Here is a 138,774-nt window from a genome sequence, read left to right as displayed (position 1 = left end):
ATAACTTTCTTCTTGAAGTTTCTCGAAAATGATGTTTCTTTTCGAAAAAATTAAAACAGTAAGGAAACAAATTTCTTAAAACATCTTTCTTAATGCTACATTATATAGAAATTTAGGAAATGTTAAAAAATGTTAATGAACTGCATATGTGTTAAAATACAATATATCACATATTGCACATATATCAAATTTACTGAAATGGGAAAATATATACATACCTGAAAGCAATCTCTAGCATTTGGTTTGAAGCTCGCGCTATCCATTGGAGCATCTGCATTTACACTACTTCCTTTACCCATTTTGTGCACTCTTCAATCGAATTTAAACTTGATCGTATCGTTCAACTTTCCAGTTGTTGGAGCAGTACAGGAAAAAAAATCTAATTTTACACAGTAATTACTTTACATTGCACATATACTCTACGAAGACTTAAACGCCGGATTTGTTTACAATCAGATGGCGGTACATCTACCACATACCGTATTTATCCTCTTTTCAAATCGCGCCAACATAATAATTACGCCAAATTTGTTTCTGGGCATGCGCAGTATGCGACATTCGTTTAACACTGTTCAACTCAATGTGCGGTTTGCCATTACGCATCCGGGAATCGAATCTAAGCTTAAATAATTTAATTTCTTCATAAGATGCTTATTGGGTTGTAAAATACATTTTACAATTTTTTAATACAAGTTCACCTATTCGTCATACTTCTCAGTAAGATTTTAATACTACATCATCACTAGAACATTTTAATGACTTATTTATGCTTTTGCTTTTCCGACCATCATTATCTTCTCTAAAAGTAACATGGCCACAATAGAAAGTGACAAAAAGATAATGATTTACACTTTGTTTGTTACATTAATTATTAGCACATGGCGAACAGTTTAAAAATTGATTAAAACTGCTATAAGTAATGTAAATTTAGGAATTAAATTATTGATTCTTAAAAACGCGTGCCATATTATGATTTCTGTTCGAAGTTATAATTTTATCAGCTGTGTAACCCAACTTCCTCTCTATTGGATATCGTATTGATTATGAAGATAAATTGGCAATCAAGTATAATGCGTGATCACAGATATAACGATTCTAATTGGTACTATGCTATTTAGGATACTAATTAGTATCATCAGTGCTTAAATTGTTAACTAGATAAACTCTCGCCTGAAAGGCAACCTAAAAAAATATAAGGTGAAACTTTTCACAGTTTTCTTGAATGTTCTTGGAAAATGCACTTATTATAATACAATAAAAGGGATTAAGACAGTATCCATCAAGCTTATTTAAAAACACTTTGTAGGTTTATATTTATTTTAACTAACATTTATTTTAAGTTTAAACTATCTTTCCTGTCAAGCATTACTTTCCCCTGGAATTGCCAATGCCAGAGTATGTAAATTTTAGTAGAACGCGCAAAGTATTCAAAATTGTCAGCGGAAGTAATCTGAGTTAAATAGAAGGGAAACGAGTTCGAAAGTGTGCTTTCTTGCTTCACGAGCGTGGAGGTGGCTAGTTAGAAATTGAAGAACCACGCGTTTCGGCCTGTGTGCTTGCCTCGGCAGATAGTTAAATCTTTCAACGTAATATTCAGAAGTTTGCTGAATTATCAGCGGTATCTTAGAACGCGGTTAGGTTAGTTAACGTTTAGAGAGCCTCGTAGGTAGTCACTTGTTATTATTAATTTTTAGTTTCTTATTTTTATTTTACCGCCGGGTCGGCGTAGTTTGTGAGCGTCAAGAGCACGCATCTGTAATTTCTAAAGTTGAATAAAAAGGGATTTAAACCCTTCTCAAGACTTGGTGTACTTTCCAGTTCATAGCAGTCACCACTATTGTTGCGTGCAGGTTGGGAGCGCGCAACATTACAACTTAAAGTATTCTAAAAACATCTAGAATATTCTAGAAATTTCCTAAGAATTCTAGATAAAAACATTATCTACTTTAGCAATTTTTACAATATTTTGTTCTATATTTAGCAGTACTTATATAATATCAAATAATAGATGTAGAAAACGTATCTTCCTATAGTCTTTTGTATTCTCTTCCGAATAATAATTAGTAAATAGTTCTCTTTAATCGCTTATTTAAAAAAGTTTTTCTATTAACTTTGCGAGTGAGAATGCAGTTATTCTCATAACACCTATATAACTTTTGTGCACATAAAGTAAATTTTTAGAAATATTTTTCTTGGGGGCTATGAATGTTTATGAGTATTTGGAAACTCGAGTTTGTTTGGAAACACGCTTGCGAAAATAAAGTTCCAAAAATAAAATCAACTCCGCTTAGAATTCTTTTCAATATCTACGTTTTCATTCATTGGTGACTCAGATCTTAAATTCTTTCTGGTGTGTTTTGACAAATTTCCTTGAAATTCTTCAAAATCTGTTTTTTGTTTGTTTGTTTGTTTGTTTTTTGTTTTGTTTTGAATGCGGGAAATCTCATGAGGGTTATCTGAGTAAGAGAAAGAATGAGATATTATAGCAGAGGACTTCCATGGAAGAACTAGTTCATAATTACTTTACATATTTTGAAAGCCAAAAAATTTCAAAAACATATTTTGAAAGCCATTCTACCAGCCTTCTCGTTGAGACTTGAGCCCAAGTTCATCTACTAGTGTTCTGTAATCTTGACTTTCACAGTAAAAATTGCGATGAAGTAAAGAATTATTGTGAAAATATGGAAGTCACATTTTATTACCTAAATGATATTGCTAAATAAATCTTTCTGTTGCTCATGATTTGAATTAGTCTTTTTCCAAATTAAATCTAAAGAGATAGCAGTATCTGTCAATTATTACTTAAAATTAACAGACATTTCCATATTGTCACTTTCACAGGTATATTGACATACCTCGGCTCTAGAGTAGATAGGGAAAACGAGATCTTCACAGTACTTTTTCCTGCGACTGAAGAATATTCATCACATGTTTGTGTGGATACTCTGAAGTCAGCCTCTGTCTAACACAAGCACAAGTCTTGACTTAATACGTATATATATTTTCAAAATAAAATTACTGCTTTTTAATATATCCGCAGGTAAAAGACCAAAGAGCCGGAATTTGGTCATCCTTGGCCTATGATATCCGGCTACGTTTAGTAATCCTTCGCAGCACTTCAGCGACATCACGAGAATTCTAGCGTGTTCAATATCAAAATCACGTTCTGCTGTAAAGATTTAAAAAAGGTGAATCAGAAGCCGATGATAATTAAGTAGAGGCTTTATTAAATGATGGAATTTCGCGCACATGGAATACAAACCATACCTACATATCAAACCATGACCAAAGACTACTACAACTGTTGCCAGATCAACCTAAGCAAAAGTATAAAACAGTTACGGTTAAAATACATGACATTAAAACAAGAACGGGGAGTACGTGTGATTATTCTCAACAAGTCTTAAAGTTGCAAATGTCTTAAAGATACGCTTTTTAATTAAATTATATTTATATTAATTAAAATTTTATTTATTAAAATTGTTATTAGGAAGGGTTTATTATTTAGTAAACATTTTAATAAGTAAATATATTTTATTTATTTATTTTATGAACTCTGATTTTAACTCCTCGTGTTCCACAAACTATACCACAAGGCTTATACAAGTAAGTTATACCACTAATAAATTAAACAAATGTACAGTAGCGCTGCAAATGGGTAAAAATAATTGAAAAACAATAAATAAATTAGTAAAATAATAAATAAAGAAAGAAAATAATCAAAAGAAAAATAAAATAAAATAATGATAACTCAATAACCTAAACTTAGAATGAAATGGAAAACAGACATTGTCTCTTTAGTCCCAAAAGTTCAGAAAACATTGGTGGCCAAGATAAAGAAAGATGCTTTAAAGTCGCCTGAAGTATCTCTTCTGCTGGACATGATGAATGCATTCAAGAAGACTATGCTTAACATTCTCATCGCTGATACCGCAGCTGCACAAAGCACTTGAGGCCAATCCAGATTGCTTTAAATAATAAAATATTGAATTTTAAAATTGCCGTGTCCTGTCAAAAATTAAACTAATTTAAAACCTGTTGAAAATTGATCAGCTTTTATCCTGTGGAAAATTGTAGGAAAAATCGTTTGGTCCATTATGCATTTTGTGAGGCCAGATATTCTCTGTTCCAAATACAGATAGCATCATTCTATAAAAGCGCTTCCAATGTGAAACAGGAATACGGAGACTGAAACAATGTGACGTTTCGTGGGTTGCTATGCTACAGCATCAGCTTTCCCATTTCCAAAATTTCCACAGGGTCCACGAATGTAGGCAAAATGAATGTCGATGATTGAATTTAGTTTATTTTATATTAAAAAATTGATTCCAATGACAATAAATTTGTGATTTATCAGGGAAGAATGATTAAATGATGCAAAATCATACGAATTTTTATGAGCAGGATTTTTGAAAAACGTTCTCGCCGGGAACTCGTAGTCTTTCATTGACTGCTAGCTAGATATGCTAACCACTGTACCATAAAATGTAGGGTGAAAAATTTGTATTACTTTACATTCTCGTCTCACATAAAAGGCAGCTGTTGTTGTCTTGTCCATGTATTTCATGGAAGAATGGTTGCCAGAGCCTCAAGGAAGTTAGACTTCTTTCACCCCAGTTTTGAGGAAGAGCATCCAGGGAGCTAGTCTGAGGGTCTCCTACCTTACTCCCCTACTACCAAACCACATCACAGAACTCTTAGTTCGTCATATATTTAGAGTACTCCCCATGCCGCAAACACACTATGTATTTACAACATCCATGTCTTCTCCGTGATTTGAATCCGGGCGCTTCAGTACCGCAGTAGGCTTCCCTAATCACTATACCATCTGGGCGGCTAAAGGACAGTTCAAGGTAAGAAGTGAAATTAATTGGCCAAATGCAAATAGTTTCTATTTATCATCCATCAAATTTTTAATTTGGCAGCTACTGTAAAACCATTGAGTTTCTTATGAGAAGTATTATTGAAATATCCAATATACTCGAGTCGAGAAGCGCAGAAGACCTTCCGTTTTCCAGCTGGATGTGCTGACAGCTACACCACAAGACTGCTTTTAATTCCCTACAATGCTGTAACTGACATTTCCCTTGTCTATCGTGCATTTAGTTTCGGTAATCTTGATTTTTAATGATCATTTCGACCTCTTAAATATTTTGGAATATATATTTGAGAGCAAGATCCAACGAAGAATTAAAATTATAAGCAGAGCTAATCAAATTAAATATAACTTCACACAGCTAAAGTTAGACCATTTAACAATTTAAATTTCAACTTTTCTCAACAACTTTCAACTCCCACATGTTTTCAGTCGAAATGTGAGATTACTTTAAATTACTTTGCGGATGCTTACATTTTCCTTCTATTTCCCAGTTAAGAAATTTGAGTTATGAATTTCACATGTAAGAGATTTGAGATTTTGCACAATATTCCAAAGGAAATCCATCTCGTGGTCCTTAGAGGTAAAATACCATTTTCTTTTTGTGGGGCTATTTGAAATCTCTAGCATCCAAAGATCCTAGCTCAACTGGAGAACAATATTCAAGCTGCTATCGACAACATACCCGTTGATATGCTGGTAAAAAATGGAAAGAAACTTCAAAACTCGACTATCTCAATGCATAGACCAGAACGGAAGCCACCTTAATGATATTATTTTTAAACCGCAATAATAATAATAAAAAAAACTTTAAGTGTCTCTCTATAACTTGGAAAAAATTAAACTGATATCACTTATACTATTTGTGTTATTCATTTTTAAAATAAGGTAGTTCCCTGCCGCACCCTGTATAATTATGGAAGGATCTTGAATTTGGGAGAACAGATGAGTTTAGGAGAGAGCACCAAATCTAGAATCGTTAATTTTGAGTTCGCCAATTATTTTCAAAGCAGCTATCGTATTTTCACATATCTTACATATCTCCCCCTTCAAAAGAAAGATCGGGATAGCAGGGTGGCAGAAAAGCATTAGTGAATTAGCGAAGCAAGAGAAAGTTTATTATATGAGGAACGACATGAGGAAGCATCAGATACATAGCAGACAGGTTTTCCTATGCTCCTTCATGATTCATGACCTCTCTCATGTACAGATTACGAAACACTCAACATATAATATACAAGTAATGTATTTTCTAAGGAAACTTGTAAGGTTTATCTTAATTTTCTAACAGTTAATTTTTAGTCAAAAGTTACTTTCCTGTCTTTCCTGAATTTCAGATTACTACTTCTGGCCAGAACGTATTTTCAGAATCGCGTTTGAATGCAAATGAGGAGAAGTATTTAACTGTGAAGTTCTACTGACTTTGTTAGATAGCCTGAGATTCTGATCAGCGCGCGTTAGCCTTTTGGCGATACTTTCTCACAAGCTATTTCTACGATCGGCTGTACTTTAGGCCCTTGATAGTTTCTCCGTTAGTTAGAGTTAAGGGGCCAACTCTGTTAGAATCTTGATAACTTCGGCTATATCTCTTTAGTTCAGATTAGTTAAGTTTTATTTCTTAGTTTCCTGAGTTCAAGCCCGAGTGGAGGCTTTATTGTAAACTCCAAGAAAGGAGTCATCTGTTAAACATTATTTGGAATAATAAAGGGTATTCAACCCTTCGTAAGTTTACGCTTCTATCATTTCGAACTAAAGCGATTATTCGCTTATCAGTTCTCAACGTTCCAAACACATTACAGTACATTCAAGGTTTGGAACCTTACAAACTAAACAATAAATTAATACAAATAGAATTTTTAAAGTCCTTAAGTTATTAAAATGTGCAATGTTCTATGAATGTCCAACGAAATTTTTTTGCAATGTCGCTCGGTAAAAACAGTTCCACCAGGTAAATGTTCAAATTTTTTCACAAAGTAAATGTTTTTCAAAAAATAAATGTTCACTAAAAAGTCTTTCAAATTTTTGTTGATGAAAATATTTCCATTATAATGCAGTTTCAGTCGTCAGCTTTTATATAGAAATATGATACTCAATTTTATGATTAATTAAATAAATGCTTCTCATTGCGGGTACACATACTTAATACAACAGAAAATTCCGTATAAAAATATGATAATATAATGCAATATACAATAACACCTTGACGATTAATTTGGCATGCCCTCTCCAACAAAATCAGCGTACCAGCTTGCTGACGGTTGGGGGGATGGGTTCGGCTTTTAAAGAAATTATGTTTTAGTTCTGGTTTCATCAACAGATGGCGTCAATTGATTATTCGTGCCCAGGCTTTCTTATCTTATCTAATCATTATTTCCTATCTTGTTGATTTGCGGTTTTGCAGCTGAGGATAGTGGTTCGGTAAAACCATCGAAACTAGTCCTGTGAAAATTTCGAAAATATAACGCTGATTGTTGTTGTTTGACTTCTGAATTAGTACAATCAAGTTAAAGTTTTTTTTTTTTTTTTTTAAATTTTGCAAAAATATAAGTAAATGTTACCCTGCAATAAAAAGAAAGAAAAAGGAAAATTTTGTTTTAAAATTTGTGTATGTGTGTGTGTGTGGTAGCACTTCTGTGCTAAACTATGGTCAGAGGATCGTGACTGGTAATGAAAATAGAAATGACCCAAGTCAGTCTCATGGCCATAGTTGAATCTCCTAACAAATAGAACAAGAAACATTTTAGGGCTCGGGGGTGTGTTAAGAGTGTTCCTAGGGGGACAGCGGTCGTGTGCTATCACTTCTTGTATCCTCCGTAAAGAGATGATGCAAGGAGTAATACACATAGTGTAAAACATAATGTCGGAAGAAAGAATAAAAACATTCGCCTTTGAATGAAAATCTGGTAGAGTTTTTCCTCTCCTCATCTCTGGGCTATGGGGGACGTACATAACAAATTTTGAACGGAAAATCTCTGAGAAGAAGGAAAGACAGGATAGGAAAAGAGCCAGACTGGGAAAGGTCAAAATCGGGAAAAATAATTTGTCATAGTTTAGGGTTTAAAGTCTAGATCAGGTTTCTTAAATGTCATGATCGCGAAAAATTTTAATGCAGAATTTTGGAAAATTAAAAATAAATTAATTTTGCACAGAAAGAGAAATTCTACTATTTCTAACAGTTAATTTAAATTCACTAGCTGAACTGAAAGGTCTGAGTCTGGTAGAATGAACAATTTCTGATTTCTTTTCAGTTAGAGGATTAGGCTTATCAATTTCAAAAGTAACTTCACGATATTGTTTCAAAATTTTGTAAGGGCCTGAAAAAGGAGGAGAAAGTTTATGTGTATTAGGATATTGAAATTCTTCATACATTATTAAATCACCTATTTTAAAATAACTAGGTTTATAATGAGTATGATACCTTTTTTTATTTACATTATGATAATCATCAGACCTTTTATGAGCAATTTTTCTAGCTTCTTCAACTTGTAGATATAATTCTTGATTTTGAAGTAAGGAATCATAAGGTAATTTTCCACTCATTAAATATGATAGTGGGAAGTTTGTTACGGAATGAGGTGTATTATTATAGTCTTCAGTAACCTAAGGTAATAATTTTGTCCATGCTATGTTACTTTGATAAGAATTTAATTTATATTTTAGATTAGTTAAAATTGTTTGATTGACTTGTTCAATTTTACATTAGTTTGAGGTCTATTGGCAGTAGTTAACAATTGCTCTACATTACGATTCCTTAAAATGTGCTTAAATTTTGAAGACGTAAAAGCAGCATTTCTATCACTTAAAATTTTGTTTGGTACTTTAATTTGAAAACTTTGTCTTTAACAACTTATATAAGTATCAGTCGTTACACTTTTAGAAACAAAATTCCAAATATACCTAATAGCATTGTAAGTATCTTTATTTATTTTAAAATTTGCAAATTTGGTTTATTTTATTTTTAAAACTTTACTATTCTGTCTTATTTTCCAGCTCCGGTCAGAATAAACGCGTGAATATGTTTATGCAAATTGTACTTGCTAACGCTAAAGTATTTAAGTTGTGGCTTTTTGCCAAGAGCAGAGTTAGATGGAGAGCCGCCTTGCCACTGCATTCCACGCAAGCTTTCAAGCAGTTGCTGTCCGCCTTTAAGGCGCCAGAGGTTTAGTCCTTTCGATATTTAAAACGTATTGTAGTTTTCCGCAGTTTGCGCTCTACATACGTTACCAACAAAAAGGCCAACCTTAGCGTTAGTCATTTGTATCAAGTATAGCTCTTATTTAAATTTCGTTATTTAGTAATTTTTATATTTTTACATTCAGACCACAAGTATCCCGAAGTGCGGGAGTGCCTGTAATATCGTGGAGAATAAAGGGTAATTAAACCCTTCTCATCATATCGTCTCTTATACACTCCCATAAGACATAGTTTGTAGTCAGAATCACTGTCTAGTCAGGACACGTCATGTTCGCCAAGCAGATTAGAAATACAAGTCCTGATAGTGGCGCCCGAAGAAGAAGAATTTGAAGTGCCTTTAGCATCGGCTTAGAGTCTAGAAATGCCAGCTGCCACCCTAGAAGGTTTCGGGTACATCGTCCAGACCATGCCGACATCGATGAAACCAGCAGCGAGCTTCGATGGGAATTCACCGGGAATAACTTTTTGGAAAAAATTAGATGAGCACTTTATGTTGTATCCAGTCCATGAGTTCCAAAAAGTGACTTTGGCTACTAGCGCTTTGAGGGGTCAAGCGCTTAGTTGGTTCAAGTGCATCGGAAAAACTCTCTTGCGCCAACTGGGAAGTCCTGGCACTTACGAAAATTTCAAGACCGCTTTAGTAAAGGCCATCCCAGTATTAAGAAATCGTGCGAAATTAGAAGAGGAACTCTTCAGCACATACCAGCAAAGAATCGAGGACCTCTCAAGCTTTATTTTAAGAAAAATACAAATATTTAAGCTTTTGTATGGAAGCCGGCCGGATCCTGAAATAATACAAGTGATTTTGCCTAGGTTACTTTCCCAGGTACAAGACTTTATCGAATTAAGGAATCCGAGGATTTTGGAAAAGTTACTTGAGCTCGCAATCCAGTTTGAAAGCAGATGAACTGCGGACATTGAAAGAAGACGCCAGTATGAGCAATGAAGCCAATTTGGTGGGCCAAGGCCATAGCAGAAGCAAGATCACGGCTACGGAAGTCGAATCAGTGGTCGAAGAAACCTGAATATCCAAAAACAACCAGCGAGCGTCGACACTTCATTTGTAAGCCAGATAAAAAGTATGAAGCCCAACGGAAAAAGAAGGAAGGCCTGGAGGAGAAGAAAGAAGATTTAAACTGAAACGGATTTCTGCTAACGAGAGGGTGCGGAAATCCGAAGGCCAAAAAAATCCCTCTATCATCAAGCTCAATACAGTGATTACAGGGTTCGTAGCGGTCCTTATAAGTGCTTATAAGTCCTTATATTTGAAAATAAAATATAAAGGCCCTTATAGGTGCTTACTTTTTCTTTAAAGTCCTTATTTTTTGTTTTTAGTGCTTATTTTTTTGCTTTTAGTGCTTTTTTTTTTTTTTTTTTTTTTTTTTTAATGAACGCGCTATTTTTCTCCGTACCAAAGCCGAAACTAAATAAACAACTTTCTTCCTAATATGGAATGTCAGATGGTGAGTCATACTCCCGGAAATAGCTTTTCCCCCTTTCTCTGCATTAACATAACCTTTGGTGTGCACAAAGAGTACAGACAGGTGCCCGTCGTTCTATTGGTCAAAGAATTGCGAAAGCAGTAGAAAATTCCGCTACATTTGGCATTCTTTTCCTCCCACCCAAATACTACACACGTTTGAATTTCTATCAAGATCTTAAAAATTTGCATTCTCGTTCTGCTTGGTCAGTTCATATTCGTGTTTATTATGTCCGTTATGCTTATATTATGAGCATATGTATGAATGTTTATAATAGTATAGTTGCAGTAACTGCTGAAGTATAGTAAACTTCCAAAAATGGTTGTGTTTTAACACAGATTAGCTTTCTAAGGAATAATATTCGGAATGGCTTAAATAAAGGGAAAGTAATCGAATAGTCAAAATAATTTCATTTTTTTGGCCAATACATTATACAGTACGAAGGTTGGGAGGTCTCTCCTTCCTCCGCAAAATCTTGAATCTTGAATATTGAAACTGTTGCAGTTCACTGCAAAACAAGCAACGGACTTTTTTTTTTTTTTTTTTTCTTTTGTTACTTTCCAATCTGGATTGAATAGGACTAAAAGTTCTGCGGTCTACCAACCCAAGCAAAGAATGATTCTATTCCGGAAATTTAACGCCGTCTGTTGAAAATTAGAATGAAAAACACCCCACTTATTTAGTTCTTTATTCTCCCAATACTGGCAGTTGTTGATTCCGATTGCGTAATATCACGTAGGGAAGAATTACGGCGCACGTATTGCGCAATAACGTTTGCGATATTTTGCAGAGATAATGAATTTTGATGTTCAGTCCGAGATTTGTTTATGAACACTTACTTACTAACTGAAAGCGTTTTACTGTGCTTGCTAAGCAGAATATTTTTTAGTTCCGTTGGTTTATTTTTATATGATGCACATATTGAAATGTCAAAAGCATTTATTAGCGGAAAAATCTAAAGAGCGGCTACAGTCTACCCCCCCTTCGCTCCTTCAAGTTACACTCGACTGTCAGAATATTCTCCAATTCCAAGTATGCAGGTTAGTTAAGCTTTTACTGTTAAAGATGGCTGCAGGAAGCAAATTTCTGTCTTCTGATTTCAGAAATGTTTCTCTTTTTTACTTAAATTACTTTGCTTGCAATTTCTGTTAAGAGAAAACTGATATACAATGAAAATTTAGAAAATGTTCAGAATTTAGATTTAAATTATTTAAATATCAATATGAGTGGAAAAATAAATTGTATTTATTATTAGGTTCCAAACGAATACAATAAATATGCCTTATTATTATTTATTTTCTCTATTTTGAACTGAAATTTCATCATTAAATCTTGTAATATAGTTTAATTCTTCATAGTTTTTTTTTCTGTCATTGTAAACTAGTTCTGTAAATTGAACTATTATTTAAAATTAAAAAAAAGTAATTATTTTCCATGGTTGAGGTAATGCTTATTCTCTCTTAATAAGTACTTCATTTCTGATATTTTAAATTACAATTCTAATTTTGAAGGTTATGCAGTTGTGTATGATGTAATTAGACAGGTGCTTATTTTTTTTCTTAAAATATGCTTGAAAAGTGCTTATAGGTGCTTATTTTTTTATCTAAAATGTGGCTATGAACCCTGGATTATGAAAAATTTAGTTCTTCCGAAGATTGAAGTATTAGTGAACAATATTCCAGCCACCGCCCTCCTGGATACAGGAGCTCAGTGTAGCTTTCTGGCAGAAGATTTTTTTAAAAATATTTTCGTAAATATAAAATCTATAGTTCGGAGAATACGTCAGTGATAGCAGCTGAGGGGAAAAGATCCAAATGTGTAGGTAAAGTAACATTGTATGTTCGCATTAAGGACGAGCAGGTAAAAATCATGTTCTTTATTGTAAGAAATCTTCAAGCCAGCATTATATTGGGAGCAGATTTTCTTTCAGCGTCTGCGAAGTAACATTCGATTTTAGTCTACCTTCCCTTAAGCTGACCATGAAACCAGTGCCGGAAGTGAAAGCGGAGCTCCTCATATTAAATCTCCAACACCTGCCATCACAAGAGCAAGAAAAATTACGCCCAGTGGTAAGTGAATTTTCTAATTTGAACAAATGACCAACCATGAGATAGACACGGGAGATTCACAGCCAGTTCGCCACAAGCCATACCGCTGTAAAAATATCTAAAGAAAAAATTATAGAATGGCATATTCGAGATATGCTAAGTAAAAAGATCATCACGCCCATCTCCAGTAGTTATGCCAGCCCGGTTGTTATATGTAAAAAAAAAAATAATGATTATCCGGTTATACACCCAAAAATGCGGCGTTTCGCAATAGACTATCCCAAATTAAATAGCGTCACTAAGTATTCAGTTTATCCATTACCATTATTGAGAAAATCTTGTGAAACATGACGTCCACTAAATATATGACTACATTAGATTTAACATCTGGGTATTTTCAAATAGGCGTAAAACCTGAAGATGCACCAAAGATCGCTTTTATAATTAAATCTGGCACTTATGCATTTTTGCATATGCCGTTTGGCCTTTCAGGGGCACCAGCAACATTTCAACGATGTATGGACATTGTGCTAAGACCCTTCCTAGGAAAGAGCACATTTATACTCGTATATTTAAACGATATTATTATTACCAGTGATAATTTGGATCAACATATAAAAGATTTAAGAGAGGTGTTTTCGTTATTAAATGAGGCCGGTCTAAAAGTTAATGTTGAAAAGTGCAAATTCGCAGCAACAGAATTACGTTATTTGGTGTATAAAATTTCTCAGAAAGGAATAGAAACGGATAAATAAAAAATAATTGCAATTCAAAACTATCCACATCCAAATACTACGAAAAGAATATCTTCTTTTTTAGGGCTCTGCTCATACTATAGGTACTTTAAAAAGGATTTTGCCACTATTGCCGAACCGCTATTAAAATTAAAAAGAAAAGAAAATAAGCTAGATTCACCTAGACGGCCGAAGCTAATACTGCTTTTGAAAAATTAAAACAAGCGTTAACACTAGTCCCTAATTTGAAATTTCCTGAAAATTTACAAATTGCGGCAGACGCATCGGATTATGATATAGGAGTGGTACTTTCCCAAAATAAACAGCCCGTGGCATTTTTAGCCGAACTTTAAATGATACTCAAAGGAATTATTCCGCCACTGAGAGAGAGGCACTTGCAGTTCTATTAGCAGTACAGAAATTCAGAGTTTATTTTATCAGTTCGCCAGTAACAGTGTATTCCGATCATGCGGTGGTCACTAGATTATATTCGGGGAAGGACTTATCCCAAAGGTTAATAAGATGGGCACTTAAGTTACAAAAATATAATTTGATAATTAAATAAACATACGCTGGGAAAGGAAAACGTCGTAGCAGAAGCCCTGTCAAAGTGGTGTTGGTGTATTTAATTATGGCAAAGCACACTAGGACTATCTGCCTGAGGTGAGGGATGCCTTCGTGGAGGACTTTCCAAGATAAAACATCTCCTAAGCATACAACGACCGTTCTTACTGAATATTACCAAGCATTTCGTACTTCCCCAACTAAAGCACTATGTATATTGACCGGTCTGCCACCGTTGCATCTTAGTGTGGAAAAAGAAGCGACTTATCAAACAGTCGCCCAATTAGGCCAACCAGCAACCCTCCATGAGGATAATTATTTCCCAGCGGAATATGAGAAGAAGTTGAGCCGGCTATGTGATCATCCAGCGAAACAGGGAAAAGGGATCATCCAGCGAAACAGGGAAAACATTAATCTCAAGCAAAATACTAACATAACGGATGTTGATTTAGTCTATTATACAGATGGCTCCCAAATAGATGATAACACAGGCTGTGCTTACATAGCCCTGCGAAACCTGGATACGCTACCACTTTGGAAAGGTCACCTGGACACCAATAACAGCGTGTTCCAGAGTGAGGTGTTAGAAATTGACCTGGGACTAACCCACATCATACAGGAGCAACATAATGGAAGCTTCATATTGACAGATAGGCCCACCAGCGGCCGAGCGGTAAAGTCGCTGAACACTGGTAGTTCGGTCCGAGGTTCGAATCCCGCGAACGGGCTGGCTGCATGGGTGTTTTCGTGGTTTTCCCCATGTGTAACGTTTATACGAGCCAGTTTCCCTTAGAAAGTCCTCCACGAAGGCACCCATTCCCCTTAGGCAGATAGCCCTAGTGTGCTTTGCCTTAATTAAATACACCACACCACCATATTGACAAATAGTTTATCGTCTCTGCATGCACTTTTAAATCCAGTGCACTATTCCCCGCTCATAGCAGACATCCAGTCGAAATTACATGACAACAGTCATTTAAACGTAAAGCTGCAATGGATAAAGGCCTTGCTGGCCAAACAGGAAACGAGCTGGCGGATCAGCTAGCCAAAGAAGCGGCGCAGAACATAAATGCTAAACAAATTAAGATACCTTGGCCAATTTCTTGTCTAAAGAAAAATCTTACTCAAAAAATCAAATCCCTGTGGCAGGAAGAGTGGAACTCTGACGACACGGGACGTCGTGTTTATTATCATATTCCCACAGTAACTTATGATCACCTCATAATACATGCTCAACTTGTACGGTATATAACGCAACACGGTCCTTTTCCTGTATATTTTGAAAGGTTTGGCATTACAAATACGGCACAATGCATTTTGCGGTGAGTTGGGCACGCCCGAACATTATGTAGCTAACTGCCCACTAACAACAGATTTGCACCTGCCGATCCCGCCAACGAATGAGCAAGCATTTAGCAGGTTCATGATTAATAACAAGCATACAGTACGAAAGATTAACAAAATTGTTAATTTATCCCGTTATGTGGACTCCCTCGGCTACATTTATACTGAATAATTATTTTAGTACAGTAATCGTTTTGTATCAGAGAAATTGTGTATAGTATTAATTCATTGTATCATAGTCTTGAAACATTGTTGTTGTATCTCTCAATAGAATTCTAAAAAGGTAAAAAGAAATCTCTTACCTTTTCTTTCACCCGGGAGCCGAGCTTGTTCCATTCCAAATTCTTATTCGATGAAATATCTAAATAATTCCAAGCTTTTTCATAAAGAACGACACTTCTGTTTAAATAAAGATATTATATTTAGACACATTTATACATTTTATATACAATTATTAGGTTACATGAAAATTACGCGCTCTCCAGCTAACAGTCATTCAAGTTTGGGTTCAGAGTTCTAACTACGTTCTCACGTAGGATTATTCTCGAGTTTAGATGTAATGGTGCTGATAGTTCGGAGTTTAGATGTGGAGGCGCTGATAGTTCGGAGTTTAGATGTAACATCACCTCCCACCATTGAGATCCGACGATGCGGAGGAACTCAATACACACAGATCCAGTCGATGAGGAGGCCGAACAACTCGTCCAGTTTTGGTCATCATTCGAGGACTTGAGGCAGGTTCTGGAATACTAGCAGCCTGATCAGCCTGACCAGTTGCATGGTCGTTTCTATCTCGAGGTGCTCTGTCGGGGAACAGAGGGCCAACGGATTCGGAAGTAGAAATCTCCAACGGGAAAAGCCGGGGCACTGGACGAAGCAGAATACCATTTCTTGTCTTGACCCTCGCTAGTCTAACTATTCCGTCTTTACTGGGGAAAAGCTCGACTATCTTGGCTAAAGGCCAATGTATGCGTCGTCTCTGGCTGTCTTTCAATAGAACGACATCGCCTACTTGCAACTGTTGAAATTTTCCCTTCTTTATTGCCTGTTGCCTCAACTGACCAAGATATTCATTACGAAATCTGTTTCGTAGATCATGTCTTATTCTCTGTCGGTATTTGGCTCGGCGGTTCAGTTCTTTGGAATCTACGTAGTCCATATCAGGAACTCCTGATGACGGCAATTCTTGCAGGAACATCGTAGGGGTCAGTGGTGATGGATCTTGATTATCCTCTGATACGTATGTGATAGGTCGCGAATTAATCACTTGTTCACAGTCACATAATATAGTATATAATTCTTCATAATTTAAGCACGTTCGACCTAATACTCGTCTTAAATTTTCTTTCACCATTCGCATAAGCCTCTCCCACCAACCTCCCCACCAGGCGGCGGTCGGAGGGTTGAACTTCCATCGTATCCTTTGGAAGCAGCTTTTAGAAGCAGCTGAACATATGGCGTTCCAATTAACTTTCTTAAGAACACTGTTAGTCCCTAAAAATTAGTTCCGTTGTCGGAATATATCACATAAGGTCTACCTCTTCTGGCAATGAATCTACGTAAAGATTGGATGAAAGTTTCTGTAGATAGAGAAGTAACTAGTTCGAGGTGAATGGCTCTATAAATGGCACACGTATACAAGACTATCCACGCTTTAGACCCCTCACGGAGATAGAGAGGACCCGCTAGATCTACACCGACGACTTCAAAAGTCGCCCCTTCTCTGACTCGATCTTCGGGTGGAAATCCTGGCTCGACTTCCACTCTTTGTGAAACAAATCTTTTACATCTTACACATTTTCTGATAATATTCCGAACACTTTTTCTGGATTTTAATATCCAAACGTTTTCTCTAAGATTTGTCATTAAAGTGCTGACACCAGCATGCTGGAGTTCTAGGTGTTTCTCGTAAATTAGTCTCTCAACAAGAAGGTGTTTTGAAGGTAAAATGATAGGATATCGGAAATTTTCATTATCTTGACGCTGTAGGACGTTCGTTTTGGCTCTTAAAATTCCATTTTGGTCTACGATTGGTTTCAGCGCACGAATAGCGGGATATTTTATGCCTGTAAATGATTCTTTCTGTACCAATCTACAAAGTGCCTTTTCAGCATTCTCCAATTCATCAACTGAGACATCAGGAGTGAGGTTTTTATCTTTGTTCTTTAAATTGTGATAAAACCTGAAAATCCAAGCGATCATTCTCACGGTTTTTCTATATGAAGAGAAGTATTTTTAGTACCGGTCCAAATTGTCTCCATGATCTAGAAGAGTTAGAATCGTTTTCCTTTTTTCTTTGTTTATAAGTTCCTCATCAGGCTTTTCTTCTACATGGGGCCACTCGTCTTCTGGTAAGTAAAGCCACGATGGGCCCTCCCACCATGCCGATTTCTGTAATTGTTCAATAGTACATACTCTCGATGGGAGATCCGCTGGGTTTAAACTTCCAGGTACATGCCTCCAGTCAGATATTCTGGTAAGCGATCTTATTTCTTGTACTCGATTATGAACAAACGTACCCCATGCTTGTTCCCTTCTTATCCACCCCAAAGCTGTAGAAAAATCACTCCAGAACACTGTTCTACAAGTCTTAAGTTTCAAATCTGATAGAATTGTTTTGGCAAGCCTGGCACCTATCAGACAGGAAAGAAGTTCAAGCCGTGGAATCGTAAGTTCCTTAATAGGGGCTATTCGACTTCTCGCGCTTACTAACTGAACCTTTACACCTTCGATGGTTTGAGGTCTTAAAAATGCACATGTGGCATAGGCTCTTTTACTAGCATCCGAAAAAACGTGGAGCACTACGGTATCTTCGTTTTCGTAATCAATATTTAACCAACGAGGAATTTCAATCTGAGATAGCAGAGGCAATTGGTTCAACCAAGTCCCAAACTGCTGACTTAGGGGAAGAGGAAGATCTTCATCCCACTTAATCTTCTGGTTCCATGTTTCTTGCAAAATTAGCTTAGGAATTACAGTTATCGGTGCAGTAAAGCCAATGGGATCAAAACTTTTCTTTTGGTAATAGGTTCCCTCGAGTTAAATGTTTCTTCGATCTTGCAACTCAAACTATCTTTTTCTAAATCCCATACTAATCCTAATACTGGGACAACTTTCGTCTTGCTCTCTATCTCATCGATCATGTCAATGCGAAAATTTGATCGCCAACATCTCAAATTGAAATGCCCTGAAGCCAAAATCAATCTTGCTTCTTGAACGAAATTTTCGGCTTCATCTACGTGATTTAAGCTAATTAACGAATTATCGAGGTAAAATGAATCCTTCAAAATATTAGAAGTTTCTACAAACTTTTCTGGGACTGTAGTCAAAAGGTGACTAAGTGTAGCGGCTAGCAGAAACGGACTTGATGTGAGTCCAAAAACAACTCGGTTATGTCTGTAAATTTTAAACTTATGTTGATTATCGAACCATAGAAACCTTAAAAAATCTCTATCCTTTTCTGCTATTTTGATTTGACAAAAGGCCTTTTCGATATCCGATGACACTCCTATGCGATATTTTCGAAAATGATTCAATATACGTGGAATAATTTCTATTAAATTTTGTCCTTTACTCAAACAATCATTGAGAGAGGGTGAATTCTTAGAACGTGCAGATGCATTGAAAACAGGCCGTATCTTTGTAGTTTCACTAGACTCTTTTATTACAGGTCTGTGTGACAAGTAGTGCACTCCTTCCTCCTTTTCCTCAGTTACTACCTCAATAATGTTCTTCGCTTCCCACTCATCAAATATTTCTTCGTAATCTTTTCTTCTGCGTGTGTTAATTAGTTTACTTTCGGTTTTGACGAGGTATCTTTCTGCCACAGTACGGTTACTGGATAAGACGGATTTATCTAAAATAAAGGGTAAGGTTACTACATATCTCCCTGAGATATCTCGTTTTACACTTTTTAAGAAATGTTTTCGGGTTTCTTCTTCCAAGGCGCTTTTCGCTTTGTTTTCCTCACTTGAAATCCCCAAGGTGTCTAAACGCCAAAGATTGGACAAATTTGTATCGGAAACATGTAAGGATAAAGAAAGAACGGACAGGGAACTCGACGTATTCGCATTCTCTTTAATCCAATGTCCAGCCTAACTTAGTCTCAAAGGCTACATAATCCCCTGCAAAATGTTCAATTTTTTCAGTGAACAATTGTGCTGCGGTGTCCGCTCCTAACAGCATATGAATCTCTTCCGGATTTTCTTGAAACAGACAGAGATTTCCATTCGCATGATTGTCGTTGATAAGAATTCCCCTTTTTTCCATTACTTTAATTAACTTTTCGTCTTTGATCTTAGGTAGTGACGAACAAATTTTCCTCTGGTCTAGTGCTTCGATTTTACATCTGTACTTTCCATCTAAACTAGTTAAATCTATTTGATAACGATTATGATCTTCCGAAACTTCTACACCCCCAAATAACCCATGTTTAACTCTTTCAGTTCCTATCTTTTCTAATTTCAACGTTTTAGCAGCATATTGACTTATGTACGTGTTCTGACTTCCGGTGTCTATTAGCAATCTTAAATAACCCTTTAAGGTTTTCCCAGCTACCCCTACGACCAAAGTTTGTAAATAAACTTCAGAACGGTTGCTTTGATTCGAAAGTACTTTATTTTCAACTTCCTGGACAGTTTTGATCGTTCCCTTCCTACTCTCGGAATTAATTCTGTTGCACATAATCGTAGAATGCTTAGAGTGACAATGGGAGCAAAAAATGTTAGAATCACAGAATTTGCTGATGTGACCCTTATTTTGTAAACACCTAAAACAAGTGCCATTTTTGCGTAGTATTTCAACCTTTTCGTCATTCGTTAGTTTCTGGGCAATAGGACATTTATGGCTTGAATGGGAAAAATCTCCGCAAAAAACGCATGCCTTAATCAATTTTTCTTTAATACCCGTGGACACTAAATCAGAAGCAGAAGAAGCTTTCGTTTCTAATTTATTGCTTTTTCCATCGCTGAAATGATGAGTGTTTATTTTCTGGACTGCATACGCAGACTGACGGCGCCCACTATTCGCTGTCGAATGCTCTGAATTCTTATTTATGACTTCCGCCCTTTCGCGTGAATCTAAACATTGAGCTATAATCTAGCACAGGCTTCTAATATTACAATACGCACTTCCATTACTCATTCTGTTAATCTCAAGCAAAATATCTTGGGGAAGTGATTTCAGAATTATTGGACATAACACGCTTGATAAATTCTCGAGAGACTGACCCAAATTTTCTAAACATCTTAATTCGATAGAAATATTATCATAAAATTTTCTAAAGGCGCGAACATCATTCGAGATTTTCAACGGTTTAGTGTTCAAAATGTTATTCATGTGAGTGTAAATGAGCACATCTGTTTTCGCAAATCTTTCTTTTAGAAGATCAATTGCGGAATCGTAATTAGCAGCAGTAATCGGTAATCCTTCGACTGTATTTAAAGCAGAACCACCTAAATGAGCTTTCAAATAATTAAATTTGTCTATTTTATCTAATGAATCATTTTTATGAATGGCAGACTCGAAACTGTTCCAAAATGTTAGCCAGTTGTTTATATCTCCGTAGAATTTCGTTAAAGTTAACTTAGGTAATTTAATTCGAACAGACTCGTTATGTTTTGGTTCGCTTTGACTGTCAGTACTGAACTGGTTATTTACTACCGTTTCAGTAGATTCGCGTTTTAATTCGTCGATTCTTTTGGAGGTATGGAAACTGCATTTAACGACCTTTTGACGATATTCTTCAGATTTTTGGAATTCAGCATCAAATTCTTCGACTGTAAAAAGAGGTTCTAGTTCTGTATCGACACTTTTAACCGATTCCAAATTATTCTTTAATATGTCTAAATTTTCTTCCAAATCATGAATTTTCGGATCAATTTCCGAAAGCTGCGATTCCAAATCTTCAAGCGATTTCGTTACTGATGTTCGGAGAGCTGCGCGCTTCTTTTTTAATTTATTTAAAATCTCTTCAGACATGTTCTTAACAGTTCAAAAATTCAAAAAGTAATCAATAATTGTATTCTCAATCTTTATTGTCTAATTTAAATTCTTATTCTTAGCTCGGGCGTCCCGGCAGGGATGCCAAAATTTGTTGTATCTCTCAATAGAATTCTGAAAAGGTAAAAAGAAATCTCTTACCTTTTCTTTCACCCGGGAGCCGAGCTTGTTCCATTCCAAATTCTTATTCGATGAAATATCTAAATAATTCCAAGCTTTTTCATAAAGACCGACACTTCTGTTTAAATAAAGATATTATATTTAGACACATTTATACATTTTATATACAATTATTAGGTTACATGAAAATTACGCGCTCTCCAGCTAACAGTCATTCAAGTTCGGGTTCAGAGTTCTAACTACGTTCTCACGTAGGATTATTCTCGAGTTTAGATGTAATGGTGCTGATAGTTCGGAGTTTAGATGTGGAGGCGCTGATAGTTCGGAGTTTAGATGTAACAATTGTAATAGAATAATCGTATTGATGATCATATAGATGATAAGGTTATTACTTTTAATGTTTACCTAACTAGTATAATTGATAGCGGAATAGTTCTGTTACTAAATAGAGTAATCGTATTGAATAAGAGTAATTGTATTGTTTTATAGTATCATTGTGTTAACTGGTTTTGTTGTATCATAAATTATAATACGACGTTTAGCTTAAGAGAGCTTCTCCTGACGCATGCGCCGTTCGCCTTTATCCGCGCGGTGAATGATGACGTAACTGTTTACTACGTATGTATGTATATGCATACCATTCTTACTTCTTCGCCCTTTTTTTTCTTGCTGTACGCAACTATGTTTAAGTTAATCTCTGTCATTAAAAATGTTCATTGATATTACAATCTATTTAGGCTCATTTATTTCTTCAGGTTTGGTATGATTAATCATTGTACTTAGCAAATGCATAGAATCACTGTACTAAATTATTATATTTTAGTAATCATAAAGAATCCTTCTATTGAATCACTGAATTGTAATGAACAAATAAAGTGCAAGTTATACTGTACATATTTAACAATTGATTTCTTTACAAGTAAATTTAACATCAGTACTATAATAGGTACTTAAATGACTATACCATATATTTAAATGTTATTAATAACATATATAGTATTATTACAAATCTGAGTATATATATTAAATCACTGAATACTTGAATCGTAATCTTTATACTTCAGTAACTGCATATAATTATTGCTTTGGTACATGGTATAAAGAAGCAGTATAATATCACTGTATTGCATCATTACATTATTTATAATATGCAGTGTGCAAGGTAAAACTGTACAGTACATAATTTATAATTAACTGCTTTCAAGTAACATGTAGTATCATTGCTGTAATGATTAATTAATGGTGTAATTTAAATGTTTGTGTCACTTGGCTAGTGAGGTTTATAATATAAATGGTATTTTTATAAACTTGAGCAATAATATTGAAATTTTGAATAATTATATAAATTTTGTTCTAATAAGCGCATAGAATTGTTGTATTGAATCATTGCATTTGAATAATCGTATAGAATCATAGTATTCAATTATTCATGAGTAATCGTACGGTATCATTGTATTGAATTATTTATTTGTATAGTATTTCCAATGTGCAAGTAAAATTGTACTGTACATATCTTATTATTGAATTGCATGCTAACAATATGTAACATCATTTCAGTAATAAGCACCTATATGAAAAATTATTATTTTGATGTCAACATGGCATATATGATTAATAATATGAATAGTATTATCATTAATTTAAGTAATAGTATTGAATCATTGCATATTTATAGTGAATCATTGTTTTGATATTCGCATATAATCATTGTTTTGAATCATTGCATTTTAGAAATTGTATAAAATTAATGTTTTTATAGTGTATTTATAGTCTAAGTGCAATTATTCATTTAACTGTATTAATATCCAATTTTAATATAATAACTGTGTCTTTAGTAGTAAGCTGTAATATAAAAGTTAACAATGACATTCAGAATAATTAGAGGACTTATGTGAGATCTAAGCATTTTTATACTTCTCCACTATAAATTTGAGTTGGCAATGTATGAAATATAAGCATTTGTATGTTCTTCGGTTTTTGTATACTGAGTTTAAATGTTGAATTTTGCATTAGTAAATTCATGTTGACAATATCGTCACTTATCAATCCCAACAGTATAATATAATCATTATGTATGATATATCTTCTTTGTGTATTGAATTGTAAACTTTATATGTAACTTGCTAAAATTATTTGCTAGGGTATTGAATTGTAATCTTATGTGTCACTTGCTAAAGTTTTGTTCATAACTCATAAGTACTGTGTTCACACAGATGTAACCATTTTTAATATCTATGTTTTGTAACACTAATCAATGTGCCCCATGAGTGGATCTCGTGTGGCCCTAACAAGAGTCAGCTTTAGATAAGGGTGGACGTGGCGCTAAACCAATTAACCATAATGGTAAAGGGGTGATGCCCACGTCCTCCGTCACTAAACTAAACTAAGGGAAACTGGCTCGTATACACAATGCCCTGTCAAGAATAAAAATAGATGAAGAAGTGAATAGTGTTAAAGTGGCAATGCTCACATCACATATGATACATTCCCGTGAGACCGTAATTACTGAACAGGGCAAGGATCGGGAATTAAAAAATATATATGATTATTTAAGAGATCCTGAAACAAAGATATTGTGGCGATAAAAAATAGGGCTGCCCATTACGAACTAATAGATGGTCTATTATTTTATACGAAAACTACGAATGATAAGGAATTTCGACCTGTTATCCCAGCTAGTCTTAGATCAAATATATTACAGAAATTGCATGATTCGCCCCTGGCAGCTCATGGTGGCATTTGGAAAACCCTCCAACGCGTACGCGAAGCAGTTTATTTTTGTAAACAGCAAAAGTTAACTAGGGCGTGTGTCCAGTCTTTCCCAACATGCCAGGTAGTTAATTATGTTAATTTCCGCCCGGCCGGGTTTCTAACTAGCATTAAATCAGAATTTCCAAATGAAATAATTGGCGTCGATTTATTGGGCCCTCTCCCGATAAACGAAATATGTGTAAATCTCTAATAAACAGACTGGATCGCAGTTAAAGTAATAAACAGAGGAGCGTTCTACCACACAACATTTATTCACAAACACCAAAGACGAACTGATACATATACATAATTGACATCACAGTTTCTTTTTACAAACAAACACTACCGCCATCTATTGGCGATCTATGGATACACAATCCTAAACTTAACACTCCCCCCCCATGCATCCGTAAACGGATGCATCAATTTTATTGAACTTCCAAGATTATAAAGTCTTTCAATGGGTCTTCTAACAACACCCTTATCTAACTGAATCTCACAAGATCTAATTCTATCATCTCTTCCATGAAATAATTCCTTAATCCTACCTATCTTCCAGTTACAGCGTTTCACATTATTTTCTCGCACAAGTACAACATCATTAATTTTAAACACGGGAGAATTCTTTGGAGTTTTTGAAAACATGACTGATCTTAATTCTAACAAATATTCTTTATAAAACCTTTTCCAAAAATGCTCTAATATTAATTGCCTATGCTTCCATCTTTTAATCAACTGAGATCTTGTAGATTCTAGATTAGATTCAGGTGAAGGTAAAACAGTCAATCTAGATCCAGTTATAAAATGAGATAGTGAAAGAGGATCAGGTTCATTTGTTTCATTGTATACATACGTTATAGGTCTAGAATTAATAACAGCTTCAACTTCAACTAAAACAGTATACAGTTCTTCATAATATAAAGAAGCTTTACCTAAGATACGTTTTAAACAAGTTTTTACAGATCTTACCAAACGTTCCCAGAATCCGCCCCACCAAGGAGCACCTTCTACAATAAATTTCCATTCAAACCTCTTTTTACCAAGGAAATTTAGAACCTTTTCATCTTTACATAATTTATACAAATATTTTAATTCACGATCAGCAGTCTTAAAGGTTTTAGCATTATCAGAATATATAACTCTACAAATACCCCTACGTGCAAAAAATCTACTTAAGGCTTGAATGAAACACTCTGCACTTAAATTTGATAACAATTCTAAATGGACTCCTCGAGTCACTGCACAGGTAAACAATGAAATATACACTTTTGTACCATCCTTTAAATACAAAGGGCCAGCGAAATCTATACCACTTACCTCAAATGGTTGAGCTTTCTCCACTCGGTCAGCTGGAAGAGGAGCCGATATCTCGTGTCCAGCTTTAGCATTATATTTTTTACAAAATCTACAATCATGTAACACAGATTTTACAAAACGTCTAGCTTTTAAAATCCAAAATTTCCCTCTTACTTGCACTAAAGTTTCATTTACACCACTATGAAGTACCTTTTCATGACAATTCAAAACAATTAAACGAGAAAAATAATTATTTGGTAATATTATAGGCTGAATTTCATCGACATCTAATGATGATTTCACTAATCTACTTCCAACTCTTAAACAACCCTTTTCATCCATTACTGGATTTAACCCAAACAAATTGGAGACAATGATTTTTTACATTTAACATCATTCAACTCTTCAAAAAAATACTCACCTTGTGATAAGATAACCCAATAACACATAGCATTACATATTTCATTTTTGGTCACAGGACCAATCACTCTATTCTGTGACTTTAAATTATTAATGAATCTAAATACATATGACGTGACTCTTAAAAGTTTACCTAAGTCACTAAAGTTTTCTATTTTTAACACAGGTTGTAAAGGTTGAACACTGCTAGTAACTTGAGTCACAACTCTTTCTTCAGCACTATCTACTATGTTACAATGCTCGTTCACCTTAGGCCAATTTATTTCATCTTGATGAAGCCATGGAGGTCCATGCCACCACACTTGATCTACTACAAGATCACTCACTTTAACACCGCGTGTAATTTTATCGGCTGGATTATCTGAGCCAGGACAATGATGCCACATGCTCGGGGATGTTTTGTCTTGAATTTCAGACACTCGATTTTGAACGAATGTTTTCCATCGCCGTGGTGAGTTTCTTATCCAATGAAGCACAATAAGAGAATCTGTCCTTAAATGAATCTTAGCTTGAGGAAAATGCACACGGACTGTAGTCACAAGTCTTGCACCTAACACTGCTGTCATGAGCTCGAGTCTTGGTAAAGATAATTTTTTCAGGGGAGCCACTCTGCTCTTGGCTATCACTAAACTTGTTCCACAATATTTTAAGCTACGGAATTTCACGTACACTGCTGCTCCGTAAGCACTTTGAGATGAATCACAAAAACAATGTAGTTCTAGTGTTTCAGGTGTTTCATCAACATCACGAAAATACCACCGAGGTATCTGGATATTAGGTAGATCACATAGTTGCCTATACCATTTGTTCCACTTGTCTTGCAATTCTGGTGGGATAATTTCATCCCAATCAACACCTTTCAGCCATAAATCCTGAAACAGAACTTTTGCTTGAATAACATATGGAGCAAGAAACCCAACAGGATCGAAGATTTCTGAAGCAGCTTTTAAAACACAACGTTTTGTTTGGTCATTTGACTGGATGAAATCAATAACGTCTTTAGCATTAAAACAGAAGATATCCTTAATTGTATCCCATTGAAGTCCAAGAATCTTTGAGGGGGAATCACAGTCAGGCAATTTAAAGCTAACGAAGTTGTCACTTGATTTATACTGGTTTTTTACAGTATCCGAATTAGAATTCCATTTGGTCAAATTCTAATTCGGATGCCTTTTTCATTATATCATTGGCTTCATGATATATCTGTATAGCTTCCTCCTCCGTATCTGATCCACAAATAAAATCGTCAACATACATGAAGTTTTCTAACATTTCTACAGTTCTGGGATGGATGTCTTCAAATTTCTTTATATGATGCTTAATGCAAGCGCTCAGCAAAAATGGACTTGATTTTGCTCCAAAAATTACACGACACATCCGATAAACTTGAATTCTCGGATTGCTCAAACTTGAATTCTCATCAATCCACAAAAATCGCATTGAATCTCGATCTTCAGGTGCAACAGAAATTTGTGAAAACGCTTTCTCAATATCTGACGTAAATGCAATTCGATGAAGTCGAAAATTTATTAAAACTTTCAAAAGTTCAGGAAGAAGATTTGGTCCTTGTAGTAAATTATCATTTAGAGATTCATGATTTTTTTCCTTTGAAGATGCATCATAAACAATGCGAAGTTTCGTAGAATTATGATCTTCATGGATGACAGCACGGTGAGGTATGTAGTAAGTTCGTCTCCCAGATGGAGTACCAAGATCGACCTTTTCTATGATTTCTTCCTTAAGCTGATAGTCAATCACTTCTTTATATTGCGCATAAAAGTTAAAGTTTGATTTAAATTGTTTGATCAGATTTAAGAACCGTCTTTCAGCATTCTTAAAATTGTCTCTTAAAGTCAAATTCTGATCTTTCCATGGAAGTCTAACTTCGTATCTATTACCCTTTTGTGTAATCGAGTTGTTAAATATTTGCATGGCCATTTCATTTTGTTCTTCGTCAGAAATATTTTTAATTCCTATAGATTCAATATCCCAAAACGATTCGACGCTTTTTAGAAGTTTCTCTTCTACACTTACGTTTAAACACGCATCATGGATTTGAAAGTCTGATGAAGGAAATTTGCCTTGTATACACCACCCAAACAAGGTTTTCATAGCTACGGCATTTCTGTTTATCCTTTTTATTTCTTCGCTTGCTATTTTCCACATAATGTCCGCGCCGATTAAAACGGAAATATGACTCATTCCATCGGCGCCACCACAGTCTGTCAAAGTGATGCCGAATGCTTGGAGGTTGGATTTGATTTCTACATCTGGTACTCGTATATCGGCATTTGTTATGACTGGTACTTCAATGACTTCGAGATTTATGGATTTTTCAGGGTCATTAATATTCCGGAGCGTAAGTTCAACTTTCTTTCGCCGCCAATATTTCCCGTTCTTTTCACCGAAGGTATGTAGATTTAAAACAGTTTCTCCTTTCACTGGTAACTGTAATTTTCTTGATAAATCTTCGCGAATTGCAGAGATTTGGCTACCGCCGTCAAGAAGACATCTCACAATACAGTTCTTATTTCTGCCCTCAGCCACAGCATACACCGTTTGAAGCATAATATTAGATCCAGTTTTGGCAGAAGAATTTTGAACAATTTCCGCGGATGTTTCGGTTTCCTTATTTTTTGCACTGGAGACAGCTGATGCGGGATTCACACACACACTTTCATGATGTTTACCGCAGCACTTTTTGCAGGAAAACTGTTTGTTCTTACAGTTGATAGCTAAATGTTTACATCCAAAACACATAAAACATTTTCCTGTACGTTTCAAAATGTTTCGTTTCTCTTCAGAGTTCACCTCAGTACATTTATATTTCGTATGATCTTTTTTGTCACAAAATATACATTTGTATCCAATTGTTGATAAAGCTGAAGCAGTCGGAACTTTCGGTTTATAATTCGGATAAACTTTCGTGCGTTGTTCATTTTGACGAAAGTATGGTTTCTGATTCGTTTTCTCAGAGTTCATTAAACTTGCAGCTTCTCGACAGTTAACTTCCTTTTTTAAGAATTCTATAAGTTCCTTTATATCAAATCCTGCTTCCATATTTTGACTTCGATTAAATTCCAAATTTAATTCCTCTGGAAATTTCTGCAAAATGATAGGACAGAGAATATTTCCATAACTTCCAGAAGTAACGTTTAACGATTCTAAACTTCGAATGTTGACTTCGCATTCATCGTACAGCTTACGCAGTGCTTTAACATTTGAAATGTTTCCCACTGGTTCAAGGGATAATAATTTATTCATATGCGAGGTGATAACAACATCTTGTCTTCCAAAACGTTCTTTCAATATTTCTATTGCGGAATCATAATTCTGGTTACTTAAAGCGAAACCGGAAATGGCAGCTAAAGCATTACCTCCAAGTAAGGATTTTAGGTACGCGAATTTTTCAGTTTTTCTCAATCCACCATGATTATGAATTGTATTTTCGAAATGGTTCCAAAAGTCTAACCATTTACATGAATCTCCGTAATAAGTTCCGATTTGCAGACGTGGCAACTTCACTGTTTTCGCTTCAACTGGAAGTGCAACATTAGCCGTTTCGTTCTGATGGACTGTTTTAGAAGATTCCGAATTCTTCTTCAAAAATCGTTGCATTCTTCCTCTCCATACAACAGTTTTATCCTGGTATTCTTGACTTAAGGTAACTTCATTTTCAATCTCCTCCGAAGTTACTTTCGTTTCTATTTCTGAATCTAAACTTTTCAGTTCGTTGATTTTCTCAATTAACTGTTCATATAAATCCTCGATTATCTCAATTTTCTCATTTAGCGGAATATTATTTGCTAAATTCGATTCGACTTTGCTTATCAGTTTCGTAGTTAATTGTCTTACAACCGATCGTTTCTTTTTCAAAATTCAAGAACGCCCTCCATTTTCGAAATATTCAGTCTGTCGATTTTCTGGTTCGTAATAATCCCGGTTTGCAGGCACCATAAACAAAATATGTGTAAATCTCTAATAAACAGACTGGATCGCAGTTAAAGTAATAAACAGAGGAGCGTTCTACCACACAACATTTATTCACAAACACCAAAGACGAACTGATACATATACATAATTGACATCACAGTTTCTTTTTACAAACAAACACTACCGCCATCTATTGGCGATCTATGGATACACAATCCTAAACTTAACACCCGAAAAGTCAGTTAAATAAAAGTCGGTATCTCCTTGTTATGGTTGACAATTTTAGTAAATGAACCGAAATTGTTCCCCTAAAGCGAGCCTCTGCGAAATTAGTTACTGATTCTATTTTAAATAAATATATTTTAAAATATATATCGGATAATAGTCCTCAGTTTATAAGCAATATTTTTGAAGACATGTGTCAAAAACTGGGCATACGTCATTTAAAAATGGTCCTGTAGCGGCCGCAATCAAATATAGCGGAACGGGTCAACAGAAACATAGTTAAAATTATTCATAGTTATGTTAAAAATTTTCATAAAAGCTGGGATAACTATGTCAATGAATTAGCTTTCGCCCTTAGGACCGCCAAAAACGGTACGACGGGCGAAATTCCTGCTGAGTTATTTTCGGCAGGAAGATTATAACCCCACTGAACAAATTGTTTTATGTTCAAAAAAGGGCCCCTGAATTTCAAATGCCGGATATACAAAAGTTAATTAATGAAGAAAAGGAAAACACTGAAGTAGCACAGAGAAAACAAAAACTTTATTATGACATGAAGAGACGGGAAGTAACTTATAATGTGGGAGATGAAGTTTTAAAGATGAAACATTAACTTTCTTCAGCGCCTGAAGATAAAGTAGCCGAATTTTGTCGACGGTCTGAAGGGCCATATTTGATTGAAAAAGTGACCCATGCTGTAGTAATCTTAAGAGCCAAGAATGGTGAAACATTTACGGCAAATATCGACCAAATCAAGGCGTATTATAATCGAAATAAAATGGAAAATTTTCAAGATTTTTGCAGCATCCGGCACGGCAGGCACCATCTCAAGACATGGCACAACGACAACGACCGCCAGAGTCAGCCACAAGTAAAGATATAGGCAAGAAAAGAAAAGCTTCCGATGGAAGACCGGAGATAACAAGAAAAGGAAGATATTCTCCCGACCAGAAAAGAGAGGGCACGACCGGCTCCAACAGGTAGAAGGGGAAAATTCAAACAGTACGAAGAGGGCAAGAAGAAATGGACGCAGTCATAGCACCTGTGAGAAAAGAGTGAACCGTCGGAAAGGACTCTGTAAAATAATAAAATAGAACTGAAAATATTTCATATTATCCTGGTTCAAGAAATATTATTTAATTCAAATCGCACACAAATAACCAAGGTAAATGAACATTCGAATCAGGTTTTATACTTCCAAATTTATTCAAGTCTAACACGCATTCAACTGGCACTGCCAGATCCAAGTACAAAGATTCTGTTAAGAAAAGACATTTTAGTCTGACAGACTTGTATAAAAGTGAAATGTAGTATTTAAATGTTAAAAAAAAAAAAAAAAAAAAAAAAAAAAAAAACCCACTTGCTTTGAAGAAAAGAAAGTTAACAAAACATTTTATTACCACTTTATGTTTTGAAATATGTAAAATAATGGCATGTTAATGTGTGTTAATGTGTTCTTATATACATGTGAACTGTTCTTTAAAATTTTTGTGATATGTTAAAAGTGAAAATGTGGTATAAATTCCAAAGTTTAAAACTTAATAGTATGACTGATAAAAGCGCTACGCATTGTGAATATGTGCTAAAATTGGAATGAATGAATGTAGTTAGGCTCTCTGACGCTACACTGCAGAGTTAGCCACTTGTTTAGAATAGTACCTCAGGGTTCAAAGATGAATGTAAGGTGTCTTCTGATGTCTTGTTATATTGAATTTTAACACGTTAGTGTTTAAATTGTAGGCGGTAGTGTTGAAAACTTGTACATAGACACGCCCGTGTTTGGTGTTTCTCTCTTTACAACACATGTCAGAGAGCATGGGGAGATAATTAAATAATAGTATGAATGAAATAAGAATAGAGTTTTAAAAGAATATATATATATATATACGTTTCCATGTTACTTGCCATTTAATTGCTTGACAAATTGGTTAAACTTATCTGGAAGGAACCAGATAAGAGACAAGAAATTCCTGTTTTTAGGTGCAATACAGATGAAGAATATTCGTCCTTGCAGAATATGTTGTAAAACTGCTTTTTATATAATTTCTAGGTTAGATAGTTTTAGTGAGGAGTTTTTATAAAAGATTGGCTTCGTATTAGACTTAGAATTTAGAAATAGAAGTTTTCAACAAGGGCGTTTAGACCTTATTTTTAAACTTCTTAATTCTGGCAGGAACTATGCAAGGATCTTAAGTTTTACTAACGTTTATTTTATTTTAAAACTTTACTATCCTCTCTTATTTTCGGCCCACCAGCGGTCGAGCGGTAAAGTCGCTGAACACTGGTAGTTCGGTCCGAGGTTCGAATCCCGCGAGCGGGCATGGCTGCATGGGTGTTTTCGTGGTTTTCCACATGTGTAACGTGTATACGAGCCAGTTTCCTTTAGAAAGTCCTCCACAAAGGCTATCCCTCCTCTTAGGCAGATAGCCCTAGTGTGCTTTTCCATAATTAAATACACCACCACGCCACCTCTCTTATTTTCCGGTTCCTCTCTTATTTTCCACTTTATAAACGTGTGAATATGTTTATGCAAATTGTTTTGAAAGTACAAATAATTTACATTTGTAAAATCGAGAAAGAAAAAATTAAAAGAATAAAATTAAAATTTATTTTTGAAGAAAAATTTAAAAAAAAATTTCCTTTTGCGTAAACAAAAAATTAAATAAGAAAGAATTTAAACTTATGGAGATAAATATTACTTTCATAAAATAAATAAAATGAAAATGTAAAATCAAATTTTTTAAAACGAAAAGGGAAAAGAAAAAGACTTAATCTTCTAAAAATAAATAGTACTTTTGTAAATTAAATGAACGTGAAAAAACGTTTTTAAAGTAAAAAAGTGAAAAGGAAAATTTATCTCCATCAACGCTCAAAAAACACAACTTCTGTTAATTAACAAAAAGCGCATAATGACTCCTGCTAGAAGAAAGCTTAAAATTTTCAATATTGCTGTACCTGAAGTTAAGAAAGCTACTTACCTTGGTGTAGTCCTGAACAAGCAGTTCAAATGGAAAGTCCATATTATTAAGGTCAGAAACAAAGCTCACACGGTAATGAACAATCTTGCACCCCTGCTGGGTAATTAATCTAAACTGGACCTTTCTCGAAAAAGACATCTTTATACGGCCATTATCAGGCCAATTTTTTCCTACGCATCCCCTGCTTGGGCTACAGTTACTACTAAAGATCTTTATAAGTTGCAGGTACTACAAAACAAGTTTATGAGGCTTATCACAAACGCACATTTTTATGTCTCAAACGACTCTCTTAACAGAGACCTTAAACTGGATACCGTTGAAAAATACCTCCATAAAATGAACAAAAACTTTTTCGACAAAGCCATACAATGCGACTTTTTACGTCATTTTAAAGTTTTTGACTATACCTTAAAAAGAAGATAGTTGCATCAGACCTTACGCGGCCCACCTCACCCGTGACGATAATTTCACTACTTAGATCGCTTTCACGGATTTTCCTGTATATAGTGTAAATTTGTATATATTGTATATATGTTATTATTCTATCATTTGTATCTTTTATTTATGTGCTTTGTATTTGTAATGTATGTTATATCTTATGATATCTGATTTAGATAATAAAACTTTTCTCAGACTTATTCTCATGTCTTAACCACCCACTTATCATGATACAACATTACCAGACACCCACTCGTCTTCAGCCTCTCCATGCGCGCGACTTTCTTGGTTTTCTTTCTTCTTGTGACGCTGGTCACTTCTCTTTTCCCATTTCCGACGCTTCCTCACGGCCAGTCCGGACTGCTCAACGTCTTGTGCCCTGTTGGGATACTTACTCATAGAGCCGGCAACGTCGCGTGCTTTACAGCGACAGCCCGGCATAAGAGTATCAAAAAAAAAAAAAAAAAAAAAAAAAAAAGGAACGGAAAATTTCTATTTAAGAACAGTTATTTTTCTAATCTAAATAATGTAGAACAATTAAAGAGGTATTGAAAATGTAGAACACGTAAGAAAAGTATATTTAACTTTTAATTTTTCTTCCCGTTGGATACAAAAGTTAAAGCCGTGCTATGAAGCATCACTTGGTTAACTTCAGACATTATCTGCTGGACTGTTCTGGAAAAAAAAAAAAATTTCAAAACGCCTTTGGGAGTATTACCACATGTGTAAGGAAATCAGTCAGTGACAAAAAGAAGTGATTAAAAGATATCGTTCTCAATGGTCGTTCTAAAAGTAGGTGAACTATAAATAGATCACTGGGCGCTAACGTGTTAAGTACAGTTAAAGCAAATTAGAAGGGCAAATATAGACAGATTATTGGGCTGGTAGAGGCTAGTTGGCCACTTCGATCTATTGCGAACACATGGATCTAAGATGCTTGGCTAAAGAAAGTGCTATAAGAAATAGACTGTGGAGGGGCACAAGCTAGCGATACGTGCGTTAATGGACGCTCAGGCGAACGACAGGTGACAGCAGGGCCGGACACCCGGACGGCTTACAATGACTACTCGGGTGTTATCCAGACACTGCAACTATCTAAAGCTGAACCCTCCCTGTGCCTCACAAGGACCGCATCGGGAGTTTATTGAAACTAGCAGAAATATTTTACATGGCCTGACAACGGCGTGAGGAGGCACATTAGTTTAGTTTTCTGACATATACATTTGGTATCTGACATTCCTGTTACATTAATGTAATAAGCTCACTATAGAAAAGTGACATACACATGGATACTCTGATACGCGAAGACATTAACACATAAACACTGATACAGTAAAGACACACATAGACTTACTAACCAACTAAGATAAACTGATTAAATCTAGCACATAAATGAAGACACTGGCACACATACAAAGTGTCTTCATTTACAGTAGAGTGCAATACGCTTATGCACATATGCTTGTACACGTAAACACCACGTATGTCCGTTATTACTCGTGGTAATATGAGTGCTATTATGCTGCAATCTTTTACCGCAGTTCTGAGGCTTCTAGGAGCACTCAAGCAAGTGTGAAACGTGTCACATGAGTTCACAAACACATGTCGTTTTACACCAATTCAAACAGACACTGGTGCGCTTATACACTTATACCCTTAGGTGCAATACACAAAGACACATATGCAGTACACAAATGTGCTAATACGTAAGTACAGTATGCATGGATATAACACATGAATTCAAAGACACCACAATATTAAAACATGATATTGAAGCTTCTTATACACGTTGAGAAACATAATACACATGAATGATACAGCTCAAATAATACTATTTGTACATGCCACTACACGTAGAGGCAACGTGCACTTATATACAGTTCACAGTTCGAGTAGACACTGCCGTGCTTAGTATACGTAAGTCCACATAAATGGGTACGCATGGGTATAAAATTCTTTTACAAATAGACATAAATATACAAGAAGATACTAATATACTTATACAGTTGGACACAATGCACCTGATAGAGAAGTGCGTATTCATTGTGTGCTTAGACACTTATGCGATTTTATACACAGACACTAATACGAGGAACACACTTATACGCTTATAGAGGGACGCTAATTTACATAGACACTTATACACTTAATGACGTGTACACTAGTACGTAAGTATAATATACTCATAATTACGCATATAACAAAGTTCGCATATTTACAGTTCGCTTATATACATAGACACTAATAATGCGACACACTAATATACTACAAAATGCGACACACTAATACTACAATATACTACAAAGATGGGACAAACTAATATACTATAGACTAATAAATATTGACACTAATACGTGGATACGATATGCACATAAAAACACGTTAATAAAATTGTTTAATTATTATACTATTCTACAATAACTTACACATGGAGACGATGCACTGAAATACGCAGACACTTACACTAAGCTACGTAATGCAGTGAGATACGTAGACATTTACACTATATTACGATATATATAAAATTAAGTATTGGTATACATAGATACTGTGTAAATTCGATATATTTTAAAATGCACTTTTATGTTAATATTAATAATACACTATACTACTATAGATGTTACTCTCTATGGTGCTTAGATCTTGAAACATGACAACATGATGCTAGAATACGTTTATAGACACAATACACCAATGCCACGATGCGTCAATATACATAAATGCTTCGCACTAATATACTACACACTAAAAGATAGACACAATATACCAATGCGCATAAATGGCGACACACTAATATACTATACACTTATATACTATACACTAATACACTAATATACGATATGCTAAAATATAGACACAATACACCAATGCACGTTAACGCGACACACTAATATACTTTACACTAATATACATTGACACAAATGCATAAGTACCATATACACAAAAATAAAAAATACACGCGGATAATATTATACAATTATTCAATTATACTACTGTAACATACACGTGAATATAATACACTGATTATGCGTGAATACAATACACGTAAATAAGATTAAACAATTATTCAATTATACTTCTGTTACATACACATGAATACATACAATACACTGAAATATGCAGGCACTTATGCATATTAAAACTCTAAATACTACGTGGACTCGACATATTATGAAGTGCACATTAATGTGAATATTTAACACATGACTACTACAGGGCTTAAGCCTGTACGTGCTTAAGTCTTGGAACTTGACAACATGATATTAGAAATTTACATTTTCCCTGGTAGAGATGTACATAAGGAACAGGCGGACATAAACTGTAAGAGAATTCTACACTGCACTATGCACTTGTCTATGCATTATTCTCTTGGTGCGTGTACTATAAGTACAGTGTATGCTGAGGTACATTTTAAATGCGTTTGTGGCGCGCTGAGCATATATGCTAGCAAGGTACTCAGACACGTATGTTACGAAAACTGGCATGTGGGGCACTTATGCAGGGCTGCAGAGCTCCTTTCTGCCCCAGCACTTCTAAGTGATCCATGATCTTTTTGATTTTGTCCACAAGTCGTGGTTGTTTCAGCATGAATCTTTTAAAGGCCGCCACATTATTCGACGGTAGTTTGTGTGGCCATTGTGTGGTGAGTTGACATTCCGTCAGGTGGTCCGGGGACCTGACTTTTCCGCAGACACATTCAGGAGACATAGGAACATAGGCACATAGAACATTCAGAACACACAGGACATTTTAGGAGAACGACAGAACGCCATGACTGAGCGCCTGTGGAAACTACAGGGCCCGCACCTATCACATTGTTTCCCCTCAAACATGGCCCGAGCCGCACCAGCGGCCGAGCGGTAAAGTCGTTGAACAGTGGTATTTCGGTCCGAGGTTCGAATCCCGTCAAACGGGATGGCTGCATGGGCGTTTTCGGGGTTTTCTCCGAGTGTAATGTGTGTGTGTTTAGCTTTAACCATCAAACTTGGCCCAGTTACGTTATCGACAGGCGTAAATTTCTCCAACCGCTACGGAGCGACTCAAAGCTCATGGCATACCAAGAGGAAAATCTGCCGCCCTTATCAACGAGCATTTTCGAGTAGGTGATGAGAAGTCATAACTGACGCAGATGGTCCACACGTACATATCTAGAAATCCGACAGCCAATGCTTGGAATCTGTCGTCATTAAGGAACGTTACACGACTCTCATACAGCGAGTGACTGCCTTGGGAACAATTTGTTACAATAACCTGTATATACTAGTTTAGTTTTTCTGTTTTCTTTTAAAAGGTATAATGCTTGAAATTTGTCGTCATTAAGGAACGTTACACGACTTTCATACAGCGAGTGACTGCCTTGAGAACTATTTGTTACGATAACCTGTATATACTAGCTTAGTTTTTATGTTTTCTTTCAAAAGGTATAACCATATTGATTTACTCTAAGATCTTTTGAATGCTTTAATTAATTATATTAAGACACATTATGATATCTATCTGATTTTTAACTTCTAAACAAATGTTTAACAAACATGTTTAATAACAACAATAATCTTTATCGACAAAAAGATGTAAAAAATATATATTAACTTTTCCTACATTCGTAATATCTGAATGTTATGCTTCAAAATTTTATAAGTTGATAGTTCATATTTAAGCTTGAAACTTCCATCGCATCTTTTAATTAGTTTGTTAATTAAATATAGGGAAAATGTATGTCATCCGTGACATTGCATCATACATGGTCATATTTGGTGTTGTATAATACACCCATTTTCCCGAGACAGGGTACATGATGTGGCTATAAGATCCCTAAAGAAATTTAGACAACATATCTGTGTCGGACAAAGTAATAAATATACGTTAATTTATCACTTTCACAAGACAGTATGCTTATTGCTTCATCCTTTCCAAACAATTGTTTTCATAATAATGTCTTTATTCAATTCTCAGTAATAACGTTTCAGTTGTTCTCATCGTAATTTTTCATCTAAAATCAAACATTAAATAGATTTAAAACTAATATTTGGCCTGTAATCAACAATATGTAATAATGTAACAACATAAAGTGTAATATAAAATATATCAACTATAATCAACAATATGTAACGATCAAACGTTTAATTCTCAAACGCATAATATTAAACATAAAATTAAGGCAGAATTCTACTGCTTCTTAGAGAATAAAAAATGAGTCCAAAAATTTTAAATAAAATTGTTTTGAGTTAAAATAAAATACCAGGTTCCCATTAATATTAAATGTTGTGCTATTTTATTATTTATTAAATCATCTCAAACTATGCGTAGTCACCTTGCTGGGTAAGCGAGGAGACACCGCTATATTATACTTCTAACAAAAAGATATTTATTGCCCATTGTAGTACTTGTAATATTAAAAACTGAGTTATATGCATTATTATTGTCTTCTTACTTTTTGTTTTCTGTAGTATAGAAAATTTAAATAACGTAATACTCTTTACAAACATAGATGTTTTGCTTTTGAGGGAAAATTGCTCAAGAATTCAGGGAAGACTTGTGTGTGTGTGTGTGTGTGTCACGGAAGGATGGTACAGAATCAGAAAGCGTGAGAACATCTGCCTTAGATTGTAATGTCTTGATGGTGATAAACAACCCTCAAGTTAAGAATAATCTTACTGTACATATTTCTTTCAAATACGTTTACTGCAAAAATTTAGCAGCCGAAATAAAATTATGTTTATCTTATTTTAAGTAAAGAAACTATGATAAGGAAAGCTGAAAAACATTCTTCAGACAGAAAGAAACAGAATCTATAGCGAAAGTGAATTAAAATAAGCAAAATATAATTTAAAGGTATAAAAATTTTGAAATTCCAGAGATATTTAATTAATTAAGCACTTAACTAGTCGTAATCAAAACATATAAAAATAAATAATAATAAATAATTTAGTACTTTCCGATAAGAAATAAGAATAAAACACATGTATTAATTCATGTAAAGAGGAAATGCAATATTAAAAATTATAATGCACTAAACTCAAAATATTTTGAGACTGAAAATAAATTTTTAGACTTAAATTTAAGATTTAACTTACTGGTAAATTAAAATTTAGAAAAGTAGAAACTGGAAAAGCAAAATTATGTGAAATAAAGAAATACTGATATGGCCTATTTCGTATCAGAGGAACTGAAAACATATTAATAAACAGTTATTCATAAATTAAATCATGTAAAGTCCCTTTCATGAAGAACTAAGTCATATCAATCTTTATTTATTTAATATGATTTTGTATTTGCAGTTTTGACTTTTCTAAATTTTATTTTACCTTAAGATATATTTAATTCTTAAAAATAATTTACTAATTTCCAATTCCGAAATCGGCCCACCAGCGGCCGAGTGGTAAAGTCGCTGAACACTGGAAGTTCGGTCCGAGGTTCAAATCCCGCGAACGGGCTGGCTGCGTTTTCGTAGTTTCCCACATGTGTAACGTGTATACGAGCCAGTTTCCCTTAGGAAGTCCTCCAAGAAGGCATCCCTCCCCTTAGACAGATAGCCCTCGTGTGCTTTGCCATAATTAAATACACCACCACCAATTACGAAATCTTTTAAATTTAGAACATTATAGTTTTTACTAATGCATTTTCTCTTTGCTTGATCAAATACACGTGTTTTACGCCTGTTTCTTATTGTAAGTACTAAATTGAAAACTACACTTATTTTAAAGTAAGTAAATAGTATTAAATTATTTATTTAAGGACAGCAAACTGAAAGTAAGAAAACAATAATAATGCGCAATAGCTCAATTGTATATATATATATATATCTGTGCCTGTCTGTGTGTGTGTAAGATAAAAAATACGTAAGCCAAAATTCTAAATTAAACATTCAAAATTATCTTTTTATTAATAAATAATATACATATATAGATATATTAATATATTATTAATAGTTATTTATTTTGTATTTATATGTTTTGAGTTACCTTGGTAGAGAACTAGGCCAGATCAGTTTTTCTATAATTTTCATATAATATTTCATATAACTTTTTACTTCCAACTTTTACTTTTCTAAATTTTAATTTACCTCTATATTAAATCTTAAATTTAATTCTTAAAAATTTTTAATTAATTTTAAATCTCAAATTATTTCGAATTTAGTTCATTGTAATTTTTAAATATTTGCGTTTTATTCTTATTTGGAAAGTGCTAAATTAATGTTTATTATTTATTTATTTATATATTTTGATTACTGCTGCTTCAGTGCATAAATAAATAATACCCCTTGGATTTAAAAATTCATATATATATATATATATATATATATATATATAAAGTTTCATTATGAAGAGTGCTTTTTCTCATTTCTGTCTCTTCACTTAAAATAAGATAAATATAATTTTATTCTGGCTGCTTGTAAAAATGTTTCATAGAACTACGTACAGGATTACTCTTATCGAGAAAGTTGTTTATTACCGTCGAGACCTTCCAAACTAAGGCAAACGTTATCGCACTCTTCGAGTCTGTTTCTGTGAATTCTTATGCAATTTTCCTTCAGAAGGAAACCACATGCGCTTATAATTGTCTCAAAATATTTAATAATATTATATATTAATAACTGTGTATCGGAAATTCTAAATATATACTCATTTTAAAATTATTTTGTGACATTGCTGTTGAACTGAACTTTATGGTTAAATTGCAAAAACATGATATTTAATAAATGCAGGTAACACAGGAAACGTTAAAAAAATACCCCTTTGGACCTAATTTAAAATCTGAAACCTTTCAGATTTTTTTATATTTTTGAAGTTTTTTTTTGGCTGTTTCTTTTTTATGTCCTAAATACAGTAAACTGCTTATTACGAATCACTCAAAGTTGAGTCATTCCTAAATCAATTCATGCCATATGACTTTAACACAGCGCTGTTGACGTTTTATGAGCTGAAACTAAACCAGCCGTTAATAATTTTAGGTTAGGTTAGGTTATTTAATTACGGCAAAGCCTCGAGGGCTATCTGCCTAAGGAGAGAGATGCCTTCGTGGAGGGCTTTATAAGGGAAACTGGCTCGTATACATGTTATACATGGGGAAAACCCCGAAAAAAAACCCATGCAGCCAGCCCGTTCGCGGGATTTGAACCTCGGACCAAACTACCAGAGTTCAGCGACTTTACCGCTCGGTCGCTGGTGGGCTAGTAATTTTAGAACACTAATAATTTGTTAGGCCAATGATATAGAAACTAATTCGCTCTGAATTAAGATTTCATCCTGAATACATAACACTGCTTCTTCTTCTGCTAGCAAGACCTGCTAATTCTTGCTCTATTTATTTATTATTTTTTTTTAATGTAACAGAAGCGACTTAATTCTCCAGAAATAGAATTATATAAAAATAGAATCCCCTAATTATTTATATTGGCTTATTGAATTGCTTGTTCAAGTAAATAAAAAGAAATAGTCAAATCTGATTCGACTGCAAGTTTGTTTGTTCTTTATTACTTATCATCAATGCAATGTAAAATATCTATCTTCAAAAAATCTGCATTATAACATCAAGTCTAGCTGAATACTAAGGATCCGTGAGGGCCTTTCCATCAACGAAAAAATCATATACAGGATTACAAAATGTGCTTATTTTCGCCTTCATCACAGTGCCTGCACAACTATTCATCTTTTCCTTCAAATCCTCGCTACTGAACTGAAAAAATCATCATTTTAATCGCTCTGATTGTGTTACAATGCTTCGAAAAGGTAAATTTTTTTCGGTGTTTACAAGTGCTTTAAGGATTCATCATTTCCAATGCACTGAAGGTCATCCATCTTCCTGATAATATTTACTACTTCGGCTATTCCAGCGGGCGTAGCGAATTTTCGCATTAAAGGAGACTTCGAAATTTATTTTCCCTTAAAGTCTTAATTGAAAAATGTGCTACGGTTGTACACATTAAGTACTTCTGCTAGTGTTATTTTTTAATTTTGCTATTTTGATGAAACAAACAATATCTTTGAATTTATAGTTTTTCTAATATATTTAATCCTGCTTTATCTTCATAATAATGCACACTTTAAATTTTTCATGGCCATAAAATAACCGTTTTATTCATTCACCAGAAGGGTTTTATAGAATAGAAAATTGCTAATAATTAATGATATTTTAAAATATTAATATGTAATGCTGTTTTCATTCTGTACTGGTTTTTAAAAATGTAGCGTGTTTTTAGGAAAACGGAAGCTTAAAAATTTATAGTACTAGAAATTTTAATTTTAATAATCATGTTTAATAAATTATGTAAAAAATTTTAGGATTTATTAATTATTTTATTTAGGGAAGGTTATTAAATTTGAATATGATTAATCATTAAATTCTTGCATTAATCTCAAATTTTGTAGAATTAATATTAACAATTTTAAAATTACTTTGAGGATGAAATTAATGTTGATAACTTTCTAATTATTTTGAGAATGAAGTGAATATGAAAACTAGATGGCATAATTTTGAATATTAATACAGAAAATGATCTAAATTTACGTTTTGATTATAAAGCAGAAAATATAAAATGTCTCGGTATTGAATATTATTGTAATGAATCTCAGAAAAGTTAAGGATTTAAAAAACTGAACGTGGATAATAAAAATTGAAATTAATAAAGAAAAGTAATTTGAACTTATGGAAATTAATGTTTTAATTAAAATGTAAATGCATGTAAAGACAGAGTATGTTGAGGTAGTAGTGGTTCAGGATCAGAGGCCCATTTTTACCTCTGAAATATTGTTGCTTTTATCCTCTTCATACTAGAACTCTCATTTTATTTTACAATGCAATATTTTTTCCTTTTATACAGAATTAATTCATTTAAATATTTAATGAAATGTTTTAGTGCTGTTTTCACTTATGTAAGGAACTGAGGCCTTTACAATTAACTACTGAGCATTCCATTAACCACTAGTGAATTAACACATCAGTCAGTTAATGTCGATATGACCAATTAGATAGACAGTTTAGCTTTGACGAATTGCTTGATCTTCCAATTTAGTAAAATAAAGGATTAGGAATGAAATATAATAACAATGAAATCATAATTTCAGCAAGAATGCTACTATATAGAGTCATCAGGATTCAATGGAACAGATAACGGCAAAGCTTAAATAGCGCCGCAACCCACCGGAGCCCTAAATAAGAAGGCTCCCGCACCTTCTTTATTGTAACTGAACAGCAATTTCAGCAGAAATATGATATCTAAAATTTTATTTTTAATTATTAAAAATTGATTCTAACTTCTGAATGCATGCCTCTCGGTCCTTGGGAAACAAACCCTTGGATTGAGGTCGAGACTTTTCAGGAAAGAAAAGCCCCCACCCATATGTCAAAGGCTTATTCTCAGAACAATGAATTTATGACGGGGGGGGTAAATTTTTCGTTCTAGCTCTAGTGCCTTCCCATGGAAAAGAGCACCTGCAGACTTCTTGAAACGATGTAACCAAAGGCAGGGAATCAGAATTGTCACTTGTTACTCTTTTTTCAGCTAACTCTCGGATTTGGTGAAAATTTGCTCCCCCTATCATATTCTACTTGATAGCTAGAATTATACTGAGAGGTGATCGTGATCAGAAATGTTGGATTCTTCACTTTTTGCTTTCATAACTACAAGTTATCAGTTAAAATTTTCTCTATACTCTTTTACTGTTTATAAAATTCTCTGTATTTTCATTACTGGCGCTTTAATCATTTTAAAATTTTTCATTGGGTGCTGGAAAAAGAATACTCTTTATATCTGTCGCCCCTTGAAGTAACACATTATATTCAGAACTTAAATTAAACCGAAAATTCTTTTATTTATTTATTTATTTATTTATTTTTGGTGGGAAATTGTAATTCCAGCCGAAACCTCAAATAAATCTCTTATTATTTAATTATTTACCATTTATTTAATAACTTATTATATTGTTATTTAGCCGCCCAACCGGTATAGTGGTTAGTGTCGCTGACTGCCGTTCCGAAAGACTCGGGTTCGAATCCCCGAGAAGGCATGGATGTTTGTAAATGTATAGTATCCGTATGCCATGGAGGCACTCTAAATATGCGGCGAGCCGAAAGTCCTCTTGAGAGGCTGACGGTAAAGGAAGAGGTATGGGAGACTCTCGGACCCGTCCCTCCGTGGTGCTCCCCATCAAAATTGGGGGCAGAACTGAGCTAAATCGCGCTGTCACCTGTAAGATGCTCAAGGCTGTTGCCAACGACAGGCGTAAACTAGCGTTCTTTGCCACGAGAAATTTCGTGGGCTTGGCCTGACTATAGGTCAGACAAGTGAGCATTAGCAACATCAACAACATATTTTTATTTATCTCTTTATGTTTTATTAAATTTTAACATTAAGTGTTTAATTATTCTAATAATTAATTATTTGATTATTAATTATTTTACTTGTCATTTTATTTATTTATTTATTTTTGTTCTTCTCTTCTGACAGTCTTCCATAAGGCTTCGGCACTTCTAACTTTAGAAATTAAGCCCAGGTGTGCCGGAAACAAGCCGGGTGTGCTTCCCAATTACACCATGAAAGCCCGCGATAAATGTTAACGCCCACTGAAAGAGCGGCTGGGGAGGAGAGGACACAATCGATGACGAATTATTGTCCACCGCTTTTTAGTTTTCGGTGCCTTTTGTAAAGTCATTGGAATTTTTTTAGAACAGAAAACGTTAAAAATAGGCAATACTGTCACCGGAATTTAATGCTGGACTTTCTGACTGCCAGCCGGACGGGCTTTACAATTACTCCAAAAATGAAAAAGGAAGGGCGTGAGAAAAAACTTAATAACTGTCTTTATAATGTTAAAAGGCAAGTTATAAATATGAAAATTAGAGTGTTAAATTTTTTAGATTTATTATGATTAATCAAGATAAGTAACAGGTGAATAAAATTTTTATATTTTGGATAATCTATGGAAAGCTTTGAAAAGAACTGTGATTATGTTGATTGTAAAACACGAAGACTTCTATTCTGAATACTGAGCATTTTAATGACTAAAAATTGCATTTATTTTCAAAAATGCTATATTCAAAACTTATAATTTGAAATTATTTTAAAATATTATTTTTGGTCAAAGTTTTAAAGATCTGTATTTTTCAAATTGTATTTCTTCTTCATTTGCTAATCATTTAACAATTTTTCTCTAAATGGCTTTTCTGACGCTAAGCCTTCTTCTATTTGAAGGAGGGAATGTGTCAGATAAAAAATATGTGAATCAAAGTTCTAACTTAAATTTGCAATATCCTCATACTCCTTCACTTTATTTGGCTGTTTCCTCTTTCTGTACTAAAAATAGTTACTGTTTATAATGAATTTCTCAAAACTGTGTCATCTTCGAATCTGCCATTTCATATGACTTTTATATAATGCTGGCTATGTTTTGTGAACTAGAACTCAACCAGTTAATAATAATTTTAGACCACTATTAATAAGGCAGTCAAATGATATAGAAATCGAAACTAATTCACTCTAAGTCCTGAATACATCACACTTTGCTTCTGATTCTACAAGACCTGCTATTGCTTGCTATCTTCAAAATTAATCTCTTTAAAATGCAACAGCATCGATTTAAGGACCTAAAAAAAACAGGCGCTGTGAGATCCAATAATTTATATATTGGCTTACTGAAATGCTTGGTCAACTAAATAAAAAGGAATGTTGCAATCTGCCTGGACTGCCAGTTTGTTCTTTGTTACGCATCTTCAATGCATCTAAATTATTACCTATCTTCAACGAATCTATCTATCTATATATATATATATAAATGAGTTTTACTGAATAATAAAAAATAACTATGAAATCCCTAGAGTTAAGTCGACTGCTTTTGCTGCTTACTATCTTAATGGTGAACTGCGTATTTTTCTAAGTACTGAGTATTGAATACACTAATATAATTCAATAGGTAAAGCTCTGTGAGCTATTCGATAAAATGTGTATACCAATACTTTTAATTCTTTTTACTCACTTCAAAAAGAATATACGGAATATTGTTATTAATAGTATGAAAACAATTTATGTTATGCTACAAAAAAGAACAGGTTAATTAAATATCTATAGCATGTACATATTTTATCATAGCAAAAGCTAGTAATGTCATCTTCGGATTATTCGCTGGGGGAAAAGGGGGAAGAGAAGGAGACTCAAGGGTGTTCCCACCCTAAGGGAGAAGGAGAAGAGAGATGGAGGAGAAAGAGTCTCTCTGACTGAGCGGCTGCATCCATGATGCTCTGCGCGACCTTCTCGGTTGTCTTTGCTGCAGTGTGAGTTTAGCCTTTCCACCATGCTCTCCCTCTGGTACCTTGCCTACATCATTAAAGGGTAAGGTATTTAATTTACTTTGCGCGTTAATTAAACCTTAGTTTAATGTAATAAGCGATAACTCTTCGTTTGAAAGCTGTATTAATAAAAATGGGAATGTGTTCAAGCTTTTGACAAAATAAATACCAATCGATTATGCGGGATGGAGCGCTGCAAACGGAACGGCTGTCTTTTTTTTGAAGCCGGCACGACACGTGCTGTGTGTATATTTAACTTTCTTGGTGGTGTTCCTCTAGTTAATCAAATAAAAGCTATCACCTGTTGGAATTATAAAATCTAACACTTTTAATTCGCAAATTCATTATTTAACGGTCATCTTTTAAATCATAATCTTAAAAATTTACAAGAATGAAAATAAATCAATAGATATGAAAAACCTATTGTATTACTCTCCTCTGCGCTGAAATTATTTAACAACAGAAGCTTAAAAAGAGACTCTTGCCTATTGGTTCTGTAATTCTTTTTAAAGCTCTGCCAACAACGCCCTGTCTGCATATAAATCTAGTGCATGATATAACTTACACGCGTTCTCTACTGTCTTAGTTTCTACTGCTGGGTTACAACTGTGTAGAAGATAGATAAAGAGGGATAAGGAGTGTAAACCTACAAAATTAAGGACTTTGGATAGTAAGGATAAATTATTTATCAGTCAATACCAAGGTCACCGGTCAAATGGAAAATCGGTCGATAGCGGTGTTGTTAAGCGCTGTCGTCGCCGGCATAGCTGTGATATACTTTCACTGGTCAAAAAGGTAAGTGCTACAGATACTCATGAATTATTTAACTACATGATTCATCATGTTGAAAAAGTTATACGTTACCTTTGAAACTTAGTTGACATTATATGTATGCATATCATAACGTTGCATAGTGAATAATCATCCCATAGTAGAGCATCTACTGTCCTTTGCATTAATATTGTATATGGAGGCTGTAGAATGCTGTTAGAAGATAATCGATTTTTGTACATAATCGCTTAATTAAGTTAGTTAAGCATCATACTTTTGCTGATATTAAAATTAGTGTAAATATATTAAATAATGTATATAAATATAATAATGTAATACAGATATATAAACATAATAATATGATAAATATATATAAATATAATTATATAATGTAAATATATTAAACGTTATATATTATTATATAAATTATATATATATATATAATTAATGTAATAAAAATAGATATAATAAAATTAATGTAAATTCATAACCATTCTTGTTTTATCATTCTTCTTTATAAATGAATTAAATCATTTCGTAAATATTTCGTAAAAGAATTTAATAATAAATAATTTTTGAACGAAACGAGATAAGACAGCAAAACTAAGCTTAATTAGTTTTCATATTGCATGGTCAAAATTCTTATGCAAAAATCATACTTGTTACCAGCGTAATGCTTACTAGTTCTGCGTAAATGTTCAAATAATTACAATTTAACCATAATGTTTATGCTTGCATATTTATTCTGGATGGAGTATTTTTGTGTGATTTTATTTCTCTGGTTGTACTTGAGTTAAAAATCCGCGTTAGGGAAGTCACTGGCTTTGTTTAACCAAATATTTTTCGTTTTTTCAAAATAATATGCATGAAAATATCATGCTCTTAAAGAAAATAAAAACCTTATTTTATGCATTGAAATCAGGCATATGTATGTTAATTTAATAAATTTATTTTATAAAAAGTCAATAAGACATATTTTTTTGCAGAAATAAATGTTGTTACTTTTACTTGCTTTAAAATTTAGTTAATCTAAGGTAGCAGCTTATTCTGAAACAAACCCTGATTTCGTAACTGTATAATTCTTGGACAGTTTTATCAAAATTAAAAATAAATCAGCTTTTGAAAGGTTTATAACATCAAAATGAAACTGGTTCTCATTATAAAATAACATATGTGTAATTAAATATTCCATACAATGTTTGCTTAAGTATACAAACAACTAAATGATTTAGAATATTATATGTAATAAAATAAAAATCTTCGGAGAATAAATAAAGAGCCCGTGAAGCGAAAAATTTCGTTTTAAAGACATTAAAGGGTAGAGGGTAAATTGAAAATGAAGGTTCTGTGAACTGATGTTTTGAATTATTTCGCTCAAAATATATTTAATTTAAGGGGCCAGGTACCCTTTGAGGGTGAAAAAATCAATTTTTTATTGTTTTATATGAAAGAGGTAACTAATAGCAACGTTTTAAAACAAATCGCATAAAAAAATTCCCACTAGAACGAAGGATATAGAGGAAAAATCGAAGCCCAATTTTCAAAAGTCAGGATCGAGGCGTTTGTTTGCCTTTTTGACAGCTGGATATTTATTTACAGCTGCGCTCGTGAAGAGTGGTGATAAATTCCGTTTATAAAAACAATCTAACATTTTTCGAACATTTTTTTCTTGTAATGGCTTGAAAATAGATGTATTTAATTATCACTGCTTTTTCTAGAAGAAGAAAGCAATATATTAACTTTAACTTTCATTCATTCAGTCAATTTGTTTTGCTTGCGAATTTTACAACGTGTTCTGTATTCTGTGAGAGATTTCTTGATATATTTTCCTTCATTTAATAATATAATTAAATATTTACATTGAAAATTCATTCCTAAGATTAGTATGAATAGGATAGAAGGTAGATTGAAAGTGCAAAGGAAATAAAACTTTCTAATAGACAGGTGGAAGATGAAACTAATGATGATTTTAAAGGTTTTAGGATCTTGGACATGAGTGTAATGATTTCGTTTTTCGAAAAGGAATTGTGCTTAAAAACATGTGGCAGTGATATCACTATCAAAGAAGTTGTGTGTGGACTAAGCTCTAAATTTTCTTAAAATTGTGGAAATTGTATAGAACTGCGTGCATTTAAAAGTTCAAAAATGATTGGTTAGAAGAACAACTGTGCTGACACTAGCATGCGTTATGTTTATGCCATGCGAACAATTGGAATGGGCTACTCGGCAATGAAACTATTTTGTGGTATCATGGATCTTCCACACCCAGTATCAAAAAAAGCATACAATACACAGTAAAGAAGTTTATGTCGTGCTCAAGTAGAGTGATACAAAAATCCACGAAAAATGCTGCTTGTGAAGAAGTTCAGCAAATGAGTTCTTCAAATGTTGTGGTTAGCGGCGATGGTTCATGGAAAACCAGGGGTCACACATCACGAATAGGTGTGCGTATCGTTATTGGAGACAAAAGTGGTAAGGTTATATACACAGAGGTTCTTTCATCTTTTTGTAAGGCATGGAATTCCATGAAAGGTACCAGATGAAACATGAGGCGGAAAGTCTTATGAATCCCAGTGGTCCTGCGGGTAAAATGGAGGTCGTCGATATGGTTCGAATTTTCCAGAGGTCAGAAGCGAAGCATGATGTGAAGTATGTTGGATACATAGGCGATGGAGATTCCAAGACTTTTCAATCTATAACGGAAGCCCAGCCCTATGGTTCTTATGTGTCCGTTTCTAAAATCGAATGTGTCGGTCATATTCAGAAGAGAATGGGAATGCGGCTCAGAAAATTGAAACTGAAAGTATTAAATGTGCAGATTGAAAATCTATTGGAGGAAAAGGTCGCTTGACTGATACACAAATTGACAAATTGACTGTTTACAATGGTAATGCGATTCGAGAACACAAAACTTCTTTGGCGGAAATGCGTAATGCTATATGGGCAATCTATTTTGACACACGGTCAATTGATGTGGAACCGCTGCATACTTTTTGTCCAATAGGTCCCAGTACTTGGTGTAAACACCAGAAAGCTGTAGCTAATGTAACTGTCAGTGCATTCAGACATAAACCAACACTTTTTTTTTGTGTTATGGATGTTATTAAACCAATATTTAATGATTTATCGCAACCGACACTGTTGCGAAGATGTCTTGGCGGAAAGACACGAAACTGCAATGAATCTTTAAATAATTTGATTTGGAAATTGTGTCCCAAGACCCTTGGTTCAGGAAGAAGAATTGCTGAAATAGCAACGAGTGAGGCCACAATACTCTACAATGAAGGTAATCAGGGAAGATTAAAAGTTATGGCGGAACTTGGGCAGTCAGTTGGTTCGTCTAGTCGAACATGCGTATGTAAATTAGACGAGCAACGAGAGAAAACTAGTGAATTATGCTTTTTTCAAACCACGAAAGAAATGCGTAATAAAAAAAGAAATAAACAAAAGGCTATTGCAGAGAACGTATTTTTACATGAAGGCAAAACATATTCACCTGGTGCATTACTTTTTTCTTGTTTTTGGAAACAAACTTATATTGTCCCTTTTTAAAACCTGTATTGTATAATTTTAGAGAATTTAAAGTAATTTTATTAAAATACCACTCAGTATGAAAAAAATTCATCTACAAATGTCTAGCCTGAAAAAAAAAGTGAATTCGTGTAAAAATTGTAAATTTTCTGGTCAGTGCGTTAAAGTTTTCGTTTCATATTTTCACGAGTTGTGTGAACTTATTTTCTTTTAGATGTTTTTATATTTAAGTATCCTTATATAAATAATTATATCATGTATTTGATTAATTATGAACACTTATTTTTCTTAAGTAATGCATATTTGTTTGATAAAAACATACTTTTATCTTTAAAGTCAATTTTCTCAAAGCTATGATTTTACTCACTGCGCGCATCATTTCTTTGAAACAGCTAATCTAAAGTGCACCAAATTTTACATGGATATGTATATGCTAGATATGCTTAATATGACGAACCAAAATGGTTCTTATGTAAAAACTTTTAAAATTGTAGCTAGTTTATGCCTAAACAATTTGATAAAAATTTTAATTTTGTTTTTAAAAAACTATATTTGTAGGAAAGGAACATTTAAATAAAATAAATCTTCGTCATTTTAAAGATGCATTATTTTTCTATCATAGGAAAAAAATTGGGTTCCTCTTATTCTTTATAGAGTTGCAGTGCTGCGCGCAGTGAATTTCAAAATATTAGCTATAAAAATGTCTCTACGTTAAAATATTTATTTAAAAGTTTTACTAGTGCACATGACTTATTTAGTAACCTTAAACAAATAACTAAGGGTACACAATATGTGTTAGAAATTTCATTTTTATAGGACTATTAGTTTTGAAGATACATCACTTGTAATCTGAGTAAGTTTTTGACATATTTTACCATTCAAAAGGTACCTGACCCCTTAAACTAAGATAAAAGTTAAGAAGAAAGGTTAGAATTAATACTGGTTTATAAAATGAATATATAATATGATATTTAATGCAACAGACATATACCAATTTAGCTTTCCTTTCGAATTGTGCCTTTTTCCCCCTTTGAATGTATTACATAACCAGCTTAGTGAACAGCTAAAAGTATTATTTAACTAGTTGCTCAACGAAGTACTATTAAATTAGTTCGAAACTTAGAAGCATCCTTTAAATATTTGAAGTATTGGAAAAATTTCTTAATGAAAAATGCCACAGGAAAAAAAAATGTTATGTTGCACGAATGCGATGTTTATTTCGGAAAAAAAAAATGATTTAACTAAATATATCAGCACTTCATCGAAATTGAAATAGTTGAATAGCGGATGTGTGTTCTGGAGAAATTTACTTAGGAAGTTTTACTCGAAGGTAGGCGCGTTTATAAGACGTAAAGTAATTATAAGTAATAATCGAACTTGGTTATAACTAACCACAAAATAATTAATAAAATTATAAAATTTCTTCGTTAAATCTATTACCCACAGCAGTTGTGATGAATTGATCTATTACTATTGCTTATCTTTCAGTATCTCCGAGCTTTCTTTTCTTTCTTTTTTTGGGGGGGGGGTAAAAAATGATCGATTTTGAAATCATAATTATGAGAATAAAAAAATAATATTCTGTAATATTATTTGCACTAACATGATAGCATAAACTGCAGTGCTCTTAATATTGTTTAACTAGTGCATTGAAATGAAGAGTAATAATTTTAAATTTAGGCGAAATTCGTTCTTTGGCAGGCGATTCTTTCTAGGGAATTTCAGACGAAGCCCTACTTTCCAAGAAGTAAAAATATTCTGTGCCATTTTGCTAAAAATGCATTGTTTAAGTAGGATAACTACAAGTAAATAATGAACAACAAATGGAAAACAACTCTAGCTCCACTTGCCAAACAAAATGGAAAGTTTTCTGAGTTTAATATACGCTTGCTAAATCACTCTGAGAAAGACTGTCATAGATTCGCGAAGAATTAAAATCTGAAGTAAGATTTTTGAGTACTGAATAAAACATTTTACTGACAGAAAAGGTAAAGTTCTTGGAAGTTGAATTTGTGGAAAATTCATGAATAACTTATAAAAAGAGAAAACAGGATGGCGAACATAATATTGTGAATGCTTTTAACAGGTTAGTGTTACTTATAATGGTAAGATATTTTTTTAAACTGATATCAGTAGAATGCAATCACCTCTGTGAACAGAAACAAATTTTAAATGATTTAGTCTTTCTGCAAGAGAAGATTGTGAAAAACTAATATTAACGGCATGAAAAATATGAAAACAGAAATAAAATCTTTTCTTTTTGTCTGGCATTGTGATAAGTGATAACATAGTGAAGAAGGCAAATATATTAAGTTCTTTATAAATAGTTAAGCTTAAATTAAATTTCCCAGAATATTAGAATAGTTATTATGTATAAGATATTATAGCATAGGTATCATAGATAGCATAGATATTATTATTAAAGTGGAATTCGATTAGATGTGATAAACTATATCTAATATTATTATTCATACTATAATAATATTAGATATCTAATTTAATTATTAAATTAGATATGGCTCAACATATATTAATATTAGTATGTTACTAGACTGTATTAATATTTCTAGAATGTCGAGAAGCAGAAGAGAATTTACAGATTAAATTTCAGGAGAGAAAAAGTGAATTAAATAGCAAAATTTATGGAATTCGTATCTCAAATACATTTGGTGAATCATCTTTCTTGCCATAAACAGTACGAGCATTTCACTAACACAGAGAAAAACAACCTTAAAACATTGCGCATAAATACAAGTAAATGCGCTGAAGGAATTTTCTTTAAATAATCCTTCAATCAGGCGATAGCTTTCGTTCTGGTACACAAAATGAGTCTGATTTTGAAAAATTGCAATAACAGACATTAACAGCTTATTTGCAATGTATAATTAAAATAAAATTCTGGAAGTCTGCTTTCAAAGCCCTTTAGTGTCCTCTCAGATAGAACATTAATAACAACGAGACCATAATTGATTACTGATGAGAGTTATTTGTATTCTCCAGTTTGCTGAGATATTGGAATGAATTTTTAATAGTGGCAGTATCATTGGAAAGTAATGAAGAAAAATGAGGTTTAGTACGTTTAAAAGATTCTTTAACTGAATAACTTTTCGCGCCAAAAAATGAATCTTTCAATTCTTTCCCTCTCCTCGAGATTCTAATAATACTCACTACTTTTTACTGTTTGCTTTCTTCTCTAAGAGAAATATTATCTTTTTGCATGGCAAAACTGTCTTCCGTCTACTGATATGTATTTCCTTCTCGTAATATCTGGTCTATAAAATCTTCTTATACTGAGGGACCCAACTATTTGAAATTGTTGCTATTGTCAGAGATTTTCCTCCTGTATTATTGATATATTTTACATAAAGTTTCTGAGTGCCTTTATAAACAACATTCACTTCCTAAAAAGAATTACAATATTCCTTTTGCCACCTCATTTCCTCCTTTTATTAGGTCCCAAATTACCGGAATTCAAATTTCAGTTTCTATATTGATTCCTTGCCTACTAATGAAACGCTTTGACTTAACTGCTTGAAGATCTTAACATTTTAACAAATATGCGTAAAACTAAAAATGCTGCTAATTTGGCTTTACCAAAAATAAATCATACCAAAAAATAGATGAAGAAACTAATAAATCTTCCGCCAATAATCCTTTAAGCAGTTTTTCAGCTTTAATTTTTCAAAAATTAAAAATTAATTTGTCTTTACTTTTAAATCGAAGTTTTGAAAGTAAATTATTAAAAACTACATATTAAAAACTACACCTACTGGGAATAAATAGATTTTTAATTACCGTATTTGCCCTCGTATAAGACGCACCGGCCTATAAGACGCAGCCTCTTTTTTATACACATTTTTGAAAGATAAAACTTTATTACTGATCATTATGAGGAAACTGCAATATTTTAAATATAAAGTAATACAAATATAAAGTAATACTTTCTGCAAATACCCAATCTATCTGGGAAAGAAAACCTTTTAATCTTCTTCGTCAAAACCCAGACACTAATCTCCAGAGCTAAATGAAGAGTCACTTGAAACCTCTTCTAAATCAGCAGCTGAGTCCTCATACAAAAAATTGTCCTCTGTACCCTGTTTAGCATACGCAATCCCACGTAGCTTATATGCTGTGTTATAGCAATGTGTCGACGTTGTTCCTGAGCCATAACTTGCCGACAAATTTAAGAAAATTGAACAGTAGCAATTTCGCACACTTAAAAGTCGTTCACAAAAATTGGAAAGTTTAAACGAACCCAGCTCTATGATCGTCGATGGCAGCGCATGAGCATTCACTGAACTCTGCGTAACTAATATTCCCACACTCCGCAAGCCAAGAGGAAAAAAAATCGCATATAATAAACTGAGTATTGGCGTATAAGACGCAACCCGTTTTTCAGTCCTATTTTCAAAGGATAAAAGTGCGTCTTATACTGCGACAAATACAGTAATTGTTTCATTTGTGAGTTTGAAATTCGTGTTTAATTTTTAATATTTCTTTTTGGTAATTATCAAATGTTACTCTAAAATATTCAAAATATTGAAAGTCTTATTATTTATAGCAATTGCATTAAGAAGTATTTTAAACGCATGTTTTTAATCTTAATTTTGCATATTTTGCCTTTTTCTTGTTATAATCGTGATCTCGTTATTTTCATGTTCTTTACATCCATGTCTGGTTGTGTTTGAAAATAAAATTTATTGACATCAAAGAGATATATTTTATGAACGATTTTATGCAATTCAGTTTCAATTCTTGTTAGATGTTGCAGCAATAATTTGTGCCTCTTACTTTCAATAACGCTATTATTTGAGTTCATGTACATATTTGTCCAGTAATGCTATCTTTTTTAGTCTAGACATAATGATTCTCTCATATCTTATGGGAAAGAATTCAGAAAAGAGGAAAAGGCTTACAGAAGATCGTCGGAAGATGTATGGTTTACACGGGTTGCATTCACTTTTGTAACATCTTTTGCATGCCCCTGTGAAATCCTTAATTTCTTACTCTCATTACAGAAATATTGATTACAATACTTTTGCAAGCCTTGCCGTAATACTACACATATGGCACTGAAATATGCTTTGTATATGCTTTCAATTATGATTCAATCATTTAAGACTTGTTTTTTTTTTTTTTTTTTTTTTTTTTTGCTAAAAATAAAGGCTTTCAAGCACCAGAGTATTTTATTTTATAAAATTAGTTGGAATGAATTGCATAATGAAACGCTATGATATTAGGTATATCTCCGCAAGACAGCACTATATTTTTTCGATTTCCAATAAAATAAAATTACCAATTATGTAAAATTTTAAAGAGACATTAATAACATAATTATAAATTGGCAAGTTTCCTTCGATTTTTGACGCTTTCCATTTTATACCTTCGACGCATAATCTGTTCTTCTGGTTTATTTAATCACGTTTTATAGACATAAAAATAGGATTCTGTTCATGTTACTGTGCTTTTGTGTAAACTGGCCCACCAGCGGCCGAGCGGTAAAGTCGCTGAACACTGGTAGTTCGGTCCGAGGTTCGAATCCCGTGAACGGGCTGGCTGCATGGGCGTTTTCGTGGTTTTCCCCATGTGTAACGTGTATACGAGCCAGTTTCCCTTAGAAAGTCCTCCACGAAGGCATCCCTTCCCTTAGGCAGATAGCCCTCGAGGCTTTGCCATAATCACACACACACACACACACATTTGTGTAAACTTTCCAGCTCCATAACTACTGAACACTTACCGAATAGGCATTTGTTGGAGGACATGTAAATCATTAGATGTTCCGATCACTGTATATTAAAAATGTTGCTGATTATGCATCCCAAGGATTTGATTGATGCTATACCCGCAAGAGGTAGAAAGGCAATCACACAAACATCTCCTTGATTTACTGAACTTTCGAAGTCAGAACTATGAGTTTAAAACATTTTCTATAAATAGTGATGATAAATTAACTCTCGCACATATTCGCACATGCACGGCACTTTTCACCTACAGTAATATCGCTTTTAAGATCTAAAAAAGTCTAACTTCCCATATGGGTTATTTTTGATTTTCGATAGTGTCCTGGTCTTTACTCTGTCTATCAAGAGGGGTATGCCTCCAATATAGTCAGCTACTGACAACGATAGTGGCCTGAGATTATATGTGCAAGTTTGTTGTTACATGGCAAGCAGACGGTCTCTAATTCTATAACCGAAGTACAAGTTATGGCGTTAAAAACAGCTTTTAGTTCTGTCTCTGAAAGTGTAATGTTTATGAAATAGATAATAGTCACATAAACATTCTTGTGGGATTTTTCTTAACCTAAAATGCTTTAATTCTTTTAGTTAAACTATTAAGAATGTACTTTTTTTTTTTTTTTTTTTTTTTTTGGCTTGTACGTATTTTTAGCCTATGATATCTTATTCGGAAAGTGCTGTGAGATGAATAGCATGTCATGCTGTGAAACTGCTTCTCTGAAGATATTTTTAACGACGAAACTACTTAAAATTTTTTATGCATACACACACAAAAAAAAGGTAAATAAATAAAATACTTTAAAATAACTTTGTGAGATTTATCTGAATAAGAAGATAAAGTACAAGAGCAAAATCAAAACAATAAAAGTGTGAAATAATTAATTTTCACCTGATTGTTATTTTTTTAATATACACAGTTTTTAAATTTGTCAATAATATATTCACCTCTAAATAATGTTAACGAAAAAGAGAATTAATATGTTGTCGAAAGCGAATTCTGATTTTCGGAATAAAATAAACAACAGGCATTCATATATAAATGATATAAACCAATATAATTTATTTTAACCAAGAATAAACTAAACATGTAAATTAATTTATTTGAGATTTTTGAGAATTCTCGCTTTAATTGCATCGCAAGTAAAAATTCCACTATAGCACATATAAAGCTTCTTACCTCTTTTGAAACCACCTAATTCTTCTTGCTCATTTATTACGAAAAGCATGCAAAGATAATGTTTCTGCACTCGTATTAAGTAAATTTCTGTCGTACACGTTTGCATATATTTTTACGTCAGGTAAAAATGTTTATTTAGAACATGAATGTTAATATCTCCTTTCTGATGGATAACTTGTAAAGAAGTCATTATTTTTTGTTTTTTCTTTTTCTTTTTCTTTTTTTTTTAAGCAGGAGACATGAAAAATGCCTTCGCCGGGACCAGAAACCTGGACCTCCCGAATACGCGCCGAGTGTGCTACAATTACTCCACGAAGGAATGCTTGAAGGAGGGAGAAAACACCTTATATACTCCCCTTTCTAAAGAGCGACTGGGGTTAGGGGATCCAATCGCCAAATCCTGGTGGTAACGAATTATTGTCCCCCACGTTTTTCGTTCGGGCGCCACTGTAGAGTCCTTAGATTATTTTGAAGCAGGAGACATGAAAAATTTGCAAAGCCCTCGCCGGGACTCGAACCTCAACCTCTCGAATGCACACCGAGTGTGCTGCAGTTACACCACAAAAGCATGCTGGAAGGAGGGAGAAAAATTATTTGATTTTAATGATATTTTTTACCATTACAAGCAGAGTGTTAAAGAAATAAAGAGTAAATACCAAATTTAGATAATTTGAAGGATCTGTTTACTTTTAAGTTAAAAGTACTCATAAATAATTGAACAATTAAAATAGTGAGCTCAGTTAGAATGTCTCAGCAGCACGAGACTAAACGTTTCTTAGAAGATTTTAAAGAATTGTTATAAATCGTGCGTTCTCCTAGTAGCAGTTTGAAAGTCTTAGATGTTTGCAAGACGGTATATGCCTTTCATATCTCTGCGATCATGTTAAGGTATCGTGAGCTTATTGCTCGGTCTATGAGTTAACAATCTTCATTTCCAATTATTTCTGAATTATAGGTGATTAGTATACAGTAAGTAATATAATTTATCAGCAAAACTTAAAAGCTTATTGGGTCTAAAAAGAAGTAAAAGTACGATGGTAATATATTACTCAAATAATTATGCAGATTTCCTACAAAACACATGAAGATCAATTAAGCTTTCCATTAATTGTAATGTTTTTACTACCTAGAATCATCGTCTTCATATGAATAGATATTTTTATTCAGTTAACCTTGGCTCAATGCCCTTTTTCAGAAGTTTTTTTCTTTTTTTGGCTCAATACTTTCTACCCTTGCAAAAACGACATTTTAAATGTCTCTTGAATGTAACCGGCAGACACACAGAATGTAAAAAAATATTTATGTGTTTATTTAATTGCACTGCATTGCATCACATTATTAATTACAACTCATCACTTTATAAGGTATTTCTCCCGCCTTCTTAGCATCCCCTCGTGCTGTAGTGGTCAGTACGCTTGACGCGTATTCGAGAAGTCCGTGGTTCGAGTCCCGGTGAGGGCATTGCTCATTTTTCATCTCTCCTGCTTCAAAAATACCTAATGTACCTACAACTTAGTGTGGAAAAGAATGGTAACAATTAGAGACTTCTCAAAGCATTTTATAACAATGAATTTCACAAAACATGATCCACTTCCTGCCATGGCTTTATTTTGATTCAACCCAATTTTCTACTAGTAAAAAAATAATAATAGGCAGAGCGTTTTTCTAGAATTTGGTTTTAAACTAGCTGCTTGTGTCCAGCCATCGGATTGGTATATGTACTTAATCGCAGATAATATGCAAAACTTTGTACGAAAAGGTAGAAATATTATGTTTTATCTTAAGCTTGTAAATATTAAGTGAATTTCTGGAACTAAAAAGCGTTTATAAATTGTTGGAAAACGATTTTTAAATGGAATTATTTTATTGATAAAATATAATTCAGACTAAAAAGGAAAAAATAAAAAATAAAATAAAGTTTTTATAAAATAAATTGTTATTCAAAGCTCAAAAAGCAATTCATAATACTAAAAAACTCATAATATTAAAAGGAGGAAAACTATTTATCATATAATTTAATGGGAACAAGAGATTAAATAATCTCTTCATAAAATTCTTCCACAGCTTGAAATCATGAGTAATAAAAGCGTGGGCGCCTAAATAATGAAATCTAATAATCAAGTTCCATTGATAAAAGTATAAGTCCTTATCTTTATACGTTTATTAAGGGCGCTCCAACATTTGATAACAGTAAAAGCCATTACCTTTATACATTTATCAAGGGCGCTCCACGCTTTCATATTCGTAAAATAAAATTGCAGATGAATTTTATAATGAGAATTATTTAATCTCTTGTTCCCATTAAACCATATAATAAAGTATTCTTCTCCTTTTAGTTCATTGATTATTTTTATGAGTTTTGAATAAAAGCTTATTTTATAAATCCCTCTTTTTTTATATACTCGCATCTCAGCCCGACCGAAAAATATCGCCTTATCTCACTTATAACACTGTCTTTTCACATTTTCCTTTTATAAATAACAGAAGACAAGTTGAATGCTCTAAACTTTTAAGAATATATTCATTGTAACTGATAAATTAGCAAATCAACTGATTTTTCCGTTTTTATATACGTGTTTCAATCTAAAATATCTGTTATTATGAATTAGAAGTCTGGGGCCTCTTTACGTTTCAGCATCTTCAATCTTTTTTTTTTTTTTTCTTTTTTTTTTCTGTATTATTTTAAAAAAACTTCCTTTGGTAGCTAGTAAAACATAGCGTAACAAGCTAATAAAAGAAAATTGCTGCTATAATTAGATTCTTAAGAAAAGTCAAGCATGAAGGTAGGCTATTGTAAATCAAGCAAATGTTTGGTAGAAAAAAACGAAGGGCGAAGAGTCATAATTAACTCTCTTTTACTTTTGTATGAGGTGGTAGGTTGGGAATGACTGTTAAGGGATGTTTCTGATTCGGCATTGGTTGGGAATAAAATTGCTAAAGTTGACTTGGGTTTTTCGTTCTGTTTTTATTTGGTCACGGCAAAGCACACCAGGGTTATCTGCCTAAAGCGAAAATGAATTCGTGGAGGACTTTCTGAGGGAAACTGGCTCGTATATACTTAACACATCGAAGAAAACCGCTAAAACGCCCTTTCGCTGGATTCGAACCTCGGAGCGAACTACCAGTGTTTAGTGACTTTACTGCTCGACAGCTGGTCGGCCCCAGCTGACTTAAGAAAAGGCTGAACTAGAATATCATTTCCTGCCATTGCACGCACATTAGTATTTATTAAAAGAACACACGACTTACGAGTAATGGATATCAGTGCAAGCATCGATTTGTGATCATGTTTTTAGAATATTAAACTGATTGTAACTTTCACTCACTTGGCATAGAAAAATAAAATTACCCGCAACTGCAAGCAGTTTTTGTGGACGTTCGACAGATATAATTTGGTGTGGTACTTAAGAAGCATGGCTGAAATATTTGTATACATAAATGAATGTTTAATTTGTTGGATCTAGTAAGCTTAGCTATCACAAAATGTTACTAGATCTACCTAATTGTGATCCCTGCAACTTCTCACACAGGCTTCAAGATGAAAACAACCAGGGAAGGGTGTAAAAGACCCTTTTTATTAAACACAAACTATTTAACAGCTGGGATGGACTTACGTGCTTTCGTCATGGGACTCACACAATAGAAACAAACAAGTAATTCCTTGAATTCTCTCATTTTGAAAATGTGTCTGAAGAATCAAAATATTCTCAGACAAAAAAAGATGCTCGTGCGCTATTTCTGTATGGTTTTCTATAAATGGTTAGTTTATCTTAAAACTCTGTTCAAAGACTTTACATCATGCAGTATTTAAAGATCTACTATATTGGTTAAGACCTATGCTGGTTGTGCTGGTCTTGAAATAATAAATAGTCTGCTGAATTCATCCAGCGGATAGTGAGCGACTTTTCAGTTTTTGTTCTAATTTGCACGAAATTAATATGGAGCTTATCAAAAACTCTTCACAGATCCTCTGTTTCTTTTCCAGGTTGAAAACTGATCTTTCCAGAACAGAAATTACTTCACCCAAAGAAACGTGTAAAGTTTTAACTTTTGTATATGATACCATTTAAAGTCTTGGTTTAATTAATTTAATTAATTAGTCTTGGTTAGTTAACAAATTTGTCTTCCAACCGGCCTTAAATGCCTATTGGTGAATTAATGCCTTTAATAATTATTTAAATGCGTCTTAAAGAGATATTAATTTAACGAGCTTTACAAAATAAGTGACTGCTAATATGCAAAAGCGTAATACCAGACTAATTTAACACGAACTATGTACCCAACAGAATTAATAATTAAAAACGTAGAAAGAAATACCCCTCTTTATGGCTCTTTATAAAAATTCCGTATTTCAAAATAGTTAAATCTGTTATCAGCACAGAATGTTTCGATAGAACTGTAAGGATCTTAAGTTTTACTAACGTTTATTTTATTTTAAATCTTTACTATCACTTCTTATTTTCTACTTCCGGCCAGAATTAAAAGCTTTAACTTATTTATGCAAATTTGTCTGGCGAACGCCAAGTACTTAAGTTGTGGCTTTTTGCCAAGCGAGAGAGAGGAAGGAGTTAGTCGAAGCAGGCCGCTTGCCTTAGCAGTTTTACTCGGTTGCTGGTTGCCTTCCAGGCCAGAGGTTTAATCCTCTTGATAATTTTAAACGTATTGTAGTGTTAACAGTTCTCTGTACTACATACGGCTTCCTGTTGATATACGGCCAATCTTCCACGTAGGCCCTTGTTTATTATTCCAAATTTAAGTTAGAGTTTAGTTAATATTTTTATATTCTTACGTTCAGACCACAAGTAGTTGGTCTCTGTATTCCGAAGTACGGAAATTATTGTAAAGAGTGAAAAATAAAGGGTTTCGTATACCCTTCCTGTGTATCTTGTCTACTTCCCACATTTATTGAACATAGCTTTAGTAAGCTCCCTGTTCCGAGTCAGGTCCCTGAATGTTCCCAAAGCAAGTAAGAAGGAACACTGAACCTGATAGAACAACGAGTCACGTCTAAATATTTTGTTTAAACAAGCTCTATATCAGCATGATTTCATGTCCTCTTAAAATCTTTTTTTATTTAGTAATTCGTTTACGTAGTCCTGGAGTCAGTGGCAAAGGGAAAGAGAGAAAATTGTAGGAGAACTTTACTCTTTTTCCATTACCGATTGGAAAAATAGAAAGCTAATCGAATATGTGAAACAGTAGATATGAATGTAGGGATTTATATGTAAAAATCTATTCTAAATTAATTTATAAATATAGAAATAGTTTTAAATACAATTTTTTTATTTAATTGATTATCACTAAGCGATCGAAGGGCCTAAGTATTTTGAAGAGAGCTTTATGAGAAAAATTGGCTTCTTTTCTCCTTACACTTGGGGATAATCGCAAAAAAATCACATGCAGCCAGCGCGCTGCCAGGTTTGAATTCAGGTCTACTAATTATCAGCTGTTTTACGTGTACAACCAATGATGGCATTAAAGAAAGACGACCGGCATTAAAGAAAGAAAAGTAACGGGTAATTAATAAAAGTAATCAGAATTTCAAATGCATTTAATAAAAAAGATATATTTATTTTTCCGTTTTATCTTTTTTATAGAGTATAATCAAAATTTTTAAGCAAAATGTGACATTATTTTATTACCCAATTCTTTTAGCGAGGGGAGTTTGTAGAGTCATTATAATTTTTGGAGCAAGATAATCTTAAAAAATAAACAACCTCATTCGTATTGAAAATCAAGTTTAAGACTTTCTAATCGCTCTCTGGATGTGCTGACCGCTAAACCACAAGGCTATATATATATATATATAAGGAAATGCTTCTAATTCCTTGCAAATTTACTTTTACGATATTAAAAGAATATACATAAGAAATTTTGAAACCACGTTGGCAGTGACTATTTTTTTTTTTTACTTAACTTTTTAACTAGCAGTCTGGAGATACTAAAATAAGGCTTAAAAAATGGCATACAAGTTAAATGTTAGAGCATATCTTCCAAATTATTTTAAAAGGGCTCTCTAGTTCATTGAATGTACACTCCTTTCCCAATTACTCTATAGAGCAATTAGTTATTTAAACAGAAACATGAAAAATTAGCAGTGCTGTCCACAAGATTCAAACTCTGCTTAAGGGAAGGGATGTCTTCGTGAAGGACTTTCTAAAGGTAATTGGCTAAAGTTATACATGGGAAAAATCACTAAAATCAAACATGCAGCCAGCCTGTTTTTCTGGAAATCGAACCCAAGTCGAACTACTAGTGTTCAGGGATTTTACCATTCGGCCGTTGATGGGCCTAGCTACACCACGAAGGCAAGCGGTTTAAAAAGAGAAAATTCCTTCATAACTATACTTGAAACACGAAAAAAGTTCATATTTCTTAATTGTCAAAGGAATAATATAAAATGTGTAAACTTAAAATCGATACATGCAAATTTGTGAGATTTTATTAGGAGACTTTAGATAATTCATATTTCTAAAATAATTAACTTTTATGAGTAAATTGTTAAAGGATTTTGGTTAATTCATTACGCAAAAACTGCTAAATGTTAAGTAGAAGGAAACCGTTTTCAAGAAACAAGTTCAACCCAAATTTAAGGTCTACTTAAAAACAAGTAAGTGATAGGATGTACAAAGTTTCAGGCCCTTTTGTCCATTGTTTTTGAGTTATCACATGTACAAGGTGGTTATAATTCATTCAGACACTTCTAGAACCTGTTCTACTCATTGAATTTTGATTAAGTTTAATATATATGTTAAATGGACCATGGAGAAACGATTTCTGCAATAAAAAATTTCATAATTATCTTCTTCAAGCCATTCTTCGACATGGGCCGCTTTCGCAATCCCTTTAAACGACGATATTCAGGCAACGCAACTAAGCTATTGCTGCCATTCGGATAAAACAGTTTTACCAGTAAAGCTCGATCTTTCTTCTGAAAGGGCATGGTTAACGATGACAAAGACACGCAGAATGATTTTCTGGCTCTGACTGCAGGTCTCTTTATAGGTTTGACTAATTTGCAAAAGGAATTTTTGAAAACTGCCATCTGGTGGTCAACATTTGAACTATTTTTATTGCAGTAATCTTTTCCCCATAGTCCATATAACGTATATACCAAGTTTCATCAAAATCCGATAGGCAGAATGGATTCTACTGGGGTCTGAATAGGGTCACGTTAATCATAACCACCCTGTACCTCGCTTTAAATAGATGCAGAAACGCCTCAAATAAATACCAGTTGTAGACTGATTATGTTATCTGCGATCAAGAATTTTAATAAAAATTAGCAGTGCCCTTCTTCTGAAACGGAACATTCGACACTCCAGTTGCTGGCTAGATTTGATGACAGGCTCTTAGCCAGGAAGCGCCCTAGGCCTTTTGGCATTAAGCTTTGGCCCCCTCCCATTGTGGGTTACAGCCGAAAACATCGCGGACGAATACGTCCCGGAGAAAACAACGCAAAGCGAAAACGTCGTGATACAAAACATCGTGGGAGAAAACATCGCAAAGAGAAAACATCGCAGTTCTAAAACATCGTGATACAAAATATCGTCGTCCAAAGCGGTTCAAAAATTTCGCAGTTTAAAAACATCGTCGTCGAAAATATCGTGGTAAAAAATAAAGTATCTACAAATCATCGCATGACGTTAACATCGCAGACATGCTTTTTTCAGGCTTTAATAATTGTAAATGGATATTTCCATAATGATTTGTGAGCGCAAGATGGAAAGAAGGATATTCTTTACTTTCATATTTTTTATTAACTAATAAATTTTTGCTGAAAAAGTAAGAAGGAAATTTAAGCATAGAAAATTAAGGCAACTTATAGCACTTAATATAATTTTAAACTGACATAGTTAACTAACAAAGGTCATTAATAAATCATTTTTTATTAAGTTTTTACTGGTAATTTTTCATTAAAAGTATAATCTAAAAATGTTTAGAAAAAGGAAGCTACGTAACTGCATGACCTTATCTATAAAAAATTGCTAATTATGAGATTATTTTCTTCACTTTTGTCAATCTAATACTTTTAATGAAAATTATTTCTTATTCTGCTTCAGTTTATTCTTAAGTATTAAGTTTTCTTCTTACTTTTTTTAGCAAGAATTGATTAGTTAAAAAAAAAATAATGAAAGTAAAAATTATCTTTCTTTCCACCTCGCGCTCACAGATCATTATGGGAATATCCATTTACAATTATTAAAGCCTGAAAAAAGCAGGTTTGCGATGTTATCGTCCTACGATGATTTGTTGATACATTATTTTTTGCCGCGATATTTTTGACGACGATGTTTTTAAACTGCGAAGTTTTTGAACCGCTTTATTTTCGACGACGATATTTTGTACCACGATGTTTTAGAACTGCGATGTTTTCTCTTTGCGATGTTTTCTCCCACGATGTTTTGTAGCACGACGTTTTCGCCTTGCGTTGTTTTCTCTGCGACGTTTTCGCCCGCGATGATTTTGCCGCGATGTTATCGGCGGACACCTTGCTAAGGTGCTCTTTCATCTATCTAATGATGTAGTTAGATTAATTGTAACATTTGTAGTTTCTAAAATATAAGCATTCGCACACACCTCAAATAGCGTCTTACTTTAGGTTAAAATAACAACCGAATAACGATTATTGGAGAAGTTATCTAGAATCAGCGTAATGTTTGTAAATTTAAATGTTTGTAAATTTTGCAAGACTAGTTTCTGTGGTTTAGATCAGGGTTTCTTAAACTTTTTTCAGTCGCGACCCCTTTTTATCACTGATATTTTTTCGCAACATTTATATTTACAAAAATTTTGTGGGACGTCATAAGTATTGCGCAAATCCGACACACGCGTGAGTGAAACTGTCCATTTTTCACTTGTACTGTAACATACGCTTGAAGTTCTAGTCTTTAATTTCTAATTTTAAGACATAGAACAATGTGAAATTTTTAAAGAAGTAACAGACGAAATGAAAGCGTCACGCGCAAAGCAAGGAAAATGAACGTTTATATTATAAGAAAGAATGCGTCGAAACGTTTTCGTTTTTTTCTTTGTCTGTATTATCTTATCTTTATCTATTTTTAGATACATTGTGTAAAAATATTTGGTAATAGTAAAATTATGAAGTTAAAGAAATATCAAAACTGCTGAAATTTTTGGCGACTCCTGCTGCAGGTCCCGCGACTCCCTGGGCGTTCGCGACCCACAGTTTAAGAAACCCTGGTTTAAATTTTGCCCTTAGGCATTTTGCCTTAACTTCTCCAATAAGCGTCTTACTTTTTGCTTTCCCATCAGACCATTACGGAGGAACGTAATCGTACGTAAAAGTCTTTGGAATAATATAAAAAATATATTTTATGCATCTAATCCTGAGAGAATCAATGATGCTATAAGTAACATATCACTTGAAATTTCAGTTTAACAATACACAAGTTTCTTCGGTACATGATGGAGATCAGTTTTCCCAAACATAAAGAAATTTTATTGTTGCGTATTTGCTCGCAACGCATAAATTTGATTGCAGTACCATATTTCTTACATATATATCTATATATTAATAGAATTGGTGATTGGAAAATTTTATTCCTTATTTCTTCTATGATGTCAAGTTCAGCGGTTCAACCGAACATTTTACCAAAACGAAAGTCTCTTTCTTCAACAACTTTTTCATAAGAATGCATTGTGAAGTAATGCTCAGCCATAAAATATCGTTCTGCCTTGGGCAAAGTTATTTCAAACTTGCACTAAATAAACTATTTTTAGAGTAACAGCATCAAATAGAATTGAAATTTTAAATGTTATATTACTTGAAATAGTATAGACATGTCATCTATTGAAACAGTTTGCCATTAATATCCATTTTGGAATTTCCAGAATTTTTTAAAGTTTGATGCTAGCGACTTCTGGATCAGCCTATATTGTAAAATCCTGATAACTCGGCACCCCTTACACCCACATTCTTGTCATACAGTGGCGCTGCTAACATTTCATTCGGCAATGTTCGGAAGAGCTGAGCAGTTGCTTCAGGTCTTTTAACCCTTTTCATTTAGTCTAAAACTTCCTGCTTAAATAATATTTGCTTTATTTATTAAAAATATTTTCAAAACTCAACAAAAATGTCCATAAAGGATCTGAACAGAAATATCTGACTTTAAAAATTCATTAAAAGCTGGAAGCTTGGCCTTTCCAAAAACTGTAACCCTTTAAACAATTTTACAACATAACCATAACGCCCTCTGAACTTGTATTGTAAAATACTGCTATATCATACCTTCCTCTTAAATCAAAGAGCAAACAGTTAGTTTCAGAATATATAGGGATTCAGATTCATTTGGATAATATTCACTAAGTCCTGATCGTAGCATTGGAATTGAATAATTTTTTTCCAAGACTGCTATTCCTTGAAACATGTAAATAACACAACATTACAAAAGATTTGACGAAGATTGTAGTTAAATATCATCAAACGAAGTTCTGTTGAATATATTGATGATCCGATGACCAACCACTCTTAAGTCACTGAAAACATTTAAAAATCTTCCTTCGAACAACCCATTAATGATTCTTTCAAAAACTAAAGTATTGAATGGAATTAAAATGATAAAAATGAACCAATAGATGAAAAGCTGTGTGATGACGTCAAAATTTAAAATGTGTTTAATCCGCAGGTAGCAGAGAAATAAAGATTGACGAAGAAAAAGAAAATGCTTGGCATCAATGTTAAATACATTTGTTAAACTTGCCGAAAAATATACAGTAATATTCTAGAAATAATGAATATTCATATTCTACGGAATAGTAATAATTACTATTATTGTAAAATAGTAGTATATATGCAACGAATGGACATTGGCACTTCATTTGGAATGACTTCCAGCGCTGGCAATATTCATGATTTCAAAGCAAAAACTGATTAAATATAACTGAACCCTGAACAACGCGAAAAAAAAAATTTTTTTTGGCTATCATACAATTTCAATTACATAATCCGGCATCCCGAATGTGCCGGATTAGAGACTTTTGCTTTCCAACAAGTAGCACATTATGTTCTAAACTAATAAGATTAAAATTCCCGTGAATAAAAAAAAAATTGAAGTTACTCAGAATTATCTTCGGTGTTATCAAATGTTTAGCTTCTATAATACATTCATAGAGTATATGGTACAGAGTAAACACTATATGTTAGTGATATCATATAACGTGTTTTAATGCGCAATATTTCTAACCTGAATACAGAATACTAGTACTGGTATATAAGTATGAAGGATATAACATCTACATGAAAATAGATTAGATTCTATTTTACAGTGCACTGAAACTATGAAATTAAATTAAAATTAGTTTCAGCTTTTAAAAATTAACAAAAATTCCTTTTTTACAAAGGTATGAATAAAAATCAGTTATTTTACTCTGCTATACATAAGTTCAAGTGTAAAGTAAATTAAGAAAAATCAAGTGTAAAATTAGCTTTATTTGCAGAAATTCAATTTCATCAAATGAGCCCTCTTATAATTCAGAACCGGCTACGCTCCTGGCTTACACACATGCAAATACAACCAGATTCAGATAAGAAGCACGGAAGGTCTTCGTTAAAAAAATATGTCTTACAATAATATTTACGTTAATTACTTGCAGTTTTCTTGTATTGCGCTATAGACAGTGGATGCAAGAAGCAATAAATTGAAACTGTCAAGCTCAAGTAGTACCTTACATTACTATCCTAAAGCTGTTTTAAAGCTTTTATTTAAACTATTAATTTGTAAATATTTGTAAAGTTCTTATATAAATTGTTATGATTTTGAGCTTTACTTTAAATTTTTCTTTACTTATTCCTCACCAGAATGCAAATTTAGCTTTAGTGTATTCAAGCTGACGATTTTGAACGTTAGAGAGAGAGAAAGGTTCTGGGACTCGCGTCTCACTGTTAGATTTTGCCAGCTCTAAGTCTCCGCTTTTGCATTCGATTGTTTTAAACTTACGCGCGGTAAGTTAGTTGAGCCAACTTATGGTTTATTTACTTGACTGTGTAGTCTTAAACTACTTATCAACGTTTAAATTTAAGTGTCTGTTATTGTTTAGTTTACAACGCCATGAAATTAGCTTATTTTTAGCACAAGTCGTGCCTTTAATGTTAAAAGTTCAGTTTAATAAAAAAGTAGCGTAAAGATTCGCAAGTTTTTGTCATACTACTTCAGACACAGCAATAATTCTGCAGGACTTAAGTTCAAGTATCAGCTCAAGTATATCCTTACACATTTGCTAATCTTTATTTTAAAACATATGAGCAGGAATATGCTTTATTAAAGTCTTGGCAAATATGTAAGTAATAACTGCTTGTCTATATAATCTGTATAATTTTATTTATATAATCTATCTTGTCTATATAATTTTAGTTATATATGTCATTTCAGGAATACACTTCCCTTCTATAATTATAAATACAGTGAAACAGAAGGCAGGGTAGTTAATTCTTGGTTTAAAAAATTTTAAGATTTTGATTTTAAAAGGACTGATATTAAAAAAATCTTATTTTTAGATTGGGAACTCTGTATCTCTCTCCTAATACTTGTAAGAATTTTTTGCAAAGTTTCAACTTAGGTTTTGTTATTGTATTTATGTTTTAATTACGAAGCGTTACTGATGGCACATTTCCTGTTTATAAGTAATTCTTCATCATACAATTTCATTTATTCTTTTGTTAAAGATAAAAGCAATAAAATTCTATTACTTACACCACCTTATTTTTATGTTGAAATATATTGAAGTTTCCACATTCATTGCAAATTTTCCGGTTATAATTTTGCTAAATATTCAGCAAAGTAACATATAATTTAACTAACAACACTATTCAATGTGATACTTAAATATTCTGGTTCGCAAACGTGTGTGTGTGTGATTATGGCAAAGCCTCGAGGGCTATCTGCCTAACGGGATGGATGCCTTCGTGGAGGACTTTCTAAGGGAAACTGGCTCGTATACACGTTACACATGGGGAAAACCACGAAACGCCACTACCAGTGTTCATCGACTTTACCACTCGACCGCTGGTGGGCCCTGTTTCGCAAACGTTGTTATATACATATATATATATATCTTTAACAACTTCTGTGATGTTATATATATATAAACATCACAGACGGAGATATTTATATATATATATAAACATCTCCTTCTGTGTCAAATTTCTTCTCTCCTTCCCTACCTTACAAAATTTCAATTTCATATAAGCAAGAGAAATGCTACTTAGTCATTCCGGCTTTCTGTATTTTATTTGACTCTTCAGAGTTGAAAAGTTTCTCTGTTTATAGACTTATGTCAAACTTACCAGTTCTATATGCTTGTAAAAAGTTGTTAAAATTTAGAAAAACCTTACATATTCTCAGCAGTTGGACTGACAAACTGCGCTGAAAAATACAAAAACTTTCGAAATAAGAATAAAAATGGATGATGATCTTATAGTTACAAGTTTAGGAAACTCAATTATTGCATCTATGAAATAACTACGAAAATTTCATGGTCTGCTTATTCATTGCTTCGTAGTTTACCTAAAGAGCAAACAAACTTTACAAGTAATTAGTTCGAAGAGAAAACCTCTTGACCTTATCTTAAGCATTTTAAGTCCGTGTATAGCAGCTTATCAACACCGATCTGAAATCTCTTTGAATAAGCAAACACCGACAAAAGGCTATCTTCCATCCTTGCAGGGAGCTAGGATGTGTTTATTATTTTAAAAGAAGCTTTGATTAATAAATAAATAAAGAGCACTTCTGAAACTAAATCTCAATCATTTAATCTGCTATTGATATCAAAGGAAAGCGCTGATTTTGAGAGTGCGGACGATCTTTTGAGTTTATTTATTTACCAATTTTTTGGTTATTTCCACATCTGTAGTCACTCGTATTTTGCCGCTTGGTTTGTATTTATTTTGAATAAGAATGTTTATAATTAAAACATAATTTTATATTTAAAATAAAAATTGTTATCGATTTACTGATAACTTAGATTCATTCCCTTCCCCTCTCTCTTTCTTTTAAACTTTTATTTTCCTTTCTTTAAAAATTAGTGCCTATTTTTTATGCTAAAATATAAGTTATTTATTTATTTCTATATTTTGTTTTTATACTTCAATTAGCTATATAACTGTACTGTTGAATACCTTATCTCCATTTGTTTCTTTTTTCATCTTTATTTATTTATGTACTGTCTTATTATTTATGATCTGTCTGTTCCTCTTACATGTAATATGAAAGGGATATCTTATATTAATATATCATAAAAGGTATCCTAATTAGAAATAATAAGATAATGGGCCTAAAATAGCATTTCAGCACAAAATATAAACTAATATATTTGCCTTGTTTTAAAAGTGTCGAACTATTGCGCCAAGAATAGTAATCTTAATATTCATGAAATATACTGAATGGTTTTTTTTTCAAAATTGAACTAGTCCAATAAATAAAAATTTCACTGCACTCGTATAATGGCTGTCAATTTTTAAATTGTTAAAATTAAAAGTTTCATTCTCGGGGATTCGATCGTGCGATTTTTAAGAGCTCAAACATTTCAGATGTAGGATTCAAAATGTTCAACAAACTCTCTTTCTGATTCTCTTCATTTACTTTCCCCCCTTCTTCTTTTCACAAAGATATGACGTGTCAAAACTGTCTGTTGTCTACGCACCCAAGGTCACGTCCACTTTAACAAACCACTGTAAATCTCATTTATAAAATGCGCTTCAATTTGAAATGTAGTTGGAACTAATAAAAAGTATGATTTGTAGCAGGAAAACTTTTCTTCTAAACAATAAACTAAAACTGAATGCAGTTTTTTTTTTTTTTTTTTTTTTCTTTTCTTAAAATACTGCTAGAGAAAGGCAGGTTGCCCTGATGTTTTAGATCTCCAACACTAAGCTGAGTAGAAAAACAAAAGATGTGACAACATGTCTGCCCAGACCCATAAATAATTGCAGGTTAGTAGTAGGGTTAGTAGTAGTAGTACGGTGTATGTTAAAGCGAATTAGATGTTACATTCAGTTCTGTTTCTGCTGTAAGTGATATTGCTTCACCCATCAAATTTAATCCATGCTTGCTGTTCATTAAATGTAAGTATTAGTATGCTTTATTGCATTCGTGAGTAATAATTAAATGTTCCTCAAGATTCTCAAGATTCTTAAACATAAAGTTTAATCGTTTTTGAAGTTCTTAAAATATATATGTTGCGATGAGCAGTCACAGACACAAACCTATCTGGGGAGAAGTAATTTTTTTTTCCCGTTCCCTTTTTCCTGTCACCTTGTCCCGACCTCCTGGCAACAGTTTCAAAGTCTTTGAATTGCTTCTGCAGTAGCGGTTCTCAACCTTTTTTACTCTAAGCGGAGCTTTCATAATTGCTGGACAATAATTCCACTTCCTTTACTAAACTCGAAAAATTCATATGCATTTATTTAAATTTAGATTATATTTTAATGTGTTTTATAAATTAAACAAAAATGTAGAGAAAATGCTGATACATACCAAAACTTGAATAAAAGTACTTTCTTATACTTATAAAATAAAACTAAATGATTCACAGCTAAATAAAAGACTGACGGCATTCCACCCCCTGAAACTATGAATTTTCCTCATTAGAGGAAATTTCCCCCCAACCTCCGGTTTCAGAACCTTTGTTCTAAAGGATAAAAGTTGTCTTGAAAAATTCACTATCTTGCCATTTCCACAATTATCTACCGTGCTACTAAATGACTGGCAATGTCTCCATGCTAAAGGATCTCTCAAAGGATACAATGACAAGAAGGAAAAAAAAATCGTCTATCTCGATAAATGTTGTAATCAAACTGTAAGTTGCATATATTTTTAAAGTTATATCCGTTTGCACTCATGCATTATATTATAAGGTATTTTCTCCCTCCTTCCAGCATGGCCTCGTGGTGTAACGGTGGCACACTCGGCGCATACTCGAGAGGTCCAGGATCGAGTCCGGGCGAGGGCATTGCACATTTTTCACATCTCCCGCTTCAGAGTAACCTAATGACTCTGCAATACGTTTAAAACTGAATAGAAGATTTTGCACACGCGTAGGGAAAAAAATAATAAATTAAAAGAAAATATGTGAAATGTATTTCGAAATATATTAGTTAGAAGTCACTCTTACCATATAGAAAATTTTGTAATTGCAGCTGATGACTGTAGAGTTTAAGATTAAAAGTAAGAAACTAAGACAAGTACTAGCACAGAATAAATTTTTTTTTTCCAGTTTTGCCAGGCAAAACTGAAAAAAAAAAAAAAATATATATATATATATATATATATATATATATATATATATATATATTTGAAAATCCTGTGAAAGCAGTAAAAATTTGACCTGAAAAGAGCAGTAAACTCAAAAGAAGTAAAAAGCAAGCATTGAAGATAAGTACTTAGTAAAAAAATGCTCGATCGAAACTGCCTTCTAAAAATGTAAAGCTGAAAATCTCGCTTTTTGTGCGGAAAAGTTCGTGATGAAATCATCAGCATTAGAAAAAGTAACCGAGAATATCGAAACAGAACTTTCGTCAAAATTGTAGAAACATGCAGCAACTTTGTCGTTAGTAAAATCTGTGCTGACTGTCGAAAATACTCATGTGATTACACAGTAAATTTTCGGCTTCCGTACTGTATGCCTTTATTGTATGATTGGTAGTCCGTTCAGCTGGTTAACACATGATTCGGGGCTTGAATCCCGGCGAGGGTTATAACTGATTTTTCATATTTCTTGCTCTCATAGAAACTTAATCGCTCTACAAGTATAGTGTACAACTGTAAAAATAAACAACTAACAAAAAGTAAAAATTACAATAGTGAGAATTACAAATTATGCTCCTCAATTTAATATTCCCTTTAAAAGTCGTAAATCACATATATAATGATAACTTATCTGAAGTGGTGGGGGGAAACATTAAAATACACATTGATTTTCTACTAAATAATATTACGATAAGAATTACGTGCGGTGTCTGTTACAAATCTATGTGACAAAATGTAGACAAATATTAGCATACAAATATAAGCATACAAATTTTCACCATGAACCAGTTTAAAATTTCAATAAACCATAAATTATCTATTCTGAGCATAAAGGCCGTTTAAATTTATTACCTGTTCATATTTTATTTGATAGGTATTCTTTAATCTCTCCATAGAAATATTAACCTTTTTTAGTTATTTTAATTCATTACATTTTAGCAGAAATTTTAGCATTATATTCTAAAATGTTTTTTTCGTTTTCATTCCATGTTAACAAATTCATTAATCATCTAACGCATTAAAAAATAGAGCAGTATGTTTGAAGAAAACATTTGTACAGCAGGATCGAGAACAATAAATTTTCCAATTACTTCCTTTCAGATCAGCACAGTTCCGTTACAGTATTTAAATACTCGAGGTATCCAATGCCGATACTACATAACGCGTCTATTGACAAAAATTGCTCACAGATAGATAAAATATTGAACCGTTTAATTTGTAGATTAATGCTGTTTTGCAGAGATATTCTTAAACAAGCAAAATAACACTGCAGATCTTAATTCAAAGCACTAGGAAACAGATTTCATTCCTTTCAAATTTTCTCAATAATTAATCGCTTAATCTCATTTTCCTTAATCCATTTAATAGAATTTTCAATTCCATACTTTCTGTTATTAACCAAGAATTCACACTTGAATTCTATTCTAAATGCACTGAATTTTTTTCCTGTGAATTTAATTTCTCATCTTTCTTTTTAATTGGAATTCTGCAATTATATAAATGAAAAATCACGTTATTTAAAAATTTTAAATAAAGACACTATGTTGACGCATAATAAGTAGATAAATTCAATTATTGAGAATCTCTAATACTTCTTTCCTAAAAAAATTAATTATCAGTATCTCTTTACATTTTATTTTTGTTTTTTATCATAATTAAATATTCTTTTAAACTCAAATAAAGTATTAATAAAATAATGCATCCTTTTTATCTTGAAGGAGATGCTAAAAATAGCTACTTAATAGATGATAAGTATTTTGGAGTAAGTAAGACAATTTTAAATTTCCACCGCAGGAAAAATCTTGCACACGCCACTCACTGAAGGCAATTTGTCTATCTAATCAGGCATTCGTGATATAATCATATAAACAAAATACGTCACTGCTTCTTGCTTTTCTGTACAATAGCACAATTCTTTAAAATTAATTTGCTTAGCAGTTTTTCCATGAAAGGAATTGGTTGCTTCCGAAAAGCGTAATATAAACTTCCTCTGAGGAGTAAATAAGTAATCGATAATGTCACCATCCCCTTCATCTTCCCTCGACACCCAACTTCCGCTTGTGAGCATGCGCCGTCGTGGTCACTCATCCAATAGGGTTCACTTGATTCTTCTTCTATCTAAGGTACAAAGTATCATAGAGCTAGATTCGTAGAATTTTGCTACGTACTGTACTCACAGTTGAGTGCTTGAAACGAGAGGTCCGAAAGTACTATAGAGGGCTGACACTTCCCATCGGGGTTTCTTTCAACTGATCGTCTCCATCGAAGTCACTTTTTACTTCTTTTTTCTTACAGAAGCGGCATCACGACATCATCAAAAATGGTTGATCAGGCAGTTCTTGAAAAATTAGAAGCCGGCTTTCGTAAACTTCAGGATGCAAAAGATTGCAAATCTTTATTGAAGAAGCATTTGACGAAGGAGATCTTCGACAAATTAAAACACAAGAAGACTGCCATGGGTGCAACTCTGCTTGATGTTATACAATCAGGTAACGATTGGTTTTTAACTATATTTTTATATACAGTATTTCAAATATAAAACTATTCCTGTAGCAAAGAAGAAATATCAATTCCTCGTTACCGAGTAAAGTATATTTATGTAGCTTGAAATCCCCAAAACGGTAGTAAACAGTTAAAATGTATGTACATATTTTCTCATCCTTTAGTTTACATCGTTGAAATATGTTATAATGCATCCATCTTAAAAATTATCATTTCTTTTAATGCAGATCTACTTACTACGTAAACAATTTCAAGAAGTTATTTTAATCTCTTTGTTACGAACATACGCATATTATTCTCGAGAAACAATGGACAGGGCAATGTCTCATTTTGCTGAATACATGCACCTGATTAGCAAACTGAGAGCAAGCACTTTGCATTTTCTTTCGTAAGCTAGTTTGATAAATCTGAATTCATGTGAGATGCGAAACGTATAAATGCAATATTTATGTGTGCACAGATATATGTTTGTTTAGTTTTTATACAGATTTTAAATGCAAGTTTTATTTTAAAACGAAATTTTATTTTTTGAAAGCGATGAGTATCTTATCTCTGAGCTTCAACGTGTCATTCCCTCCTGTTATGTGATGACTTGTCTGTTTTCAAGTTTAGCAAATTCGCGAAGTTAAGACGAAGAATTCCAATTTTTTCGAATACTTTATGAAATAAAACTTCATATCAAATTTAAAAGTAAGTTTAGTAACAAAATATGCAGAAGTAATGCATATTTTTCAAACATTCTCGAAAGGAAATTGCAATATTAATATATTTAACTGAGTGCTAATTAACAATGAATAGGTACTAAATAGTAAATTAATTCCGCTTAAAATATGGAACGAATTATATAAACGGCACATGTCAATAAAAAATTTCCTCCTCCATGAACAAGAAAACCATTCAGCTCACCAAATTTAATATTATAAACTCATTTGATTTCAAGAGCCACTGACATGGGTAACTCTTTTTCAAGAGAAAGGAAATTTTGCGTATCTACGGCACTATAATGTTTCTTCTTGCCTATTTTCACATCAACTAATTTCAGAATGCAGAAATAGGAAATAAATTATTTCTTAGCTAATTTACTTTACAAAATATAATTTATTTTTTATTTTGAAATATTTAGATACGTATTTTTCTTTGACTGAGATGTAAGCGTTTGGTTCTTAGAATAATTATTACATCGAAATTAAAGCAACCCTGGTACTATGTTTTGAAGAAATTTTATTTTAGGTTTAGATATTAAAAAAAAAAAAAAAAAAAAAAAAAAAAAAAATCCGTTTGAAAAAAGCTTGAAATGAAATAAAACTTAGCGACATTAAAAATAACTTTCGAAAAGCTTAAAAAAAGAAAAAATTGACTGAAGTTTTAAGCATTTTGTGCCCCTCCACAGATGATTAGCTTTAGGGGTGAGACCAAACTGTGATTCGCTGGTAGTCCTGCTTGGGGGTTTAGATTTGCAAGGGGTTGTTTCCTTTTGTCAAGGAGTTGAAGCATGTTTTTAACCGGAACGGAATTGTGTCAGGAAGAACGAATGAAGGTCAATCATGGAAGGTCGCCAGCTACCACGTTTTTGACACTCACTGTGTTTTAAGGATGTGGATTTAAATTTAAGGAGGATTCAGAATAAGCTCTAATCTTTATTTTATAAGTTCTGATATAGAAAATAAACAATACCAAATTTTAATTATGATAACGCATATTTTTTTGCTTTTTTCCAGATTAAGTTCAAAGTATTTCAAATTTTCCTTATTTTAATTATATATATATATATATATATATATATATATATTATTTGCGCTTTTAAGTTTGAACTGTAAACTAATTCTCATGCTTGTTCTTTAGAACAGGGGGGGGATAAATGATTTCCGTTAAACATGCGTTATATGTGAGAACTTTTCTAATTTTAACGATCTGATATATGTTGAACAGTTTTAGAATTTTCTATTCAATTCTTTGAATTCCAGTGAAATTTTGATGGGAGAAACAAACTGAAACAATTCGTGCTCAAAAGATGCAGCAAATGGGAGGGGAATAATGTATAGAAATTTTATATTGAACACTAATTTGACGGTTGAAGTATTAAACAAATTCTTAATTTCACTGCATTTGCATTTTGGAATTTTTATTATAAGGTCTTCATTTATTCAAGTAAATTCCATCATGTATTTTATAAACAAATATTACTACTTCGTGCATTTTCAAACGCTTACTCCTGTAAGTGTTCTGTTGTAATTTGGACTTCTCACATTGTATAGTGGTTAGCAGGAAGGCATACATATTTATAGCTGTATACTGTCTGTGCGACATGGTGGCATTTAAAATACTGGCGAGCCGAAAGTCGTCGTTTGGTGGTAAGAAAAGAGGGGTGGGAGGATCCTTGAATCCATTCCGCTGGGTGTGCTCCATCAAAAAGCGAAGGATTTTTTTTTTTTTTTTTAATCAGTTTCAGAACATGTTAGAAACAAACACTGAGAAATATTTTCCCATCGATTATAAGCTTTCAGTGATTTTACGCCCGTTATTTATTGCATAATATAAGACTAAATATTCATGGTTTATAATATATGCAGCTAATTCTCAGCTTAGAATTTTAAAGTACGAGAAATAAGAAAAGCATATTTTGATTAAATTTCTGTGCATAATTTAATATCTGCATTTTCGTATTTGGGCAATTTTTTACTTGCTCGAATTATCATACTTTATTCCACCTTTTTATCGCATTGTTTTCGATTGTCGCTTAATGTCAAGTGAAATAATGAAATTTTCCTTCAGGCTTTATCAAACAAGGCTATTTAAAACCAAAAGAATACGCTACAGTAAGACTGTAACAGCAGTTTAAAGGCAATTAAATTATAAATTAAAATAACTGGTAGTTCAACGTAAAATTTTAGCTTTATGATCGGCAGTTTAAGAGTTGTGTGTTATCGATCATTTGTATGACTTTCTTATAATTCCAACTTTTATTTCCAGTTTTAATCATTTTAAAATTGTTTTTACTATAATCTTCCGCCTTCGAAATAAGAAATGGATAATAAGCATTTTCTCATGCTTTGGGATTATTGAAATTCTTGTCTCATGTACACGAAACTCCTTTCGCTATCCCCTCTTTCGCTTCTTAATTTAGAATTGTTCTTTAAAAAATATCCATTTCTGTAGCTTCGTTTTTAAAGAACTGTATTTGCTGAACACTTAAACATGTTGTCTTAACAACACAGATGAATTATAGAAAATTAGGACAACTAATGCTATACTATGGCTTGTAGGTTAAATTCTGATGTCAGGATGGGAAAAAACATCCTGAAAGTATAGAGCTGATGTCGTTAATCCTTTGTCTACTGCATTTGAAATGAATTTTTCTCGAACGTATCTAGTGGAATCGAAGGACCTAAAAGAAATATTTCATGTTAAATCTACCCCTAAATTACATTTTTCATTTTATATGTAACAAAATATAAGGTACTGTCTGCCGCCTTCCAGCATGTCTTCTTGGTGTAATGGTAGCACACTCGTCGCGTATTCGAGAGGTCCTGGTTTGGATGGGTGTACAAAGGCACAACAAAAATACTGAAAATTAATGAATAATTTTCATCTGAGTATTTAAATTAAAACTATATTTTTAGCTTGTTTTTCCATGATGTATATGCAACGTATTTTTATGGATGTATGGAATAGAAATTATTGTAAATTATTCTTAGTATGTTATTCTATTAGCAAAGAATTAACAAATTAAAAGTGCATATTTTATTAAAATGGAGCTTTGTATAATTTTTAATTCAGTAAAAATAATCATCGAATATTACATGTTATTCTAGTTAAATAAAATGTTTAGTATGATTTAATAATTGCAATCTGACTGATGTAATCATCTGTAAGATCAGTAAACACATACCCTGTAATCTACTTAAGATCGACAACATTGGAAGATTATGAAAAGTGCAACAGCAGCACTATAACTGGACAACGTTTTGTAATAGGTCAAATTCTTTTTTCTACTGCTATTGGATCGCCAATATAAATTATTGAGATAGTTTTTTAAGTATATATGTAATATATAAGCAAGAAGTGGTTAAGATTGTATATAAAGGTGTTAAAGAGATTAGATTTTCAAGAGGGAAAGATCTTCAAGATCTTTATCTATGTCTATGTGCCTTCTTTTTTTTTAATGCGAAAGTAAATGTTATTCAGACGCTACACATATTTTACTTTATCTCGCTGGTCCTGCTAACGTTTCCCAAATTTCAATGCGTTTGTAACGATTTTCATGCTTATAATAATTTATTATTTTGATAAAGTAAAGCGGTAATGCATGCATTATCTTCAAGCTCTGTAATATTTTACTTTATTTTTAAAAGCTTTAAGAAATATCTGGAAAATATCAAAATTGGTTTATGTGCTTCTAGAATTGAGGAGGAACTGTATAAAATATACTTAAGCAATGTCCTAGAAAATTACTACTATAATAGTCCAATGCACTCTCCTGTGATAGTGTTTGGCAGTGCAAAAATATGCAATGCTACTGTTTATTAATGAAGACGAAAATAATATGAGCCATCATTTATCAGAGCAATAGATTCCAATAAACAAACTAGCTGCAATGTCAGTTTTCTGTTAATATGCATAGCGTAGAAATTCTAGCACTGTAAAATTTTATTTACTGTTAAACGTGCACAGAATCTCACGAAAGTTGGTTTTTTTTTTTTTTTTTTTTTTTTTTTTTTTTTTTTAAATCTTTCGCCCTAACAACTTAGACAGATTGAATGTAACCCTATACTTTCCACTAGAAGGCTAACTCTGAAATTTAAGCTTCAACCTAAGGGCGTTAAAACTTGTTTATTAATTCGTTCATATTAAATTTACAGTAGAAAAAGTGTGTGACAAAATTTTTCTTTGGACTTTCTTTTCTACTACTGTGTAAGTGATATCAGTTGGTATGCATCCTTATTGTTTTTATCTTACTTATTTTTCAAAGGAATTCTACTTAACTGAAATGCTTCGATTTTAAGAGTCAAATCGCTTTTTCTCAGAGAAACAATTATCATTTTTTTAAGCTAAGCAGGTTTTTATTTTATAGAGTTCTTCACCTGTACTCTGTTAAATTAAATGTCGAGCAACCTAGTGAACTGCTTAGCGGAGAATCGCTTAAGTCAAGAACAGAAACGTAAACTCAGGAAGGGTTAATTACCTTTTATTTCACTCACTCTTTCTTGGGGCGTACAGAAAAGCCTCCACTTGGGCTTAAACTCAAAATGTAAGAAATAAGATTTAACTAATGGCTAACGAAAGAAATTTAGCCGAAGCTAACACAGTTCTAAATTAGATGGAAAATATTAAATTAGCTAGCGAACTATCAAAGGGCACGTTATACTGCCGAGCGTAATAATAGCTTAGAGAGACGACGTAGCTCAAAGGCAAACGTGCCTACTCGGGAATCCTCACTCTCTCTGGCGAAGGGCCCACCAGCGGCCGAGCGGTAAAGTCGCTGAACACTGGTAGTTCCGTCCGAGGTGAGAATCCCGCGAACGGGCTGGCTGCATGGGCGTTTTCGTTGTTTTCCCCACGTGTAACGTGTATACGAGCCAGTTTTCCTTAGAAAGTCTTCCACGAAGGCATCCCTCCCCTTAGACAGATAGCCCTCGAGGCTTTGCCATAATCACACACACACACACACTCTCTGGCGAAGTCAGTTGAGTTTGCCTCAAATACTGTTCTCTTTCTCATTTGCATTTAACGCAATACTAAAAACTCATTCTGGTAGGGAGCTGTAAGTGGAAAATAAGAATTTAAAGGAAAGGTTTTAAAATTAAAACTAACTGTTATAAAACTAAAATATACCTTACATTTTTGCTAAATATTACGACCGAAAACTGCTTGAACTAACTGAGATGTCCACTTCGTGCTGATATGCACAGCATATTCGAACGACATTCCATTACGACTTACTTCTTTTCTTCTGTTATTTACGACAATAAAGCTAGGTCTTCATTTTTGGTGTAGTTTATATTCTTTTAAGTTCATATTCGTATGAGAACAGTCCTTGATAATTTTTAACGTTATCTGTCAGCGATAATAAAATTTTCTGTTTACAAATATCTTTGCATTGTACAAAAAATATATAAATTTTTCAAAAATTTTAAATAGTATGTCCAAAAGCACTTTTATTGAAATATGTAACTTTCTAAATGAACTACAGTAATTCTGCTTACAGAATGCTGGAATACGTGCTCAGCATAAATTTATTATGCACTCATAAGATTCTTGTTGCCCAGGAAACGCATAACAGGTAAACAGATCGAACTTGGTATTCGATTTTAGGGCGGGTTTAGAGCGATATTTGTGTTTGATGCACAGTTTCGAATGAAACTTGAGCATTTTTTTTTGGGGGGGGGGGACTCCATGATTACAGTTCTGTTGTGCTGATAGTATAGAAAGTTCATGGAAATGAAATGGTTAATGTTTTTGAAGAAAGTTGACTCATTCATGTCAGGGACAGTTTTTTTTTTTTTTTTTTCTGTTCATGAAACTGAAATAAACATCTAACAGACCATAATTACTCAAGTGTAAAGGGAAAAAAATGTATAGGGAGTTCAAAATTTTGAAAACAGGAAGTAATTACTCTAAAAATGCTTAAATCATGTTATTAAATTTTGTTTTCAAAATGGTTATTTGTGAAATGTAAATAAGTCAAAGCAATTTTATTTGGATTATGTAAACATTTCGAGTAATGCGGCACCAGTTAGTTAATATTCCAATTCAGGAAATATTTATTTTGCAGGTAAATCTATTCATTAATAGGCTTTAATATCACGTTCTATTATCTTAATTGCTGTACAGATCTAAAAATTTCAACTTGTGTTTCATTACTTCCTTTTACTCTCATTACAGCAGGAATGGTAATATAATTAAGTAAATGTAGTACATACATTTTTATAGCATTTAGAGATTAATAGATTCCAAAGGACATTTTTTCCAGCCCCTCACTTCATTTCTTAGGGAAAAATATACAGCGCCCGAATGGATAAGATCATTCATCTCTTAGAAGTTCGTCCGAGGTTTGAAGCTTGGCAGCTGAAGGATCTAGCTGTATGAGATGTTGATGAGTTTTGCCATGTATAATATCTTTACGATAAAATTTGCTGGGGCGTTTCTGATGTACAATATGCTTATGGCCCAATTTACTAGTTAGCTAGTTAGTGGGATGTATAGAAATTCGTCTTAAGGTAGAAAGGCCGCGAGTGGTTTACCATAATATACATCCTAAGCCTAAACTAAATTACTATTAAGCAATGATTTCTATTCAGATCGTACAAAAAAGAGATAAATTCAATATTTCTTCTAATTTTACTCAAAGTTGAGCAGCGCAGAATTATAATGTAACGAAGAAATTTTACCTGCGCTGTACTTGAGCATCAATAATGTGGTATGAGTGTGTCCTGTAGTCCTTTGTTTTAGCAGGAAATAGAACCAAAGATCTTCTTTGTTAGAAGCACATGTGCAGCTTTACATAAAATTAATGATTCGTTTATTCTCATATTTTTCCTTCTAATTATAGGCATTCAAATTAAATGGGATAAAGATATGCTACTTTATTTTTCTAGCATTTCTTAGCTTCTTAAAGAGTTTTCCAGTTTAGACTTAATTAAGCCTGCGAGAAACTTCTGTTGCTCAGTTATATGTAACCATATTTATTCTTTATCTACGTAGTCTGGAAATATCTATCGGTATCATGATTATAAATTAATGTGAATCAAATTCAAAACTGCCTTATTTCACTGTAAATTTTGTTGAACAACTTTTGACACAAGACTGTTGAACATTACTAAACCCTAGCGCTAACGACATAAGCATGAAGTCTTCATTATTTACAGTATTAATTTTTCAAGATATTTCTCTGTTTTTAGCCCCTTACAGCTCCACCCTTTAGCGAAATTGCTGTTCTCAACTTCGGCAGTAAAACTGATTTAAAAATCAGTTAATATACTTTCTGAGTCAAAGAGCGCAGTTTTCAGCATCGTTTCATAAAATTTACCAGTATTTTAAAATTTTGACTCATCATTTTCAAAACAGCTTTCCGAAAGATGCATCAATCAAATTATCAATCAATTATCAATATAATTATCAATATAGTTATCAATATAATCTGTAATAATATTTTTACATATTGGCCCAAATCTAATGCTCAACTAACCGTATCTGTACCTAGTGCAAATGAATTGATTATATTGGTGCTTATAATTTAACAAAAATAAAATAAGTGGAATGAAATTTTATAAATAAAGTGAATTATCTCAGAATATATGATAATTGAAATTCACATGTCAAATTATCTACAATGTATATTTATACATGTTGCGTAAATGCAGACAAAATGGAACATAGAATTATGTAACAAAAATAATTCAAAAAATGTACAGTTCTTAAGTTAACATATTGTTTCGTTTGAAAATGAGTGGATCATCGTGTCTACTTATTGATTATAAAGTACTTTAGAAAGCCATTTTTGAATTGAAATAAAAGCCTAATTATTCATTACATGCTTAGTTTTATCTCCCATAAGATCCCCATTTCATAGGTGGGGCATACGATGAAAATGGATTCCCAGCTGCTGGAACCATATTATAGAGCAAAGTATAATCTTAGAGCGATAAACGAAAACTAATTTAAATGAAGAATTCTTAGTCAGGTATCGTTAAGTATATCGGTCAGAAAAATCATAGATATAAAAAATTATAGTTTAGTAAAACAAAAATTGACTTCTGTAATTAATAGAGTAATTACAGAATATTCTGTAATTAATCCTTAGGTATCAATAGCAGGAAAATAACTGGGCTGTTGTGTTGCGTGTAGTGTATACACGAAATCCCAAAGTTAAGAATAGCTCAGCAGTGTTTAATCGACAGGGATAAAGAAATCAATATGGAAGTACTTTTTTGTCGTAGAAAGAATCACGCTTCCTAAGTCGTGCTAAAATGCCTTTTGCGTAAAACTTTAGATGTTCCGATGTTCCGTATGATAGTTAAGAAGCTGTTTTCTTTTAAGCAATATATCATTTTAATAAGCAAAGTTACACGACATTATAAGGTAATAATTGACTAAAATCAATTTCTCTCTTATGATTTTAAACATTATTGGAAAATTTCTATTTTTTAATAAACAAGACAAATTTCTTATACTTTCTATGATAAATTTTGGTCTTAGTATTAGGCATGTACATTCAGCATTCTTATCTTTTTTCGTTCTCAAAATCATAAAGTTCACTGCAATAAAGATAATAAGATTCCATTATTTTAGAGGGTTTTTTAGAGAATTTATTATTCATAAAAATATGACGCGGCATATGTCCTTCAGAATTAGACTTTTGCAACATGTTTCATACGCCTTTATCTATGTTGTGAATGGTTCCAGGCAACATTAACAATTTTAAGATTAAGATAGCCAAATAATATCTGAAATAAAAGAAATCTTTTTTTATTTCAAATTTTAGTAATAAATGATAAATCAGCGATAATATATTTGATTCTTTATCAAAGTAGATCTATATGAAGGCGATTCGGTATACGGTACAACCTTCGGGAACATAGGCAGTCTCCTTATCGATATTGCACAAGAACTATAAGAGAGTATAAAATAAATAAAATATATAATACGTATAAAGGAACCTGGGCCAGTTTGTTAAGTATGAAAGATATATCAACAATTTTAAACTTAAATGACCAGAATATTCCCCTACATGAAGATAAATCTTGTTTCGACTCATATTTAAAATAAAATGTGTGCAAGATATGAACTCTGATTTAAAAAAAAAAAAAAATATGTATATCTTTTAGCTGCCTCTTCAAATCTCGGAAAGAAAGAACGTAATTTCTGTGCATCAGTGGTGAAACACTTGCATGCTACCCTGGAATTTCCTGGGATCAGTTTTCATTGGAAGGCGAATTTAATTTGTTTTCATTCTTTTTTTTTAAATTAATAACAGCATTTTTCTAAAGTGTATCATTGCATCATCTGCCTGATTTTAAATACATTCTGTAAGTCAGACCACTTGAGAGTAATCTCTTGTCTCTTATTCATTTTTGCTGCATTAAGAACCACAGGCTTCTGCGCTTCGTTCAAAGCGGATTTACATAATCATCAGTTTGATAACTAACATTCAGCAAAAGAATCCTGTAAAGTCACTAAGTCATTCACATGAAAGTCTTCCTTTCCCTTGTGTCAGCAATTTTTTCAAGAGTTAATGTTAGTGTTCAGATCTGATCAGTTGGGAAAAGAATTAGGAATTAAACACACCATGTTATTTGTTAGGTTTTTGGTTTGAAAGTCACGCTTGAAATTTTGAAAAGAATAGAACACTCTAGCGTAAGTTCTAATTTCAGCAGACCATCTGAGAAATACATAAAACACGAAAATATTTAAACATCTGTTTGAACTAAATTTTCCAATAACGTTAAGGGGAAATGGAAATTAATATTTTATGAAGAAAATTTTCTTAACATACAGTTTTATGTATACTCATATGTATAATTACAATCGGCAAAAGCAGGAGCTTAGGCCCGGGTTGCCCCCTTTCACGATTAATTTCTCCTTTTCAGAAGCGATCCAAGTGGCCGCTAACCTATCGGTCAACCCGACGAGCCATAACATAACCATTTTGACTGATACGCACAGTAACTCGCATTCCACATCTTCTTCCCTAAGATGATACAACGAAGGCGCCAGCATCTCGGGGCTGCCAATCCCAAAACATCAGAACACAGTACAATATAAATCACAAATTAGACAAACCGGCTGTTAAATCGATGTCACTTTGAAATCCAAGCGCTCCCAGGGAGACGACAGCGAGGAAGGATATTTACAATACTATATCGAGGCACCATGCGCCCACTTGCCACCTCAAGCAATCTTCAAAGCCTTCCAAACTCTCCGAGTCGAACGAGGGGATGTTTCCCCACAGACAGAATTAGATGTCAACCATGTAGCGTCCCCACAACCAAGGGGCGGACAAGACAGTACCAATACGGTTCCTGCCGAGTCTGAACATACCACCGAATGAACGATGGTTCTAGTCTTGTGAATACTGATTTTATACCCCCGATATCGAGGCCGCCTAGGTACAGATCCTAATCAGCACGCAAGACACTTCTGTTCACAAGAAACTAGTGTTACCAGAAGATAATTCTCTTCCTTCATGTTTTTCAGAAAAGCTGGCTCATTTCACATGTTATCTAACCACTCCGATATTTTTTTGGAGGGGGAGAAAGATTACTTCAAAATATAAAAGTAATTTTTTCGTGTTTTTTTAATTTTCGCAGATTTATGTGCTGAGTGCTGATATAGCTATCAAATAGGGGTCGTTAACCCTATAAGCTTTTTCCTTAGAATTTCAAGTCATTTGTTCAGATCCATGCCTCCTTTCCCTCCCAAAATTGGAAAATTTCGGATGAAGTATTACTAGTGAGTTAAGAATTTCGCCATTAACCTTTACACTTCGAATAACATCCTTGTGGTCTATTTCCGTTACACTAACTGGCGGATCTTTTCGTATAGTGTGTGGTTCAAACTTATGTGGGAAACATTAAAAGACCTTTAAAAAAGATTGTTCACTAATTATCTTAAGTTCATAGGACTTTACTTCTTCGTTACCGCGTGCCTTCGTCGTGTGATGGGAAATACGCTCGACTAGCATCGAGAGGCCCACAGATCGAATCCCGGCTGGTCATTTGCAGTAGCCCTTATCTCTCCATTTTAATTTAGCTGTTTGCCTTTTCTGCCGTAAAAATAGACTTTGCTTATAATAAATATCTCTAAATTGTGTTATAACTATCTAGATGTTCGTCCGGATGGTGTTGGGTCATAAAGACTGAAAGGTACAAAGGGTGAGTGACAACTCAAAATGAAGCAGCTTTGAAAGCTAAAGAACATATTTGCTAATTTTGACGTAGCTGAAGCAGAAGTTCTGCATTGGCCATGTCAGATTAATAAGTTCAGTTGTCGAATGCATGTGAACGAGCTAAAGATGAAGATGGGGAGGTACCAGAAATTTTAAATCAACGAACAGTTTAACAGAGACTATAACTCTTTAGTCAATATAGCATTGCCTCAAAATTCTAAGTCATCTCTTTATAAAATACGGAGGGTACAAGGTTCCTCGTTCAAAGCAAATATTGCTAATGATGTAATTGTTTGTAACGATTTTGCCAGCTTTCGTTTGCTCGACAGCAAATATATAGACAGAATTCTCATCTTTAGTATTGAAAATGGAAGACATGTTTTGAAATGTTTTTTCGATTGATAGAACATTTAAAGGCAGTTGTAAGCAATTTTATTGTATTATACGCAAATTTTTGCAGGTAAATGGAGGTGCTGTGGGTATCTGCTTATAACGATGAATGAGCTATTCATTTTCACGGGAACAGCTCTTCAATCTAGAAAGTTAAATATTGACATAAAACTTGAGGTTATTTTTCATACTGCAGGTCTAAAATAGTACAATAAATCTCTTCGAAAGGCCTCAGTTGTGTTGGCAATACTTTTAAGAATCAGGGAAAAGACCTTAGCATTACGAGAAACAGTTGTATTGTTAACAGATACTGATATGGTTGACGATATGAGAATTATGATGTTTCAATTAATGTCTAAGCTCCGCGATAGCAGTGGTTCCTATTGCATTCACATTACTCTTTGAAAGCAATCATATTACTACTGCTTTGTCATTAATGTGTGAATTCTGTTGTTGGTATTGTTGTGACTTATCTCACTTGTCTAACAGCAACATCAGAACAAGCCCACGAAATTCATCGTGGCAAGGAAAGCGAGATTGCGCTTATCGTTAGCAAGAGCCTTGAGCACCATACTGGTGACGGTACCACTTTGTTCAGTTCCGCCCACAATTTTGATGGAGAGCACCTCTGGGGGGACGGTTCCGAGGATCTCCCACCCCTCTTTCTCTCAAAAGGACTTTCGGCATATTTAGAGTGTCCCCAAACCGCACAGACATTATACATTTACAAACATCCTTGCCTTCCCCGGAAGTCGAACCCGGGCTCTTCGGCAGTTCAGTCAGAGTCACTAACCACTATCCCGGTTTCGCGGCGTGAATCCTTGTACCTCTTAATGAAAAGAAATATTTATTTTCACATATTTTCGTTTTCTACCATTAGCAATATATAAAATAAGTGTGTACTTCGTATCCTACAAGAGGGTCCTGATTAAGGTGCTTATAGGGAGACGATTTATTTTATAAATAGAAGATTTACAATATCGATGAGCACCCCGCGTTACTGTAAGTGTAATTTTCTCTTACTTATATATTTTTTTTCTGTTTCCTTTTCTAGTATAACTTTGTGTGCTTAAGAATAAGCCCTAAAATACATACATCTATGTTACTTTGCTGGTAAAGCATTTTGTTTATAAAAGAAAAGGAAAATTTTACAATTGGTTTTGTAACTGCGCAGGATTAGTGTAATTCAAGGGTAAGCTGTCATCTTGTTTTCCCCCCAATATTATAATAAAAATACTGATGTTGCAAAGAGGAAGGAGTTATTAAAATATATTTTCAGTGTTGCAAACTGCATCTATATTTATATTACTCGAATTTACGATAAGCACTTTTTAGAATAGATTAAACTATAAAGATATCCTAAGCGGGTTGGGAGGAGGCGGATTGGCGAAAGCGAAAAGCGAATTGGGGGAGGGACAGATTTTATTCTATCTTTATAAGGAATAAGCACTGTGAGGTTTTTTTTTTTTTTTTTTTTTAGCCATCTCAGATAGAGATAAGACTTATTCCTTTTGGTTAGTAGATAAAGGTGTTAGAGGGAACTTACTGTTTGTCCTCTGTATGTGTTCTAGAAGTCCAACAAGATGTTCAGTCTAGTAGTTTGAGATAACATATCTATAATTTATGATGGCTAAAGTAAAGATATAAGGTAGCGATGGATTTATATAAAGTGTATGAACTTCTTGGTGATATGATTAGATATGATCGGAAAAGCAAAGAGAAAAACAAGTTGTAGCTTTATATACATATTATATTAATTAAATTAAAAAATTTTTCCGTAAATTATCGGGAGAATAGGAAAAATCGAAAGTAATATATTACCTACATTAGTAAAAAAAAAAAAAAATGATTCAACAGAATTTAGAAAGGGCTGGAATAGTCGAGCCCAGGATTTTCTTTTCTGCCACTGAAAGCCCTTTCTGAGGGTAACTGGTTGGTATTTACACATAAGAAAATTCACTGAAATTGAACTTGTAAAAACATTAAGGCGAATTTCGTAGGTTTACTTACTTGGCCAATAGTAGACTGAAGAGTAGTGAAATTGAATATTGAGACTCTCGATTCATAATATAGATTTATTTTTATATATTTTTTCAAGTTATAAACTGATATGCAACTTCGTGGACTGTACGTGTAAATAATTAGAAATAATAACCTACTGATTCGAACAAAAATTTCAAATATCTTATAATTCGCTACGTAGTCAAAGAAGCAGGAGCGATGGCGATTTCTGCTTGGCCAGAAAAAAAAAAAAGAAAAAAAAAATGGTGGCGAAAATTACAACTTATGATTTTAAAGACGAATTTCTGTTTAAACTCAGAAGATTGATCTGATGACGCTTACCCAGATGTCTTTTAAATAGAAAACTCAAATTTCTTTAATTTTCCTGGTAGATGTAAAAATGTAAAACTGAATTTTACAACTACGAACTTCAGAGAAGAATCTGAATGTAAATTTAAAACACAGATTTAGCGTATATCACTCATTTTATTCGAGTCTCTAGGTTCAGGCTCCTTTCTGTGAAGCGAAAAGGAATTTGAAAAATTAACAATTCTGGATTTAATGTCTGAGTTGCCGCGGAGTAGACATTCTTTTCCTTTTTTCTGGCTTCCCTCTAGAAAAGGCATTGAAAAGACAGCTGCGAATTTTCTTGTAAACTTAAGACGGGGGAGAAAGCAATAAGACACCAAGCAGTTTAAAGAGAAAGCTAAGCTTTTCATTGGCCTGTTAGGAAATCCAATAATAGAATTTGCAAAATACTTAGATGCAGATTCAATAAAGAAAGTAGAGTTTGATCCTTAAAAGAATCCGATGTACTTACTTTTTTTTTCATCAAATATACTGCATGGAATAAAAATATTTACAATGTCATCCAACGGAGAACTTCTGAGACTTTTTCCTTTTTAAATGAAGTAAAATAACCTCACTTGAGGTAAACTCAAAAGAATCTAGCAACTGGTTTTTCTAGATATAAAATTAAACTGAACCTTTGCTAAAGAAAATAAAATTTTACTTATTTTCCGAATTTTTCCATTCTTTTCGTCGTCATTCCACGTTGGATATGACTTGATTCCAGTGATCCAGACCTTTCGAAGCGCTGGTTCTCACCCTCCGCAGCCTTTCGCATTTTAGTCACTGCCGGAATCTCGGAACTTTTCGCCGGAGTTGAGAGCTTTTCCTCGGCTAGACGTTTGACAGGCATAGAATTCCCGGCAGGGAATATAGGCGCGCGGGGACGTTGGAATTTCCTTGGAGTCTCAAAGGCTTGTTCCTTAGCCGTCTCGAACGTGGGTTCTTCAACGTGCTTTGGTCCGCTGCTGGAAATTTCCTCCGGAGTTTTTGCATACATTGGCTTTTCTTCGGTAGTTCGCGTCGCCTCCTGGATTCATTGCGTCTTAGCCCTCGTGGCCTTTCTTGCTTTTGTTTACTTCCTTCTTTCCTGTTCTTCTGTATTTACAATGCCTTTCTGTTTGTAGATCGCACTTGTACTTCAATAGGTATCTGCTCACCGTTGCTGCTTCTCATGGCATTAGCGTTATCCTCTTGAGTTTCCGGTAAAATATCTTTAAAAATCTCCATTTTAATCCGTTCATAATATGGTATAATTGGATCCATATTTGCAACTGTTTGTTCCCCATTTTTTCTTTCAAATACACCACGGCTTCCCTAATTCTTTCAATTACATATGCGCCTTGAAATCGAGGGCAAAATTTACCTATTCGTTCTTCGCCTGCCGATGATAAAGAATGTTTGATTTTAAAAAACGTAATCTCCTACTTTATAATTGGCTTTCTTCCGATTCCGGACGTAGTATATTTTCTGTTTCTCCCTTCCCATGTTTGAATTGTTAACTGCTTCATCTATCATCTTTTAGATATCTTTTATTTGGAATTCCGGGACAATTTTATGTACAAAAAATAATTTGTCCAGTGAAGCAATTAACTTTCGGCCTAAAAATAGCTCAAATGGAGTTTTCTCCGTTATATCGTGCTTCGCCGTTGTTAATGCATACGTTGGAATTACCTCCATTGACCCCGCTATCCCAGCTCTTATGATAGTTTTTCACATAGCAACGTATGATTTTAATTACGCTCATATTCACCTGCTGCGATGTGTTTGATTGCGGCCATTAAGGTACCATTTTGAGGTGGCGTATGACAAGTTCTGCGCATAGCTCTTCAAATACTTGGCTAACAAATTGCTTGCAGAAATCAATTTTAACGAAGCTCCGTATTTTAAGACAAATTTATTTAAAAACAAATCTGCAACTGTTTTAGCTGAGACTTTTCCGAAGGGGATTATTTTAACCCATTTAGAAAAATAGTCGGCGATAGCAAATAAATATCTATTTTTGTCGATTTTGCTGCGAAGATGTGGGCTCAACAAATTGATAGCAGCCAATTTATTAGGAAATGTTTCTTTTATATTTTTTAAGTTTAAATATAATTAACGTCGTTATTTAACTGACAAGTATGGCACGACCTGACTTACGCACTTACGAACCTTTGTAATGGCGGAAAATGCACCGCCTCACGAACTCGTTGTACTCATTTTCTGATTCCAGGGTGGACAGACATGGGTAATCATGTTTGTAATTTAGAATATTTAACTTGCTTGTCAGAAATGCTGGGATGACCGGACTAAGCTGGTAATTTTGAATTGTGGTTTTCGAATAAAATAAAAATTTATCAATAAGTTTCTAATTGTTGGTTGTGTTTCTTATCGCCCTAATGTCCACGTGTTCAAAATAATCTGGATCCTTCAAATAATAACAAATATTTTTAAATTCGAGATCCTTTGCAATTCTTTTATAATAGTTTACTTCTTTATAACTCATTTGAATATACGTGCGATAGCTTACTAACATTCTGGCAAGAAAGTGTGGGTTGAAAACGAGAATCAAAGGAAAGTGGCTTTAAAGTAAAAATTAACTGTTAGATAAATTAAATGAATCCCCACAATGTGAATGATTTTATAGCATAACTAATTCGCTTTTTAATACAATCAAACCTTTCTACAGCGAACGCGGTTTATAACGAACCCCTGGATATAACGAGCAAATGTTTTGGTTCCGTCCAGTTTCCTATCTCTTTAAAGAAAGTAGTAGTAAACCACCAATTCTATAAAAATTGGATATAACTTATTATACGGAAATTTTATAGTTTTTTCAGAATTCCTGCAAGTTTTAATTTCAAAATTATTAACACTTAAAATTTATGATGTTTGGACTTATTAGGATAACGAAAAACTTTTTTACGTTACTGTTCTCTTATCTTCTTTTTATCCAAAATCATTTTCCCGGTGTTTTAAACCCAGTCCTATATTATAAAAGGCGAATGTGTGTGCCACGGACACATTCAGTTGATCAAGGTCAAAGAAATTCTCCTGTTCCCTTCCTTCTCCCCGCAACGTGAAAGCATGGACAAACTATTCCCTATCTGCGGGAGAAAGTGAGTGCTCATTGTTTAGCAATGATTGTGTCATAATTTATTATTACGTTTCAGTTGAAGCAAAGGAGAGTTTTCTGCTTCGATTTTTACATTTAATGTAAAGTACTGTACATATGTATTATGTGTACGTTAAGTTTAACAATTTAATTAATCCGCCTGGCTTTAACTGATCCCCTTCGTTTAATCTTTATTTAATATTACTTATTTATTATTTAATTTCGTATAATGTTTGTTTATCTCAAAATGCACTCTTTTGCAAAGAAATCTAAGCACCAAGAAGGACTTTTGCGATCGTGACGAAATTTGGTACGCAAAAACATCTTGATCGAACATGCAAATGATCAGTTTCAAGGCAAATGAACAGGAATTGCGATCATAGCGCGCATTTCTAGTGCGCAATTCGCAAACTATAAAACCAGTAACAGAGGCGGAAATTTTCAAGGAGGTTAGAATAGAAGGAGGGAAGGTTCAACTCAAACGGTGAAGCTTCGCGGCCATCTTCCTGTTATCACCGTGACTTGTGCAAGGAAGTCTGTCATTGCAACATTTTTTTCTTTTCTTTTTGAAGCATGTCAGCTTATATTGCATATGGATGCACAAATAGATTCTCGAAAAAAATTCCGGGCATTATTTTTCACACGTAAGTATTAATTTTCTTTTTTTATGTAATATGACAACTATGTCAAAAAATATCACAATGTCATGTGGTTTTCTTTCCAGATGTGAAAAAAAGGACTTAAAATAGGTTATTTAATATAACTATAATCAAAATATATTAAATACATTTTAATGTTTCTGTTTATAGCTGGTATCTTCGTTCATTAAGATACAATGCTATATGGTAGGATTTAAATTGTATAATTTGAACGTTTTAGTTAATTCGTTTTATAACTTTCATGAAAAGTAAGAAATCAATTGTTACTATTTATTTTAATTGTAAAGGTGTTAAATAAAGCAATGCTTTTCTTTATATATTAATTATTATTCATTTTTTAAGTTAAGATAAACTGTTCTCTTATTACAAATTTTTTGCATAAACTTACAAATTTCTGGGCAGTATAGTGATAAAATTAAGTAAAATATTTACACAATTGAACATGTGGAAAGATGTATCCAAAAACTTATATAAGTGTATTTCTGTAATTCAACTTAATTAAAGGCAGTTTCTTTGAGATTAATAAATATGAAATGCGCATAAACTGAAATCAATGAATTCACATAAATCTGTTTTATTTTATTAAGATTTATTTTCTAACCTAAGCAAGTTCGTGAAATATGCAGAAACATAATTTTTTAAAGGCTTTAATGTTATGTGCATGCATTTACATTTCGAACTATTTCTTAATAATTTGCTGTACATAGTAAATTATGGATATCATCTTTATTACTTTAAAACAAAAATTCAACAATAGCGAGTAATTTCATTATAAATTTAACATATTTTTACTGGAAAATAAATGCACGGAACAGGTTAGAAACACGTACATGTCACTGCCGTAATGCAATGTTTTGAAGTCACAAACATGGACGCCGCTTGTTCGGCGGAGTTTCATTCCCCGATAGTGGAGGAAACCGCGAACCCTCCCTCCTTCTATTCTAACCTCCTTGGAAATTTTATCTTTTTTTGTTGTTGCCACTGTAATTCTGTAAAGAAGCATCTAAAGATGCCATTACACGATGATATCAAAGACCTTACAGACAACTAAATGATTTCGAAAGTGGTCGCACTGTAGGGCTGCGTGAAGCTGGGTGGTCATACCGAGCAATTGGCCGCCAACTGCAGCGTACAGACACTGCTGTTGACAGCAGTGGTTGCTACAAGGAAATTGCCGACGAAATGAAGGCTTGCGAAGGCCAAGGAGCACAAATGCGAGGCAAGATAGGATGATTGTTCGCCAGGCCCGAACCGCCCCAAAGGTATCATTGTCGACTATTCAACGCACTACCAGCCACATCTATACCTCCCGTGGTACCGTCCACCATCTCACGGCGCTTGTCTGAGGCGGGGTTACGCTCATAGAGGACTTTAAGACGTTTGTCTATGACCCCACAACATGGGCGGAGTCGTCTGGAGTGGTGTCACAGCCGCTGGCATCCTATAGGGTTCAGCGATGAATCCCGCTTCACTCTTGAAGCAGATGACCACCATGTTCGTCTGCTTTACTCTTGAAGCAGATGACCGCCGTGTTCGTGTCTGGAGAGGACGGGGCCAGCGGTCCCAATCAGCCTTTGTTTTACAAAGGCATACAGCCATAACCGCCATTGTGATGATGTGGGGCGTTATTCTTATGACAGCAAGTCATCTTTAGTCACCCTTTGTACATCTTTAACAGCTCAACGATATGTTGATAGCATCCTGCGGCCGGTTGCATTACCCTTCATGGCACGTCATCCTGGGGCCATTTTCCAACAAGATAATGCCAGGCCACATACCGCTCGCATATCTCTGGACTGTCTCCGTGCGGTTGATACTCTTCCTTGGCCAGCAAGGTCACCAGACCTTTCGCCAATCGAGCATGTCTTGGACATGGTAGGCCGCCAGATTCGGGCATCACAAAATATCGCATATCTGGAGCGACAACTGATGAGTAGTGCCTGACAGAATGTGTCGCAAGATGACATTAGAAACCTATACCACTCGTGGCCTCTATGACTTAAAGCTATGTTCCCCAACCTTTTTATCACCGCGGACCGGTCAACGTTTGATAATTTTACCGCGGCCCGCTGGGGGAGTTGATTGTTTATATTTTAGGTTATTTTGATTTATTAATTTTAATTTAATTATATTTAAACATGCTTTCTAAATAAAATACAGTTACACCGAAAAATAAATATAAATTGATTTAACATTTTAACTTACTAGAACGTTAAATCAATGAGAACCCTGAGTTACAGTTATGATGATTGATTTTTTTTTAATTAAAACTAATTGAAAGAGAAAATAGTTGCAGTGGTTTTGTGCTTTTTTTTTTTTTTTTAAATTGTCACTACGTTCGGGAGCCCCTTTTTTTAAATAAATAAAATTTTAATGAAACACAGATGTTTTTAATTTGGAGTATAAACCTAGGAATTTAAATTCAGATTCAATGAAATGGGCGGCCCGGTACCATTTGATCCACGGAACGGTACCGGTGTGCGGACCGGGGGTTGGGGACCACTGACTTAAAGTATGCATTGCCGCCAGAGGTGGTTCGACCAACTACTAATTTGAACGCTCAATGGGTGATTGTGAGCCGTGAACAGGTACTATGAGCTTGATTTTTTAATCATTTTATTATCTGTGAATGAGCTATACACATATTCAGTTTCATCAAAAACAACCACTTCCTTCATGGTGCTTCGATTTTTTTGCAAAATAGTGTATATACACAATTTTAAAGTTAGATTTGTTCTCTACTTTTTAATTCTCCCATTTTGATTTTCATGTATGTAATACCGTAGCGAGCTTCACGCGTTCGCTTATTCGATTCGTTAGAGAATTGGGGGCTTACTAGTAAGCATATGTCATAATGTGTAAGTAAAATGATTATTCATAGTAATAAATGCATATTTTAGATAGAAATATGTATCTCGATGAAAGGATCTGAACCATAATTTTTATGCTTGTAATTTTTCGTGTAAAATTATTAACATAGGGCGAAATTGAAAGATAAATTTTATAATTTCACATAATCATTGCGATTGACTTTAATATGATTTTTTGAAAATTACAGTTATCACTCATTTCTTTTAGTTGATATGTTAATGATCATCAGTTTTTTTCCGGGGGGGGTGATTAATCAGTCAATTTTTAAACTTTTTTGAGATAATTTTTTTCTTATCTACGGATAAAGCATACCAAATTTTCAATTCTTTGGAGTGCGATATCGGAGTTTACTTTTTAATTTTTATGTATTTATCTTCAATTACATTTCATTTAATATGTATTTACCATTTAATACTTTTTTTAAGCGGAAAATTATTACCATTATTTCCGTTTCTGATAACGGAGGGAGAAATTTAGGAAATCATTGAAGCACGCCTATGTTTCGCAAAGCCATTCATTTAAAAGAACGTACAGCTTACTACGTACAGCTTACTTGCTAGGTTTTATATTGTGTTCATTTCAACATTACAGGCTCAACTTTTTCTCCCGACTAATTTTCGAATCACTTACGATTAGTTATATTTTCGAGTGCAATATTGAATATCTATTCCTTCTAAAGCTTTTTTTCTTTCTTTCTTTAGGAATTGAAAATTTGGATAGTGGTGTTGGAGTCTATGCACCAGACGCAGAAGCATATACACTTTTTGCTGACCTTTTCAATCCTATCATTGAAGAATATCATGTAGGTTTCGGCCCAAAGGATAAGCATCCTCCTAAAGATTTTGGAAATGTTAACAACCTCGTGAACTTGGATCCCAAAGGCGAATTTGTTATTTCTACTAGAGTTAGATGCGGTCGAAGTTTAGAAGGATACCCATTCAATCCGTGTCTAACTGAGCAGGTGAGTAATTACTTCCCAAATTAGGACAGATTTCAAGCAATTATTTATTCCTGTCTTTTGTTTATCAGAATATTTAATTTTTTAGACCCCCAATTCCACCCCGTGTTCCTAACGTTTTTCAACCCGGCGTCATGTCTGACGCGTCGGCAAAGATCTTGGCACTCAGAATAAGCCGCCTTTTGGCACATCGCGAGATTATAAATCAGTTCTGGCTGCGTTAACAATTAATTGGGCGATAATTTAACCAAGGAATTAGAATATTACATACGCTGTGAACGGGAGGGGAGATTTAGGTTGAATACTAAACTGGATACGATGTCTTCTCCAGTTTATCCATTCATAGATGTAGTGCTAGGATTTCAAGAAGTGAAAGACAAAAAACAGAGGAAGTTTTACGTGACTTTGACGCGTCATTACATATAGGGTGTTACAAAAGTGTGAATGTGCCAATTTTCATTACGTTAATGTTACGAATCATGACTACCTATCATTAGTTAACCAGTGATAAGATATGTAAGTTAGACTTTACAAATGGCCCTCCGAGAAAGTTATGCAGGAATTATTTTTTATCTGTGCCAGTTCTGTCAGCATTCAGCTACTTTCCCTTTTCATTATGATTTAGGGTTGTCCTTGAAGAACTGATATGGCAGTAGGATTTAATGAGTGGCGTTGATTCTACAAAGGAAACATGCACCTGTTTATTTCGAAGAGGAATGTTTATCCATATTATACAGTTTTGTTCTTATTAATGCATTTCAACTTTTACTGATATCTCAACATGGTTTTCATTAGTGTGCATTGACTTTCTACGTCTCCGCTTCGCTGACGCAAATGGCGTAAGAAGAATAATTTTCCATTATTTCGTTGATTTCTTAAAATCTTTATTAGAAACTCAATATAGCAGAGAGTGGTTACTTGCATGCATGAGAATAAATAATACACAACATACCTGTTGGGAGTTTGGAACACAAGTAGTTTTATTGGAGTGCACAGTTATAGAAGAATAAAAAACAGTGGCGCCATCTATGGGCCAAGAACATATTTAAAGCTAACCTTTTTTACACTCCCACTTTAGGTTTAAATATCATCCTAATTAAATACATTGAGAAATTACATCAGCACACATACATATAATAAAACATTAAATTATATTGGTCTTCATTTTAAACCCATCATTTTTGCACACATTTCATGTTTTGCACTGTTTACATTTTTTGTCAAAAAGTCTGCAATCATATCATTAGTAGTCTTATATTGTATGTCAATGTGCTGAAGTTTCACAGCTTCTCGCACGAAATGATGTTGTATATCAATATGCTTTGACCTACCATGATACACACTATTTTTGCTGAGATTAATAGCACTGTTGTTATCGCAGTATAATAATACTGGCTTTGCAGTAATAATCCCAAGTTCTTTAACAATTTTGTTGAGCCATATGGCTTCTTTAGTAGCTGCAGAAAGAGCCATATATTCGGCTTCTGTTGTACTACTTGCAATGGTTGGTTGACGCTTACTACACCATGACACTGCACCACCTCCGATGAGGAAAACATATCCAGTGGTTGATCGTCGATCCCCAGCATCACCTCCATAGTTTGAGTCGCTGTAACCAAGGACATCAGCACTATAGTCCTTTGAACAAGACAATGTAGCATCTGTAGTGGCTCGAAGATACCGACCGCATCATGCGCTTGACAGCATTCCAGTGAACCCTTGCCGGATTATTGGAGAACTGGCTAAGGAAATTCACAGCATAAGTTATATCTGGCCGTGTTGCTTGAGCCGCATAAAGAAGACTCCCAATGGCAGCCTGATAAGGAACAGGTAGCTTTTGTTCCTTAGTAGTTGGTATCTGCAGTTTAGATAACACTTGATTTTTGGTCTAATGGTGTTTTTACGCCACGAGATTCATACATATTATATTTGCAAAGCATACTCTCTACATACTGAGTTTGACTAAGGCTAATGGACCCTTTAGTTCTATCTCGTTCAATTTTAATTCCTAAGCAATAATTTGCTGGTCCCAAGTCTTTCATTTCAAATTTTTCTTTAAGTTGTTGTTTTACCCAATTTTTAAGTTCTATGTTATTACTAAAAATGAGTAAGTCATCAACATAAATAGTAACAATAACAAGATCTTTATTTTCATTTATTTTAATATAGACACAACTATCAAAAGAACTTTTCCCATTCCTCAGTCCCATTTCTATTAAACCCTTTTCTAACAGTTGGTACCATAGTCTACCACTCTGCTTTAAACCTTTAAACCATCTAATGCTTTGTTTAATTTTAGGACCTTTCCCTTTAAGTTTTGCTTGTAAAATTCATTGAAACCGTCTGGAATTTTCATATAAATGTCTTCATTTAGAGTTCCCTGTACAAAAGCCATTACAGCATCCATTTGGTCAATTTCCCAATCATATATAGCTGCATAAGCTAATAAAACTCTTAATGTTACGTATCGGACAACTGGTGCAAATGTTTCAGTATAATCTATTCCCTCAATCTGAGAATAGCCCTTAGCAACTAAACGTGTTTTATATCTTTCAATCTTGCCTGCTGAATTAAATTTAATTTTGAAAACCCATTTACAATCTACAATGTTCTTATCATAAGGTTTATCTATTATTTCCCATGTTTTGTTTTTAATATGGCCTAATATAGTCTCACATATAGAATCCTTCCAATGGTTTGCATCATTGCCCCTTAATGCTTCATCAATGGTTTTCGGTTCAGAATACACACCATTTGTTGCTGCTGCCAAAGGTTTAACAAAGCACATTCGATCTAAATTTGGCATTGGCATTTCTGGCATCCCGTGTGTGTCAAAGTCCTGATAACTATTTGGGAATCTAAGTTTTCTGTTTCTAGTCAACATAGGTAGCTCATCACCTACACTACTGTTATCATGGCTATCAATTTGAGCAGTATTATGTTCATCGTGATTAGAATTAATACTAGTATTAACTAATTCATGATCAGACTGAGTATTATCATTAACCATCCCTTCCAATTCACCGTTCTGATCATCAGCTATCGCATTCTCAGTATCTGAAAATGTCGTAATCACGCTCCCACTGAATGAGGATTCATCATAGAATTTTGGCATATTACTTGCCTTTTTGTAGTACATTTTATTTTCCAAAAATTGTACATCTCGTGCATTTATTATTTCATAAGTTTTGGGATCTATTAATCGATAGCCTTTTCTATCCTGACAGTACCCAACAAGCATTAATTCCTTTGCTTTTATATCCCACTTTTTACGTTTTTGTTTTGGAATGTGAGCAAATGCACGACATCCAAATACTCTCAAGTATTCTAAATTTGGCTTATCCCCATACCATTTTTCATAAGGGGTCATACCTGCAACTGCAATAGTTGGAGATATATTTTTACAGTGATTTGCAGTTTGCACTGCTTCAGCCCAATAATTTTGATCAAGGTGAGCATCCACCAACATTGATCGTGCTCGCTCTACAAGAGTTCTGTAACTACGTTCAGCTACACCCATTTGCTCTGGTGTAAATGGAATAGATTTTTGATGCTGAATTCCATTTGATGCTAAATAGTTATCCATCTCATTGTTTACATACTCAGTACCATTATCTGAGTGTAAGATTTTGATTGATTTGCCAGTTTGCCTTTTAACAAATGCTTGAAATATTTTGAATTTTTCAAAAACTTCAGATTTATTTTTCAAAAAATAAACAAAAGTCATTCGCGACAAATCATCAATAAAACTAATAAAGTAGCAAGAACCACCAATTGATGTAACATTCATAGGCCCACACAGGTCACTGTGTACTATGCCTAATAACTCTTTTGCACGCTTAGCTTTTCCCTTGGGAAATGGTTGTCTATGCATTTTGCCTTTAATGCATGACACACAATTTAACAATTTTCCATTAAATGTAAAATCTTCGATCATATCTTTTAATCTGGTCATTCCTCCTTCACTTAAATGGCCCACTCTTTTATGTAATAATTCATTTGAAATATTTTTAGCAGTAATTAAAGCCCACTCATTACATAAATTAAGAGAATACAAATTATCTCCCATACCTGTTCCAGTAGCAACTAAATGTTTACCATCATACACAAAACATCTTTCACTTGTAAAAGTACTAACCATTCCAAATACTTTATTTAAATACTTAATGGACAGCAAATTTGCTGTTAACTTTGGAACGTGTAAAACATTACTAAAAGTTACAGACTCCCTTTTTTTATTTCTAGATAAGAGGAAAGTTATTTTACCCTTACCCTCTACTTCTATTACTGAACTTCCTGTTTTTATTTGATGAATACTAGCATTCTGATAATCATCTAATAATTCTGTATGTGGAGTCATGTGGTAAGAAGCACAAGAATCCATGTACCAAATATTGGGATGTGGATTAGAATTAGCTACACTAATTTCCACTACATAAGCTTCTTCCCCTTTTTTATGTTTTAATCCAACATTAGACTTTTTGTTAAACTTGTTTTCATTATATCTATCCTTTTTGAGAGGTGACTTCTGACAATCGGAGCTTTTGTGGCCAAACAAATTGCATTTAAAACATTTTCCTTTAAAGTAACTTTTGCTTCCGATATTTTTATTAACAAATGCATATTCCTTACTTTCATTGACTAGGGGTTTTGAATCTTCGGCTAACAAGCGATTTTTAACATTGTCAACTGTTATTGCCTCACCACAATTTTTCAAAGCCATTATAAGAGGTTCAAACCTATCAGGTAAATTAGCTAAAATTATTCCTGCAATTAATTCTTCATCAGGTTTAACACCAGTAGATTTTAACTGCTGATAAGATGAAATGGCCCTATGTAAATAGTCAGACATATCCTTACAATCAGTATAACGGGTATTCACTAATGTTTTAATTATTGAAACCTTTCTTGTGATTCCCTTATCCTCATGTGTTTCAGCTAATACTTTCCAAGCTTCCTTTCCACTTGTTAAATCCCTTATATCATTGAAAATAATTTCACTTACCCCTTCAACTATATATGACAAAGCTTTGGTATCCTTTACTGGATCTTCTTTTGTACCCTCTACATAAGCCCATATATCTAATTTAATAAGATGCATTTTCATGGAAAATTTCCAATCCATGTAATTTTCCCTTCCACTCAATTGTTTATGACTAAATGAACCTTCTCCCCCTGGCATTTTTCCTTTTTTAACTTTAATCAACAAGAGACAAAAAAATTATAATTTGAGATAAATTCAAATAAATTTTCTATTGAATTAATTTTATTCTCAAAGAAACATTTGCCCAAATAATTAACAGTCAAAAATATTTGTACTAGTTAAGCTTTTGCAACCATGTGCTTTGGCTAACCCTAACATAACCATGTGGTCAATTTTGGTTAAAGTAATTCTAAAAATTTACAAATAGAATTGAATAAACAAACTAACTTAACTAGTTACTAGATTATTTATCCTCATTTCTTAATCTGGCCTGGGCCCATAACCTATTAGAAACTCAATGTAGCAGAGAGTTACTTGCATGCATGAGAATAAATAATACACAACATACCTGTTGGGAGTTTGGAACACAAGTAAAGTTTTATTGGAGTGCACAGTTACAGAAGAATAAAAAACAGTGGCGCCATCTATGGGCCAAGAACATATTTAAAGCTAACCTTTTTTACAATCTTTCAGTTCTTTCTCTTAACATATTGTGTTTTTTCTTCATCAGATTGTGTTTCAGTTTTTTTCTGGTTGTGTTTGACTGATGTAAAATTTTTCAACGTTTTATATCTCGCCTTTCCTCACCAGTCATATGACATCACCAATCATGGCATGGATTAGTCTCGAAATGACGCAGAGCAGAAAAAGTTATTACAGTTTTTAGAATAGAGGGAAAATAGCCAAATTAAAACAAAGCATAAAGGGGCTATTGCTAATTTAAATTTCAATTCGTATTTACATACTTTTTAACTTTCTCTCCTTCAAGAAGAAAGAAGCATAGCGACAGAAAAGCTTTAAATAAAGCGTCAAAACAGTAGCAAAGAAAGAGAAATGTAAATCATAAAATTTTGACCTACATAATTAATTAAATAATTGTAAAATATGATTTTTTAATGTAAGATTTTTTTTAATAAATTTAATTTTTTGAGTTCTATTAAATTTTTCAGTATTTCAGACCAAAAGTCTTTCTGTTTTAGAGTCCACATAATCATAATTCTCTAGGGAAGGTTTTTTTTTCCTTTGTTTTCACAGAGTATCACAAATAAAACTTTTACATAATCATTACTTATTCTAATTAACTGTAACACATATAAAAGTTTATGATGCTAATTTTCATATTGATAAATTATATTTTAACATCTTAAATGCAGAAATTATGGTTTCACTGCCGTTATCTTTCATTGGCAGTTTGTTATTTTACCAAACTGGAAGGCCCCACAATACTTCTAAATAAACATTTCCGTCAATAGGCATATCCACTTGAACTAATTATTGTGTTTGTTCTGAATCATAGCCAAGGAATGCTATGGCAGTTACTTGAAAATGCCTTGAAAGTTTTTCGCTTTGAAATTTCTAATTCAATAGCTTTATAAGTGTACTTTATCGTCACGAGACTTTTATGAGATTGGGATTGCTTTACCAAAATTCCTAGATTTAAATATGAAATTTTCGTTGTACAGACTCCGATATAATGTGCTTAGTTAACACTGATTTATTCAGTTTAATTGAAGCAGAAAACTGTTCTTTTTCTCTTGGCTATTGGGATTTAATTAATTTTCTGCAGTATTCTTGAAGTAATATAATTATTTTTATCTAATATTTCTTCTTATATTCTTAGATGGTTTAGCCAAACACCATTTCGAAGAATCTATCTAGAAGGTGTTCGCTTAGCACCAGAGCTGTCTTCAGCAAAACTAACCATTTATTTTCTCACACATCGCAAGAACATATACTTCCCTTCGATGTAAAACCTGTAGGTAAAACGTAATTTCTTACCTCCATGATTATTTATTCTTACCTCCATGAAATAAAACGATACCAGATACAGCTGTCAAAGCGGAGAGGATGAATGCAAGTGGGCAATATTCTTTCTCTCAAATCACTTCTAAACTCCCCACCCTTCAACGGAGGAGACACCCAAGAGACTCCTGGATGCCCCGAGAGTCGCCTTCAGTCTGTTGGCAGTAAGATGTGGCTATTTGTGAAAACCAGCTTTATCCAATATTGCATATTCTGCGAGTACTGAATTGGTAGAAAAAGCCGGGAAAATGGTTGCCACGAGTTCTTTTTTGTTTATTTATTTTTTAATATTTATTTGTAGACAGTTAGTAATAGCGAAAACTTCTGCTTGGAAAACAGTGGAAAAGAAATTAATTCTGGGTAATACATCATGTACTCCCAGTCTAGAGAGGCTGCCTTTCTTTGATCCATCTGTGAACCAAATTAGATCATCGGTTTTTAAATTGGCCATGTTATTCCATTCATCCCTAGCAGAAAAAACTACCTCGAATGGCATATCAAACACGTAAGTTATTCCCATGATGTCTGAAGTAATCAGGAGAGTAGAATCATGAATTTTCTTAGTAATACTGATATGACTTTTAGCAGTAGGCTTGTCATACCACTGATTTTGCAGCACCATTTCTATACGCAGTCATTCTAGCAATACTGCAAATGAAGATGTGCAAGGGAGTCGGATCTAATATAATCTCCAATACTCTGTTAGGTACTGAGGGCATTGCGTCTGTGATACATGGGCAGGCCAATATTTGCAGTCTTCCTAGACTGTCCTCACAATTTTCTGCTCCACCTTGCACCACCAGATTACAGAGGCATAAGTAATAATAGATCTTATAATTGCAGTATACATCCAAGACATCATTTTTGGTTGTAAAACCCCAGTTTTTACCAAACATACGTCTGCACGTCATGATGCATTTCTTCGCTTGATTAATTTTATAATCTACATGTTTATTCTAGGTGAGCTTTTGGTTAAGGTATAATTCTAAATACTTCACCTCAGAGGTCATGTTGATCTGGACGTCAAATAGTTCTGGAATAAATAAAAAAAAAAAAAAAAAAAGAAACATCCCATTTTCTTTTACATGTGAATGGCACACGACTGGTTTTCTGTGGACTCACTTTAAGATCCCTCTCTATGCACCATTTACTTACATAACTGAATGCGTTTTGTATAAGTTGACAAGTAATGTTAAAATCTTTATCAAGGATGTGTATAACAATGTCATCTGCATAGCCTTGTGTGTAGTATCCTATGTCATTTAGGTGTTTGATGAGTCTATTTACTAGTACGTTCCAAAGTAAAGGTGATAGAACACCTCCTTGTGGACAGCCTCTGGTAATCTTTTTCTAAAGTGCTTCATCAAAGATATTCATTTGAATAAATCTATCCAAAAAGAGGGTCTCAATCCATATATATAAAATATGGTTAATCCCCGTGTCCCTTAAACTTTAGGGATGGACAGATGTGGAGTATTATGAAAGGCACCCTATATGTCAAGAAAGATGGCCAAGACAATTTCCTTTCTACCCAGAGTGTCTTTAATCTTAGAAACAAGCTGATGTAATGCTGTTTCTGTAGATTTACCAGATTGATAGGCAAATTGTAGGTTATACAAGGGATTGTAATTACCCAGGTATTCTCTAATATGCCTATCAATAAGTTTCTCCATAACTTTAAGAAAAAATGAAGTAAGATTGGTAGGTATGAAGGGTTTAGCCTGATCATAGTCATTTTTGCCTCCCAGTCTTCTTCGGAATGTATCCCAGTGCCAGGCTAGCTCTATAAATTCTAGCCTGCACTAGGTTAAATTCAGGGTTAATTTCTTAAAAAGAGTCATTATGCGTTTCTGGATAAGCAGAAAGATATGCACTCTTTTTTTTCAGATATATTGAATATTCAAGGTTAAAGAAACTTTTAAGTTAACTGATTGAAACCGTTTTAAAGGAGAGTATAGAAATTTCATTTTATAGATTAGACTATAACGTAAAGTAACTTTACAGTCATAGGAAAAAAAAAAAAAGATAAGAAATAATGGTTTTCAAACTCAAAAAAATTTTCATGACTTTATATGTTCATGTATGTGTTACCCATATCGAAAATCGATTTAAAACACTTGAAAACGTTAAATATATTCACGGTATACGTAGTTAATACACATGCGCACTTTTATTCATAGCTTTCATTATTTCAAGCAAAATTGATTCGACAGTTATTTTGTGAAATGGAATTCGTGTTTTATTTAGTATAATGATTGCTTGCATGCGTATTCGGAATGCAGACTTTCTGAATTTAGATTAGGAATTTATCTCCTTCCTCCTGAAAATGAAACGTCAGCAGTAGAATTCACAAACTTCAACGATAGGAGTAGTCGTAAAAATGCTTCCACAGTAATAATAGTAATAAAAAACTTCAACAATGGTAAGTTACTAGAAAACAGTTAACGGAAAACTTCAACAATAGAATCGCATCTGATTCGGGAAAAGAAAAATGACATTTCACGTTGAATACGGCATATTTCCATAATAAACTTAAAAAAAAAAAATTAAAAAAAAAAAAAAAAAAAAACTTGCTGTAACTAAAATGTGATTATTCATTATTTTTGCTGTTTCAAACACGAAAATACTATATAAAATGTCTTCATTAGCAAACAAACAATATCTCTGACATAATAACGCTTCGCTCTACTAAGGTATAACCTTGTGGAGTATATGTTTAGTAGTGGACCACGTAAGAACGTGCAGTCAATTATCATAAAAACTGTGGAGAATTCTGACATAAGCATATATTTTTTGTCATTGTATAAATCCTCTTTATAAATCTCCTATCATATCGCAAACAAAAAGCTCAAAGGTAGATAAAAAAATTAAATCTTTTAAATTCTTTATGTTCCAATAGTGGATATACTATATACCTGAAATAACTATAATGGGACCAACTGAGGTGGGCCATTCAAATATATGAGATTTGAAGAAGTAAATTATATTTTGCCATATATATCGTCATTAATATAATTCCTAAAACATATGCAGAAAAATAAAATGCTAAATGGGCTGATCCTTTTTTTTTTTTTTTTTAAATTCTGTCGGCTGAAATCTTATTCTATTAATTTTTCTTTTATCCCCCCAACCTTTTTTTTTATAAAAAATGCGCGTTAGCAGTTTCTTTTTTTATTATTATTCCAAGTTGCTTTTGCAATGTCACTGTAAAAATTCTTGGAATAATTAATTATAAGAAAAATACCACTTTCCATAACAAAAGCCATTTTTTTTTAAATCACACTTTATATTGTTTCTTTTTCCTTCTTTAAATTCCAGCAATATATTTTTGTGTATTACTTTTTCTCTTTTAAGAGTGATTATAAGAAATATTTTCCTTACTCACTGTGTATCTACGTGTTGTAATTGTAAAGTACGTTCAGCTTGCTTTCGGAAGATCCCGGAGTTCGAATCACGGCGAGGGCGACTTGCTTTCTCACGTTTCCTGCTGTAAAAGTTCTATACTCTATAAGAGGCGTCCGAATTTCAAAATGTGATGACGATAATTCGTCACCACGAGAATCTGGCAACGCCCTTTAAAGTAGGGGAGAATATAAGGCATTTTTTCCTTCCTTGTCGCATACCTTTGTGGTGTATTTGAAAAGTACGTCCGGCTAGCAGCCGGCAGGTCCGGTGTCCGAATCCCGACGAGGGCATCGCTGATTTTTCATGTTTCATGCTCCGAAATAAATCTAGTGACTCTACTTGGTAAAAATTCAAATTGTACCTTCTACATTTGAAGTATTTCCCGAGTAGTTCCCCTTGTATCATCAGTTTTATCCTCAAATGAATTTAATCGTCCATTCTGAAGTTCAAAGCTCCAACGAAGAAGGAAGGAATACTCGGCCGAAAACTTGTGGCTTTGATTCTCTTCTCCTTTTCTGTTTTTCATCCCCTTTTTCCCCACGAAGCTTTAATACTTCCAATATATGCTTCCTTTTTGTTGAAGCATTTGAGAAGACGTCACAAGTGTAAGAAGCTTCTCTTGCTTTTTTTTTTTTTTTTTTCTTTACCTAATCGGTTTCCACTTTTGGTCCGAAAAGTAATCTCTTGAAAGAAAATAATATATTTTTAGATGATCCAGCAGCTGCCGCCCAGACGGTATAGTGTTTAGGGGAACCTACTGCGATACTGCACGGCCCCAGTTCGAATCCCGGAGAAGTCATGGCTGAAATTGTCAGTCCCTTCATAGGAGGTGACGGTGGCTTTCCTATTAGGAGCTTCCACAATAAATTTACCAGCACTTCCGCCCTTAGTAGTGTCCAAGTCTAAGTCGACCAAGTGCCCGCCAATGGGAAATAAATAGATAAAAATAGATAATTCAGCAGTAACAGCATCTAATAAAACTGTATACAATGCATCGCCAACACTTTCAAATGGTCCTTCTTGCATAGTTGATCCACTTTTTAAAAGATTTAATATTTTCAGTGCTCTCGCTCAACAGGCTCAATTGAGTAATAACTAAAATGATTACTCCGGTAAATATTGTATTTAGCACAAAATATTACCTAAAAACAGGCTCAGCTGAGTAATGTTTACTCCTGTAGATACGGTATTTAACATAAAATATTACCTAAAATTATTTAAATATTCAATGCTTAACGATGTTTTCTTCAAACAACCCATAATAGTTCATATTTCTAGAGAAAATTTGTAACTCGACAGATTACTAAATAAAAATGTTTAAAAGTATAAAAATAGGGATAAATTAAAAATTTATATCTTTTAAAATAATGGAAGTTTGTTTTTTGCCCCACGAATGCATTCTATCTTTTCTTAATAAGTATTAACATATGTAATTAATGAGTGCATTATTTTAAATAGAAAACTATAAACATTGTTTAATTGTGTATTTTCAGCAATACAAGGAAATGGAAGAGAAAGTAAGCAGTACACTCTCAGGTATGACTGGAGAACTTAAGGGTACATATTATCCTCTAACTGGAATGGATAAGGCAACGCAACAGCAGCTTATTGACGACCATTTTCTCTTCAAAGAAGGAGACCGGTAAGTCTGAATTTTTGTCATATGAATAGCAGATGAGTATGATATTTAATTGTTAGTGATACACCGTGTCTTTTCAGAAAATGCTGCAAGGCTATTTCTTGAACGGTTTGTAGTTGATTAGGTTTAAGAAATAAATCAAATAAAGTAAGGCTTATAAAACAGTGGACGTTATCTTCATATAGCACCTTTCAGTTAAAATTACGAAATTCAGACATTGTGAGGGCCCTGTAGATATGGGTGCTGCTCCGATTTAACCCTTTTCCAAATCATTCCTCACAGTTTTATCCCCAGTTTAGTCTGAACAAGAAGTATTTCTTGGCGTTCATTCCCAAATTATCTTTTTTTCTGCACTCGCTCGGATAATTGTAAAGTAAGGAACTTTTATGATGTTTCATCCTCTATTCTTTAAAACCTGTTCAGTTACGTGCTCCATCCTCGGAAAAACAAATTTTAATGGCAGTTGTTATCTTCTTTTTTTGCATTTCAGCTTTTAACATTATATATTATCCTGGCTATGATACGATTTCATTAAAATTCTCTTTGAAAATTTATACAGTATTTTAAAACGCAGAGGGGAAAAAAGCATTAAATTATGATGGCAGGTCTTTCAGATTGAAGCCATTAGTGACAGAGTGGTTAACACCGCTGAATACTGGTACGGTAGGTTTTCTTTGGGTGAAACCTCGGTAATGGACAAGCTGCATGATTGGTTTTCGTGGGTTTTCTCCAATGTTTTCCAGTTTTCCTTAGAAGACCCTTCACGAAGGCATTCCACCCGTTAGGCAAACAGTCTTTTGTGCTTTGCAACATTCAGATAACCAAACCAAAACGTGAAACAGGTTCGTGTAATTAGAAATAAGGAATGGGTTTATCGATTTACCAGTTGTAAAGGAAATGTTCTCATAATAAGCCCAGATGATTAAGGAATTGAATTTTGATACTGAGTAATTTGGTGCTGAATTAAATCTTAATCTGTGGAGTAAACTGTTATAGAGAGATACTGGAATAATATTTTATTTAACTTTTTGTACTAATTTATGGGCATTTGCATATCATTTCAAGCCTGCTTTCATAACTTAATGAACATCAGAGAAAAAAGTTAGCAGCGGAGTTACATAGTATGTGTCTTCACATGTTATTTTTGAACTGTACTAATTTCATTCAGATTTCACATAACGCCGAAAGGGCCGTTTTTAAACCTTTTTTTTTTTTTTGTTGTTACCTTTATTTATTAAATGTTCTTTACACATAAAGCATAAAATTCAATTCAACAGCAATATCTCAAAACAAATTTAAAATTAGCATATCTTTAGAATTTTCGATATATAGTCTTGCGCGCTGGAGATAAAAACATTTTTTTTTCTTTTTTCTTTTCGTACAGTTTTGCCATTGCTTGCTTTGAAATCGTTGACTTTGTCAATCAAAAATTCGTTGAAGTGTTACAAAACATGAAGTCGTTAATAAAACAAATTTCAAATTCCAAATTAGAGCTACCAGATGCACATATTCGGTGGAAGATTAGGTTTTCAAAATTGGATGTCTCTAGGTACCGTTGTGTTATCACAATGCGAGAAACATACATACATTTATGCAGATTCTTCATTATTTAATTAATTTAAATATAACACAGGGGGATAAAATTTGGTGGCAACAATTTTAAAAGTGCACCGACATTTAAAATTTTCAACGCAAAATGACAAAACGAAATTAATAGCCCTTCTGAGCTAACGCCTTTTGGACTAATTAGTAATAAAAGTAACTAGTGCGTATATTATTTTTAAAAGTAGCCCAATTTAGTACAAGCTATGCACTTTTATGTCTTAAAAGATAAATTAAAATTCGTATTCTGCATAAAATGGCAACAGTTTGCAAATTAGTAATATGCCAGGTCACGTGGTTAATTAAACATGTGAAGGGTTTCGGTTTAGTTGATTATGGCAAAGTACACTAGGGCTATCTGCCTATGGGAAGAGATGCTTTCCTGGAAGACTTTCTAAGGGAAACTGGTTTGTAAACACGTTGCACATGGAGAAAACCAGGAAAAGACCCATGCAGTTCGAATCAAAACCAGGTCGGAACTACCAGTGCTAAGTAATTTTACCGCTTGACTGCTGGTGAGCCTCAAGTGGATGGTATACTGGTGAGGGAATTTACCATCCAAAGTGAGATGAGTTACTAAAGATTGGGCCTTGAATGAGAAACCAACTGCCATGTAAGGACACTAATTACGGCCTTTAGAACTAAGCCAGATTTTCCTATACAAAAAATCTTCTTATATGATATTTCAGCTTTGATTATTTTTGTTTTAAGCTTAAAATGAAAATACTTGAAGTAACAAGGAATAAAAGGAGATTCCAGACAATTTTTAATTTATGCATTTATTGATCCAAAACCCAAACATAATTCATTTAAATATATTTATTTAATTATTTGTAATTAGTATATAATGGCTCAACTTTTCGTAGTGGTTTAATATGCATAGGGAAGGGCATTCGTCTAAAGATTTTTTTTCTATAATATTTTCCAAATAGGAAAATTTATCTTTGAAAAAGAATGACATTAAGCAGAGCTGTAGCAAAATTATAATTAAAACTTTTAAGAGATAACTTATGACATTTTGAAAATCTGTAAAATGATGTTGAAACAGAAATTAAAATAATGCAAAGTAAAGCTAAACCCCAAATAATGTTCCAATATTTTTTTCCACGAACAGTAATCCCCTTAAAAAAGGAATTGTATTAAAAAAGGCCGACTTGCATAAGCTGCGGGTACCTTTGTGGAAGCTACAGCTGTGAAGACGCCCCGAACCCTTTGCTTAAATGAGCTCCATGCGGCAAAACCTTAGGCTACAGCGCTAAGTGTTAGGCTTTTTTTTTTCAAACTAATGTATTGACTTTGATTTATGTTTAATGAAATGTACAGACTGAATTGCCTTATAGACACCCAGACAGAACTGTCGGAAATACCGCCCATTTCATTGCTTCTATTTACTTCTAGCTTACCGTGCAGTTTTCATTATAAGAAATCCCATTAAACAGCAATTAGGACAATTTTGCCATAACATGCTTTCTAAAGTCCACAAGTTAAACTTAGAACTACTCGACACTTACTTAGAGCTTATTTCAGCAAGACCTAACGTATTAAAAACTCATCAGGATTGCATTAGGAGATTAAATAAGGTTTTCTGAAAATGAAATATATCTCAATGAGAGCTTCTTGATCCATTCTTTGTTAAGAAGTTTGTTGTTGAGCCAAAAGTATTCTTCGAATTTTTGTTTTGTTGTATTCATATTTATTTTGTCTCAGAGCTGTACAGTTGATTTCATTTACGGTTTTTCCTGAAACAGCTGCACTTATTACTAGATGGGTTAAGAGAGTCCGCACCCCATTTTTATTTTCTATGATGACTGCTGAGTAAAGAGAGCTAGTAAGGCATGATTCTTCTTTTCAAAGGTTTCTGCTGTTTACTCTGCGACAATAAACTGAATTGTCTAATAGCAAAGAAATTTTTTAAAAAAAGTTTAAAGCAAAACCCCCAGGGTTAAATTAAAACAAACCCTTCATGCTAATTCTCTGATAGCAGATATGAAAGGCTGCAACAGCACTGATTTTCGCCAATGCCAGAGACACCGGAAAAAGTATCCCTAATACCACAGAATATCGCTAATAATGATATATTCAAATAAACATTATGCTCACCAGTGGCCGAGCGGTTAAAGCCGTTAAACACTGGTAGTTCAATCCGGTGTTCGAGTCCCGGTGAACGGGCTGGCTGCATGGCCGTTTTCGTGATTTTCCCCATGTGTAACGTGGATACGAGACAGTTTCCCTTAAATAAACCTCCACGGGGCATCCCTCCCTTTCCGTGTAGTGCTTAGAGCACGTAAAAAGAAAAAAAAATTTTTTTGAAAGCATAACTGTAATAAAAATAAAGGTTTTATTTATAAACAATTTTTATTAAAATAAAACTATTTTGTTAAAAAAAGGTGTGTAGCATTCGGTAATAAGTTACGTTCTCAGGAAATAAAATTGTAATTTATTTGCTAACTATTATTTATTAGGCAAATGTATATATGTATATGATATATTATATAAGATCCCCCTGAATACTAGCAGTTTTCGACCTGGGTTCAAATCCTGCAAGTATGTTGGCTATCTAGGTGTTTTCGTATGTTCTTCATCTGCAGTATGAATACGAAACAGTTTCCCTCAGAGATTCCTCCAGGAAAGTATCCCTTATTCTTTGCCGCAATTTAATAAATAAAATAAATGTGCATGTAACTTAAACACGAATTTGTTCTTCTCAGAAAGGAATTAGTTCCTCTAAGCAGATCTCACTTACATGCTTTGGTTTTAACTTCATGAGTAGCATGATTGCCTTTATCCCGTCATGAAATTTTTTGTCTCTTGGTATAGATTAGTTTATAATTTAAAATATTTTGATTTCTTACTGTCTTTAATGATGTAAACATCATTTTAATGAAAAGAAGTTTATGATAACAGAGGCTAAAATAAGTAAGTATACAAATTTAGCTATTAAATGCGGTTTCAATACAGGTCTTCATGAGCAAATCCCAAAACCCATGTCGCTTAAAGGGTTAATCAATGAACCAAATCAAATCAAGAATTAATTAAGTGAAACAAAAAAATCAATACCACATATTTTGCATAATTTTCACACCATTATTATTGTTAAACATTTAATACATATGCATTATCTATTAACATCTAATTATATTGTATATTGCGTCCAGTTTATGTAAAGTATCATATACATTGTAATCTGCTTAAAATAATAGCATCCTAGGGCAAATCGGTTTTATTTTTGTACGTATGTTATCTGCATGTAATTTTACTTCGAAAGAAATAACAAGAAGTAAATGAACTCTTTCAAGGAAAAATTGTAACTACACGCTTAATAGAGAGATTAACCTCGGTTCGAATCTCGGCGAATGGAATGGTTGTAGGGATGACTTTGGGGTTTCTTCCATGTGTAGCACAAATACGAGCCTTTTTCTTTTAAAAATTTCCATACAAAGGCCTCTTCTCTTCAAGTCAACAGCTGGTACTATCTGTTGTTAATAAAAAAGGTATTTTTTAATATTTTTTTATTTTAAAAAGCATTAATTTTTCTAAACCTATGAAGCTGCGAATAAAAATATTATAATAGCTATAATTTAAAATAGTTATCTTCATATTCTGTATAATATAAAATATATTCATATTCTGTGGATCCCCTCCTAAAATGTTCACCCATGTTCACGAAATGTTCACGAAATGGCTCAGCCATTTATGCTGGCGTTTCCAAGTTCGTATATGGTTGAAGCCGGTTTCAGTCACGTTAATTCAATTTTAACTAAAAACAGAAATAAATTAAATGTGGAGCTTCGAGGGGATTTACGGTTAAAATTGACTAATTTCGAACCCAATATAGCGAACCTTGCCAAGAAACACCAGGCACACTCATCTCATTAAGAAGTAAAAAATCTGTAGCTACTTTACTTACTGTTTCTGATTTATTAAATATTTAGACTAATATATAGTTTTATTTTAATTACCTGAAAATTACCTTTGTGGGGGTCTATGGAGATTTCGAAAAATTATATAGGGGGCGATGATCAAAAAAGTTTGGCGACCCCTGATTTAGAGCATCGACTTGGATTCTTAATTTGCTTTAGAACATTTTAAGCTACTGGACTGCACAAATATAAATATTAACAAAATGTTTGCATGTGTTAACAAAATGTATGTGTTTACGTATAAAGGATAAATACCTTAAGAAGTCGGGTACTATTAAAATGTCAAAAAATTCCCAGAATGCAACACTCTAAAACTCAGTGTCTTTATAACTGATTTATGAGCGTGAAATTTTGTCTATTTCTTTTGATATCCTTAATAAAGAATTTGCTACTTTTATTTTATATTTCAAATATTAAAGTATTTTAAACAAAATATCTTCTTTGGCGTCCACATAATATTGCAATATGTACTTCGCACAGCATTGCATAAACAAATCTTTATTTTCTTTAATAGAAAGGTAATGTGCAGTTAAAATGACCTATATCAAAAATAATCAAACTATAGTCCCTTAAAAATAACATGTATTATTTTTTTTTAATTTAAAGATAATTTTTAAACTTCTTAGGCGAGAGGCGTAAGTAGTTGTTCATTTTAAATTCATTTATGGTTTATACATTTGGTCAAATTTTTTTGAAATTCTAACGAAGAGTTTCGAAGAAGATCTGAAAATCAAGCAAGACTATTATAATATAAGAAATCTTAAAGATATAATTTTCTTCAAATCCTACAAATTTTACTTAAATGTTATGAAAAGAGCTCCGGGGGCGGAAACTAATACACAAGAAACACTTAGAATGGGAATGGACGCTGCTTGAGAATAATCATGTCAATAAATCATAAGGATGATTCATTGATTGTTTCTGACAAGATATGCGACAGTGTCACTTGATACGCATAGCTGGTTACACTTGTTATAAAATTTCATGTTCCCTCTGGGATGATGTGCATGTTTCGAAAATTAGAATTTAATAGTAATGTTTTAACTTTTGAAAAAGGGATGCCCTCCTCCCCTTAAGGTATCAAGATCTTTGTAGTCACTGAGATGAGGGAAAATATTTCTTGCGCAATTGGTTTTGCTCGTAAGGAACATCATCCGTGCAAATGGCCGGTTTTATAGCTTCGGTCACACGGCTGGATAACTATATGTGTGAATGTGTACAGAAGCGTTAAAGTAGATAGAACTCTGCAGTGACTGAACGTAACTCATGCTCCGATTTAAGAAATAAATCAAATAAGGTTTACTTTCGAAAGATAATTTTCGTCATGTACCTAATTTTAGTAAAAACAGTATTTACAAATTTAGTATCTTAAGAAGATAGCCCTTGTTTGCTTTTCCATAATCTAAATAATCCAATCGTAGCAAGAAAATTGGCCTAGAAACAAATTGCTGACTTTGTTTATGACTTAATCGTTTTCCCCCAATGCTACACATCGCTTTTAGAGGGTGTAAAAGCAATTAAACTCGTTAAATGTAAAATTTAGAATTTGATTACGAGCACAAAATTATAATATAAAACAAGTGTTTCTCAATTCATGTTTTCTCACGAAAAAGGTAGCTTTTTTTTTTTTTTTTAAATTTCGTTTCGAAAACTTAACACATGTTAACAGCTCGTAATTCGTCGTTTGTATACAGTCCCTCCCCTTTTTCTGTAATTTTTTAAAAAATTCTTTAATGATTTATTTTTAATTAAATCAGTTATGGTTAACATTTATCCCACAGACATATGTTGCTCCTTGCATGGCTCCCTAAGTTCAATAAGAAAATGTAAAAAAATTTAGGTTTAGTCCACGTTTACTAAAATGGATCATATTACTAAATTTGCCGTTTTCTATAAGCTTACTTTATTTATTTTTGAAACTAGAATGACCAATTCAAATTATATTGGACAATGCGATCCTTTTTGAAGCATCCTGTATGAATATATATGTTATAAAATCAAAAATAAACATTAAATTGTGATGATATTATGGATTAATAGAGGCTCTGAATGGAAATACGAAAACAGTACAAGTAAAATGGCTTAAAAACAAAAAAATATACCCATTAAGTAAGATGGGAGTAACGGGAACGAGGGAGGGGGAAAGTCTTGAGCAAATGTTTAGGTACTGCAGGCACGAAAAAGCTGCGGGGGAAAAGAGAATATAAAACGGGAGACGTGTAATGAGAAAATTCGTCTAAGGAATTTCGTCTGTGAAACAGAAACTAGATATACAGGTTATGACATACAATTTGGATTCTGTACGAACATATTGTGCAGTTTTGATTACTAATAACATCAATACAGGAATAATGATTTTAATTAATAACAGAAATGGTAACATGTTAAAATTAAGCCAATCTCCGCTAAAACGAATGAACCTTTCGGTCCCGTTCAGTTTCTAATGTACTTCATGTTATTATATAGTAACAGAAAACCGCCAAGAATATGAAAATCGCATATAACAAACCGTATGGATAACTTCAATTGAAATTTTTTGTATTTTTCGTACTTTTCCTAGGATTTCAACAAGTTTTAACAAAAAAATTACTAACCATTAAAATCATCCCCGGTTAGGACATTTGGATTCACATTTGCATATATAAACGAAAATACCGTTTTGCTGTTTATCTTTCATCTTAATCCCTGTTTTTCTCTATGTTTTATACTAAGGCTATGTGAGACAGGCGTGACATCTAACATTTGGAGAACTAGGATACAGTAAGCATATCGTAGGACACCATAATTGTGTGCAGGATCATTGAATGAAAAGACTTGAATAAGTTCTCTGACTTCATTCAAATTCTTTATTTGAGTTTGCCAGACAGAGCTCTATTGAAGGCAGGAAATTTTCCCTGTTCAGGTAAAGAGGAAGTAGTGAATCTTAACGTGCTTGCAGTTCAGTTGAGTGTTCTTTTAGGGAATGAAAAGTTTCGTTCCTTAGAGGTGTGTTTTGTTTGAGTATAAACTCTTCAAATTCTATCCTTCGAATAGGTGTTTTGCATTCTTTAGGTCTTTTGCAAGACATCAGGTATTCATTATAAAGATTATTAAATCCATGGGTTGCAACCATACATATCTTGGAAATATGTCTATGGACATTGAAAAAAACACGTAGGTAACGAAATTATTTTTCTTTTCCTTATTTTCCAGAAGAGTAAACTTTCACATATATTTTGATCAAACTCTCTGGACTTTGTTTCATTCATCACAAATTATTCCACATGACAAGCTGTAAACATAAAGCTATTGTATTCAAGATAAGGCGACATATTATACGTGTTTTATTATTCGAAAAATACAAAATAGATGCAGTCAAATCGATATCTGCCAGAAATATATAATTTATCCAAATCTACATCTAGTACCGTATGGAAAAATCAAAACTTAATTTCTGCTTGTGGAGAAAAAAAATAGATACGAAAGAAAAAGGGAGTACAGAGATATTGAGGAAGCATTTCTGAAATCATCTAGATCAGCGGCTCTCAACATTTCTAGTTACGCGTACTATCTAACAAAACTGAAATATTTTCGTACTACTAGTTTGCAGTGATTATTTTACAGAAATAATAAAAAAAGATATATATTTCCATTTGCACAACCTATTGGCTATTTGTATTAAATATGCACACACAAAAATATTAGATTAAAAATTGGTTATTTTAATTATCAAAATTTAACTTAGAGTACCTTAATTCTAAAATTTAGTGTGAAATTCGGGCTTGTTTAAGGGAGGTCAGTTCATTATGTCTGGTCTTATTTCACTTAGTTTTAACCTTAAATTAGGATCTACTTTTAATTTTGTTTTATATTTACTTTTCAAATATAACATAGAAAGAACTCTTTGTTCACACAAATAGGTTGGACAAAAAGGCAATAAAAATTTAATAGCTTTATTTGAAATGCCTTTAATTTATTTTTTCCGGTTCAGGCAAAAGTTAACAAGCGTGCTACTTTTGAAATCTTCAGTGAGAATTTGTAAGGCATTAAAAAATTAAGCACAAAGTAGCGGAAGTATTTGAAATTTGAAAACTGAAACAGGAATAATTAGATGGTTAATCAGCCCCCGAAGTAACTTATATTGTATCACACTGAAGGGAGAGCCCTCCTTCTTTGACACCAGCTGAAGGAGGGAAAATTGACGGGAAGTAAGACGATATCGTTAGTTGAAGGGAAAAGAGGGAGCAAGAACCTTGGACGTTATTCCGTAATAAGTTTTCTTTCAAAACTGGCACATAGAACCTAACCTATTGTATGCTTCGCGTATAAAATAATAAAAGTTAATCCATTTCTTATTAGTAAACGATAATATGGACTTAGACATTATGCATATTAGACTATATAAATAATTATTGCGAAAGTAAATAACAGATTTTAAGAATGTAAAATGCTAATTAAAATGTACTTTTTATTTTCATCCCAAATATGTACTTTAAGATTCATATTGTTTTCATTTTAGTTTCTTACAGGCTGCTAATGCTTGCCGTTTCTGGCCAACAGGCAGAGGTATATACCATAATGATAACAAAACATTCTTAGTCTGGGCGAATGAAGAAGACCACCTGAGGATCATTTCGATGCAGAAAGGAGGCGATCTCAAGCAGATATATAAGAGATTAGTCGATGTAAGTTATTTTTTGAATTACTAACAGGACTTAATATTTGTTCAGTAATAAAGAAAATTGTTTTTTTAGGCAATCGCCGCATCCAAACAAGAATTCCTTTTAAATATTGCTTTCTTTTGAGATTAAAACCAAATACTATATATAGAAATCTCTAATTTTCAAGATCAATGTCTGTCCTGTAACTCATACACCGTATTTAAAAAGGATAGATGCAGGCAGTTTTCCTTAAATGACGGGAATGAAAACAAACTCGATTCGTCTCTCCAGTGTGTCAAACTGGAGGATCTTTTTATTTGAATATACTAAAATAAATTTTATTTCTGCTTGTACAGAAATGTATTTAAAAATTGACAAATTTATAATAGCGATTTTTTTTTTCCCTCAAACAGGCTGTAAATATTATAGAATCACGACTTCCATTTTCTCATGACGACAGGCTGGGCTTTTTGACTTTCTGCCCAACCAATCTGGGAACAACTATCCGTGCATCTGTGCACATCAAGCTACCGAAACTTGCCAAAAATAGGGACCAGCTGGAAGCTATTGCTGGAAAGTTTAATCTACAAGTCAGAGGTAAGTGGATGTAATTTTGAATAACTGCAAATTATGCATTCTTTAAATCGCAACATAATTTGAAAAATATAAATTGTGCGTTTTTAAAATATTGAATTTATGGTATCCTGCCAAGGAATTACGCAGTACTATGGTATCCTGCCAAGGAATTACGCAGTACTATGGTATCTTGCCAAGAAATTCTTTTCCATGGTCTACCTGTTTCTAAATGAATAAGAACGTTTACATTCATGTAGTTGAGCTTTAACTTCGATTTCAAGTGAAATAAGATGGCCATATAGAGCTTTTATATGTCCCTTTGTTCACCCACGACACTCATATATTGTACGTAAGAGCAGAGGCAGTTGGCTAATCTGATCGGCGCTGCCAACCTGCATAAAAATGCGAGCATTTTTTTAAGTTAGCCGCCAAAACAGGGTTGCCCAGCACAGTTATGAAGTTACTTCTTCAAGATCGGTGGACTCCCATATCAATGTCAGACGCTTGAAATTGACACTTTGTAGAGACATTAGGATTTTTGGAAGCCGGAGAGATGAAAAATTAGCAATCGCCATCGCCAGGAATCGAACCACGGACCTCTGAAATGCCGTCTCTGTGTGCTGCCCACTACACCACGAAGGCGGGAGAAATACCTTATATACTCCCCTTTTAAAGGACGACTGGGGATTTTAGGGGACCCAATCGCCAAATCCTGGGTGGGGAGAAATCATCCACCACCCTTTTAATTCGGGCGCCACTTGTAGAGATATTAGGTTAATTGGAAAAGCCGGAGAGATGAAAAATTAGCAACCGCCTTCGCAGGGAATCGAACCACGGACCTCTGGAATAAAGGCTCAGCGTGCAGAACCACTACACCACGAAGGCACGCTAGGAAGGCGGGAGAAGTAACTTATAGCTTGACCAACTTAAATAAAGGTGTCTTCTGTATCGTTATGAAATCGCCACAATGACTGTTGTCCACTTTTTATCGTCACAATGACTGTTGTCCACTTTTCAAATTCTCCACTTTTTATGCTAGAGTATAGAATTAGATAAATCATTTGTGAATTTGCGACAAACTAATGGCGACGGGGTTAAGACAAAGGGTTTAATTCGTTTACCATCAGCTTACTTTACGGAATGTATTTTATTTTTGTTTTTAATGTCATTAAATCTTTTTTCTCCTAATGATTTTATTGCTTTTTGTTACATGAAACCTCAATAATTGTTATCATAGTATCCGTTTTTACACCATCGATGTCGGGTGACAAGAAAGACTTCATGGCCACCGGTGCGTTTGGAAATTTCCCGGATTCCCAATAGTCCCATCCGCCCTTGTATATGAGCCATCTCATTTTAAAGACACGTCCATGAAAGACTTTCATATTTCCCCAAAAATGTAGTTTTCGCATGCTTAGCCAAATCATCTACGCAACCAATAAAAATTACTTTTAGTAGACAAAAGCTAAAAAATATTGACAGTTCCTGATCACTGTATATCCAAAATTTTGAACTGCATAACGTTCCATATACGTAAACTATGAATCGCATGCGTTCCGATGCGAAGCAGAATGAATTATGCCCCCTCCCAGATAGATTTGCGTTGCATGAATCTATAGTGCTACACTTGATTTGGTAATACTTTAGTTTAGTAACTCTAACAGACGTGAAGCGAATTATCGTTGTGTCTGAGAACAATGATGAAGTTCTTGAAGAAGTTAAAATATTCATTTTATTTAAACAGAATTTTGGACATTAAGGCATTCTCTTGTGCTACAATTTTCACAACTCGGGGTGATGCAAAATTAGAACAGTCTAAATTAAATCAAACGTTGATCCAGTAGTCAAGGTCTACGCATGTACGTATTACTAGAAGCTAGCTCGCTAATTCTAACAGAGCAGTAGAATTAAAATGTCGGCAGCGACAGAATTCAAAGCCGAATAATTACAACTATCAGAGATGCAAGAAACACGCTCTTTCCCAGAACCAAAATCTTCAGTATAAATACTCGTTACTCATTTGCATTCTGGTGAGGAATACGGAAATGAGAAGCTGTAGTAAAGACAGAAATTATACGTAACTGGTTAATTAACATAAGATTCCCTACATTTTCCCCCACCAGAATTGAAGTAATCGCAACGAAGGTCTTTAACAACATTGCAAAGATTTTTAAATTCTAAACATACAACATCAGCCAACCTTTGAAATCATGGAGTTAAATATTGGGTCGTATCCACGTTTTACATGGGGAAAACCACGAAAATGCCCATGTAGCCAGCCCGTTTGCCGGGAATCGAACCCCAGACCGAACTACCAGTCTTCAGCGGTTTTTACTGCTCGACCGCTGGAGGGGGCAGGAAAAATAGTATATCAAGCAAATATTTCACGTTTTATATTTTTTAACCTGTCATTTAAAACTTTATCACCTTTCTAATGTTTTATTTTCTATAAACTCCATTTCTAATCCATGCTTTTGAGCATAGCACATGCAAGTGTGTATGAAAGTGTGAAGAATTTTCAACAGACTATCTGCTAACCGAAAATCTATGTGTAAATAACTTAAAACATGATAGACTTTAATGGTACCCTATTTCAAGAATGTACTCAATACACAGAGACATTGGGTTATTTCGAAACAGGAGAGATGAAAAAGTGAGCAATACCCTGGCCGGGACTTGAACCACAGACCTCTCGAATACGTGTCAAGTGTGCGGACCATTACATAACGAAGACATGCTTAGAAGACGGGAGAAATACCTTATATCCTCCCCCTTTTAAGGGGGGGATTAGGGGTCCCAGTCGCCAAATCCTGGTGGGGAAGAATCATCATCCACCGCCTTTTATAGTTCGAGCGCCACTGTAGAGACATTAGGTTATTCTGATACTGAGAGACGTGAAAAATGAGCAATGCCCTCGCCGGGAAACGAACCTCGGACCCCTCGAATACGCGACGAGAATGCTGATCGCTACATCCCAAAGGAAGGCAAAGAAGGCGGGAGAAATACCTTATAAATATTCTAAGCTTAATTTTTATTGCATCTTATTGGCTTGGAAAGCCTAACTTTTGACCAGTTAAGTTGACTAGCTTTTACTTTACTTCAAATCATTATCAGTTGCAAACTTGTACTTTATCCTGCGTAATATCATAAATTTATCCTGCATAATATCGGAATACTTATCTTTTTACAAAACAGTTAATAGAGCACTTTACTTTCACAAAACAGTTAACAAACATACTTCATGGAAAACACTAAAATTCGTTTTTATTCAAAAAAAGATTCCTCGCTTTGCACTTTACATCGCAATATACATAAGCTGCTATAAGTAGGCTGCTATTATAGTATTTATTCTACAACTGTGCCAAAATTTTCTCAATACAGTCTCCTGGACTAAAATCGCATTATCATGTTTACACTAAAGATAAAATTCCTTCAAGGTATATGCATAACTAAATTGAACTCCCTTTTCCCGCCATAACTTCTGAAGTTGAAAGCACACTTAATGCAGCAGACCGTAACGAAATTTTCCGACGCTGATACTGTCCAGTCAGTGGCATAGAAAGTATTCCTGAAAGGGGATGAATTCCTTAGAAAAAAAGTTCTCCCGCAGTACTTGTCATCTGTTGAATTATTTCGTCATTGTAGTGGTGAATTTGGTTATTTCATCTTTAATCCAAACAATAACTCCATCTCTACAAAACAATTGAAAATAAACCAAGAGAAAAATCTTTTTTTTTTTTTTTTTTTAACGTATCTACTAACCACAGAATTTTCTTGAATAATGTATTTTGCTTCAAATTTATGGAAAAGATATTCCCATTAATTTTGCAGAATACTACATCGTCGTATGGAACTTTGAAAGAAGTAATAATTGACCCTTGTGTAGTACAACCCAAACCTCGCAACTAGCGCACTGAAAAACAGCAATAAAATGCTCTAAATTCAATGGTAAACAGTAGATATTCTGTTTACCACAACCTAGGAGAGCGCGGTATCTCTCTAATCCCTGCGCAGGAACTCTCTTACGGGAGGAAAGGAGGGGAAGGGGACGCTCGGCTTTGCGCGTCGTCGACTGAATGCTGACGCTCCTTCAGCATGTTACGACGAGTGTATGGGGTAGTATAGAAATAGAAATGAAAAGCGGATAACTCGGTTTCGTTTTGAATACCTGACTGTAAAGTCAATGATTCAGTGTACAGGTACAAATTAAAAGTAGTTAGTATGGATTTATTAAGATAAATGAACAAAAAATTATTTTTTAATCAGATTTAAATTTATAGGATGCTCCGCATGCCCTAAGGCTTCGCACTTTCTATTAAGGTTAATTTCTTAGCTGTGAAATGCGAAGCTGAAGCTTTCGATATACAACACTACGCAGCATCACTTGATCATTCAGTCGAACTATTTTCAAGTCTTTTTTTAATTGCATTATATTATTCCTCAATGTTTAATAAAATATCTAATATATATATATATATGTTTTATTTTCGAGTGATTTACTTTCCTCTCAGGCAAACAGACAATGAATTCTGACGAAGTAGTTTGTGTCAAGTCGTAAAAACAATAACATTGTTTTGGAAGAAATGATCTAATGCTTGATGTATGACATTTCGTTATCATATGATCTCTCTTTGATCCATTTTATTGCCTAATTTCAAAGCACAAGGAAGTTTTAATAAAGCAAGGTAGGAAATTGTAAATGAAATGCAGGAAAGAAGAGATATCGTATGATCACTATTTTTCCTGATAACGTTTCCAAAGCATTAAATAGCAAATTTCGGATTTTTTTCGTGAATAACGGATTTTTATTTTTATCTTATGTTTTAATGCAAATTAAGATTAATCTTAAACTGATTACTTAACAGGTTAACCCTAATTGTATAAAATTTTATTTTAATTAACTCAGTGATTTTATTTGACTATAGCTTTTACTTTAATCAACTTCCACCAGAATACAAATTTAGTGAAAGTATAAAGAAACTTCGAATTTTGCAGAGCGCTGAGCAGCAGAGGCTGATAGGAATGACGTTTTAATTTTTTACCCTCCACTTCATTCAGTTTGAATCTGTGTCCTTGTTAACTACAAAGTCAGTGGGACTTATTTTCTGTTAAACTTTTAGTGTGTAACCATCAAGTCTAGATATTAGTAATAGTTTTATTTAAAACTTTTACTTTAGCTGTGATGCCTTTTAGCACTTAACGGAAAGTCTGAAATATATATATATATATATATATATGTGTGTGTGTGTGTGTGTGTGTGTGTGTGTGTGTGTGAGAGAGAGAGAGAGAGAGAGAGAGAGAGACCAGATAAACAGAAAAAAAAATGTTTTATGTAGAAATTAAATAATAATAATAGTATGTTTCTCCAATAGTTGTTAGTTTTTATTAATTAATTTTTAATAGTGTTTAAGAAAAATAGTTGATAGTCATTCAAAAAACTGTATAAAAATATTTTATAATTACTACTGACTATCATAAAAAATTATGATTGCACATTATAATTTCATTATTATTATTCATTCTTTCTATTCTTTTGCAGCTCGATTTCGGTTTCATAATAGTAATAAGGCATAATTCGACCATCTGCATACTATTATGTAATCAGAATATACACAGAACTGAATTCGACGAAAATTTCGCCGCTAGTCAAAAACTGATTTGTATAGAGGACTTCGAGTTATAATTGTCGTGTTTAGCAGGCCGCCGTTTGAAAACGTAACTAATATAACGGAAATATAACTAACTTATCTTAACTGAAATTCAGTACAGACAAAATCTTCTGTGGAAAATAACGTTGTTAAGCTTTAAGCAAGTTATAAGGAAATGAATGAATATAAATTTCTTTATGCTAAACTCTTTGGCGTTAAATTTAATGTTAAATCACACTGAACGATATTAGGCCTATGAAATGTTTTTAAAAAGCATATTTTGGCCTAATATTAAAGAATAAAATACTGGTAATCAGATATATTAATATTTTGTTATTATTTTATTCTAAATATTAGTATATAATACAGCGCAGTTCAGTTGTCTGAAGCGAAATTTAAACAAAAGAAAGCACTCGTCATTTATATCTCAATAATTGGGCTATCAGAAGATGACGCTTGTCAGACTGGGAAAGAGCTGTTAGCTTAATTAGATCAGAGTTCCGTATATCGTTTAACTACATTGAGATGCTAATTGGATTGTATTTGTTCGGCGTGTTATTGTGTCTTGATTACATTGAGATGGTTATGCATCGAATGTAAATGGATCTTGCCGCTTACTTGCGGTCATCCTATTTGCGCACAGATCAAATTTTACTTCTGGGTAATGAACGCAAATTTATGCAAAGAATATACTTTACTGGGAGTCGAAGAATATATTAAATATTTGTTATTCTCTGGTGGAAGGACACCTCTAAATATTGGGCTCACTTTTAGACACTTTGAGTAGTATAATATATGAATACATATTACACAAAATAATAGCTGTCCTGTAATATCTTCCAGCATTTGTACATTTATAGGAACCAGTTTTTAAATTACGAATAAGTAAAACAATAAATGAACATTTAAATAATTTTATTCGACAGAAGAATAGAGAATATTAAAGAACATTCTTATCTACAAGTTATAGTGTCTGGCGGTCTTCTTAGGTAGCATAAAACGTAGACCAGAACAATTGATCAGTTGAACAAGACAATTGGTCAGTTGCCGCTATGTCTTGTAAATACCACAGAATCAGGAAAAGGATATAAAAGGTTCTTTATTTAACTAAAAGTCTGACAGCCGACACCAACTCGTGCTTACAGAAGCCATTATCTTTGGCTTTAAATCAAAGATAATAGGTAGACTCAAAGAGGATTAAGTGTAGCCTAACGACTTCATAGTATAACTAACGCGCAAGTTAGCTCTAACCGAAGTTAGCTTAAACAAGCCAAATGGCAAGAATAACTCAACGCCACAGAATGCTAATCGAGAGAGTCAAAGTTAGAAATGTGGGCTTCAAACAGGCATTACACGCTCTAATTTTACCATCTAAAACCTTCCTTTAAATACTCTACTTTCTACCTCATTTGAATATCGCGCGAGCTAGAAATTTAAATTCTGGCGGGGAAATGGAAACTAGGCTGATAGGATAGCTATTTAACATAAAATAACTGGTTAGAAACTTAAATGATACTTACATACAATAAATTTACAATATTGATAGATAATAATGAAAAATACAGATACAGTTTTTGGTATCTGCATATCCATTAAATGCTATTTGTCCACACAAGGCAATGGTAAGAATTGTAAAGTGCTGAATGAGAGTATTTCTGCAGCTAGATTTTCATTTGGCATTAAAGATATTGAAGATCTTTTTAAAGTTAATCGTATTTGCAAATAATTCCCGCGTTATAGCATACAACCGTATAATCCGTTGCTTAATTATGATCGTATACAGTCAATATTAATCTTGAGTTCTGTGCTATAGTTATAAAAGCAGTTTAGTGCACATGCTACATAGTAAAAGTGACCTAATTTAAATATAGTCTCGTACTACATGCGATATTTTGAACTCTTTTAATATGTTAAATTTTATTTTAAATTTTTTTCACGGAATCCTTAATTTTAGTTCACAAAATCTCAGGGTTCTCTGCAACACTACTGCTTAAATCAATATTACAATAAAAATTTTAACAGTCTGCTTCCAAAATTAAGGCAGTTCCACCAAATTGATAAGAGCCGAGTGAAATTACGCTCTGATTCAGATCCTTTTTGGGAATGCTATGTAATTACAATTTCTCTTTTTTTTTTTTTTTTTTTTTTCAGCATCGAGAAATTCAAACACCTTTCTTCAAATACTATTTTTACTTTATAATAAATTTCCGAAGCCAATACGTAGACGTTCAGTATTCTAAATGTGCAGTGCTTTGTTTTCTTAGCGTTTAGATAATGCTAATTATTTAATCTGTCTTCTGTTTGAAAATATTTTTTTTTCTTTATTTCCTTCAGGAACTCGAGGTGAACACACTGAGGGCGAAGGAGGTGTTTACGATATTTCGAATAAGAGGCGCATGGGACTTACGGAGTACCAGGCCGTAAAAGAAATGCAAGATGGAATTTTGGAACTTATTAAAATGGAGAAGGCTGCTTAAGGAAGAATCCCCCAAACAGAAAGATATTCAATAATATTTCTGAAAGCTTTGATGCTTTATCTTTAGCACAATGCGCCCTAGCTCTGTTTCATACAACCATTCCTTTCACTAGATGTAAAAATAAGAGAACAAGCCAATAGAATTTGGTGTAAATTTTTATTCTTTTCGGAATTAATTCTAGTTTTCTATACTTAATTTGTTTGTTGAATAAAGTAATTTTTTCGGTCTAATACATTGAAATGTTTTTAGTAACAACACTTAAGATATTTATAGAGCTTTTAGGAGATATTTTAGATAATTATAATTTTCTTAATTTATGAAGCCGTACGTATATGAATATATAAAACACGTACTTAATTATAAGAGCTCATTTTAAAGTACTTCACTTGCATTTAATTTTCAGTCTTTGAAACTTACTCTGGTTTCCAAATGCTATGCATCAGTTACAAAATGGTTCACTCTTCAGGAACTTTTGAAATGCAAATGCAGAAGCTCTGTGGAGAAAAAAAGAAAGTGAGATTAAAAGAATCTGTGATGTGGTTTTAATTGATAGATATTTGTCAGAGAGAATGGAATTAACCGAAAACTAAACTACGGAAGTTGAGAATAATTAAATAAAATTAGATATGAGCATTTGTATTTGCACTGTAAGGCTCGCGGGGGATGTTTCTCCTGTTCGAAAGTTGCTATGAACATGTTGCATTTGGTAATTACTGGCAAATGCAGACCCATAAATGCAATTACTGTGAGGTTTAATTGAGATCTGAAATATGACTGTCTTTCTGGAAAACAAAAGCACGTTCTTGCTACTGTCTTGTAAAGTTTCATCTCATTACATCAGGCAGTCTAAGCTTAAGGCGCCATCTCCGTGCAGTTGAAAGATCACTGAAAATATGCTTGCTTATGATAAGTAATGATCGTCAAACTTTACTGCGGACCTCCTAAAATATCCAACACTTTTTTTATTACGCCTGCTATCTTTAATTAATGAAAATGTATATAAATAGGTTGTTAACATTATAAAATTATGCAAAGTAACATTACTGAATTAGCTAAATTCTGTACTGCTTCTTAGATGTTGTTAATGAGGATGTTTTTTCGTCGTTCCGAATAAGTATAAATTTTCAGCTAAAGTACTGGCGAGGTTTAGTCTTAAAATTTGTTTATCTAAGTTAATTTTTTCTTGGGCATTTTTAGAGCCAGATTTACATAGCTAAAGGATATGGTCGTGTAAATCCAGTTTCACCAAAGTAAAATGAATTAGCAGAAAATTCGTGCCGTTACAGCAAGGAGCTGGAAAACTCAGAAGTAATTTTGATTCTCTGTATTCTTTGCAAGTATTTAAAAGCCAGAGGTGTGAATATAGGTTAAAACTGGGCACATTTATATCCTCTTCTATTAAAAATTTTTGAGTGCTACAGTTGTTTGAGAATGGCAGAACATTAATACTGAAATACTGACAAAATTTCCTTGGTTGCAACTTTCACCGTATCTCAGACAAGTTATTTCTACTTGCATCTACATACCGTATATTTAAGCAATTAGCTAGAGATTAAGCGTTTTTATATCAGTAAGATTTTCATCTGCATGCCATATAAAAGTAAGTTAGATTTGCTACTGAACCTCCAACCATGTCTCGCTTGAATAACTGAACTGATTGAATAACTGAGTCAGTTTATTTAATACTTATATGTTCCTTATCAAACATTAGGAAACCAGCGTAGTTTTTTTAGATTCAGCTATGGAAAATTGTTAAAATATCGACTTTGTTGAATAAATATATGTATGAAATTTTACCGTGAGCACTTTGTTAATAAAATATGTTGCAATATGTTATCGTTGCTCTTTTATTTAACCTTCATACTGTTGTCGTTTTCTATGGACTCCAAAACTCTTATGCTTTGTTTTTCAAGTCCCACTATCTCTGCAGCAATTCTTCGCCTCAACAACTTTTAGTTGTTTAAAAAAAGGTTAAGGGAATGTTGGTTTAGTAAATGAACAGGAAAAAGTTGGTGTTTCAAATTTCAAATAAGTAAAAGTTAAAACAACTATTTCAAATATTTTTAAAAGAATTAAATTAGAAAAATTTACTATTTTGAAGATAAATATGCCTTTCTCAAGTCATAGTTCCATTTTCATCGTAGAGTTAGACATGATGTTATGTGCTGATTGAATTGTTTAACCCTTCGGCTGTTGCGAAATCAAGCAACTCTTTCTTCCCAAATACACGCGAAATCTGTCTGTCGTAAATTAGTAATACGACGTGACTCGTTTGCTCTGACAACGGCTGGAATGCGAGCTGAACTTATTCATTACCATCAAAAGGTTAATTACGGTAAAGCTCACTAGGATTATTCATGCTGCCCAAAAGGGATGGTGGTTAGTGACTCTGACTACCGTGCCGAATGTTCCGGGTATGAATTCCAGAAAGGCATGGATGTTTGTTAATGTACAGTCTAAATATGCTGACTTGGGGACAGTCTAAATATATGGCTGGCTGAAAGTCCTCTCGCGTGTGTTGGTGGTAGGGGAAGAGGGGTGGAAGACCCTCGAACTAGCCCCCGCCCCATGGAGGTAGGAAAGTTACTTCCTACCTCCATGCCCCGCCCGGATTTTCTCCGTCAAAATTGGGGTGGGTCTGGGCAAAATCGTGCTGTCACAACGGCGCCTTTTATAGGTATTTGGTGAAACCAGAAGCACGTTAACGAGGGTTCTTACATCAGATGGGTTATAGAACTTGGTTTCGACGTATCAGAACGAAAGGAATAATGAGAATTCGAATAATAAGGAATAATACGGTAGAGCTGCTATCCCAAAACCTCTTGTTCACAAACAAATGCATAAATGGCAGGAATATATATTGGTGTTCGTTTGAAACAATATATTTTCTGTCATGAGGCAACATTTCCCACCGCAGGATGGTTGTGGAGAACAGCAGAAACTCAAGATCCAGCTTCTCTACTTCCTACAGTAAAATATGCTGGGGCTTCAGCTAAGCTTTGAACAACTATATCACGGTTTGCAGCAGGTCCAATTACCGCCTTACAAAGAAGAAATATAGCAGTGACTATGTAAATAATTGTATTTTAATCTGCACCAGATACATACAATAGTTGAGATACTCTTTCTTACGGGTAACTATATCTTTTAATATGATAACGCTCCTGTTTAAGTCAAATTCAGTAATGAATTAAAATATGAAGTTACTATTACCCGTAACTTCACCAGTCTTAAACAGCATTGAACCATTATGTTCTGTGCACGAAAACAGAGTAATGCTATTTTTCTCTCCCATCACCTATAGAGAAACTGGAGCATTATCTCAAAGAAGAATGATTTAAAGTACCTATTACCACTATTCAGAAAAGAATTCGAACAGTTTGAGATTCCAGAATTGCTCTTACACCATATTAGTTACACATCCCTTCGTTTTTAGATGTTTCCATTATTTAAACCACTGCATGCTATTAATTACTTGTAGCCTTTGCAACCTGATAACCCTTGCATGCTGTTAATTAGAGAAGTAATAATTTTCAGTTGGCTATGTTATAAATTAAAAGAATTTTAAATTGCATAAATTAAGGAAGTTGCGAAAAAAATTGTAAGATTTAAATTCTTAATAATGCACTTATTGATTTTAAATCCCTTCAAGTATTGAACAATAGAGTTATACACTGACTACCAATAAGTATTTGGACACCTGTGATAGAAAAGAAAAACTAACTTTATTCAAAATCAATAGTTGCTAGAGCCTCTACGAGAGGTAATTACAGCGTGGACTCTCCGGGGCATACTTTCCACAAGTCTTTGTATGACAGCTAGTGGTATTTTCTTCCACTCGGCTTGGAGAAGACATAGAAGTTCCTTCACCGATTTTGCACGGGTAGTGCACCCCTGAATTCGGAGATGTAACTCGTCCCAGAGATTCTCCATAGGGTTCAGGTCTGGACTCTGGGTAGGCCAGTCCATTTGATGAACTCCATTGGCACCATACCAAACCTTGGTTAACGTCGAAACATGACAACTGGCATTGTCGTCCTGAAAGTAACAGGGGTCCAACCCGTAAAACTGCCACAATGTAGGAAGCACATTGTCATCCAAAATAGTGCAGTAGGCATCGGAGTTGAGCTTACCATGAATGGGGACCAAGGGTTCCAGCCCATACCAGGAGAAACACCCCCAGACCATAATTCCACCTCCGCCGAACTTAACTGTTGGCACAATGCATTCTGGCAGGAGACGTTCTCCAGGTAGACGCCAGACCCAGACCCTGCCATCCGAACGGTAAAGGGTGAACCTTGATTCGTCACTCCAAAGAACCCGTTTCCACTGATTTACGGTCCAATTTCGATGTGCTTTGCACCACATTATCCGAGCAGCGCGGTTGGACTTTGTGATCAAAGGCTTATGGGCAGCAGCACGACCATGAAAACCAAGCAGATGTGCTTCCTTACGGATGGTATTCATTGAAACAATACTCTCGGATGCCTGTTGAAACTCCTCGCGGATGAGGGCCATCGGTTGGGTGCGGTTCTTCGAATTTCTCTGGACAGCACTCGTCGGTCTCTATCTTCCAGTGTCGTTGGTCTGCCGACTTGGGGCACATTCCGACAATCACCGCTCACCTTCCACTTCTTAATCACATAGGCCACTGTCGGTTTTGGGTACTTCAGATCGCTAGATCTGTCCCTTAAGGATCGGCCACATTTGTGATACCCGATAATTATACCTTTCTCGAAATCAAAGAGCTCCGAACTGCGAGGCATCTTGCATGCGACTAAAGCCGATGCTGTTTCCTACACGATATATACCGGCGGAGTCCGTGACGTACCTTAGGACCGCAGATATCGTCATTTGCATAGGTGTCCAAATACTTATTGGTAGTCAGTGTAATTAAAAGGCAGAAGTCTTACATTATATCTCTACTGTTGAGTTCTTTTTACAAGGCATGCCTACCGAACGTATGTGCAGGTTTCCATATAAAAATCGCCATGTTAACGTCTTTACTAAAAGGTTTAAACATTGAAAAAATTTTATTTATCCACTCTTGATGAGTTACAATTAAAGCTCGAACATACAGCTCAAAATACCGATTAACTTCTTAACAGTAACATTAAAAATTAGACAAATTGCCTTGGAATAATACATTAACTAAAATACACTTTCTCGCAAACATCACACGTGATTGTTCTCCACGATTCATCATGAAGTCACTTACCAACCTTCGGACGGGAAGCTCTGTAGCCCCTCATAAATTCAGACTGGCGCTAAATTCTAGGCAGCACTCCGGCTTTCATTCCAGAGTGGCAATTAACATAGCTAGATTTTAAATTCTCTTTCGCATGCTTTTATTTTGCATAGCTGTTGCTCTGAGCGATTATTTGTAACATGAATGAAGGAGAAAATGGGACAATGTGTAAATTAAACTTCTGTTGAAACTTAATTACCATAATGTTAAGCTGAATAGCAACATGCCGGAACATTAACGATCATCGGTTAACAGATTCATTAACGATCTTCCGCCTAGTCCAATGATAACACTGCTACCACTCATAAATGGTAAATAGTATGTAGCGTAACGTAACGTAATGTCTCAGAAATTGAGAACGACTTCCGCAAACATGCTTCCAACTCCAGTATTTTATTAATTTTTACTATATCTATATATAATACAAACATATATGTGGGAATAATAACCAAACTGATTAACGAAAGACACTTTAATGAAGACGAATACTGGATGTTAAGAACATTTAACATTTACAAGAAAAAGTAATTATTCATAAATTTCGTCATGATCTCTGGCAGAAGAGGCGTCTCTACTTCAACACACATCACTCATCTATATCCAGAAGGCGCTTCTTATTTATCGCTTTCGGAGCTCGTAATAGAGGGGATGAAGTCATGACTTTAACCGACCGGCACCAAATATATGTATAATATATATTATAAACAGTGCATTGTCAAGTTATACATTATATGTGTGTATATATAAAGAGTGAATTTTTTTAATATCCATTTTTAAAGCTGACTCTCAGTCTTCATTACTTTCTAGAAAATGTTTGCCTTTTTTTAGCTTGTAATGCTTTCGACATACTTTTGGACGCTTATATTATGTGGCATGCCACCCAGTCGGTATAGTGGTCAGTGAAGCTGAATGCGATGCCGAAGGGCCTGGGTTCGAATCCCGGAAAAGGCATGGTTGTAACTATCCGTCCCTTCATAGGAAAGGCGATGGTGGCCCACCTATTAGGTGCCTCCATAATAAAGAAACCACCACCACATTCAGCCTTGTATAGAATAATGGGCTGAGTTACATCTGTAATTGTTCACAATCTGCCATTGGAAAAAAAATATTATGTGGCACTGCTTTACGATACCATTATCCACGCGGCATGGTAAGCATTATCACTACACGAAGCTTAAGATACCTCATTAATCTTCCCTGTGGCCTTAAAATTTTGTGATTAATTCCATTTATTATTAATTCACCCATTTAATATTATTTCATTCCATTCATTATTAATTTATCTATCATTTATTATTAATTCATCTAGAGCAACTGGATAAAGAGATCAGTTTTTGGAAACACAAATAAAAATAAAATTTGACAATAAATTAAAAAGGAAAAAAAAAAAAAAACATATAAATAGACCAGACTTAATTACTCTGGATATTAAGAAACTGGCCCCCCTGCATCTGTTATTTTTTATAACTTCCACGAAGAACGGCGACTGCAACAAAGACGAAACAATTCCAGTTAATTCTTGGTGTCGATTCGCGAAACAAGTTGGCTGAATTAGTGAACTCAAAGTGTTCCCATTCGATGTGACATAGGATTCTTAGTTTACTTCAGTTTAAAAGTGTATTGCTGAACAAAGCGAGACATTTAGAAAACAGTAAAAACATTCCTCTTTTAAAATTTACTTACTTATTAAATTATGTGTTGTTGACTGTAGATGTTAAGTTCTTATCATTTCCAAAAAAATTTCTAGGTTTGATTCCTTCTTACGTATTTTTGAATGTTAATAAGAATCTGTAACAATACTCTGACTTAAAAAAATAAGTAAAGCAGTTTCAAGCTTTCAAAAGCGATACATGTCAAGTATTCGAAAGCTTAACACGGTAGTTGTCTTTATCAACTTTTGTATACGGTCCCTCAAAATTTTAATTAATCATGCGTTGGGTAAATTTTTTATTATATGATGATAAGTGGGCTTTCTTTTTTTTTTTTTTTTTTTGAGGGGGAAGGATTAATTCGACTATTAAAAACGCTTTCCTCAGTGACACTTTTCCCCAGTACGCTTCTATAAAAATTTAAGTCCATAAATTTTCACAAAAGGATACCACAGGAAAAAAAAAATTACTGTAAATCACTGTAATTTACTGCTTTCTTAAACTAGAGCTATAGATTTATGATTAATCTTTCAAAAATCTTTAGCTGTGAAATATTTTTGAAACACCAGATATAACATCAACACTGCATTTGATTAAAAACAAAAATTCTGGATTTAACTAATTCTTTCTAGGAAAGTTCGCACTAAACTGTTACGCAGATCACATTGTCTTGAACATACTCATGTCATAATCATAATCATAATGTCTTGATCACATTGACTTCCAGAGATAAAAATATATTCATACATCATTAATTGTTGCTTAATTTCCATTTGTTATGATCTCAGAAGATGATGTCAGATGTAACAAAGAAAAATGAGTCAATATTCTATTTGTAAATAATTACGGAATGCTGAACATTTTTTTCCCTTGTGCTTTCGGCTTTGAACTGTGTTTATAGATATAATATTCATCTTTTCGTCGAAAAAGTTCGCCATCAGTATTAAGTTTGACAGGTAGTTCCCAAAGCATTCTTAGAAGCTCAACCGCTCCTTGACCGATTATGCTTTTTAGGTCAATGTTTACTTCTAAAATGACTTAACACTGACCTCTTAATTACATGTCATTCATTTCTTCCGGGGATGGGCAAGGTCTGATTGAGTTACGAAATTAATGAGCTCGTTTAGCAAATTATTATCGATTTTAGTAACTACATTCTAGATGTTCAATCAAATCATTTTGCATAAGTTTGCTGCTGTAAAAGATTTCCAAAATTTTTTTCATCTGATTGATCTTCAAAAAATGCGATTATGAAACATTAATGTGTTTAAAAAATGTTTCCTTCTTTTCTCTCTGAAACAAATTCTATTCCTTAAATGTTTTCTTCAATAGCGGTAAAACTCTAATTCAGTTCAAATTTATTGGTCTTAATGTAAAAAATTTAGGGGTTTTCGGTAAGCTGTTTCTTAAGGTTTCTTATTATTTCTATACAGTGCGCAAGAAGCACTGATTAAATAAGTGCATTGCTCAGATCGCAGAATTTCATATCTTAGGTAATGCGCTTTTTATGTAATCAAACTCTGTTTTATAAATAATCTGAAAAAGGATTAGAAATTGCAAAAAAATAATTAGAATTGAGAAGGCTACGAATATGTCCATATAACTTCAGATATGTTATTGTTTCTCACAATAAATCTGATATCATTCTGAAGATAATAAAATAGATAGCCTTATGTTTTATTTGAAAAAAATACGTGATCCAATCGATAATAATACTTAACATTCATTTAATTTAAATTAAAAAAATTTATTCTTCGCGTAAGCATAACCTCGAAAATTTTTTTCCTTAAAGGGCTTTATTTTATATATGTCATACTTATGTTTCTGAGACTGAAACAGTAAAGACATTTGCAGACTTTCATAATTTGTTCATATATTTAATTTAGATTTGTGTTAATAAACTCTTGCAGGTTTGATAATACTTTTTTTTTACTACGCTATAGAGTTGTATTTGATCTGGCAATGCTAAGTAATCCAAAAGCCCTAACAAAAGTGAAATGAATTATCGCTGTGTCTCAAACAACGACAAAGCCTTGAGAAAGTTAAAATAACCTTTTTATTTAAACAGAATTTAGAACACAAAGGA

At 33.5% G+C, this 138,774-nt stretch overlaps 1 protein-coding gene across 2 annotated transcripts; it reads left to right on the top strand.

Annotated features, from left to right (window-relative positions):
• Positions 1–46,580: 46,580 nt before the first annotated feature.
• Positions 46,581–131,627, top strand: LOC118183098 (arginine kinase Lit v 2-like). 2 transcript variants are annotated; one of them, XM_085807667.1, is made up of 7 exons: positions 46,581–46,726; positions 76,464–76,657; positions 98,622–98,881; positions 110,783–110,931; positions 120,949–121,114; positions 121,504–121,687; positions 129,649–131,627. In XM_085807667.1, exons 1-7 carry the CDS (start codon positions 46,689–46,691, stop codon positions 129,789–129,791), a joined length of 1,134 nt encoding a protein of 377 aa, XP_085663793.1. In that variant the 5' UTR covers positions 46,581–46,688; the 3' UTR covers positions 129,792–131,627. The 2 variants fall into 2 exon arrangements, with proteins under 2 accessions (XP_085663793.1, XP_085663792.1); XM_085807666.1 differs by lacking the exon at positions 46,581–46,726 and adding an exon at positions 47,047–47,478.
• The last annotated feature ends 7,147 nt before the right edge of the window (positions 131,628–138,774 follow it).

Source organism: Stegodyphus dumicola, chromosome X1 (assembly GCF_044657685.1).
Source record: "Stegodyphus dumicola isolate Sdum_Otavi_A_Nest chromosome X1, ASM4465768v1".
NCBI lineage: Eukaryota > Metazoa > Arthropoda > Arachnida > Araneae > Eresidae > Stegodyphus > Stegodyphus dumicola.
Note: the sequence above shows the minus strand (reverse complement) of the source record. Positions and strands in the feature narration are given on the sequence as shown.

Coding starts and splice junctions, on each gene's coding strand:
- LOC118183098 (XM_085807666.1), top strand. CDS start 47,399: ATGGAAAATCGGTCGATAGCGGTGTTGTTAAGCGCTGTCGTCGCCGGC. Junction 76,658..98,621: donor GCTTGATGTTATACAATCAG/GTAACGATTGGT, acceptor TTCTTTCTTTAG/GAATTGAAAATTTGGATAGT. Junction 121,688..129,648: donor GTTTAATCTACAAGTCAGAG/GTAAGTGGATGT, acceptor TATTTCCTTCAG/GAACTCGAGGTGAACACACT.